Genomic DNA, 144,179 nt, shown 5'->3' on the forward strand with positions numbered 1-144,179 from the left:
CCCTAGCTGCTGGGACCCAGCTGTGCCTGCTCGGGAACAGTTTTGCCTGAGAGAACATCACAATCTGCAGCACAAATATCACCATTGTCCCGGTAAGAGGCAGAGTTGCTCCCTCACCCGATTTTCCCCCCAGACTGCAGATACGGAAATCAAGGCAAGGTGAAGATGTCTAGCTTGTTTCGTTATGTAGGGATGGCTACACTCTTCTGAGTGACACAGAAGACAGAGCAAACCTTTCAAAACGCAGAGCCTGGACCTAGAAGCATATTATGCCTGCACTTACACAAAATGTCTGGGATAAAGTTAGTGTCAGCAAAGACCTGGAAGGGTCTGAGGTTGAAAGTGGCAACTGCTACTCGGTACAGTGCTTTTGTGTGCGATGCTCATTCTCACCACACAGAACAGCACTGAGACAACACATGGTGGCAGCCGTGCAGCCCCATGCCACACTGACCAGCATGGAATTGCAGGAAACCGGCAAAGTTACAGCACGAGAATTCTATTTCAGAAGCTGTGACAGGTCAAAAAGGGGCAAACCAACCTGTTTACCAGACTGCCTGGCCCAGAGCACTAAGGTCCCTCACAACACATTTCACAAATGCTGCAATGTGTAGGCCACTGAACTGAAGTGCAATGCGTGCAAGAACTTACATGGGTTTGCTCGTGACCCACCCACAACTATGCCCTGTAGTCTAAAACACACTCAGTAGTAGGTGTTGGATACATAACTGCAGGACAGCAGGGGTGTCGTAAACACACACACACACACACACACACACACACACACACACACACACACACTCTGAAGGTCAGGATACACATGGCAGGTGCTCAACAGACATCTACTGACTTCAGGAATGAGCGTGTGGAGCTGAAATGACAGTCATGACTCAGAAGCACATCAAAGACAAAGAGCTGGGAATATACTGATTATAAACTTTTATTTAAAAAATAAAATTATAAACAAAATACAGAAAAATATTGACACCTGTGTAACAATAAGATGACTCTTCATCTTTAGAGTAATTTGCCGTTCTGAGAGAATAAAATCCTAAATTTTATAAGGACATTTTATTGGGCAAAGGAGGAATTTGATATTTCATTAGCAGTGGGTACTTGGCATAGGTAAGAATTAATACATACATTCAACACTTCACAGCATCTTCAAGTCTCATTTCCATGTACTATACCAAACAGTGTGCCTCATCAACCCCTAAGATTGCTAAGAGTGCGATATAATATTATTAGGAAATAATCCTGTTTTTCCAAGGCCAACTGTATTTTCACTACTTAGCTACAAATCTCACAGTGGTCTCTCCCCAGTTGAAGCCATGCCTCTTCTAGTCATTAAACAGGAAGCAACAGCCAGTCATGAGGTGGTCCCCTCCCTTCTTAGTGTGGACAGCCAGTCATGAGGAATCCCCTGCTCCTGGATGTAGACACTCCCCCGGAAGCTCCTTAAAGCAGCTGGGCAACTCTGCAGACACACACTGTGCATTCTTCCATTTAAAAGATGGCCTAAGCCCATTACCCACCCAGACAACAAATTCCTCATTTCAAGATAATCCACATAGTAATTTTCTGAAAATACACAGTAGTTTCCTCCATTTTCAAGTCAACTGTGGACTCATTAGCAATCTGGATTCCTGCTTAGTTTTCTGTTACAGAAGCTACCTATCCTAGTCTCTTGACAATTCTCTCATTTCATTTTTAATTATAATTTTATTAAAATCAACCTAAATTACAATGTCAAGATTAGAAATTCTCAAGCCTCCAAGATGTCCACATAAACCAAACTGCCTCCTGCCCCTCCTCATTTATCTGACCCACGCTGAGAGTTTTGGTCTGAGAGGATGATGACAAACAATAGAGACAGATGAATTCATTCAGCTGAGCGCCTGTCTTCAGGTTGTAACTTCTCCAGTACATGATGTCTGGCAGTTGGCAGCAGGCTGCTGAGTTGATACGACTTCCAAGTCAGATTCACGGACAAAAACCACCGCGTCGCCACTGACATTGATGAGACACTGCGCCTGTGAAAACAGCAGATGTTCAGATGTGTGCAGCCAAGGTGATCATGTGCCTGCCATGCACAGGTTCCAGGAGAAAACCAAATGCAGCACAGGCCAGTCAACCACCAGGATAAAAACGACCCAGAAGATGAGGAAAGAAATCCAGAGAGTCCGGGAATGCATGACAAACTATTCAAGCCTGCTATTAATAAGAGACTATGCGCTTACAAGAGCCCATGTCTCACACACTGGGGAAGATGGAGAGAGCTGGCCATTACTAGGGCAGCAAGACACAGAGTGGAGAAGAACGCCTGCCAGTCTCTCAAAGAGCAGAGGAGGCAGCACTCTGCAGGCGTTACTCTAATCTGTATTTTCCCTAGGAAAAACCTTGAAAATATTTGAAAAAGGAAAATACTAAAAATAATATAAATACGATCAAGAAGAAAGGGAAAATATAAAAGTTATTTCTGCCTGAAATACTAAACAGAAGTGAAAATTACACAAAATTCTATCAATTTGGCCAAGTGCCATAAATGTGATAAATTAATGAAAATAACCAGAATGTGCAAAATAGTCTCAATGGAGGCAAACTGTCACTGTACAAAAACTTCAAAAGTGAGGGGCCTCTCAATGGATATCCCAGTTGTGTTGGCCCCCTACGTCCAAGTTCTTACAGCACTGCACACATCTGAGAAGCAGTCAACAGCCTCCACCTCCTGCCATCAGCAGGGACCAGCTGAGGATTCTGAGTGAGCACCATGGAATGTTGAGTGGCTGAAGAACAATGAAGACCATCTTTTGGCCTTGAACTGAGACAGTCACCAAGAAAACTTAAGTGATAAAACAAGCTCCAGAATCCTGTGTGTGGCAGGCTGCCCAGTGCACAGTAGGGTGAAATGGGTACTTGCTCGTGTGCAGCTAAGATCCTCTCTTGTCCGGTGCATTCTCTAGAGCAGAACTGTCATTGAAAGACATAAGAAAAGAAAGGCACTAATGACTTGGGCTGTATGTAGTAAAGAAACAGACTGGCTGGAACACAGAACAAGGAGAAACTTTCCTATTTAATTTACTTGTTTAATTTTATTTTTGAGACAGGGTCTCCCCATGCGCCCCTGGATATCCTGAAACTACAGGTACCAGGCTGGCTGCCTGCTTCTTCTAATTCCTATATTTATTGTTTAATTTTTGAAGTTTGAGTCAGGTACAAGTCATTCAAAACATACTTTAAAACATCATTATGTAAAAAAAGACTCCATGTGTGGACATACACATTGTAAAAATATGAAAAACAACAAGGTCAGGATGGTTCCCTCAAAGGAAGAACACACAGGCCCACAAAGCAGGGCCTGCAGACACTCTGGCCTGCATGAGTGGAGACCAGGGATCAACAGTGGTGTCTGCCTCAACTGCCCAGCTGTCTATCAGGGCCCCTCAAGGTGCGTGACAAGATCTTCACTGTAACCTGCCTTCACCAAATGTACCAGAAAGCTGCCTTCTATTTTCAGAACATGAACTTTTTTTTTTTAACATCTATGAGTGTAGTAAAAGAAACTAACAAAAATGTATAAATAACAAGAACTGAAATGTTTACCTTTCTCAAGAAATTGATAAAACAATGGCTCTGAAATCAGGTTAAAGTTGTGTTTAAATTGACTCTCTTCTTACACTGCTCACACATTTATGACAGACTCTCACTGTGAAGTTAACTTTTTTGCAAAAAGACAGGAGTACTAAACACGCGAATGATCTGCCCTTACTTATAATTAGCAGAGTTTACAGCTGGCAGCGAAGTCCATCCCCACCTAGACACACATCTCCCTCTGTCGCTCCTGTGAAATCTGCATTACTGCTTTCTGCGTGCTGTGTCTGTTCTTAGAGTGCTTTCCTGGGCTAGAAACCTGCCACTAAATACTTGTATCCATTTATCAAGTGTGCCACACAAAAATATGATTTGTGATGTGTGTGTGCGTGCCAAGTCGGGCAGAGTGGGGCAGAGTGGGGCCTGCCGCCTTCAAGAAAACTTGTTTCTTTCCCAATTAGTTAACTTTAGAAGAAACCTTTAAATTGTTGAGCTATTAAGTTAAAATTAGTAAAAGAATGTTATTGTAAGGTTTAGTCTAATAAGACCTCTTCTATCCCCTATTTATAGAGTATTTTAGTAGAAATAAATAAGCAGTCTGTCCCCATTTAATGCTTTCCACTATTAGACAGGAAAAACTAGACATCCCAGGACAGGGTCTTTTCTGAGACTGACATTCAACCAAGGACCATGTATGGATATAACCTAGAACCTCTGCTCGGATGTAGCCCATGGTGGCTCAGTAACCGATTGGTTTCCCAAAGTGAGGGGAACAAGGGCTATTTCTAACAGGAACTCAATGACTGGCTCTTTGACCTCCCCACCCCCCAAGGGAGGAACAGTCCTGTTAGGCCACAGTGGAGGACTTTGCAGCCAGTCCTGAAGATACCTGATAAAACAGGGTGAGATGAATGGGGAGTAGGTCCTCCCGAATCAGTGGACTTGGAAAGGGGCAGGGTGGAGATGAGAGAGGGAGGGTGGGATTGGGAGGGAATGAGGGAGTGGGATACAGCTGGGATACAGAGTTAATAAAATGTAACTGATAAGAAAAAAATAAAATTAATAAAAAAAATAAGTTGTGCCTCTGCTGTCCTCAGAGAGAAAATAAAATAATAAAAAAGAAAGAGGCAGAACAGTCACTCAGGGCAGAGATTCCAGAAACGCTTAATTAAAGGTGGCAACCAGTTATATGAGACGTGTCACAGCACCTGAGTGACGAAGCCTGTGTGGTTCATAGAGTCATTCAACATGTTTTAAGACTCTAGAATCAGAGTTCTAAAAGGCAATTCTCCTGGGAGGGAATGGAGTGGACAGGCCAGGGGGGCCTTCTCAGACTTCCTCCCAGCTGGGACGTTCAGCCACCTCACCTGGTTCTTGCTCGGATTCTCCATGAAGACACACTGCTTCATAATGTAGGAAACGACAGCGTTGCCTCCCAGGGCGGCAACGTGCGCTCTTACCATGGCAAACACTTCAGCAATAAAAGCATGGAGAAAACCACTGACTCCTCCTTCCTGCAAATAATGTCCAAGGCCATTGCATCACATACAGGGTAAGAACACACACAAAATGTCAACAGTGCATGGTACATATGCTAAATTACCTCAATGTACAATACAATCATTTAAATTGTCCTCATAGTGAGAGGGTTTGTTTTGTTTGTTCTGTTTGTGCATTAAGAAGCACACATCTGAGTAAGGACTTTAAAGGGCTTTCATTAGAGCTCAGCTGTGATTTGCCTGTAGTTGACTAGCTGTTATCACATATTCTGTGCGTTTTATGAACATGTGGTGCTGGGAAACAATCCAGGGCCTTGTGCTGCCTGGAACACACTCCACTACGGATCCACACCACGGGCTGCTGCTGCTATCATCATCACCATCACCAACATTTTGCAGACAGGACTAGACTCATGAACTTCTGGCCTCAGCTAGCTGGGCCTACACAGGTGTACTACCACGCAGCTCACAGGTGGTACTCGCTGTACCTGTTTCTCACATTATATGCTAATCTAATTCAGCACTACACAAATAAGCTTCCACACACATTGCTATGAAACTGAAAGAGCAGTGTGGGGGAACTATCTCTATTCAAAACCAAACCAAACAGATTAAAAGCCAATGAATAGCTTAAATGCTTTTCAACTTAAGTTTCCTATCAACTCTACTGGAGGTTAAGGCTGCTCAAAAAGGAAATTTCTGAATTAAACTGGGGTTAAGGGAACCTGAAGTCTACTGTTGGAAGCTAACTTATTTTCGTAAGTACATCCTTCAGAAAAAGCTTATGTGCATGTGTTTTGCCTGAGCACCACATGTATGCCTGGTGCTCAAAGAGGACAGAAGAGGGCAGTGGTTCCTCTGGAGCTGCAGTTACAGATGATTGTGAGCCAACAGGGAGGTGCTGGAAATTAAGCCTGGGTCCTCTAGAGGAGCAGGAAGTTCTCTAACCACTAAGCAATCTCTCCAGCTCCACCACATCTCGAAAAAAATCTAGGAAGATCCCCCAGATAGTAACCTTGTGTCACTTTCTCTGTTGAAATTGTGCACCTAGATCGGCGGCCATTTCAGCCTCCACTGGAGACGTGCAGCTGTGAGCGCTCTCCAGTAGCCTTCTACTTAGGAGGCCAGGGGACTGGGGCAAAACATGTGCAGACAGTGGGTTCTAAGTAGCACAAGTGACTCTAAGAAGGATGTCACCAGGCAATGTCCACATGGGATGCTGCACCTTAAGCTAATAGTGCAGGTCTCTACTGCAGTGAGATCATCCAGGCAGCAACACTACAGCAGTGAAAGTTGCAACAGCAGCAAAGAGTAAGGAAATGAGAATGTGGACTCAAATGTGGCTTGTGCATGAACCCCACTATCCAGGAGGCTGAGAAAACAGGAACACATGTGCCTATGGTTCAAGACCAGCCTAGAAATCACAGTACCACCCATCTCACAACAAAATAAAACTTAAAGGTTCAAAACCATATAACCACACACTACTAGGAACAACTAAAAAAGAAAGCAACAGGAAAACCATGCCAGTTTTGAAACAAGCCTATTTTACCAAACTTAAGTGGACATTAACTCTCCATTAAGAGGTTGTGATACTACATGGTTTATTCTCCACATAAGTACAATTAAAATAGATCATCTCAAAAAGAAGTAGCCACCTAATTAACCTAATAATTAATTAATTATTCATTTGTTTACACAAAGACATACTATACTTTCTCTGTGCCAGGCAGGCACCGTGCTGAAGACAGAAGTGTGGCATGGAGACAGCTGTTCTCAGAGCACAAGGCCTGCCCGTGACACAAAGCAAAGCACAGCTGAGTCATCTTATGACACATGCACTGTCTACAACACAAACCACCATAACACCGAAACAGAGGACAGGGTCCCAAGTTTCCCTATGAATAAAAGTAATTTGTTCAGCAGCCCCAATTCATAACAGAAGATATAATATAATTTCCTTTTTCTTAGGTTAAATTCTTGTGTTACTAATGGCACGACAGAATGGCCCTGATTGTGAATTTAATCACAATCACATAAAAATTCAGGACCACTACGTAACAATTCCCCATGTGCAACAAAAACCTGGAGAAATAGGGGTCTTGTGAACTGTCAACAGGGGGAACAGGCAGCCTTGTTCTTTTTTCAAGAGGGAAAAAATGACAAAGCTAAAATAAAGTTTGTTTGTTTGTTTTTTTATTTTGCACCATACATCTACTATAAAAATCTAGGATTCTTACTTGTGGGTCCTTAAAAACTATTTAAATATATCTCAAAAAAATGCTACTTGGAAAACTGCACAAGCCCTGTCGGGGAATTTTAAATCTTGGATCAAATATAGGAGAAATTTTACAATAAGCATCTAGAACTTCTACAAGCAAATGGGCATAAATCAGAAGAAACTCTTGTAAAATGGGTTACTGTATAAAATGTGGTGAGTATAATACAAAAATCTACCCCGATAGGTCATTAATAGTTAAGTGAAATATAAGTGTCTGTGTTATTTAGAAGAAAACATAACTTAAAACTTGGTTTTTATTACTAATGCTTTCAAGAAAAAAAAGATGTCAGGAAGAGTTTTATAAAGTTACCTCACGGAGAGAAGTAGTTTCTCTAATAAAAAACATGTTAATGATGCCGAGATATTTAGTTATCTTTGCTCCAGGAATAAAAGAAAGAGGCGTCATCTTAACAACCCCAACTGTGGAACTTGCACAAGGTGGCACAGAGCGATTCCGGAAATTTCCATCACCCACGGGACTTGCTTTCTCAACTGTTACAGCTAAAATTGGAGAAAGATAAGGACACATTAAGAACAGACACTGGAAACTAGATAATCCCCTAAGGCTTCCAAACAAGTGGTGACAACATTCAGCTGTCTGTGAGACTAAGCCATGTCATGAAAGAAGAGAAATTATCATGCAGCACATGCAACTGAGAGAGAGAGAGACATGAGAAGATGCTGGAATGGAAGTCTTGGGAAGGAGATGGCATTCCTGCAAAGGAAAATGTTGATGCAGTGCAGCGGACACACAGTGACGGTTACACAGTGCAGAGAGGAAAGCGCCAGAGCAGTACAGTAGCTGCTGTAGGAACGAATTATCCGAGGACAGTGGGAAAGTTGTTATGTTCCCTGTACAGGTGCCACATTTCCAGACCGCTCCATCACTGTCCGCTTGTAGCAGCCTAGGCAACACTAGGTGCAATACATTCCTGTATTTCCTTCCCAAAATTTTTTGATTGAACATCCATGTAACTTAAGCCTTTAACACATAGTCCTGGCCCACAAAAGATGTTTTGGGAAGCAGCAGGTGAAACAGTCGCCACCGCTTAGGAAGTAACTGCAGTAAGCAGACCCACGAACTTGGTGCTTCTAACCTCGCTACAGCCACACGGTCACCATCACCCCTGGTTCCACAGGAGGAAACCCAGGCCACCCACTTACTAACTTAGCACCTCTTCGGATTGAAAACAGGATTCTGATAAATTCCCTGTATCCTTTCCTCTGTAATATAGTTCTTTTCCTTTTAATATAAACTCACTCAAATACTGTTTCCTCAAAATCTGCCAAAACACAGGCTATAAAAACATCTCCCACAAGTTTAGCAGGAAGAGAAGCTGTCTGCTTTCTCTGTAGACATGCTTGATTGCTGTCCTCAGACTTTGGAAGCTGACAGCCATGCAGCCAGCAGTTCCCTGGGTCTCGGAAGAGTGTCTCTTCAACAAGAAAGCTGGCCAAGTCCTCCTAGACAGAGGTGGGATATACATCCGTCTATGTTCACAAAAAGTAAGATTTAAAGACATTTCTACAGCTAAAAGTAACCACCAAAAGGCTCTGTAATGACTCTTCACGCATGACCGAGCACCTGAAGCTTCCACACTCAAACACATGGCTGACTGGCAATGTTGTTACTGGGCAGTGAGGTCTAGCTTTCGCCACTGGGAAATCAGGGATATGCTTCTCAGGTCATCAGAATGTGGTAGAAACGTCCGCCTACTTGTCTTAATTGATCCGCGCCTTATGGTCTGAGCTTTCAGTTTAATGAGCTCTATCCAGCTGCTGCATCTGTCTGCAAAGGAACTGTAATCAGCTGACGCTGCTGAAAACACAGACAGAAAACAAAAGAAAACACAAAGAAAAAATATGGATGACGTGTCTTACTCGCCATAATGCTCCTCTGATGACGTACGTAACTTAACTTCACTGTAGCTTAGAGACAGAGTGACCTTTTCAGATCAGACAGGAGAGGTGGTGGACAGTCCAGCTTTACACATCCAAGCATCCAAACCCAGTACCAGCTGGCGGAGCACTGGGTACATGACTGCATGGTCTCAAGGGCCATGTGCAGTCCAGCTGATGCGTGAGCAGGACTCAGTCTGCTTCCTTGCTCCCACTCTCCTCACGTAAGAGTTCAGTTGCTTCCATTTGATTTTAACTTATAATCCAATTTATAATCAACCCATCATGAGCAACCCTCTTCCCTACTTTTAGATGAAAATCAAAACTAAATGGTAAGTGTTGAAAAATGCTTAAAGGGGAAAAAAACAAAAAAACAACAACAAAAAAGAAAGAAAGAAAAAAACCCACCACCCCTCTAGCTGACCTATCTCTTACTAAAATGTCTTCTTTCCACCATCAGGAACCCAGCTCTGAAAACAGCAGGAAAACCAAAGGGTCACAGTCCTCTATGCTCTGGCTCCCTGTCTGATGTCTGGCAGCAAGGCCTCTGACAAGAAGGAGGGGGAGCAGCTAGCACCCCTTCTGCCTACAGTAACTTTTACATTGCTACTGTTTGTAGAGGTTAAAGAACTAAAACTTTACAAACTCAGAAAACTCTTAAGAACTTAAAAATAGTAATAACAAAGTAAATACTTTAAAACCTTAAACATCTAAATACAATAAAGCATATGTGAGGTCTCTTCCACTGTCAGTGTGTGCCTACGCCTGTAACTCTGTCTGCTGACAACCTCACACCTCAGTGACTGTGTGCTTAGGTAGGCAAACTCACCTCTCTGTGCAGCTGGTATACCTGAGTTAGAGCTCGCACTCTCCAGGTGTTCTAATAAGACAATACGGACAACATTAGCTCAGATGTGAGGACAAGCCAGCACCTCTTCTCTGCTGCTTGTTATTCTTCAGTAAGCCGGAAGAATAGACTAAGCAAACCTTTATGGCTTCATTATAAAAGCAAACCAAACACAAGTATTAGCATTCAAAATGCAGTTCCTTTATATTGAAAACTAGCCCCATTAATAAATACCATGCCAATGATTGCTTACTACAACACAAAGTGAGTTTCTGGAGAAATTACGAACAATAGCATGCTAGCAGAATGATGGCACAATATACGAAGCTGGACAGAAGAAAGCGCCAGTGTAAGGGGAAAATGGAAGGCAGTGTTTTAGGGGAGGGCTGGGAGCTGTACTGTGAAAAATCACCCACCAGGTGACACCCATGTTCCACACATCAGCACCACTTCCTATCCTTGGTCTTCCAAAGTCTCCATTTGACTTTGTCAACAACTCCCTCTGCTGGCAGTAGCAAGACTGTAAAACTAAAAGGAGAAGAATCTCCAGAAGGGCTAGGAACCCTGACCAGAATCGCACCCTTCCCAGGAGGCTTGAGAGACAGAGTCTCCTAGTGTCTTGTATTTGTTGTGCATGTGTAAGATGTTGTGGAAACGTGAAAGTACTATTAAAGGAAATCTATTTTTGCTGTCCATGCTCTCTCTGTGCAAGCACATTGGTATTTTTGTGTTGGAACTTTAAAACGGGGGAGGGGGTAGCTCACTAGAGAATTATTTGGGGCACCCAACTTTTTAAAAGTATCAACTAAGTGGATATATTTTCCACCCTAATGTATTGGTCTCTTGGTACTATTTCAAATTAATAAAATTTAACCACTCAAAATATGATTTGTACAGAACATTCTTCCAAATGGACTAGCCCTCGCATCTGGTAGCTAACACTGGAGAACACGCAGTAATTGGCAGTCCTCCGAATGTGGAGCCAATTAATAAATGGGCTAGGTGAAGGCCATATGATGACTGAGACAGTACTGTGATGCAGACATGTCCAAACACTGACCATTATGTCCACAGGCAACGTATCTAACTGGGTACAGTCATCCTGATTCAAGTCCAGATGGAGATAGGGAGACAAGAAGAAGCCAGAATGGCCCTCATGTTTATTAGGAAGCTCAACAGTCTCTAAAGACCACAGAGGACAAGAAAGGACTTGATGCATACACGAGGAACAACCAGTCTATTCCAGGCTCAGGCATTTCCAGGGTTCTCTGGGGTCACTGCTAATGAGGACAGACTCTGAGTATACATTACAGGAAGCATAGCTGGGCTGCATCATGACAAACACCTAGAGACTTGGCATGTAGAGACAGTTCAAAAGTTAGTGTACTGCAGCTTCATGGAGATGGCCTGCCAAGCATGCACAGGCTTTGGGATTTGATCTCTGCCAACCAAAAAAAAAAAAAAAAAAAAAAGAAAGAGAAAGAAAGAAAGAGAGAGAGAGAGAGAGAGAGAGAGAGAGAGAGAGAAAGCAAATATGTAATTCAGACTAGGAGTTCGATGAACTTACTTTTTTTTTTTTTCAGGATCAAAAAGGAACAACTAAAATAATTTTAGAAACCACTACAATGAAATTCTCTTCCATAACTCAGTATTGTTGTGTCTGATTTAGTGGCAACCCTAAACTGTGCTGAATAAAAAAAAACACATGGAATAAAACAATATGAAAAATGTCTGTGTTTGTAACAAACACAATGATAAGCCAAGCATTGAGGGACATACTTGTAGAATCAGCATTTGGAAGGAGGTGGGGGATCAGGAGTGTAAAGTCATCCTCACCTACATAGTAAGTATAGTCAGTCTGGGCTACATAACATCCTGTCTCAAAAAAAAAAAAAAAAAAAAAAAAACACAAAAAAGGAAACAGTATAACTTTTTTTCTACAGAGAATAAGCTAATAAGAGTGCATGCTCTTGAGAAGGAAAATGAAGGAAGGAAGCTTTATTTTAGACCACATGATTTTTATATTGTATTATTCATTTATTATTATTTTTCTCTGAATTACTACTCTCCCCCTAAGTATTTATAAAGGGGAAGGAAGTCTTTATTCCCTGACTTCAGTGGTTTTGACTTGTAGGTATTCTTCGGTGTTCAAGGAGCTTTTTTATTTATTTTTACTGCACTTGGAAGAGCACGCACACTTGGTCTGACCATAGCTCTTCTCTTACAGAAATGCTCAAGGTAGCCTGGAATGGTGACAAGTGAACTCTGCTGCTTCAGTACAATTTGCACACCTTAGACAAAAGTCCTCAGACTCTTGGCTCCTTCTCAGTATAGTCTGGCTTCCCAGGTAACAGACTCTCAAACAAGAAGGCACTATAACTGATGTAGTCTGGCTCACTGACATATTGGTAACTCTAATTAACAATAAAACAATAAGTAATCTCCAGGACAATACTAAACGAAAGACAACAGATTTTATTACTTCTTATTAAGCGTCATTCAAGGCCTGCTAGGAAACTAGCACTGAATTCTACGTGATTTGCACCTCTATATGGAAGAGTGAGAGAAACACATCTCATATGAGAGCCCTACTCCATTTGCAAAGATCTGTTATCAAGACATACAGCAGTCCACACTTTCACAGTTTTTGTGTGCATACATGTGTGTATGTATGTAAATGTGTGGGTACATGCACCCACATGAGCAGTTAAGGGACAACCTGCAGAGGGCAAGCTTCCTTCTTCTATCATACGAGACGGAGGACAGAACTCAGGTCATTGGGCCTTCCCCACTGAGCCATCATGCTGGCCCTGCCTCTGGTTCTTTAACACAGTCTCCCCCACTAGACATGCTTATGCACAGCTATTAGCCCAGGAGTCTGGGTCAGGAGGACTATTCAGAGCTTAAGCCCACACTGGGCTATACAGCAAGCACCAGATCAGCCTGGGCTACACTGCACAGCAAGACCATCTTAGCAACCTAAACCAAAACAAAAAGGTGTCATTCAGTGACAACTCTGTCACTCCCAAAGAAATAAATCTAACCAGGCAAAGCAAATAAGTTACAGATTATTGCTCTCTTAGCTTACTCTAGCAACACTTAGTCCCGTGTCCATAAGTATGGAAAATGGGCTGGCAGAAATTAGTGTATTAATGACCAAAACAGCAGCAGAAGTGTCAAGGTTTCTTCTTTCCTCCTTCCATATGCTTCTTTTCAGCAGTCTGTGACAGCCAATGGGAAAGCATCTGTCAACTGTAGCTGTGGCCTGCACACTTAGCTCCTCCAAGGCATGTGCTGGCATCCTATTGCCATGAGAACAGTATTCCAGCTGCTTAGGCCACAGGGCTCCACCCTCCAGAGAAATTAGTACCGCTGCAGAGGGTCAGTTTGGTCTTTCCTCCACACTGCAATACAGCAAGAAGGCCCTTCCAAGTGAACCTCAGTGTAGGCCTGCCTTCCCAGCCTCCAGAATACTAAGCGATGAGTTCCTAGTCTCTAAGTCACCCTGTTTTCTGGTGAGCATCACACAGTGGATAAAAGCTGCTGCACCAACTCCTGAGACTTTTCACTTCCTATCATTAGAATTTATCAGTCATCTTTGCTCTATTTTTTTTTTAATTACTGTCTTCCTGGTCTACAAAGAGAGTCCAGGGTAGCCAAGGCTACACAGAGAAACCCTGTGTCAAAAAACCAAAACAAACAAACATACAAATATTACTGTCTTAAAAATCCCTACAAATAATATTCTCTTGTAAAGTTAAAGGTATATAGCCTGGAGAGTCTTTAATTTTTATTATTCCCCATTTAAACATTCAAAGTTTTAGGTTACTATGATCACAACTGAGTTTTACATTCTTTCAAGCATTTTTATCAATATAATGAAGAACTGGATACACCTTATATCTATAAAAGGTGGCTTAATAACTAAGTTAATGATGAATCTAAAGATTGATATAAATCTACTTAGATGTGGATGAACTGATTAAAAGTTGCCGTATGAGTTGCAAATGATTAAGGTATAGATAAAAATAGCAGCGTCAACGTGAATAGTTTATAGTGGAAAATGAAAAGGCATCAGTAAGGTGTCCAGTTGATAGCATACACTGAACTTTCATGTAGATCATACACATCTGCAACCAAGATATACATCCTACTCTTTCTTCTTCTTTAATTTCCTGCACCCATTTGTAGGCATTGACTATTCTTCTTAAGACTATGCTTTATGGCTTCTCTTCTGAATGCTGTTACCTCTCTCCGTAACAGCCTAGGCCTTTTCCTTTACTTTGCTCTCCTCTGCCTCTTCTTCATCTCACTGACCTCAAGCTGCCCTGAAGACAGAGGGAATGCTCCCCTACCCCTGCTTCTCCACTGATTAAGTCGCTTCCATCCCTCCCATCTCTTAGATGGGGTATGGAAACTTGTACCTAGCTTTAGATTTCACTTCATTCATGCATGCATTTGTTTTTGAGAAAGGGTCTCATACTCAACATTTCTGGCTGGCCTGCCTCATTTTCCCAAGTTCTGGAGTTACACCAGGTTTGCCTCTCTCTGTCTCTTTAGTTTTCACTGTCCTCATTTTCTACCCCAATAGCATCTCTCACTTGCCACTGCTCTGGCCATCCAACTATATGAAGACTATTTATAAATTCTTTTTATTGCTGTCACCATTTTGATCATTCCATCAAAATGTAGGGTTTTTTTTTAAAGCAGATACAGGAGATATGTTAGAGACTATTACTATATAAAGGTATTTGTAGTAGTATAAAGAGCTACTATTTATAGTTAAGAATTCAGAAACATCTGTAGAAAAAGTAAGTGAATGTTTACAGATTTTCATGCTGGCTCCCGTAGTCAGTCAGTGGCCAATTAAATAAGAGTCCCCCTTGCTGGGCTACAGCACCTAGTCAACAGCAAGGAAGAACTGAGCAAACACAAAGCAGCATGAAGACAGGAACAGGAGCAAATGGAAAGGCCCTTGTCCATACTTTTAACCAATAAAAACTATGTTATCCTTTTAAAACTTTTTTATAGTATTAAGCTATCAATATCTAAATGAAACTATCACTATAATACATTAGATTTATAACATTTGAGATATCTTTAAAGTAGTATGTGGTTTACAGTCCGTCAGCTCACTGTAACTAATATCTCAAGATTTATGTCTTCAGATTTTAAAGTAGTGTTAATCATTTACAAACATTAAAGCACAAAATTATTGAATTCATCTGCATTCTATGAGAAAAATCTCATTTAAAAATTTTTACCCAGAATAACTTCATTTAGACTCTATATTTTTACTATATTTAATCTCTTTCTTTTTTCTATAGGAATCATTTTTAAAGTATATTAAAAAAAAACTGCAGAAAAAAACTGTAAGCATGGCTATTGGTGAGGCTAAACCGTTATGAAGCAGTGTAAAACTTGCACTACCGATCTTTCTTCCAGCACAGCCTTCTAAGAAACACTTCATGCTGGTGCCACGTATGTTTGTCCTAAGACTTGTCAGGAAATCCTAACACCTTTAAGAAATGACTGAGAGCCAGGTGGTGCTGGTGCATGCCTTTAATCCCAGCACTTGGGAGAAATATAATTTGAGGCCAGCATGGTCTACAGAGTGAGTTTGAGGACAGCCAAGCAGCCAAGACAAACCCTGTCTAGAAAAACAAAACAAAAAATTCAGCATCTTTTAATATTTCACCATCAAGGTGACACTGAGTCAACCAGAAATCTGAGACATACCAATAAACATTTGTTACTTTGAAAAACAAAACCAAACAATACATCATGAAAGGAAAAATGAAAATGGATGGACAACTCAGGTCTTGTTTACTCTACACAGTGAACTAGTACAGATGCATGTAACAAAAAACAAAAGCAGTACATCACATTTACCCTTGTTGATTACAAAAAAAAGAAAAAGTTACTAAAAGCAAAGTGCAATTATTAATAAACATACTATGCTTGACTGTTCAGACTATTCTCCCTATCAACATAAAAGGTAATAAACACATAACGAATCTTTTTTTTTTGAGAACATGAGTATTAAGTAGAAGACAACATTCATGGGCTTTTCTAAAAGAAATAATTCTGCCAGCTTAAGTAGGCAGCTCAGCAGAGCCACACACACACTCACTGAGCACCGTGAGCAGTTGCCCTAGACACCTTGGCAGGTGACTGGGGGAGCAGGCCAGGCCCTGCCCATTCCTCCAGAGCCTCCTGCCACCCTCTGGTGGCCCCTTCTATACTGCTAAACTGAGGTTCTCACACACTTTGTTTCTACTCAATACACTGCCCTGTTACAGCACATAAGGGCTCCATTTGTGTCACAAGACAATGGTCTAGTCTTCAGACCTTTTCACAGCCCACTTCACCCTCAAATCTTCCAAATTACTTTGAAATAAAGTTTAAAGATATATTCAGCCCATGTGCCCCTAAACAGAGGAAAGAAAGACAGCACACACACAACACAAACCAGAACTTAACACTATGTTTAACTATGTGTGAAAGGGACAGATACACTTATAAGTACTCACTGGTGGCTATCGTGTTCCAGAAAAGCACAGTTTCTACATGGAACACCAGTTGACACACGTTTTTCCATTTATTAGTAGACATGAAGGTTCTGATTTCAAGATGGTAGTGAAGGTGATATGGTATGACTCAATGTTTATCAAACACTGGACAGCTTTCTCAAGTAAGATATAGAGAGCCAACGCTATAACCTGTGGATCTGCAGATCTCACTCTCTACCCTCTTGTCACCTTCTCCTACCCTGAGGCTACTCTTAAGGACCCTAGAACTTAGAGAGGAATTTGACTTGCTGGTTTAACTGACTGGAGCTTCCTGGAAACAGCGGTAATGATGGAAGCTCTCTGAACCTGAGCATGAATTCAGCCTTTGATTTACTTTTTTAATAATACAAACATGTTAACAATCATGGAATTATTAAAACCCAAGGAATTTTTAAAATTTAATTTAAAGGCTAAAAGGTAGTGTAAACTGTTTCAGATTTTAGAGATGAGAAGCGAAGCTGACAGAGGTCTCAGGAGATCTGCATTCCTGTTTGGTAACAGTGCTGCCATCAGGCTTTTCCACCGCTTTTCCTCCATCTCAGGCCTGTCATGCTGCCTACAATGAGCAGTAAACACTTCAGGCAGCACACATATAAGACATTCTATCCAAATGTTTCTTCCCTTGTTCTTCAGCTCACAAAATACCATTTACTAATACTGACCACATCAGTACGGATAAGGCAAACTTACAAGCTTCATTCTAAGCCTCTACAGAATCCAGTCAGCAGTGACACCAAATTCACCTAGTATCACTCAACTCCAAACATATTTTTGTAAAGTGACAGATTAAGCCTTTACTGACACGGGGAATGGAGAGATGGCTCAGAGGTTAAGAGCACTGGCTGCTCTTCCAGAGGTCCTGAGTTCAAGTCCCAGCAACCACATGGTAGTTCACATCCATCAGTAATGGGATCTGGTGCCCTCTTTTAGCCTCCAGGCACACATGCAGACAAATCATTGCATACATAATAAATAAATAAGATAGACAAATAGAGAGATAGATATAGATAGATAGATAGATAGATAGATAGATAGATAGATAGATAGATCTTTTAAAAAAAAAAAGAAAAAGAAAAAGAAAGCAAGCCTTTACTGACTAGGTTGGATTTCTTCTTTATTATTCCAAGGAAGTTAAGGAACTCTAAGATTTTCTATATACGTTCTACAGAGGAATTCAGTTGGTGACACAAGAAAAATGACCAAGGTTACCAGGTCAGAATCTGAACATGACTTATCTCTTCAAGTCTACAGACTATGAGATAAACACATATCTCTACATGGACAGAAAGGACTTGCACACACACACACACACACACATGCACACGGGCGTACGTGCACACATGCAGTTATTCTGTTTTATACATAATTTCTTATCAAATAAAAGTATTCATAAGTTGAAACAATTTTAACTGTATAATGAAATATAAAGATTATAGTAACTAATTTGATGGTAAATAAAAATGAATCATTTCTCAATTAAAAACTTTATGAAAAATACAAATTACATTTTCGTTTATTTTATATATATTTCATATAATATTTCATATTAGATACAATAGTTTTGAGAAGTCAAAATGAAAATTATAATAAAACAAAAAGAGAAACAGAAAAGCAACCCTCCCATTCCTCTCTGCGTATTGTAGAACTTAAGAGTTTTCCCATTACAAACCATCAGTTTCTTATAAAAACAGTGTTCTCCAATTACAACTATTGTGTAAAAGATGGAAGCACTGGCTAATCTGAGCATCCCTCTGGAGATTCCATGGAAATCCAAAAATGTTTGAAAACCTCTACTAGAAGAAAACTTACAGATAAAATACCAAATATACTATATGTAGTATATACACTGGGAAATTAAAATCTTTAAAAGTAAAACTTTCGTAGAACTGAGACATAAGAATGGAACATAAGAGAAATGACCTTCACCATGTATAGAGAAACCTGTTTACTAAGTAAGAACAACACGCAATGGCGGAGTGAAGGACAGACCCCTCAGGCTGACTCTAGTGAGAGGGCAGAGAGAAGTAGCAGCATGCCTACTAGCTTCCCACGTGACCAACCTTTAGCTGCTGGGAAGGGATGAGAAGGCAGTGAGTCTGAGCAGAGCTCCAGCGGGAACTGCAGCAGGTCTTCATTATCTGTTGAGGCTGGAGGGGCAAACACACACCAGTTACTTAGCAGCTGTCTACTGCTCCAGTCTTAAGCTTAAGAACCTATCACAAAACTGTAACAGACAAAAGTGAACTTTACTTCCTAGACATCAAGTTTTACCTCTCTGTAGCGACTTTTCAACATGTGTTTTTGTGGTCTGTAAGGCCTGGTTTTTATCAAAAGTTATTGCAACTGCTGTGACTGTGACCTAGAATTATAGAAACAAGCACGATTAGTAAAATAATCACTGAAAGAATTTCTTACAATTTTCTTTCAGCAGGTTATCACGGGATGAGTAGTTTGCCCTGCTTGATTAAGACTCTCAACCAGAATTCTATGTAAACTCAGACATGCAACATGTTTATTAAACCCTGACTTTAATGAATGACCTGTCTCTAAAAGACCAGTTCTCAAAGAGGATTGGTGAAATCAGGAACGATGAGCCCCATTCTGTTTACTGTGTGCTCACTTGGCTTGCACCCGAGTCCCCTGCAGATAACCAGCAGTAAGAAATATGATATACACAGCCTGACGCATGCTAATACATACCTTCAGACAGTCTGGGTTAAAACATCTGTGAAGTTGCTGACTATTAAACTAAACGTCTGTGAAGTTGTAACATTAAACTAAAACAGATCACAAAGGACCAGAAGCCTCTTCTACAATCAATGGCACTACATTACCTGGATTAACTCATCTTCAGGCAGAGACACTGTAAAGTTCACATGACAGAGGCAGCAGGGGGTCATGGACCGGAGTTTGAAATACAAGCTCTGCATAAAAGAGAGGGATGGTGACGTCACTCTTCACTGCACGCTAATGAATCCATGTAGTTAGTTCTGTCCAGGGGCATTACATTATGAAAGGTGAGAACCAAGAAAGGACAGAAAACTGGCCTCTCCCTGAGAGTGCAGAGCAGTAACCAGCTGTCAGTAAGGCATAAGAGCTTGCAGAGTTCGGTCATGGAAACACAGGACAGGATGTAAGAGGCAGGGCTACCTTGGAAGGAAGGGGACCGACAGGAGCCCAGTCACAGCACACCTCTGCAATGAGCTAACACAATTTTATGAAACCCACCACTCCATACAAAGAACAAGCACCAATAAAGGTTTAAAGTCTGTCAACAACTCAGGCTCTTAAAAACATTCTACAGATGTACTAGATTTTTGTGAAAGTTAAGCTACTAAGTTAAACAGCTTCTTTCATAGTCTCTTAGGAGAGCAAGGACAAGCTAGTACCTCAGTGTGGCCCAGACTCACAGGCTCACAGAAACAGTGCACTCCAGCACCGTGAGATGCTATGGACAAAGGAGATTAGTCCAGTTAACCCAGGGTATGAGTGGCATGCTCCTACCTTGAGCAAGTTCTCACACAGACCGTTGAAGTTCTTATTCAGCGCTTGGTTCGTCAAGTTGAGGCTACTCAGCCTCACCACTCTCACTGATGTGAACATCTAGGTGTGCGAGAGAGAATAATGGGACGTCTGGTTAGTTTTTCCTAAAAGTCTAATTGAAGCGGAAGTTTCTAGTTTCTTTGAAGACTCAGTTGAGTCATGCATTGTTTTGCTAGAAGCTGGCTTGTGAGAGGGCACATGATATTTTGCTGTGAGCTGTCTCGTGTAAAGGAAGTGACTTTGGTCAGCTGAGAACATCCATGGTGGACTGAGGAGAGGACATATATAGAAGCCCGTGGACAGTGAGACATTGCTCTTTGGATCGACATCACTGCACTGATCTTAGCGCTCTGAGGTGAACTTCGTGGGGCAATCCACCCGAGTCTTGTGGCTTTTGTTGACTCGTCCAGATCTTCTGAAGTGTACCGATTTGTGTTGCTGCTTGGTGCTGGCATTTGGACTGCACTGCTGGTGTCCGGACAATGAAGAGTGGACTCACCCCCAAGGAACCACTTCTAAAACGGTCTACAACCCCCTTCACCTAATAACCTTTCTCCCTTACCTTTGGTCAGTGGGTGGAAGAGAGGTAGAAGCACTTAAGAACTCTAAATAACATAGGTTTGGTGAAAAATCCAAGCCTATATCTAATCATTGATAAAACTGGCAAATATGATTATCTAATAAAATCTAAAAGGATAGTGTTTGTAAGTGCTACTAGGGGGTCAAGGAGAACAGGTATTTAAGTGAAAATTATTCACAATATATTTGCTTCAATCTGATAAAAGGTTTACCTGTATTTCTGATGTCCAATTATTTATGCCAGGCATAATTTCTGTATTACAACTATAAAAACCTGCCAAAACAAATTATAATTAAAATGTGATATTTTACTGATTTTGCTCTTTAGAAATGCTGTTTCTCAACTACAGACTTATAAATGAAACTCTCATTACACCTGGCAGTGGTGGCACACATCTTTAATCCCAGCACTGGGGAGGCAGAGGCAGGTGAATCTCTGAGTATCAGGACAGCCAGGGGTAAACAGAGAAACCCTGTCTCAAACAAACAAAAAACAACTTTCATTACTTTTGTCTACATACTGCCTTCAATACCAGCCTGAATTACATGACATTCCATTTCAAAAAAACAATAAATGAATGAATAACTAAAAAAAGAAAGCTGGGCCTCCCACCGACGGTAGGGAGAACAGCGGCTCTATCTCATGGCTGGCTTGCTGCATACCTGAAGGAGGGGGAACATCAGTAAGGAGGGAATGCACATCTTCCATGGCATCAGTGTCGTCGATCTAGATACACAAAGATAAAACTACTATAGAACCACTAAACATGGAAGTTGTCCCGATTCCTTAAAAACTACAGAGCTACTTCTCCTGCTAATGCCTTTAACATGGGGCTGATGAGATGTCTCAGGGCTAAGAATGCTTGCTGCTCTCCTGACAACTGGAGTTTGACTCCCAGAACTCAATCACCAGCCTCAAAGTCCAGCCTCAGTGGACCCACTGCCCTCTGCAGTTGTTTGAATGAGAATGGCCCCATAGGCTCATGCACCTGAATAGGTGGCACTGTTTGGGAAGGATTAGGGAGTACAGCCTTGTTGGAGGAGGTGAGTCATGTAGGCTTTGAAGTTTCAAAAGCCCATGATATTTGCAGTTAGCTCCTTCTCTCTGTCTCCTACTTGCAAATGAGAATGTAGCTCTCAGCTACTGCTCACATCGACCTGCTGCAATGCTCCCTATCATGATGGTCATGGGCTCTTGCCTTCTGAATTTATAAGCCTCAGTAAACTCTTTTCTTCTACTAGTTGCCTTGGTCATGGTATTTCTTCACAGTTATAGAAAAGAAACTAAGACACCCCTTCTTGCCTCTGCAAACACCTGTACACATATGCTCATACACACAGAGACACATGCACATGACCAGTAAATAAAAATGTAACATAAGACAAAAATTCTAGCATCAGCAAATTTTCCCACAGTAATAACTTCAAATACTTCCAAGTGAAACCTTTTATACACTACAGTATACTGAGGTTATTTTTATGAAGAGTTTTCAAATGCTTATAAAAATACTTTCTACATAATATAAGCAAGCCTAAATAAAACCAGTGTTCCTACATCACAATACCCCACAGCCATGTTCACCTGCACTTCAGCTTGGCTGCCCAGTCACGGTCACACCTCACAGCACAATTCCCCAAACACCACACAAGCAGGGGGCAAGCGTTCCCTATCTCTGTCCCCTCTCTTACTGAATGCCACCTGCCCTCATGTTCTGCCCACACTTGGAAGCACCTTTTCTTGTGTGCCTCTGCCCAACCAGGATCCTAGCACCTGGAATATCAGGTATACTCTGGATCAGCATTCAGTGAGGCTGAGCCAGCTGGAGAGCCTGTTAAGGCACTTTTAGGGACCTACCTTGAAATTCTCTTTTCCTAGATCTCAAACAGAGTCCTAACAACCCCACTTCTTCAAGCTCCGGGAAGCACTGATGTTACCGCCGGCAGTGGTAACTTCACAGCCCAGAGCCAGTTATCTCCTTGAAGCACACTGCTTCTCCACCGCTCTCCCTTTCCCCATATCACACTGCAGAGCAGTGGAAAGCAAACTACAGTTTGGATTTCTGAAAATGAAAACTCATCTCAGGAGCAGATGGATGGCCCATCAGTCACGAGCACATACTGCTCTTGCAGAGAATCCAGCTTTGGTTCCCAGCACCCATGCTGTGTGGCTCACAACAAATGCCTGCAATTCCAGTACTGGACATCGGGATCTCTCTGTCCTCAGGGACAACCTGTATAAACTCATGAAGGTCCACACACATACAAACATGCATAAAAACAAACAAATAAATGTTAAAAGAAAAAAATGCCTCTGATTTCACTCAGTTACTTGTTTCTCATGGCTGGACCCCATGTTTCAGAGTCCTGTTTCAGACTCTCATCGCAACACAATTCTTCTACCAGCTGCCAGAGTCACTGAGTCAAAGCCCCAGATTCTGCCCAGCCATGTTTTCCTCATAACATGCATGTATCACTCGTTTCTTCTCAGTAGTAACAAGAGCTCTGTCTCTGCTGAGCTACTCTCAGGAAAGGGCTGAGAACAGTGAATTGCTGAGCACTGTGCCAGGGCCACTCTCCGGGAAAGGGGCGTAAGTGCTCGAGGCTGTCAACAGAGCCTCCTGCATGCAACAAGAACACACTGTACTCTGCACTGAGGGAGATCACTGCAAAGTGCACACAGCAATACTCAGCAAATACAATCATAAAGAGTAAGGATAACCACACTGTGTTAAAGCAATACATTTTCTGATTTAACTCACTCAAATTTATAAAAAATAACTCCAAATGTTTAACTATTCCATTCCTTTCCCCACAATGCTGGGGCTGCAACCTTCAGATTCCAGTGCTCCAAACTCTGCCGTCTACACAGGTGCCAGGAGCTGACCATGACTTCTTCTTAGCTCCAGAGACTAAAATGCTCCAAGATCCAGAACTTTTAAAGTGAGCTTTTTAATCTTTTTCTTTGGGGAGTCTCTTGTTCAAGCTGGTACTCACTATACAGTCAAAGAGTACTTCCTCTGGAGCGCCACGGTCATAGGGGTAAGCAACATGTCCAGTTTTCATGGTGCTGGGAATTGTATACAGGCTTCATGAATGTTAGGAAGCACTTTACCAAATGAGCTACAGCCCTAGCCTCAAGATTTGGACTCTCTGGGTAATTCAGATTTCAGGGTTCTGATGATGGTTGCTCAACTTGCATTTTACTATCATTTTAACCCTGGTGGCTTCAGAGCTATTTACATTCCTGTACCAGTTACCAAGTGCTGCTGTCTTCAAGTCTATGTGATTTCTACAATTCCCCTGAGACTTATAACCCAGTACAAGTTGTCACATCAGTTTAGAAACCAATTATCTTCTTGGCCTTTTAGGACATTATTACAATGCAATTTTACCTCTAAAACAAAAGCATCTTTTTTCCCGTGTGAAAGGTCTAACTCTGTAACTTCGTCAGAACTTTCTGATTGTGATCTTAAAAGTCTTGAGCGCTGTCTAGGCTCTGGAATGGGTGATCCTATCATCTCTTCAGATACCTCCTGAAAGAAACATAATTACGAAGACTGAATTCTTCAGTTTGCTTTTAAAGTTATACAATAATAGGCAGCTTCCTGGAAAGAAAAAAAAATCCACAAGATACATTCAATGAACTCTATATTTAAGTTTAACCTCTCAGGTAGTAGAAGACACAGATGTTTTCTCTTCAAAAGTGTTAGAGGCTGGTCTGGTGTACTGTGTACTCAGATGCTGATTTCTGTGCCCTGAAATCTGGTTGCAGTCAGAACGTGAACGCTGTCATCATCACTGATCAATGTGATGTAAAGCATGCTCCCCCAAATCTCTGATTTGTTAATAAAGAAGCTAGACCAGAGAAGACAGGGAGGAGGGACTTCTACTCCTAATCTTGGGGACTCAGGTGGGGATCACAAGAGAGAAGAGAAAAAGGAGAAGAGGTAGAGAAAGGACATGGCCATGAGGACTGACCCGATGAAGCAGAAGCAGCCCAGTTGGGACAGATTTGGCAAGTAATCCAGGCATGTAGCTGGGAAGTAGCCAGACTAGCATAAGGAATTAGAATAGATTATACTGGCCCAGCTCCAGTGCCTTAAAGCTGGTTGACTAAATCTGTATTTGTGGGCTAGAATGGGTGATTAGAAAAGCCCCTCCCCCAAATTATAACATAATTTTACAAATGGCACCCATCACAATAGGCACATAATCCAAACTTAGACAGAAATCCAAGCATAGGGCCTAAGAAAGCTCAGATAGCCCGGGCAGGGAGGGGAAGGGGGTTGAGGGGATAGGGGAGGAGGTGTTTCCTTAGCAACAACACACTGCTGAATGGCTTCAGACCCTGCTAGCAAAGGTTTTTTATTTTTTTTCCCCCAAGCCTTGCAGAATTCTGGAAAAGGTGGGAATGCATGCTAGGCTTGGCTATTTTTCAGATATTAATATAGAAACACCTCAGCTTTTCATTGCTTTTTAAAAAAAGGTTCAAGTTGTCTAACAGAAACACAAAGCTAGTGATACTTGATAATAACAGAATTTTAATAAAAATTTTACTTATCTCACGACATTCAAAAGATTACATTTTCAACTCATAAAACAAATAGTTTGGTTGTAACTACAGTATGTTTCTTTTAATTCAGACTATAGCTGAAGGTATCTGTAGTATAGAAGCAGTGTGTGCTACAGCGGCCAGCTTAGTAAGCTTGACTATGGCTAGTGAGCAGTGTGAAAGGAGCAATCAATGAAACATTCTCCACTACTGCACTTTCATCAAAAGTCATCTTTTTACTAAAGAGGATCTGTTTCCTTTCTTTCTCATGAAGGGTCTCACTCTGTAGCCTCAAGCACACAGCAATCGGTCTGCCTCAGCCACACAACTGCTGGGATTACAAATATAAGTCAATACTCCAGCTTAAAAAAAAAAGAGCATTTTAAACAACACATATCTGACAAGTTTGTGCTGAAAGGCTCTCGCTACAAAGAGACCTTTCTAGGACAAGATACAAGGCTATCATGGAGCATGTGCAAGAGAAAAACAAAGTTTAGAATCTATGGGTTTGTGAACATGCACACAATTGCACATACACAGTGACACATGTACATGCCTGTCTCAGGACACAAACAAGGAGGTGATAAGAAGTGATACCCAAAAGGAGAGCTGTTCCCTGTATACTGGATGGGAGAGGAGGCCTCATCCAAAAGAAGACAGTTAAGCAAAGGCAGTAGGGAGGTGAAAATAAGATACCCTGCAAATACACTCCACCTGACCAGTAGCTGGTGAATCCACTCTGTGGGCTTCACTCACCGGGGGGTTGATTTCATACAGCTCCTTGTTCTTGGCAATCGTGTCATTGATTTTCTTCTGCATGTGGGAGATGTGCTGCTCATAAGAGCCATCATTAGGGGTCTTCCCAGCAATCTGGATCCCACCAGGCGTTGGCAAGGCTGCTAAGTAGACCCCTGTGGCCGACTGTGAAAGTAACAGGAATATAATCAGAGTATCAAGCGATGATGGTGTAAGTTCCCTATCTAGGAATGTGCATTTCACTGTGGACAAAGGACCCATGGCCAGGCCAAGTCTACAAGCACATACAAAAACAATGCTAACAAGGTCAGCCTATTTTGGGGAGATCCCTAACTAAATGGGAGAGAGCTCTGAAAGGAGGTATCTAACTACATAACAACTTATCTTTCACACTTTACCTCATACTTATAAAAGGAAAAAAAAAAAAAAAAAAGGCAATTTGGGCAGGAAAATATGACAGCTGGGTAAGCCTGAACTTCACTGTGAGGTCCAGGACAGTCTGGGTTACACTATGAGACCACAGCTCAAAATCTAAAATAAATACATAAAAATTACCAGAAATCAAATTTACCTTAGCTAAAAGAAAAGTTACCAAAGCAGTTTTATTGCCCTTTAGTGCAGTCTGCCTGCAGAAAGCAACAACATAGAATGGCTGTGATCGAGGACAGACAGACACAGTAAGAACCATGAACCGTCTCATCTGTACGTCTCACTCCCCCACCTTATTCCAAAGCCACCAACAGAAACAATGTACTTGACACCAGTAAAACTTCCCATTCTACTGCAGTCCCTACATGTTAGCAGTATTGGGAAGTTATGGGAATGATAAAGCAAAATCAATCTGTGTGGAATGCATGTGTGTTTAAGCTACCGCGAGCAGAGCAAAATGTAAAGAAAGGAAAGCATAAAGGTGGGTGTGGCAGCACATGCCTGCAATCCCAGCTCTTAAAAGGTAGAGCCAAAAGGATCAGGAATTCAAGACCAGCCTCAATAACATAACAAGTTCAAGACCAGCCTGGGCTACATGAAACCCCATCTCAAAAAGAGCAAAAAGCAGGACTGACAAGATGTAAAGACAAGTAAAGACAACCTCTGCAAAGCTTGATGACCTGAGTTCCATCCATGTAATCCACATGGTGGAAGGAGAGAAGAGACTCCCACAGGTTGTCCATTGGTCCCAACATGGGCATCACAGTATATGTACCATGGTGCATGCACACCCACAAACAAATGTGAAACAATAACAAGAGAAAAAAAAAAAGCATTACAGTGTAAGTATGGGAAATAGTGAGAGGCAGTGTTTTCAAGTTTGGATGCTTGGATATTTGATGTGCAATCTGTCAACTGCCAACTTTTTGAAATTCTATAATGATGTCTGCACATCAGCTGAAACTAAACATTGGCAGCCCTTCCAGAACTTTACAAGCACAGCCATGACTTAGCTCCTCATGTCAACCTGCCAACATCAGCTCAACACTTTGCTACATTCACTGACTGATGACACACAACAGTCTTGAACTGCAGAAGCAGACAGGCCTGAGCCTGAAATCAGGAACAGCGCATAAGACCCCGTCACTTTGGGATGGTGGCCTTTGGCAGCACCGTCCTGTGTCCCTGAGTGCCACCTAGCAGGGACCCCTTGTCAGCTACTGCACAGACTAGCCTTCAGACCATGAGACTCCAGCGCACGCAGTGCTGTAGCAGACAATGGCAGGCAGCTGCAAGTGGCGTCACTAGAGAGCACGAAAGCATTACATGGTGCAGGCCGTAGGTTACAGCAATGCCATGGACTAACAGATTTACCACAATCATACAGTTATCGCCTACATACAGAAACCAAAGCTGGCCCCCTACAAAGATGTAGATGGGCATCTTAGGCTTCGTGTAGGTCCTCTAGTAAAAGTGGTGACTGCATCAGACATGGGCTCACTTGCTAGTTTTTAAATCATTTTCCCCTGGCAGGACTGCCTTGCCAGGCCACAGGGGAGGAGGACGTGCTCAGTTCTGATACGACTTGATGAGAGTTCCCCTTTTTGAGGAAAAGGGGGAGGGAAGAAGACAGAGTGGGACTAGTAGAAGGGGAGAGAAGGGGCTACAAGGATGTAAAGTGAATAAAGCAAACAAATGAGGGGAAAAATCAGCTGAGAATAGTGGTGTATACCTACAAATCCAGTACTCAGAAGGCTAAAGCAGAAAGATCATGACTTCTAGGCCAGCTTGTGTTTATTAGCAAGAACCCTGTCTCAAAATCTAAAAATAATAAATAAATGTACATACTTGGTCTAATAACAAACAAAATAAAACTGGAAATAATTTTGTATTTTAATTATAAATTTATATAAAAACTAAAACGTCCATAGATTTTATAAATTAAATACTTCTACATGTCATGAAAAGATTGACCAACAAAATACAATTTGAAAGCTGCCAACACAAAGATGAAAATCCTTTAACTGCCAACCACCCAATATATGAATAATAATAAGAGTTCAATTCAGTGGTTCCAACTGAGTAAACTAGGAATAATAACATTTAGACTAGTTCCTTAAAGCTCTGTAAAAGTTAATCACCAGACTTATATCCTAAAACATCTCCAACCATTAAAGGTTTGATGTCCATTTCTGTAGCTAAGTCTTCTACTTTTCTTATTCTTTTGAGACAGGGTCTTGCTGCATAACCCAGGCAGGCCTTGATCTCCTAAGTGCAGGATGATAAGGATGCACTATCACAGCTGGCTATGCCATCTCTTACATAACACTTTGAAGCCCACACAACAGACCCCAGCTACAAAGTTGACGAAAGACATGTAACGGCTTCTCAGCTCACCGCTAAGCCCATCAGCATGTTTTCGCCCACTGTAATCTGAATTCTTAGTCCAAACAAAGCGTTCATTCCTTTGAGTTTGAGCTTGTTCATCAGTTGAGTGTGTACTTCATACTCCATGAATGGCAGGAGATTACTGATAGCTGTGGCATTGGCTTCTGCCTGTGCCTTCTTTTTCAGGCGACATAACCTACAAAAAGAAAAATTCTGTCAGTACAGTGTTCTTGGTACCTTCCTAAGAAATGTCCAAGTTCAGTGGAATGACCTGGTTTAATGGAAAAGTTCTTTTTAGGATGCTTGAGGTCCTGGGTCTGAGCTCCAGAAAAGGCTCCTTACTTTTGGAAACACACTAGTCTCAAACAGATTTGTTACACTATAATTATTGCTTTGCCATTTCTGTTACAAGGTCTGTCTTTACTCCAAGTTGTAGCTCAGTTAAGCAGAAATTTAAAACCTCAGACTCTCTAGAAAAGAATTAATTGATCAGAATCACTACACAATTAAAAATCTTAGGTTCCAAGACTAGAGGTGGCTCAGTACTGACTGTTCTTCCAGAGAACCAGGGCTCAAGTCCAAGCACCCACATGGCAGCTCACAACCATCTCTATCTAACTCCAGTTCAGGGGTCTGACACCTTCTTCTGGCCTCTGCAGACACCAGGTATGCACATGGTGTGCACACTTACATACATGTAGGCAACACACACACACAAATTTTTTTAAATCTTGGGTTCTATAACTGCATGTGATACAGGATGAATGACTAGCAGACAGAAATGTTAGCTTAAGCACACAGGTTATTTGAGCACCTATTATGCAACAGAAAGCCCTCAAAGGGAGCACAGATAGCTCAACTCACCACCCGTAGAGCAGTAATGACAGCCAGGAGGCAGTGGTAAAGGCTGTCTTTACTGTGCTCACAAAAACACCTGCAGCTGTTTCCTACATAAATATAAATACATTTCCAGACCAATCAGTAAATATTCATCACCAACAGATCATCAAATAATACTACAGGATACAGTCTCTGAGGGAGGGGGAGTTAATCCCAAATGGAAGCAAAAGACAAAAGACACTAAATAGAATAGAGCTATTCTAGTTCAGAACAAAACTCAACATAACTGTGGAATTAATCTGATGTGTAAAAGAGGAAAATATCAACGATTCCCCGACTGGACATGAAGAGGAATGGGGCAATGTATGGTGTCTATGGCTCATCATATAAGAAGCAAAGAGGTGTACAGCTCTGAAGTTCAGAAGCATGTTTTACACTAGATTTATAAATACGGGACTCACAGGCAGAAGCACAGCACATACACCTATGAGTTGACAGAGGGTCCAAACCCATGGCTCCCATGAGGATTAGTCAACAGACTGAAGAGCATTTACTATGTTAATAAAGGCACGGGGTAGGGGGCTAAAGAGATGGCTCAGGGGTTAAGAAGTCTTCCAGAGGTCCTGAGTTCAATTCCCAGCAACCACATGGTGGCTCACAATCATCTATAATGTGATCTGATGCCCCCTTCTGGCTTGCAAGAACATACACACATATTACTCACTAGATAGATAGATAGATCTTTAAAGACTCAGGGGGCTGGAGAGATGGCTCAGTGGTTAAAAGCACTGGTTGCTCTTCCAGAGGACCTGGGTTCAATTCCTAGCACATGGCAGCCTGTAACTCCAGTTCCAGCAGATCTGACACTCTCATACAGACATACATGTACGCAAAACATCAATACATGCAAAATTAAAGTAAAAAATTAAAAAAAAAAACTCAGTATGACACTGAAATCAAAGTAATCTCAAGGAAAAAAGGACTGGGTGTGTGACTACTGCTCAAGTTTCGAGGTGAAGACAGAAACATCCAAGGGACAAGGAAACCTGGCAGGTGTTGGTGACCTAGACACTTAGGGCTGTCTGCTGCATGTGTCACACTCCAGGATGCCTGATTCCAATGATGAACAGCTGAGTTTTGTGCAAAATAAACATAAACATCATGGAACACTGTTCTTCAAAAGAAAACAAACAAACAAAACCGCTAAAAAGCATGCAGTTCCAGAATACATTAGAGGTCTCTAAAGCAGTTGATATTTAGCCATACTCCAAGCCAGTACACAAATTAACTGATACATATAATAAACATATGTACAACAGAACTGAAGTTCTTGAGTGTTATACACAGTGTTTTTTCTGCAGCTGTACAGGGGATAAATACAAGGTTCAAGTGGAGCTGCCCTGTTAGTTCAGGATAAAACATGTAAGAAAAAATAGAGAGGGGCTGAAGAGATGGTCAGAGGTTAAGAGCACTAGCTGCTCTTCCAGAAGTCCTGAGCTCAATGCACACACATGGTGGCTCACAACCATCTATAGTGAGATCTGGTGCCTTCTACTGGCCTACAGGCATCCATACAGGCAGAATACTGTATACATAATAAATAAATACATTTTTTTAAAGAAAAGAAACAATAGCTATTATCCAACAAATTTATGGCTTTGTACCTCATACAAACATACCTTGCCTGAATAAGACAACCTTTTCCAACAACCAGCGCGTCTGTGGGCAAGTCTATGGTTGTAAAGAGAGCGTCAGGCACTCTCTGTCTCCTGCAGTTGCAGCAGTGTGTGAGGTGAGCTGGGAAGGGCATGCTCAGCTCATCGTACGGTGTGTGGCAGAACCCGCAGCCGACAGGCAGATTTTCCTCCATCCTATAGAAAGATATTTTTAAAAGTAAGGTATTCTACTCAGGGTCCACTACCTAGTCACCCTCAAAAACAGAAAAATAGCAAACAGGAGTCATAGGACAACGGGAAAATTTTTATGGCACTTAAACAATATATATTCCATATAGAGTATCTGTGTGGAAGCTCCTCCAACCTACGCCAGAGCGCTAAGAATGCCTTCGTGAGTGATAAACCGCTAGCCACCATGAAATCGGACTATTGCCACTACTCTAAGGAAAAAAGGAGTCAAATTATACTAATTCTGTTCCCTCATTTGCCACAGCATGACAAAGAGGACTTCTGACACAAAAATTGGGGGCAAGGAGGATAATATAAAAAACAAATGGATAGACAGCAAAGATAACGTTTTCCTAATGGTTAGTAAATACAAACAGAAAAACTCAAACAAACAAATAAAACAAAATAGCTTTTGGTTACCTGTGAGAACTGAATGGTAAAGTAAGACACCAAATGTTTTGGTTGCAGGACGCAGATACCAAGCTCTGAATTAACCTTCCCTCCTGCAAACCAGCTTACACAGTGTTAAGTGACATGCAGCTTCTGGAGGAAAGTGGTACCCAGCAATAGACCCTGTGAGCTGCAGCAGCGAACTGTCAGCCAAGACGTGTCCACTGGTACGACGGGGTTACTACTGTACATAATCAACTGTTTTCAGGTTGGACTGAAGGCAGATTCCACAGGAAGAACTTAGACCTAGTACTGTAAAACCCAGGCAGGAGTTCCCGGCTAGGGAGGTCATTGGCCCTATTGAGGAAACTACTATTGTTTGCTAAACAGACATGGTGTCAAACTGCCTTCCACACACTGACACATATCCATAGACTAATGGTACTGTTAGCCCTGGTGAGAGAAGTTTCTACCTGCAGTGGGTGATGGTTAATGCAGAGACTCATGTGTGGTCAAAGTGCTGAGAGTAAGTGATTCAACAATGAGTGCTGAGCCCTAAAGTGAAACAACTGTATCACCCCCATTATGGTCAAGGAACATTGCAGAACAAGGGGTAGAAAGAATGTTAAGAACATAGGGGGATGGCAAGTGCTGTGAAACACTGTCTTCTGTAAATGACATGATCACACACCCATGAACATACAGCCGCTGTGGTTCCCAACACAAGATCTACAAGCTAAGGTCTACTGACATCCCCTGTGCCTGAGGGAGGAGCTCATGGAGCTCTACTCCTCCTCGGGAGGCTACTGCTACACTGAGAATTAATGGCTGCTGAGGGAGGGAGAATTAATTAGTTTCTGCAGTGGGGTGGCCATTGGTGTGTTGTCTGCACTTTAGTAAGCAACTTCTACCCCACGTTCACAGAAGCAACACTAATTAAATGCAGTGGGTCCCCAAAAGACACATGAAAGCAGAAGGGGGACCTGCTAGGGAGAAATGCTTCATTAAGAATAGGGTAAAGATAGATGGTAATAAAGGGCAAAAATGGCCAACATATACTAAATTAAATACATGTATGAAAGTGCCAAAACTAAGCAATTGGGGGAAATTTTTAACAAAAAAGTACTTTAAAAAAAAAAAGAAAGTCAGAAAAATGTATACACTAAGATTCCTTATTTCTAGCATCTTAACATTCCTGAGGCCAAAAGAACTGCTTCATCTGACATCCATATTACAAATAGGCCAAGAGTGAGCACCACAACTACCCGGTCACTGCAAGCTGTTAGTCAGCAGGGATGGTCAGCAGGGTGACTCCACAGCAGTTATTTAACCTGAGGCAGCCTAACCTACAAAACTGAAATGACTACTTAGAAATGTTTTCTAGGTTTTTGTTTTGTTTTGAAAGTTTAGAAAATTACAACTAAATCTACCCACCCTACAAATGTAATATCTTCCTGACAGGGGCAAATGCAAGTCTATTCAGCCTGAATCAGCCCGAGGTACAAGGCAGCCTGCTAAGCTGACCTGTGAGAGCTTCCCATTTATTTGAATTCAGGATAGAGACTAACTGGAGCCATCTTTAACTAAGCACTCTGCACAGATCTCGGTGTCTGCAAGCAACATTGTGAGGCAAAAAGATCAGAGCAGTACAAATCATAAGAAACACAAAAAGTATAGAAAGAACTTGCTCTGAATACTGAGACTAAGGGAATCATTTTTCTTTCTAATCTCCTATATTCTCAAAATTATTTTTAGTAAGCACCGACATTCCGTGGGGGGTGAGGAGGATCTGGCAAGAATAGTCAGTAGATAAAGCTGGTTGCCACCGAATCTCATCACCTGCATTTGATCCTGGAACCCAAATGGTAAAAGGAAAGCGATGACTCCCACAAGTTGTGCTGACTACCGCCCACACGCTCTGACCTATGTGTAACCACAACCCTCCTCCACATAACACTTACAATAATAGACGTTTTAAAGTGTTATACTGGAATTTACAAAAACAAATGCCCAGGCAGCTTTGGGGAAATTTTTTGAATTCAGTTTCTAAAATGTTAGGGATGTAGCTCCATGGCAAAGTACTTGCCTAACTTCAACAGATTCCTAAGTTCACCCACCAGTGCTCTTCTGCCTTACTCAAGAATGCAGTGCCCCTCAGGTGCAGCTGCCTGTAGCCTGCCCAGCAATGACAAGCTCTGGTCCACCCTCAGCCTAGGTACTACACTATGTACCAGGCAAGTCACTCAACAGTATAGTCCAATCCCTCAACCATACCCTGAATTTGAAGGCTCTAGAATAAGGAATGGCCAACATCCACTCGAATATTCTCAAAAGAATAAATTAACCAAGGTCCTCTTCACCAAAACTAGCAAATCATCCATCACATCTTCTTGCAAAGTTACACTTAATTGGAACACAGAAGACTTTTATCCTTTCTTCCTTAATTTATATAATTCAGCTGTTTTTATCACAGAAGATACTAATATTAAGCTAGTAGCTCTAATATATTTACATAAATTTATGTATACTTTGGACATCTTTATCTGTTTATAGAAAACATTTCTTACATTTAAAAAAGCTAACAGTTTAAAAGGTTAAAGAAATCAAGAATTAAGTAAAAAGTAAGCTGACTTTACCTTACACTCTCATTTTCCATTTCACGTGCATTAAAGTCATTTTTCATAAAGCTTTTAAACAGTTTACCACAATATAGTAAGTGCTTTGATTATTTTGTGAAAGGGGAATTTATGAGAATAAATTGTGTTGTTGGGATGAGTCAAAAAGAGGAAAAGTAAAAAAAAAATTAGGTCCATTTTATGAGAAAGCTAAAAAAAAAGGTATACTTGAAGTTCTTGTACTGTTAGTCATATATGGGACTTCGTGAGGACACAAAGGCAACAATGTCCATGATATAGAAGACAGAACCCCACACATCCATTAGCCCAGAGCAGCTGACAAGAATCAGCAAGTGGCTGGTACCAGCTGGATACTACCTCACTGTCAGCAAATTACACATGGAACTGCCCAAGCTCTGACATTGCAAAAAGTATCTCTCTTCTCTAGCTAGGAAAGCAAGCCATAACAACCTCTGTTCCAAACAGCCCTCCACGGTGCCTTCCTGCAGAAACCGAGGGTTCAGTACAGCCGCTGTGCCAGATGCTGATAAAATACAGACTTCTTCACTGGAAAAAGAGAAAACAAACACAAGTTAACATTCCCAACAATAAACCTTCAGAAAACAGTAAATATCAAGAGTGACAAAATGAGTCCATATCAGACTGTCCTAATGTGTTAAATAACCTAGAGCAGGAAACACAAGCAAAGTATGTATCAAATGATGAGGGCCAGAGCTGCTGCAAATTAAAAGCTGAAAAAGATAGATTAACAGTAATAGCTTTCTGAAATATTAAATATTTCAAATTGTAAAGCCAGTAATAAGCTACCCAACTATTACTATAGAGCTTTATTAAAACTGTTCTAAAAGTACAACTATGTAAGGAATCTATAGTGCTACAGATTAACCTGAATTATAATTTTAAAAGAATCTAAAACAGTACCCAAAATAGACTAAACAAAACTTAAAATGTTTCATTCATATATCTATATAAATGCACATATATATGAATCCAATTTTTAAAGGAGTTCTTTTTAAATTTTTTATTTCAAATTGTCTATCTTAAAAGCAAAACCAATTAGGCAATCGGTGTAACTGCTAAGCAGTATCACTTACAGCCAATGAGACAGGGAGCAGATCAGGAACAAGAAGAGAGAACAAAGGAGTAAGTGGACAGAAGCCTGAGAGCAAGACAAGGTCAGCCATGTGCTGTATGAGCACAGCGCGAGGCATCAAGGCAGATGGGCTGTGAGCACCTGAGCAACAATCAGAGTTCAGTGTAGCAGTGTGCTTCAAAGAATTCCACCAGTAACAGTAGGAAGGAGAGGTTGGAACAGGGAAAAAAAAAAATAGTGCAGGTGCGACTTAAATGCAAAGATATTTTGAGAGCAGTAGCTTCTGTACGTGATTCTAAACTGAAGTCAAGTCAGTAGACATGGAGGGAGGTCCTTGAGCCAGGGATACAGTTTTAAGTTCACCGTGAGCCTTCAGCCACACCTATCCCGTCCCTCCAGCTTCTGCCCGTGCCTCTTCTCGGCACCTGTGTCCATTCATGTCCATCCTCCATGACCTAGTTCAAGCATCAGGACATCACTAACACTTCTGAATGACAATCCGCTCATACTCCATTTCCACTAATATTCCCATCCTATCTCACACTTCTGGTCCCTGGGATCCTGAAGCATCTGGAATAGCTCAACAATAAAACTTAGCATACATGTCATAATTCCCTAAGAGAATGTAAATTTCATGGCAAGAACCATGTCTTAAACATCAAATCCTTCTGACATAAAAGCATATGGCACTAAACCCATTCACAAGGCAGGACTACCAATCAGGGAATGAGGCAGAGCAGTTATCACTAAGTTGGTAGATAACAAGGGAGGAAAAGTTAGTATGGGGGCTGGAGAGACGCTGCTCTTGAAGAGGACCCAGGCTTAATTCCCAGCACTCAAACAGTGGCTCACAACCACCCATAACCTCAGCTCCAGGACATCCAACAGGTACATTTGTGGCATGCATGCATGCAGGCAAAACATTCCTACACATAAAGTAGAAAAAGTAAATCTTTAAAAAGCAAAAGCATCTATTCTACTGATCTAGAATGGTTCAAAGGAATAGCACGTGGCCTGAACCAGCAAAGCTCAGGAATACTCATATTTATAGCATGATAACTTTTCTCTGACATTAATGAGCAGAAAATCTGGTAGTAAGAAAAATGTAATACAAAATGGAGAAGATAGCACAGAGTCAAACGGCTTCGAAATCATAGCAATTACCAGCTTTCAAGAAGTGCATGAAGATAGGATTCCAGGAAGATAAAATAAGTATATGTGCCTTAGATAATATGGTCAAAACTGGCATAAAGGAGCAAAGTGTATTGGTGGGAAAACACAGATTGTGATCTGAGAATAAAATTTCATAGTTTCAAATGTTTTAAATGGTTCAATGGATCAACAAGTCCAAAACACACTCCAAAGTCATGTGGCAATAGAGGGCTTAATAACAAGAAAGAATCAGCTCTGAAACTTGGCTGCTAGGACAGAGCACTCTGCTCTACTAGCTTCAGCACTCCGAGGGACACCTGCAGGGCCTATATGTTAGTGTAACAGCATATATTTTAGTAGCTACTGTCTAGGAGGGAGACAGCTGACAAGGGGCCAGGCCAGCAGGATGACTAGAGGTGGGACACCACCGGCAAAGAGCACAGTTCTGAACACACCGAACACACCGGAGACATGATTCAGATGAAAGGTAGGAGGAAAAGAACCAAAATAAGAAGCCTCTCCCGAAGTTAGCAGAGTTAGGTAGGAATATTTTGTGAGAAAAAGTTCCAACCCAACTTTTATTTCTTTCTTTTTATTTTCTTTTAAATACAGGGTCTATGTAGCTCTTGGCTGGCCTGGAATTCACTGTATTGACCATGATGGCCTTGAACTCAGAGAAACCTCTGCCTGCCAAGTGATGGGATTAAGGGTGGCTGAGTACAACTTTAGAGACACTGTACCATTCATTTACAAAACACCTAGAGCTCCCTCCAAATGTCCCACTGGAAGGAGTCCCCAAAGTCAGCAACTGACATGCAAGGACCACTAACTGGGTGTGCTAGTTATTATACACTCATATGACCCTCAAAGCCCATAACAGTTTGCACCATCACCATTTGAACAAAGAAACTGAGGCTCTCACATTTACAAAGATCAAATGGGAAGAAGGCATCTTGAACTTGATCTGAAACACTCAGGGCCCTGTCTTGGCTTCCCACTGTGCCTCTCTTCTTGGATTTGTATTGCATTTCTCCCAGCTCACACAACAAGCCAAACCACAATGTCAGGAAATTCAATTAGTCATTTACCAGATGCTGGTTGACTCGCTGTAGCCCACTACAGCATGGCAGCCTAAGGCTTTAGCATGTGACTTTATCTCTTGTCTGATTTCTGCCCACCATGCATCTCGAGTTTCTGGTTCATCTGAAAAATAAAGTTTAAGTCAATTGACTACTCAACAGCCCATTGCACATTAACAGGAAATGTCCGCAGTACGCCTGGCTCTGGAGATGAAGTGCTGCCCCACACTTTACACTTCCCATTCTTTTAAAGTGCTGATTTCATACAAGAATTGATTCAGCTCTGAAACTTGGTTGCTAGGACAGAGCACTCTGCTCTACTACCTTTAGCACTTTAGACACCTGCACGGCATGTATTTTAGTTCAACAGCAAATATTTTAGTAGCTATAACTTAAAAGGGAGACCTCAACTTTCAGATTCCAATTTTGTTTGTTTGACTGATTTGGAGGACAGGATCTCAGATAGCTCAGTCTGGACTCACCCATTATGTAGCTGAGGATGACACTGACCTGATCCTTCTGCCTCCAATTCTGAATGTGAGGGTCACAGGCATGTGTCCCCACATATTGCTCAGATTCTAAACTGAGAGGACATGCTGAGTCTCATCTCACTGAGCAAATACCTTATGTGTTTTGTCCATAAGTTTGATTTAAATTCTGATTTCGTACTCTGTCACCTATAATCCACTACATTCTAAGTTTTAAGTTCCCTCCAAGGTAAAGATTCATCAATATTTATAAGTGGTATCAAAAAACTTTTTTGCCATTCTTTTATAAAGATGTAAGTCCCAGGGCAGAGTAACAGGGTATAAAAGGACTAGCCAATCTAAAAAGGAAAAAAAGAAAAAATGGGAGGGACAGAAAAACAACAACAACAAAAAAATACATTTAAAGGATTAACACGAATAATTCAGCTAATATAGAAGGGCAAATTTCAAACATACAATTATAAATCCATACATGGCTTATAATTTCAAAAAGCAGCTTATGGGCATGGTAACCAATGCCTAAATTCTGGTTACTTGGAAAGCTTAGCCCAAGAGTATAACCTAGCCTGGTCAACAAACTGGTTTCTGTTTCAACCATAACAAAAACTGTTCGGGGATTAGATGAACTAACTGGTACAACAAGCACGTAGAGGCACTGGGCTCATCCCAGTGGGGAAAATAATAATGTTCAGAACTGTAGAACTATATCATGTCATGGAGAACTCTAACACCCATGTAATGGGCAATAGGAATGGCGTTGCCATACACTTTTTAATCAGCTGCACATTTAGCCAGTGAGCAACCACAAGCAAGACTAACATTTCATGAGCAAAGGTGTTAAAACCAAGATTGGTCTGTTTCTTGCTTCTTTTTGTGGTTCGAGAGGCCTCCGAAAGCTTCCTCTGGAGATGGTGCTAAGCACTTACTGTACATCTTCCGCACAAAAGGAGCCACTAGTACAGAACACCAAGCACATACCAATTTCTATTTTTACACAGCAGTTACATCAAATCCTCAGCACAGTTTTTCAAAATAAATGAAGTAGAGGTATACTCACTAGTAAAGCAGTGAAGAGAGAAAGGAAAGAAAGGTTAAGAAGCTTGCTAGAGCTCACATTCCTGTGGTGTCTCCTCTGCAAGGAGGAGATGGCAAGAGGAGAAATGAGGAGGTAAATGTCAGCCAGCTCTTGATTGAGTCTGGGGTTTGGGACAGAGCTACCCTAAAAAACTTTCCTTCAGAGGAAAAAGAGAGAAGCAGACTTGAGGAAACTGAGGAAAGATGAAAGTACAAGATAAAGTAAACAAAGAGAACGGAAAAAGCTCCATCCTATACTATTAACTAAGAACTACAGAAACATTCAAGTGGCTATTTGCCTCTCCAGCCAGTTCCAAACTTGTTCTCACATTCCTAGCTGAAATGTATACATTAAGAGCACATACACTTCAGAGCCCATATCACTTCTACTATAAGATACACATGCCATTTTCTTATGTTCTTTGTTTGAGATAGAATCCTGCCCTCCTGGGGTCAAACTGACTATGTAAATCTGGCTGCTGGAACTTACAACAATGCTCCTGCTTCAGCCTCCCCTTGCTAGGATTACAAGCGTGAGCCACCACACTGGCTAGACATGCGTGCCTGTATGCCAATTTAAACATCCACAAAGCCTCATCCTTTTCCAAAAGAAAACTATAGCAGAAAACAAACTATTTCCTATGTAGTATTCTCATCTATCAAATTATTTAAAGTCTAGGAAAATTAGTATCCCAACAGAAATAACTTTCAGTCTAGAAAATAATCATTTTCCTAGAACACTGCATCAAATAAGTCTAACTTTTCCAAACTCACTGATTGAATCACTCTGGAAGTTTAATATGTGTTCCAAGACAAGCATTATGATATGTCATGTTAAAACAGTTTTCTCATAGTAGACTCACCTTATTTGTACCACAATTAACATGTAGCAGATTCCCTGTTTTTAATAATGGGTTTTATAAGCAGCAATCCACAACATCATTTACAAAATAATGAAGAAATGGAGGGAGCTACTTATTGCAAGCTTGAAATGTACGTACTTAGAAATGCCCAGCATATTCAAATGGAGAAATGTTAATTCCCTTGAGGTATGTGTAACCACATAGAATACAGTTACCCACATCACACTTACCTTGGTATAACATAAAATAACAGAGAGTTAAAACAAGCCATGGAAGAATAAGTGGCTGATTAAACCTTAAAGAGAGCAAGGACGAGAGCGAGCGAGAGCTGACTGAGCGCAAGTGCAGCATTCATACCCTTCAGGCAAGCTCACAAGCAGCCTTCACTTTGACACAGCCACACGAGTGCATGAGATGCCAGTACTGTACTTAGCAAAGTGCTGACGAGTGTAAAAAGCTAGTTACATGACATGGGCACCAAGGAAGCAAATGGCATGTGTCCACACTCTGGAAAATGTTAAATTTGGTTCTGGCTAAAGCAAAAGCTAAGGAACAAAGGGTTTGCAAAGCAGATTTGGCAGACAGGAGCCAGGAAGTGATGTTTTGGCGCATGCTCGGGTCAAGTGACAGCACAGACTGAAAACTATGGCAGCTCACTGAAATGGTCACAGAAAGGAATGGCCCTAGACTCTAGGTGAGAGCAAGGCAAGCGTACAGGAGGAGCACTTCATCAGTAGTCACCCTGGCAACCATAGCCACTACACTGTAGGCAAGAGCAAGGGATGAAAGCTATTTAACTACAGAAAAATTCACACTAATCCATTTATTTAGGATTAAGAAAGCTTCTATTTATCTTCAATGCCTACACTACAATTGTGCCAAAGGTGAGCCAGACTCAGACAGCACTTGTAATTAGTATGATCTTATTATCAATAAAAAAAAAAATCAGCTTTTCCACATCAGTTAATCCCTATGACAGACTCTTTTAAGATTTAAAAACTGCTAATTAAATTTTAATAGGAAACACACTACTGAACCTATTTATTTTTTTTCACCATACCAAAGCACAAATTTGAAGTTCTATCATACTTTAATAAAAAGCAAAACAGGGTTTGGCTTTAAAATGTATGGCAATTACCCATGTAGTACATGGGTACTATTAGTCATTTTAGGAAAATACAGCTGAGATGTGAACTCATTTAACAAGCATTCCAAAGGTAGTAAAAAAAAAAAAAAAATGATTTCCATCTACAAAATTTATTCTAATTAAAAACATTTGGGGAAAAATTAAATCTTCATTATTATGCAAATTACATTTCATACTGTTTTAAAGCTTTTTTTTCTAGGGGGTCCAACTTTTTCTAGGTTCTACGAATCACAGAACCTCTCCTTTTAGCAGCTGACATGCACTGAGCTCTATACTCAGCACTGGTCCATAGGATGTTACCACTGTGGCTGGCAGTAGAATCCACTTTCTACTGGTGCTTTCCTAGAGCATGGTCACAGCTTGATATCTTGCCATCTTTTTGTTTCAGAAGTGTGGGTCAAACTACTAAAGATTTCTTAAAGGCTAATATGTATCCCAGGAGGTAAGACATGATCGACTCAACACAAATGCCTTTACTAAACTCAACTCCTTAGTGACTTCAGGCAATTACATGCTTGTAACTAAGACATACCTGCCTACCCAAAGTGTTGAAAATCTGTTCTGTTTGTAGGTACTCAACATAATTTTTTTGTTTTTTGCTGAAATGGAGTTCAACATGTAGCCCAAACTAGCCTCAGATTCACAATTCTCTTGATTCTGCTTCAAGGGTGCCATGATTACGAGTATGAGCCATCACATCCCGCTCAACCTAACTTAAAAATGAACAAGAGGAGATAAAGGCTGGATAAGAAATGGCTTTGAATATGATAATCTAGCTGCTGAGGGACACAGAAGGTTCATTTCCGAACACTGGAAAGTGACCTCCTCTGAAGTAAGGCAAGCTTTAATGGTTTGCCTTTCTCCATGAAAAATTGAAGATTTCAGGTTCAATAGAATACACAGTCTCAAACCGGGTGGGACTTAGAACCAGACTGAAAAAAAGATCCTCACTGTACTAGAATATGGAGGAACAGAGAGGACATTGAAAGCTAGATGTCACATGGCAGCTAGCTTATAAGTCATTGTGCATCTAACTGAATGCTGCTTTCTTTTTTTTCTGCTTTCAAGTTTTATTAAAGTACAAACCATAAATGCATAGTTTAATTTGTTTGTATATGTGTATTTAATTGTATAAACAGCAAAATGTATGAAAGCACACATTTTTATTATTTCCAGTGGTTTACAGCATTCATTCCAGATGAAGATTCTTTTATAAATTATATTGGAAGGTTCATAAAACTTCTTGAGAAATTAATAATTGCCATGGTAACGGAAGGAAATAATGCAGATGAAAGAGAACCTATACTAGCATTTTACGTTGTTTTAGTGTCTTTCTTGAGAGCTGTCTTTTTGGAGAAGCTGAAGGTGTTCAGTTATGTTTCTAAAGGCAGTTGGCATGACTCCATCTGCATATGTAAGCCAGGCTTTCTGTTGGTCTTTTTTTTTTTTTTTTTAATTACCTGTCTAGTGAATGAAATTCTTATACAAAGGTCTCTACCAATGAGCCTTGGGTATTTTTTCTTTTTTTTTTTTTAACTTTAATTTTCTTTTTAGTTACATTTTGTTAACTCTGTGTCCCAGCTGTATCCCGCTCCATCATTCCCTCCCCAACCCCACACTCCCTCCCTGGTCTCCTCCCTGCCCCTTTCCAAGTCCACTGATAGGGGAGGACCTCCTCCCCTTTCATTTGACCCTGTTTTATCAGGTATCTTCAGGGCTGGCTGCAAAGTCCTCCTCTGTGGCCTGCTCCTTCCATGGTGGGGTGGGGAGGTCAAAGAGCCTGCCCTTGACATCCTGTTAGAAATAGTCCTTGTTCCCCTTACTTTGCAAAACTACTTGGTTACTGAGCTACCAGAGGCCACATCCGAGCAGAAGTTCTAGGTTATATCCATAGGTGGTGCTTGGTTGAGTGTCAGTCTCATAAAAGACCCTGTGCCCGGATATATTTGGTCCTTGTAGAGCTCCTATCCTTTCCATATCATACTAACTCCCCTTCTTTCATATGATTCCCTGCACTCTGCTGAGGGTTTGGTTATGAGTCTTAGTGTCTGCTTTGAAACACTGCTAGGTAGAGTCTTTCTGATGCCTTTTGCGGTAGACTCCTGTCATACGTTCAATGCACATCCCATTTGTCTTTCTAAATGAGGATTGATCATCTTTGCCTCTGTCCACTTTCTTGATTATCTTCTTTAGGTGTGTAGATTTCATTATGTTTATCATATCTTGTAGGTCTATATAAGCGAGTATATACTGTGTTTGTCTTTCTCCTTCTGGGATACTTCACTCAGAATGATCTTTTCTAGATCCCACCATTTGCCTGCAAATTTCATGATTTCCTCCTTTTTGAATGCTGAGTAGTATTCCATTGTGTAAAAATACCACAATTTCTGTATCCATTCCTCTGTTGAGGGACATCTGGGTTGTTTCCAAGTTCTGGCTATTACAAATAAAGCTGCTACAAACATGGTTGAACAAATGTCCTTGTGTACTTGAGCAAACTTTGGGTATATACCTAGGAGTGGTATACCTGGATCTTGAGGAAGCACTATTCCTAATTGTCTGAGAAAGCGCCAGATTGACTTCCAAAGTGGTTGTACCAGTTTACATTCCCATCAGCAATGGAGGAGGGGTCCCCTTTCACCACAACCTCTCCAGCATGTGTTGTCACTTGAGTTTTTGATCTTGGCCACTCTGATGGACATAAGGTGAAATCTCAGGGTTGTTTTGATTTGCATTTCCCTAATGGCTAATGAGGTCGAGCATTTCTTTAAGTGTTTCTCTGCCATTCGATGTTCCTCTTTCGAGAATTCTCTGTTTAGCTCCATTCCCCACTTTTTAATTGGATTACTTGGTTTGTTGCTTTTCTGCTTCTTTAGTTCTTTATATATACTGGATATTAGCCCTCTGTCAGATAAAGGGTTGATGAAGATTCTTTCCCAATCTGTAGGCAGTCGTTTTGTTTTGATGACGGTGTCTTTTGCTTTATAGAAGCTTTTCAGTTTCATGAGGTCCCATTTATTGATTGTTGCTCTTAGAGCCTGTGCTGTTGGTGTTCTGTTCAGGAAGTTGTCTCCTGTGCCAATGAGTTCTAGGCTGTTCCCCACTTTTTTTTTTCCAACTGATTTAGAGTATCTGGTTTTATGTTGAGGTCCTTGATCCACTTTGACTTTAGTTTTGTGCAGGGTGATAAATATGGATCTATTTTCATTTTTCTGCATGTAGACATCCAGTTGGTGCAGCACCATTTATTGAAGATGCTGTCTTTTTTCCGTTGAATGGATTTGGCTTCTTGTCAAATACCGAGTATTCATAGGTGTGTAGGTTTATTTCTGGGTCTTCTATGCCAATACCATGCAGTTTTTATTACTGTTTCCCTGTAGTACAGCTTGAGATCGGGGATGGAGATACCTCCAGATGATCTGTTGTTGTACAGGATCGTTTTGGAGATTCTGGATTTTTTGTTTCTCCATATGAAGCTGAGAATCTTTTTTTCAAGGTCTGTAAAAAATTGAGTTAGTATTTTGATGGGAATTGCATTGAATCTGTAGATTGCTTTTGGCAGTATGGCCATTTTTACAATGTTAATCCTACCAATCCATGAGCACGGGAGATCTTTCCATCTTCTGATATCTTCTTCGATTTCTTTCTTCAGACACTTGAAGTTTTTTCAAACAGGTCTTTTACTTGCTTGGTTAGAGTCACACCAAGGTACTTTATGTTATTAGTGGCTATTGTGAAGGGTGTTGTTTCCCTAATTTCTTTTCTCAGCCTTTTTGTCTTTGGTATACAGGAGGGCTTCTGATTTTTTTGAGTTGATTTTGTATCCTGCCACTTTGCTGAAGGTGTTTATCAGCTGAAGGAGTTCTCTGGTTGAATTTTTGGGGTCGCTCATGTATACTAACATATCATCTGCAAATAGTGACACTTTGACCTCTTCCTTTCCAATTTGTATCCCCTTGATCTCCTTTAGTTGTCTTATTGCTCTGGCTAGGACTTCAAGTACTATGTAGAAGAAATATGGAGACAATGGGCAGCCTTGTCTTGTCCCTGATTTCAGTGGGATTGATTTAAGTTTCCATTGAGTTTGATGTTGGCTATAGGTTTGCTGTATATTGCCTTTACTATCTTTAGGTATGTGCCTTGTATCCCTGATCTCTCTAAGACTTTAAACATGAATGGGTGTTGGACTTTGTCAAATGCTTTTTCGGCATCTAAGGAGATGATCATGTGGTTTTTCTCCTTCAGTTTGTTTATGTTGTGGATTACATTGATGGATTTCCGTATGTTGAACCATCCTTGCATGCCTGGGATGAAGCCTGCTTGGTCATGGTGGATGATATCTTTGATGTGTTCTTGGATTCGGTTTGCAAGTATTTTATTGAGTATTTTTGCATCAATGTTCATAAGAGAGATAGGTCTGAAGTTCTCTTTTTTTGTTGGATCTTTGTGTGGTTTAGGTATCAAGGTGACTGTGGCTTCATAGAATGAGTCTGGAAGTGTTCCTTCTGTTTCTATTTTGTAGAATAGTTTGAGGAGAACTGGTGTTAGCACTTCTTTGAAGGTCTTGTAGAATTCTGTGCTGAAGCCATCTGGCCCAGGGCTTTTTTTTGGAGGGGAGACTGTTAATGACTGCTTCAATTTCCTTGGGAGGTAGAGGGCTATTCAGTCTTTCTACCTGATCTTGACTTAATTTTGGTAGATGGAATCTGTCAAGAAAATTATTCATTTCAAATTTTGTGGCATATAGGCTTTTGTAGTATGACCTAATAATTGTTTGGATTTCCTCAGTGTCTGTAGTTATGTCCCCATTTTCATTTCTGATTTTGCTGATTTGGATAGTTTCTCTCTGCTTTTTAGTTAGTTTGGCTAAGGGTTTGTCTATCTTGTTGATTTTTTCAAAGAACCAGCTTTTTGTTTCATTGATTCTTTGAATAGTTTTATTTGTTTCTAATTGATTGATTTCAGCCCTGAATTTGATTATTTCCAGCCGTCTGCTCCTCTTGGGTGTATCTGCTTCTTTTTTTTTCTAGGGTTTTCAGTTGGGCCATTAAGTTGTTTGTATGTGATGTTACGAATTTCCTCTTGCAGGCACTTAGTGCTATAAATTTTCCTCTGAGCACTGCTTTCAATGTGTCCCGTTTGGGTATGTTGTGCCTTCATTTTCATTGAATTCTAGGAAGTCTTTAATTTCTTTATTTCTTCCTTAACCCAGCTGTCACTGAGTAGTAAGTTGTTCAGTTTCCATGTGCGTGTCGGCTTTTTGTTGTTTCTGTTGTTGTTGATGTCCAGCTTTAGTCCATGGTGGTCAGATAGTATACAAGGGATTATTTCAATCCTTTTGTATCTGTTGAGGCTTGCTTTGTGACCCACTATATGGTCTATTTTGGAGAAGGTTCCATGCGATGCTGAAAAGAAGGTGTACTCTTTTGAGTTTGGGTGAAAATATCTGTAGACGTCTATTAGGTCCATTTGATTTAGGGATTCTGTGAGTGCTTTTATTTCCCTATTTGGTATCTGTCTAGTTGATCTGTCCCTTGATGAGAGAGGGGTGTGGAAGTCTCCCACTATTAAGGTATTAGGATCAATGTATGATTTAAGCTTTAATAATGTTTCCTTTACGAATGTAGGTGCTCTTGTATTTGGGGCATAGATATTCAAGATTGTGATGTCCTCTTGGTGCATTTTTCCTTTGATGAGAATATAGTGGCCCTCCTTATCTTTTTTATTAACTTTGGATGAAAGTCTATTTTATTAGATATTAGGATGGCTACTCCAGCTTGTTTTCTGGAACCATTTGCTTGAAAAACATTTTTCCAGCCCTTTACTCTGAGGTAGTGTTTATCTTTGTTGCATAGGTGTGTTTCCTGGATGCAACAGAATGTTGGATCCTGTTTCCGTAACCATTCTGTTAGCCTGTGTCTTTTTATTGGCAAGTTAAGTCCATTGATATTGATAGATAATAGTGACCAATGCATGTTAGTTCCTTTTGTAATGGAGTCGGTGATCTTACCCTCTTTCATTGCTTGATTTCTTTTCATTTTTGTTGGGATATTATCTGTATGCCCTGTTTGCTTGGGTGAAGTTGTTTTCGTTGGAGTTTTCCTTCTAGTATCTTCTGTAGGGTTGGTTTGCTGTGTACATATTGTGTAAATTTAGTTTTGTCATGGAATATTTTGTTTCCTCCATCTGTTGATTGAAAGCTTTGCAGGGTATAGTAGTCTGGGTTGACACTTGTGATCTCTTAGAGTCTCCATGATACTTGCCCAGGCCCTTCTGGCTTTCATAGTTTCTGATGAGAAGTCCGGTGTGATTCTGATAGGTCTACCTTCATATGTTACTTGGCCTTTTTCCCTTGCTGCTTTTAATATCTTTTCTTTGTTCTGTAGATTTAGTGTTTTGACTATGATGTGACATGATGTGTTTCTTTTCTGGTCTAGTCTATTTGGAGTTCTGTAGGCCTCTTGTATATTTATGGACATCTCTTTCTTTAAGTTGGGAAAACTTCTATGATTTTCTTGAAAATATTTTCTGGACCTTGGAGCCTGGAGTCTTCTTTTTCATCAATTCCTATTATTCTTAGATTTTGTCTTTTCATAGTGTCCTTGATTTCTTGGATATTTTGTGATTGGAACTTTTCTGATTTTATTTTTCTTTGAGAGAAGTATCCATTTCTGCAAGTGTGTCTTCAGCTCTAGAGATTCTCTCTTCCATCTCTTGTATTCTGTTGGTGATGCTTACTTTTGCTTCATGATCTTTTCTCCAAGTTCTCCAGCTCAAGGGTTTTCTCAGTTTGTGTTTTCTTTATTGATTCTAATTCTGTTTTCATGCCTTGCACCATTTCTTTCATCTGTTTGAATTTGGATTCCTGTCTCTCTACGATGGTCTCTATTTCTTTGTTCATTTCCTTTTTATATGCCACTAATTTTATCTCTACTTGTGCCTCTATTTGTTTGGCTATGTTTGCCTGTGTTTCTTTAAGGATTTTGTCTATTTCTTCTTTCTTTACCTCCAATTGACTGGCCAACTCTTTGAAAGATTTGTTCACTTCCCTCCTTATGAGCCTCAAATAATTGGGTAAGCATGGCTTTAAAGTCATTTTCCTGTGCCTCTGATGAATTGGAGTATCCATCAATTTTGGGGTTTGCTGGTGAAGTCATGATGTCCTGATTTATGTTGGAAGTGTTCTTTCGCCTACTCCTGGCCATTGGCTTATCTGAAACCTTCCCTGCGCGTGTGTGTGTATGTTTGTGTGTGTGTGTGTGTGTGTGGAAGTGTGCGTGGACGTGTGTCTCGAGGGACAGAGTGATGGATAATGTTGAACCCTTCAGTGTGTGGGAGGGGCTCTGCACTGTATATGTCGCAGGCACTAGTGATGATCCCAGTGCAATTTCTGGCATTAACTGCCTTAACTCCTCAATTAGACCCACAGAGCAGGAACTTCAATGTCCCAAGTGCCCCTCTGTTTCCCAAAGTGGGTATATGGGTGGGAGGGGGTTCGATGCCTGGCTTCTGTTTTAGAAGGACCCAGGATCTGGGGATCTGCAGATTCTCAAGGGTGCACTCACTTACAGGCAGGTCACTTGGCAGAGATTGGGGTATCTGGGCTTTCTGCTCTCTGGTTTGGCCCTGCTTCTTTGATGTGCTCCGCCAGCTCCGTGCTGCTGTCACTGCCAGGTTATGAAGTCCTGCTGCAGCTGGAGATTTCAAGGTGGTCACGTCAGTAGGGATCAGGGTAAGCAGGCTCTCTGTTCTCTGGTTTGGCCCTGGTTAGTCTTAAACTGGAGGGCTGATGTGCCCCGCCAGCTCAGTGCTGCTCTGCCGCCATGTCCCGCTGTAACTGGAGACTGGGTCGCTAGTCCCGATGCTTTCTGGGAAGTCCTGGGGTCTCTTCGCTGTGCTCTCCAAGCTTGGGAGGCCCAGCGCCTGGTGTGTCCAGGTTGTATGATGTTTCTGCCTGGTTTTGGTGAGTATATAGCATATTCTCTGTCACTGTGGGATTGGGCGGGCTGTACCGTCAGTGATGGCGATCCTGCGGGGCTAGTATGGCGTCTAGCAGACTCGGGCCCTGGGAGGATGGTGCAGCCGCCGCGCGAATCTGGGACCCCGAGACAGGTACTGCTGGCATTTGCCGCTAGAGGGCTTGGAGCTCCACCTCAGCGGCTGCAGACCCCAGGCAGTTAGGTCTGCGCTGAGAAAGATGAGTCCGCTGTGCCAACGAGGAGGGAGGTCTGGGGGAGGGGAGTGCCGGGAAATCAAAGGATCTTTTCTCACCTTCCCCAAACAAGTCCCCGGTGACCCAAGACCAAAGTTTTCACCTCCTGCGATGTTCCCTGTTGTTTAGAAAGCCTCACCGTTGTTTTCCTGGGTTAGAGGTCCTTCCACTCACCAACTCAGACGTTTAGCTCTTCCACAGCTCAGAAACTGTGTGCTAGCTGCCATCTTGGCTCCGCCCCCATGCTGCTACTTTCTAAAGCAGACATTTAATCCACTCTGCCTGAAATCTCATTGTGTATGCATCATGTAAGTAGACATTGCTTATCCACATCACTGGTGCATACAGCAAGTATACCACACATGCTACTGCTATGACTTATTGGCCGGCCTCATCACTTCCTGAAAACTGACTTCAGCTAAGAATCAAAAGCTGTCTCCATCTACCTTGATTCTCACCTGAGCAGCTACATCTCCCAGGAAAAAACAGCTGAGACCCTCAGCAGACTTCTCACTCCCAGGGAGCCTGCCTTCTATGACTAACAGGATGCCCACCTTGGCTTAATGGTGTCCCTGGTACCAGTACAGGGCTCAACTCATGTGAGCACGCCAAAAACATCCACTGAGCACTTAAGATTTGCTAAAACAAGACAAAACAAAAAAGAATGAATAATTCATACATTATTTCCTCACTGATCAGCTGAGTCACTTTTTTTTGGTTTTGTTTTGAGTAGGTCTCTGTACATAGCCCTGGCTGTCCTGGAACTCACTTTATAGGACAGGCTGGCCTCAAATTCAGAGATCGACCTGCCTCTGCCTCCCAAGTGCTGGGATTAAAAGTGTGTATGGCCACCACCCAACTATTCACATTTCCTTTTGTAAAGTAAGAAACTTATTTTTCAAGGTTTTGACTGAACTTTTGCTTCCAAAACGAGCTTTCTAAAAACCATAATTGTGATGAACAAAATGCAGCATTTTCCAATTTCAAATCATTAAAGCTTGCCTTAACATAAGTCTATTATGATTGAAGAAAAAAAAATGGGTTTATGTCCTAAAAGTCAAGATTCATCTAAAAATATTCTTAAAACTTCAAAAAAATTTCTCAAAACTAGCGACTTACTTTTAACTGATCTGTTTTTCCTAATTCTGGACATGACACCAAATAAAAAATCACCCCATCCACTTAGCTGAGAGCTGAAAGGCAGAAGACAGGCCTGCCATGTTCCCTAGCAAGCTCAAGTTCATCATCCACAGCTAATAGTGTAGGTCCCAGGGCCAGGGCACTTCTGCTCTGATTATGGCTCTGAAGCATTCTGTTGAGGCCTAAGGAAAGTAGTACTAGTTTCATTTTGCTCACCCACAGAATAGGAGTATTCTGCTATTGTAAGGCATTCAGGTGTGTTCTGGCATGGAGTAAATGCTCAAGCCTTTCTAGCCTGTCCTCAGGTCTGTGGAAAGGCAGTGTCTGCCAGGAAGACCCAAGGCATGTTGTCACTATCTCATTCCTGTGACCTTACTGCAGCCCTGGGTCACACGAAGGGCAGTAACATCTCAGCCTCCTTCCCAGCTGCTAGCATCACTTTTCTCAAATTCTGTCCGCAGAACAGAAAAACAAGGACTCCAAAGGTGACATCACAATTAATTCTCAGATTCATGAGAAGGGCTCACTTCTTTCTGTGGTTAGCATGGGCCAGATGGCTGAGACAAAAACAAAGGGCAAGAGGGCTAGGCCTCAGGACCTTTAGTAGTCTATGAAGTAACTATCGGACCATCAGAGGCACACTGGCTCAGACTGAGTATGCATTCATATGGGGTTACGTAGCTTACTGAAGGAACTAGGAACCTGCGGAAATCTAAGCTTAAATTAAGAATCAGCACAGCCCCCATGCCTGCTTCCACACCGTATGCCACACAGCACGGTAACACCACCCTTTTCTATCATCTAAGAACACAGGTTTCAAGAAAACAGGGTGATTGGCAATCTTTGTCCTCTAGCGCCTAGCAAACTGTAAAGCACAAAATAAATTCCAATTTAGTCATGTGTCACTCAGTGACAGCGACGTGTGTTCTGAGAAACGCCACATTAGCCAGTGTTCACCACTGTGAGACCATCATGGCATGCAATGACACACGTAAGGCAGCCAATCCCAAGGCAGTGTGTTCTGATGGAAAAACGACCAGAAAGTTGCGTATTATCCATTATGGCAGCACAAAACTGTAAACGCTGTGTGGCATATTTTCATTCAGTACTAGTTCTGAAATACCAAAATCTAGTAACTAACAAGTGATTCTCATTCAGAATTTTTCTTTCTTGCTCTTGGATGACAATTATCAAACTGACTGAGGCCTCACATTATTCACGGTTGTCAAATAACTCAAGAAATAAAGCATGAGCAATTTTAGAAAATAATATTATCAACAATTACTTTTTTAACTAATAAGAGTTAATTTTTGTTTTGATTTTTGTTTGTTTGTTTTTGTTTTTTACTTTTATGTATGAGTGTTTGCCGGTATTCATAGCTACACCATGTGCATGTGGTACCCTTGAAGGCCAGAAGAGGGCACTGGATCTTGGGAATCAGAGTTGAAGCCAGCTCGGAGCTGCCATGTGGGTGCTGTGGGAGAGGAGCCAGTGCTCCTCCTAACTACTAAGTCACCCCTTCAGCCCCAAGTGCAGTCAGTTTCTGACATTTTGGTATCATGGTACAACAGTGACAAAATACTTCCAAATACAGAGGATATATGAAAATTATTTGAATATATTTACTAAACATGCCATATTTTCTTCAGAATTATTGTTTTTCTTTCCCTAAACTAATATCAAGACCAGCCTTGTTTCAGTCACAGGATTTAAACTGAAAGTGTTTTTATACTCTTTATGTTAACTTCTTTGGTTCATTCTTCTGAAAACAGTCTCAATTCAGAGCTTAGCTTGACCCTGGAACCACTTACACAGCCCAGCTGCCATCAAATCTCACTCCTCCTCCCAGCCCTCCTGCATACAGCTCTGTATCTACTTCTCTTTTGTACACTTCCCATCTGACAATACTTTGAGTGATGGCAAGATATTCTGCTTCCTCAACCATGTCTGTCCTGGCCCAACTGCTGCTCTGCTTGCCTGGGACAGCACCCTTACGTCTGGGAGATTTACTTCCGCCCTTTCCTTTTATAAACCTTTTCTGCCATCTGGCCAGCAACTATAATACCCGAAAAGTACCTGACGTCCTTAAGTTGTTAGTGATCAATCATTTTTATGCACAACCTATTTTTCTAATTGCACCAAGCTAACTATGTACTGGAATATACTCTTACTTAAAAAATAAATCTAATAGGGTATATTTCATTTCTAACTAAAAAAAAAATAATAATAATCATTCTCATTTTGATGAATGTCAGCACAATAGTAAAAACCCTGTCTAGAAAAACAAGAGGCAACTTCCTTAACCAGCTGGGAAATAAGCTCACTCTACATTTGCACAAGCTGACAAAGCCAGATCATGAACATGACCAGCCTCACCATCGAACAGTCCCTGTATATCAGGACGTTTATCTTTGACTCCTGCATACAAAGAATACTGAAAAGAAGGCATTACCTAAACTGCTGAGCTCTTTGGTGCTTTTGCTTCGCTTTAAGATACACTGACACAAGGTATTGAAAAATCCTTAAATATCAGCTTTAGTGTTTAATTAAAACAGTTCCCAAAATTTAATTTCAAAAATAATTTTAGATATTTATATTAGTAAGAATATGCTTTTATCAAAAACTAATTGGCATTACTAAAACACATCATCAGCTGTAAAGTTTTCTTGGTTTGTTTCTTTTTAATGGCTACAGACTATCTTCAAATTACTTATATAGAAGAACTGGAATCTCATGTGGAAAGAGGAAAGCTTATACATACTGTTAACCTCTCTGAAGAGCTGCCTTGCTATAAAATTTTGAAACATTTCTAGCATTAGAATGCTAGGAGTCACATTTCCTAGTAATTTATAAAACAGTAGATATATTCTATTAAATCTGATCAAGCAGTTTAAACATGCTTTAAGGTTTGTCAGGCTGGTTGTTTAATGTAGTCAACAATGCTGCTTAATGATAAAGCTAATGCCTGTATCACTTACCAGATATGAAAACACTGGCCAAATGCATAAATAGAATTTAACTGTATTCTGAAAATTAGTCATATAAACAAAGTCATTCATAATTTATGGTATGGTTTTGATTCATTTTAGCTCATACATTTTTATACTTGCATTTCTATGCAAATTCCAAGTTGTGACATAACTATTACAGAATGCATCCATGTAACTGAATTGATCTATTTAATCTAGAATGTCTCTAAAACCTCACTGAGCTGCCATAATTTCTGTCAGGATATGTAATACTGAATGACCATTAAAATACCTGAATTGAAACTATTCCAGTCTAGCAGTTTGTAAGATCTTGTGTTACCCATAATTCCGACAAAGGCTGAGTTCAAAACAGCAAATTAGTTGATCAGTTTTAGGTGCAGAATAGTAGGAATAAAACAAACAAAAAAAAAACTACAAACAAGAACACAATTGACAACAGCATTTGACAGGAACTGGAAGACATAGATAGCAGAGTTAATAAGAAAGAGACAGAAAGGCAGGAGAAGCAAGCTACTGTGACCTAACATTAACTCCTCCAGTCATTTGAACACTTCTATGCTCGAAACCACTCCTGTCTTTTCCTGCTCGTGCTTTTATTTGTCTGGTATTTAACAAAGGAAGAAGTTCTAAGAACTCTGAAGTAATCACCAACAGTTAGAACTAGTGGCAATAGTTTTAAAATAAAATAAGAATGTCTCTAAAATTAAAATGTTTTGTATTCACTAGTCAAAAAAAAAAAATAGCTGCAAGGCAACACATTACACATGGATTTTGACCAATCCTGAAGCCTCTCAACACAGCAGCAGCGCTGAGTCCTTTGCTGATAGGACTAATCAAGGTTTTCACGTAGTGTCAACATCAGCTTTTCTCAACACACTTGGTAAGTATTTGACTGAAAACAAGGTAAACTAAAAATATAACTACACCATTTCAAAGTATTTACATATAGAAATATCACATGAACTTCTCAGAACCACTAAAAATAACTGAGGTTTCCTCTGTAGGACAGACGAGAAAACTGCTAAGCTGCTGGTCACAGCACACAATCTCATCCTATGAGGACAGCCTCTCTCCTGGGTTCTCGGCTTTCTTATATGGCTGGAATGAACTGGTGGGTATGATAAACTCTCAAAAAGGTTTTGTAAAACTAAGTAACATATATATATTTATAATCCATTCAAGGCTAATTTAAATTGCTTTTATTTGTTATCCCAGGCTCTAGAGTTTATAGAACTAATGGAAGGAACAAAATGAAAACAGACATCAATTAAATGCATTTCAAAACTATTTCTGACAGTATCATGTCAGTGCGTGCCATCAAAACATAAGTCACTCATCCATGGAAAGCATCAATCAGTCTTTCCTTAGACTTCTCATAAATGAATTTCCTACAGAAAGCTAGAATCTAGCAGGGTCTACATGACTTTAATGTGCTACATAAGCAGTCAGACTGTCCTGTAAGTGCCATGGAGTGTACAAATGTCATAAGGAAAGTAAGATCTTAAACTGACCATAAAAATAAGAAATGGGAAATAAACCAAATCAAAATAAAATACAGGCACCAAAATTATGTATTTGTTCATTTTAGAGCTACATAACATGAATAGTGCTGCCTTTCTGAAGTCTCATTTGCAATCAGAAGAATTCCGTTCTGATTCTCAGGTAAACTCAAATCAAATATAGCTGTAAAGAACAGTAATGCTCTGCTATACTCAAGAGCACTATCTGCAATGTTTCCACCCACTAATTTCAGAGCATTCTTTTCTTCTTTTCCTACATGACACAAAGTTGCAGGAAGTGATGCATTAAAGTCTTCCAAAATATACAACCATATAGATGCCAATATCTCTTCAGGTTTACTGTGCTTCTGCAAATGTCTGGGAACCTGGGACATGAGGGATGACTACAAAGGGAGCTACCATTACTGATCATGATGGCTGTAGAGTGAAAACACTCACCTACATATTTCTAATCCAGAGCCCTAAGTGCCAGGACTCAGCTGCCTGCCTTCTGCATTATTCCAGTGCTGTGCTTTAAAGACATGAGCTACTGTTCCTCCTTGTTCGTCCATATGAGCAAGTGAAAACCATTAACAACATAAGCTAATGCCATGAAGGCCAACAGTTAAAATCCCTTATCCCCCTAAACCAATATAACAGCTAATTCAAACATTAATTAATAATCCCCTCAAAATGATACCTCCGTCAAAAATAAATCAAAATGTGTTCATCTGTTGAACACTAAAAATAACTAAAGTTTACTTTAGTTTATCTTTAACTGTGATTACTGAAAACATTTCAAAGTAACTCATGCCCGGTTATAATCTCTTTCCATCTCTCCTTTCAGGTTAAATTTGCTTTCAATATTCACAACAATCAATCTTCACAACCACACCTTAAATAAAGGCAGTAATATCAAATGTTTTAGAAAACATACCAGGGTTGTGGATCCGATCTAAGAGCTTCACAGAGCGTGCACTGACAACACCACCCACATGCACAAGAAGTCCAGGAGGGAAGGCCGTCAAGGTGAGGAAGGGGAACTCCTGGTGAAGACAAGATACAGGACAAAGATGACCACATGCACAGTAAAAGACTCTGCTCGTGCAGATACTAGCACAGGAAATGCATGGCCTGAAATAAATACACTAGACCTGATTTTTCATTAAAATTTCCCAGACACTCACAGCTCCAACTCTATTTCCCTACATAAGCAGTGGCATTCAAAATGAAGCTGTCTTATCTTTTCTGAGTTCCCAGCTAAGATACTTAGGACTAAGATACTTCTCTCTTCTCAAAGACCATTTCCCTGCAAGGCATGGGAATGGACAACCTGGTGACCCACATTCATTTTTCTGTAGAGATGTCTCACACATACAAGTAATACAGGCTACTGGTAAATATTCCCCAGGCCTGCAAGCAACAAGAGACCTAGAGAAAGGGAGTATGGGACATGGAGTAAAAGGACAGGCAGTATGGGTAGAGGGAGAAAGAGAAAAGTAAACAGCTAGTTAAAGTGAGAGCCAATACTGTGTGGTCAGAAGCAAATGGAAGCACCTGGTATACCATAAGCAGAAGAAAAAAGTCCATGGTAAGAGTCCAAGAGCAACACAATCTTACAGGTTCTTCTCCTCTGTGGCTCCCCTCTGCCATAAGGATGACATGAAAAACTCAGAAGAAAAATAAAAAGATAGGGAACTCACGGAAAGAGCACCAGGAGGAGAGGGGAATGTCCATGGTTGCCCAAACACCGGCCTTTTGAAATGGACAGAGTGGATACAAAGAAAGGGTGTCTGCCAGCTGACCTGCCTGGCTGTGAGATAAAGGTAGCTCTCTTAACCACAAGCCACTTACCAGCAGTCCCAGCTCCTTCCAACAAGACTAGAGCTGGGAAATAGCCCAACAGAGCTCTCAAGAAACTGCCAGTACTAAACTCATGCACTGCACTCCCAAGGTATCTCCACAGGGGATGCTCATGCTGGTATAAAGTAGCCACAGATACTAAATACTTGTTATTCTAAAATTCCTCATTACCACATTTTCTAGGCCACAGCGATTAAATAAAACAAAAGAAAAGAGCTACTGCTAAAAGCAGGCACATATATAAGCAGCAAACAAGCAGCTGGCTGCTCAAAACATAGACTACAGGACTGCTGAAGCACAGTGCATAAGGTAGATCAACTTGGCAATCACCAGCAGAGGACCAGTCCTGCATCCTCAGAAAGCATAAACGTAAAAAGTATACATAATGTGTGAATATAAACACACATTCAAACCTGGCCAGAACTCTGAAGTAACCTTCACCTTAATAAGGGCAAGAGCTGATGAACTGTATAAGAAGAGTAAAAAGCCTATAAAATTGTTTATATTTGACCTAGACTGAAATATGGAAGGAAATAAGTGGCTAAAGGTATATAAGACATTTGTCAATATTTCCCTGAACTTTTTTATTTTAAATTAGACATGTATAGGTGACTAACGTATTAATATGTAGTAAGTTAGATCTATTAAATTTTCTAGGCTTTCCCCAAAATTTAGGAATATTACATTTTAAGTTCCTTAAAAATATCTAAGCTATATGATGGTCCCAAAGAACAAAATGTACTTCTTGTTTACACATCCATCCTTTAAATATTAAGACAAGAACCACTGTAAAAAAAAAAAAAAAAGTAAGCTAAATGGACAGCCCTAGGGACAGAAACTTAGTATGGAGTCTCCTTAGCTTTGTGCAAGACCCCAAATGTGATCATCTATAGATGAGATGGAGAGAGGAGAGGGGAAGGGAAATAACGGGAGAGGAGGGAGAAGAGCAGGAGACTTGATAAAGGAACTAGCAGGAAAGACTCAAATGAAAGCACTGCAGAGCAGGAAAACAAACAGCAATGGCTGCTGCAAGAGGTGAACGCCTGGTGTGGTGGTGAAACCTCTCTTTCGGGACCCCGGTTCACCTAGCTAGCATCAGTGGTATCTGGGCCAAACTCCATTGGCAAAGTGTTCTCCAACTGAAGAAGTCACTGCTGTTATTGACAGCGGGTAAAATGTGGCCATGTCTACATCATACTGATCCGTGACACAGCCTATGTTAAGTACTGAGAAGACACTTTCAAATCTGCCCTAACCACAAGACAGGTGCTTTTATAACTCCATGCTTCAGAAAGCTGAGGATGGCAGCGCCTTTTATTCCTACACTCCTGAGAAACAAAGCTTATCACTTATATTCGTTCTTATTCTTGTCAAATATAGTTCAGAAGCTATAAAGCTGATTTTATTTACAATTGTACATTACACCTGTTGAATTTACAGAGCTGAAAAGGACAGCTTCCCCAAGATCAGTCCGAGTATACCCTGATTTCAATGTGTGAATGTTAGCTTAAGATAATAAAAGTTAATTTCTCCAAAATATCCCTATGTTCACTAGGCTCTCTCCTTTACTTTTTGTCTCATTTCCTTCTTTTTCCTTTTCCCCATGTAGTCCAGGCTGATCTTAAACTTAAAGTCCACCAGCCTCAGCCTCCAGGCGCTGGTACTGCAGATATGTGCCTCAGCACTCAGCTCCAGCTTTCTTAACTAAGAAAACATACACAACTAAAAGCTGATGTGAATACTTTTTAAACCAAGTATTTTTTTATAAGTAGATCCTCGAACAGATGTGTTCATGCACACCTGCACAGAACTTACTGTCTTTTTTCCTAAACGAAGGTGCTATTAACAGCAGCCAGAGGTGACTGGAAAAGTAAAAGACACTGCTGTTTTGCTGCTTCTTCTGAGCACGGGGAGATTGGAGGGTCTACTACAGCATGAAGAGTTGTACAGATGCAAAACCATGACAGCTACACATTAGGTTTTACATAATTACACATGAAAGCTGTTTGCTTTTAATCTGATGAAGACCATCTAGTAAAATATATCCAATGTCCAAGATTTTTAAATGTTTAAAAGCACATAAGAGGCCAGCAAGAGGGCATAGCAGGTGTAGCGCATACTGTCCAGCCTGACACCCTGAGTCCAGCGGACCTGCACGGTACAAGGAGTAAAGTCACTTCTATGAGGTGTCCCCTGGCCTCCACACGTGCACCACAGAATTTAAGTGCCCACATGCTTGCCTTCCCACACAAAATAAATTTTAAAATGTAACAGAACACAGTTTCCAAAGTACAGAAGCCCAGTGCATTGGCGGATGCCTATATTCCCAGGAGTTGAGAGGTGACAGTCATTTTTAACTACATAGTACGTTTGAGGCCACCCTCTGCTACATGACATTGTATCTCAACAACAACAACAGAATCACATTCAGAAATGCAAATCTGGTCAAATGTTGTGGCACACGCCTATAACCCCAGCACTTAAGCGGTAGAGGCATGGGCCAGGTACGGTGGCACACACCTTTAATCCTAGCACTTGGAAGGCAGAGGCAGGCAGATCTCTGTGAGTTCAGGGTCAGCCTGGTCTACATAGTGAATCCCAGGACAGCCATGACTATGTAAAGAGACCCTGTATCAAAACATAAAATAAAAAAAACAAGCAAACAAAAAGGCAGAAGCAGGAGGATCAGGAGTTCACCTTCATTACACAATTAGTTCACAGGCTACATGAGATCCTGTCTTAAAAAAAAAAGCAAAAAGAAAAAGCCCTGTATGTTCTCACTCATCTGACATTCCTAGCCTTAAATCTTCAGATGCACTGATGTGAATATACAACATAGAGTAACCACAGAGACCAAGAAAGTATAAAGGGACCATGAGTGCAGGATGGTGGTGGCAGGGGAGGGTTGTTAAGAAATATGAAGTGAGAAACAGAAAACAGGAGCAGACTCCAACTCCAGAAGAACATGGATAAGCTCCAGAAGTCAAAATACATGGACAAGGAGAGGAAACACCAAGGCTACCATGAGTTGATAAACCTTCAAGAAATCGTTTTATATTTACTTAAAACTATAAGCAATGCATATAAGTGCATATATGTGTACACACACGCACACTCACAAACAGCTTAAAGGAAGATAAGACACTTGGACTAACAATGCCCCCTATAACGAGAAACTAACAAAAACCCCAGTACCAGACCTGAGAAACCTTTCAAACAGTTGGTCAGGCAGACTAAGTGACTCCTAAGGCAATATACGCTATCAGTATATGCCTTGGTTGTCTCTGGGAGGTCAAGGATGGCCCCTAGTACTAAAGACACCACACACTTAGAACACAAGACTCGGATGATTTGAGCTGCATCTGAAAGCACTTTTTCCCACGATCTAGCCTCCAATGTACCAGAAAATATAATGCAAGGTACCAAGAGAGGGATAAAATTAAATAGTCCTACCCAGCTGCAACACCTATGAACTGTAACAATGAACAGGGTGCAAGATATCCTAAAGGCCCTCCATGTGACACTCACATGGTTGTGGTAACCAACGGCTGTCTAAACGGACTTAAAGCCCACTTAAGAGGAGGGAAGTTATATTTAAATCAAAGCGTCCTAGCTAGTGAGGTCATGGATATTAGGAAAAAACCTACCGTGACTACATTATTAAACCAGCACAACCTAAAAACCATATCCTTATACACAGAAGTGCAGCTACCACTCCTCAGCAACGAAGCCTCCCCTTACATCAAACGGATACCATCACAGAAAACCACAACTGGACTCAACATAGGAATCAAGGATCATGGAGAGCCCGACCCCAAAAGAAACATCTACATCAGAGCCCCTGCACCTATAACTCAAGAGAATCTCTGCAGAAAGGGGACTGAATGACTGTAAAGGCCAGAATATCAAAAAGTCTGCTGTGAAACACTCTTAGAAATGGCTGCATAAGCAAGCCAGAACAATGGCAACATCAGTGAACATGCCAACACAGAAGGATAAAATTTCATGATGTCCTACCCTAAAACAAAGAACCACAAGCAACTAAAAAGAATTAGTTTCTCCCAGGGATGAGCCAACTTATTGGATGTCCAAGACAGAGTAGTCAACCCTGAAACCATATGTATACAAGCAACAAAAACAAACTCAGCAGGTTGTACTTACATATGTTTGCATTCATATACATATGTCTCTATATAATAATGATTTTTTAAAAGAGGCTATCAACTTGAGAGTGGGTGGACATGAGAAGAGCTGGGGGGAAGAAAAAGAAGGGTAGAAAATGATGAAGTTCTATTTCAATTTAAAGCATTACACACATACACACAACTTTTACCTGGGCATTGTAATTCCAGCATTGGCAAGGCTGAAGCAATATGATCATGATATTAGGGCTAGCCTGAACTACATAGTCATCCATGTTAGCCTGGGCTACAAATTAGATATCATCTCAAAAAAACAAAAACAAAACAAACCCCACAAATTTTATCTGAACCCACTCCAAAATGATTTTAGTATTTTCCCATGAAATGGCTGCAAAGGTCTGTTGCACACAGCAAAGCCACCAACACTTCACACCGCCTCATTTCCAGTGCACTCAGTTCATCAACCAATCAGATTAAAAATGGGAAAAGGCAAAGACAAAACTATTCTGGTCTAAAGCATGGTAAACAGATACCTCCACCTCCACTGTGACCCTCTTCTCTACAGTTCTAATCTAATCTTTGGCTGTGTTTGGTTTTAGTTCACTAAGTGACTGTTTAGGTGAGCCTTTGGTGGTAGCTGTTGAAAAGGTAAGAGTGGCTGAAAAGCAAATGCAGTTTAGTGGTGTATAAAACAAAGAACTGGGGGCTGGGCGCTGGGGACACAGCTCAGTAGGAAGGTACTTGTCTATATACAGGGTCCTGGGTTCAATCCCAAGTACTTCAACAGACCAAAGTAGAGCTCAACTTGTTACTATGCTTCAGCTCTGCTCTCTCTACCCTTGTCCAAAAGGTAAATGGTATGTATGTAATATGTGTGTGCATATATATATATATACACACACATATACATATATGTGCATATATATGAAGCATAAGGAAAAATAGCTTAAGGAATAAACTTAACTGTCTTCAGTCACAGAATCTGAAAAAAAAAACTATTCTCAGAAACAAACTGCAGATAGGAGGTATGGCTTTTATGGTGTTCACTATGTCTTACCTCTGTTCTCTCCCAAGTGCTGGTACAAAATGAACACAGAGAACCAAATTCCCTAAGTGCTTATAGCTTCCAAAGCAGACACAGAGAAAGCTGTGGAGCTCTGTGAAGCACAGGGCAGGACACATGGAGCCATGCACTACATTAGCAGAAAAGAGCATGAGCCTCACAGCACCAAGGTCAGAACAACGCCAGCAACATTTGTTAACAGCTTAAATAAAACTTAAATGGACAAGATCAAAAGTAGAGAAGCTTCTAACAGAGGAACAGGCTCTCACACAATCAGAAACATACCCGCCTTCTACAGAACCTATGAGGCGATCCTCCCTTAGCAATGACGTTTATAAAGAGAGAGAGAGAAAAATCATCCAAAAACTAGACTCAGTTTCCCACTCAACAAATTAACTAAGCATTATACATGATAATTAAAATAAGTATATTGTACTAGACAGTTACTCTATTAAATTTAATCTTCAGAGAGATAAACTATGTGTCTCTTATATCTAATAAACAAGCCAATGATAAAAATGTCAGCAGATAAATGTTAATATACTAAAGCACTATTTTAATGTAATGTTTGAAATGTTTTTCTGTAAAAATATTAACCATTTTCTTAAAAGTTAAGCATATAAACATATTAACCATACTATAACTTCAATGAAGAATAGAAATGACTTCAGCATTCAATGAGTATTTCCAAAAGAAATATTTTAAATTAAGGATTGGAACACAAAACAAAAAAACAAAAAAAAAAAAAAAAAAAACTTGAAGAATTTTTCCAAACTAAAAGTAAATATTGGTGAATAAATTACTTTGGTATCTTAAATATATTTGAACTTTAAAACTGCAACATTACAGATATGATGAAAAACACCCTTTGAGTTTTTAAGCACACGGGAGCACAGTAAGACAAGGCCAGTGACAGTGCAAGCATAGAAAAGTCGAATCTTACCCGCTGTTCCAACGCCGACTGAGTCTGTTGTCGTAAAAGAGCTTTAAAGGGCCCCCCTTCTTTTCCAGCACTACCACTGCCCATTCCTACAGGACATCACATGTAAGCAACAACCAACAACAACTATGAACAGCAAGCTCAACTGCGTTCATCTTCATAAATAGCATGACTCAAAATGATTTATACATTTAACATATTTTTAGATGGTACTTAACACATATATTTTATTCTACTATACTAAGACTTTCTTTAAAGCAAGACATCAAAGTTCTGGTCACAGCTAGTTTTAGAATCAATTTATTCTAATAAGAATATTTAAACAAGGTAACAAATCTTTGATAACATTCAATATTTAAAAGTTGAGACTTAATAAAAATAATCAAAAGAAAAAAGATTCCTATGCTAACAATTTATACACACCAACTATCTGGTGAAATACGGAGGAAAAGCACACAACTGTTCATGTAAAGTAATACCACAGGAGAGCTACAGAGCACGGAGTCAGCATTCAGAACGAAGTTTACTCTCTGCTGACGCCGACCTCTCAACCTGATGGCACACCACAATAGTGTGCTCAGTAGCAAAAATCAACACAGTTTCTGGGGGAAAAAACCTCACACATGTGAAAACACATCACAAATATACATAGTCATGGATGAAAGAATTCTATTTCCTCACTCTTAGATGTATTTTAAAGATAAATTTTACATTTCATTCCCTAGCATTTTGTTGTTGTTGTTTTGACAGCAGCACAAGAACAAATATGACCCAAGACTTGTATGGAGATGGGATGGCTGAAAAGCTAGTTCTGTGCACACGAGGGTGAACCCCGCCCTCTCCACACTAAAGATGCACACAGTCAAGTTCACTGCAGTGCCTCAGGAAGGAGCTACTTCACATTTACATTTTTAGCTGTTCTCGGATAAGGAAACAAGGGTTAGCATGTGTGTAGTCCCATTCCATTCTGTTTTTCTTATAGTAATCTTAACATTTTTAGAGACTATACAATGCTAACTGGAAATAAAACTAAGATCTTTATATGAAGCATATTAAAAGTCACAAAATAAAAGGTAAGTTTGCAGTGATAACTAAAAGTACCAGAAAACATGGCAGAATAACTTGATTAATGTAGTGGATAGAAAAAAATGTATAATAAAAGAACACCACCAAAATGAGACTTAAACTGGTTCAAACAGAATAATTTTCTCATGTAGCCTTATGGTTTAGCAACAGGATGGCATAGGTCTGATGTGGATGGAGCAGGTATGGAGAGAGGGGAGCAAAGCATCTACAGCAGACACTTGAATGAGAACCTAGGTACTGATAGAATAAACATCCACATCCTGAGACAAACATTTTTTTAAATATAAAGTTTAGTGAATACTAATAATTATCAATCAACTTCCAATGACATCCTTGTAATTCTGATTAACTCTGTCAATAAATCACTAATAGACATATAAAGCACACAATCATTTGCTATGGTATAAAATAATGTTTTCAAAGATGATTTAAAATAAAGGGATTAAAAAAGCTGACATAATGTGATCCTACCAGAAGCAGCCAGGAACAGCTCTTCACTGAAAGAAACACTTTTCCTCAGAACGGGGCTGACAAGGCTAGAGTGATGAGGGGTAAGGCTAGATTCCGAGAGGAGGCGGGACTTAAGGTGAAGGGAACCACAAGAGAGGGGAGTGGAGCTAGGACACAGGTACATCCCAGGCCCCTGTGGGTAAGGTGCTGTGGAGGAAAGTAGCAAAGATGCAGATTCAGAAGATGATCAGAAAATGCAGGAGAAGGAAAGCAATGACGAAGCAAAACATAACAGTCAAAATGGATTTCAAATGCACACAAATTAACACCAAGCGTAAGAACACCACCCATCCCAGAGCCCCTAGCCAATATAATTCAAACCAAAGATATCTTCTAAATTAACAAAGCCCTTTCAAATTCTACAGTCATTAAAAGAAAAAAAAAAAAAACAACTTTAGATAACTAGCAAGATATTTTTGCCATTTATATCACTTTTAACTGACTTCTTCAAATACTTAAATTGCCCACCAATTTTGGTTGGTTGGCTATATGTTTAAGAACTTGCATGGTTGAAAAACACCACTCCAGTGTTATGGCAAGAAAGTGGTTGCTTCAATCACACTTAAAGTACAAAAGTTTGATACCTTCAAATGTTACTAGCTAAAACACTGCGTATTTTTGTATTAATGGGATACTCATTAAAAACAAAGTTCTGAATTTTGAATTCAAAGTAGCCAATTTTTTTCTCACCAGTTTTAAGGTATACATTAATCCTTTTACTTTTTCTCTAAAATTTTTCATACTTTAATCTGATCATAGTACTATTTAGAGAGATTTGCATATAAATGTCAAATAACCTATGGATTTTAAGAAATATATACAGCCAGCCTGCCTACGAAAGTAAAATTAGCCTAAATCGAGTGTGTAAACCTGCCATACATCTACACCAGCATTCCAAAATTCCATTCCTATTGAGAACTTGAGAGAAATATTTTTTAAAGTCTCATTTTAAAAAATTAGAACCTAATAAAATTTTAAAAATTAAGAAAACTAACAAAAAAAGATTTTATTATAAACAGAAAAATAACTTTCTCAGGTCACTCTTTATTACCCCTGCTCGACTTCTGACTTCTCAGTTTATAAATAAGTTAATAATCATCAGCTTATTCCACTATTTCTCAGAAGATTGATGGAAGCAGAGAAAAGTATGCACTGGGTCTCAGCTTTAGAAGTTTTGGAACGTGATTCTGCCACTTCATAAATGAGAAGTCCTGTGCTACCAAGGCAGACAACAAAATGAAGCACTTGCAAGTAAATATGTCGGAATACCACACGGCTTGTAAGCAAGGTTTTAAGAACCAGTACTACAAGTCACTGCTAGCAGAGCTGGTGCCAGCCAGAAAGCTTGAGATCTGCTTCCGTCACTTAGGATTACAAAATCAGTAGGTCTGTCCTTCTGTGGGAATTAAGAAACAAAAAGGCCAAGAAAATACTTTCTACACTTTATCTGTGATATGATAAGAAATAACTTTTCAGTAAATGTACTGAAAAGTAGCCTAGAACAGTGAGCAGACCAATGCTCAAACTACTGTTAGATCTCACTGTTCATGAGGGCGCACACCTAAAGTCTCAGCGGCACTGAGCAGTTAATGTGACTGCTGCAGCTCACAAGGCAGAGAACAGCCTCAACAACTTAGCAAGATTTGGTCTCCAAAAGCATCCAAGAGCTGGGGATGAAGCTGAGACATAGAGTGTTTGCCCAGCATGCATGCATGCATGATGTACTGGGTATCATGTCCAGTGCCAATAAAAGGGGGAGCAGAGGAGACAAGACTATCCTAAGTCTATCTTGTTCTGACTGTTATGAACATTAAGGCCATGACTTTATTATTTATGTCAATGATAAAAACATTATTACTTTAAAAAATTTTATTACAAGTTTGAATGGTTCAATTTTTATGGCACAAACTGTTAAAATGCCACATTCAAAAGTGCCCATCGCTACAAAATACTATTTTTAACTGTTACTCCTAATTATATATAGTGGGCCTTCAGTACTGTAGAGGACTGTTACTGGGACCACTATCGCTACAAAATACTATTTTTAACTGTTACTCCTAATTATATATAGTGGGCCTTCAGTACTGTAGAGGACTGTTACTGGGACCACCATCGCTACAAAATACTATTTTTAACTGTTACTCCTAATTATATATAGTGGGCCTTCAGTACTGTAGAGGACTGCTACTGGGACCACCATCACTACTGTCCCAGGAATAAAAATCACAAACACTACAGTTCCTTATATAATAGGGGTATTATCTGCAAATAACCTGTGTATATCGTCCTGTCTATTTTAAATCATCCTTACATTACTTATAATACCTAATACAATGCACATGCTAAGCTAGAGAAGTTCTAACGCTGTAGCATGTAGGCAATAATAAAAAGAAATGTCTGCCTGCACTGGGGACAGGTGTAATCTTTTCTCGAGGATTTCTGACCTATACTTGGTTTAATATGTTAAGACTGAGCGTATACTTAACGTAAATAAAGTTATCAAAATTAATTGTTAGAGCAGCATGGCAGAGATGGTAATAAAAACAAATAGGTGTTTATAGTATTTATAGTCTGTGACCATACTTATAAGAAAAAAAAAAAGAAATTAAGTCTATAATGAATAACACTGCTTTATAGGTAAGATTGTTTTGATTGTTTTCACAAAATCTGAGGTTATTAAAAATGATGAATTCAAAATAATAGAAACAAAAACTGTTTTAATCAATCTGATAGAAAAACTGCTAAAAATAGTATTTAAGATATTAGAAATAGTAAATCTTTACATTTTCAATCTTTCCTTAAAAATTATTTAAATAATTTAATTTTCTCTTAGGAAGAAGCTAATTTAATCTTTTATCAATGTTTTATCAAAAACCATTAACAAAAACCAGAAATTATTCATAATACAAACAGGGGAGGGAAAATTATAAATTTAATAAATTGAAAACTATTCAAGGATTAGGAAATTTAAGCTGAAGTTTCAACCTGGAGAGCAAGACTAGCACAACTGAGCCTACAAACTCAGTATCAAGAATGACTAGCTAGTTAAAATGCCAATCTGCAAACAAATAATCCCTCTATAAAAATTAACTTTAATAACTGAAAAAAATCAGTATTTACATTATATTTTAAGTTAGCATGAAAACAAATTAACAAATAGATGTGACCAATGTCATTTTCTCTTTTTGGATTCGTTTTCTATTTTCCAGTTAAACAAAGGACACTACACTGAGCTAACCTTACGCCAAAAAGCAGATGAAAAGACCCCTGTAATGCTACACTACCATTCCAGTTCTGAACTATTTCCATAATAAAAGCACAGAACTAAGTTCTGAAATAAGAACAAGTAAGAAATAAATTAATCATATGCTCAAGACGAATTATGTTTCAAAACCGCAATTTGATTGCAAACCACTAACTAGGGTTACTATGCAAATGCTTTAAAATGGCATTCCTCCTGACCTGAACATGAAATGAAAAATGTCAACACCCAAAAATAAATTACGGACTTGATAGCAACAATAATTAAATTAATTAAAATGTCATTCTCCAAACAAAAGTGTCTCTTAAAAAAAAATAAGTTTAACAACTGAATTAATTAGCATTCACATTAACTTTTAACTTAAATGCAAAAACAGGAGGAAAGATTTGGATGGGAAGCTAACAAGAAACAGAAACAAGTTTTAAAAGGAAAAACAAAAGGTGGGTGGAAGCGCCTTACCCGTCTTGGGTGTCAAACTCAAATCTGTGTCAGAAGAAGAGGACTGTCGACTGTAGGACTTGGAAGGTGAAAAGGAATAGGTTTGGTTTTTCAGAGGGGTTGAGGGTCCTGATGAGTGAGTATTGGGATTGGGGTCCTCATTGAAGGGAGTCCTGCCAGAAGAAGGTGGAGACATATTAAGCAATCATGTGCCGAAGGGTGTGACAGTTGGCAGCATGATCCAAACATCAGGAAAGATCTGGGGCGGGGCCGGCAGTCACTTCTTAAGTGTGGAGCTGGGAATGCGGCCAAGAACAACACACTGCTGTGTACCCATTCATCATTCTCCAGATAAAGATTATCTGCACTGAAACAGTTAATAAGCCAAGTGGAAAAGCAAAGAAGCATGAAATGGTAGACTGATGGGGATTTTAAAAAATATATATTAAAAGGAGAAATAAAAAGAATAAACAAATGACAAAATATTTCAAATAAATGTTTTTTGTAAGTTACAAAAGAAAATGATGGCCACAAATGGTGTGTGGAAATATCCATAACTGTCTTCATATTTACACACACAAAAGTATCTCCGAAAGAAAAAACTGTTTCCTTATCCTATAGCAGCAGAGTGCCACAGCTAAAAACACAGCAAGAAGGACAGTAAGTAGATCTACACAGAAACACTGCGTAGAACGCGAACAGTTGCTTACCTGTTTCCCAATAGCTCTCTTCCACAGACTGAAACAGCCCCTATTGTTTCAAAACCCTAAAGATTTTGCACATAAATAAGCCAATCAAAGTGTTGGGTGTCTACTTCACTTAGAAGTGTATCAATTTCAATTCTAAAAAAATATAGAGATATTCACATAAATACAACTGGAGGGTTCTCAGAATGCAATAAGCAAAAATCATAGGGCTCTAAGAGGATCTGTGGAAGACACTTTGGAAGCTGGAAAAACACCTTCACTTCCATAGTCAGAGCCTTCATGTCAGCTAAACAGAAGTCCTTCACTGAAGCTGGATTTGAAGTAAGAAAGGGAAGAAGTAAAGACTGTGGTACCTGCCTACACTACCTGCCTGCCTGCCTCTGCAGCCACTCTGCCCGTGGCCTGCCTCTCCCCAGCTCTGGCGTCTGAGCAGTCTCGTACCAGTATAGATGAGAGTGGGAACAGACACAGAGAAGTTCTGAGTAAGTCGTGAGCCAGTAGCAGTGTGAATTGGGCTGTTGTGAGTCGAGCGGCATCCATGGCTTGGAGGATGAACCAGCGGAGACCTGAAGGAATTTGTGGTCAAAGTGGAAGAAAAGAAAACAATACACACAACAGATTGCAAAAATTATGTTAAAATTATTTCAAAGGAGCTTTTGTTAAGGGAAAACACTTATTTTTTTAATTCCTAGCATGCAAAAAGTAGAAATTAAAAAAAAAGAATAGCTAACAATTAATGTTAGGATATAAGTATAATTTTAAAGGATCAGATTAATATATCAAGAACTGTAAGAAAATAGAAAGCATAATTGTCATCAGAACTAAGAAAGACTACTAAGACTTGAATATTAAGATTTTCTTTTAACATACTTGCTTGCATTTTCACCAAAACAGGACTTGCTATTATATTTATGGGAGGAAACACCCATAAAAGTGAAAAGTCAGATATAGAGATGTCATGTTCTTTAAAACTAAGATATGAGTTGCTTATACAGTTACTTGTATCTTTCTATGAAGAACGTTTAGCAGTTATTTATGCTTCTATAACCATACTTTCATGGCTGAGGTACTTAAGAACATGAGAATGAGCAGCAGGAGCAGAAGAGCAGGAAGTGACTGGGCATGAACAGGTGCAGCTCAACCTACAACATACCACATGTTGCACATCCAGGCTAACCCAGCCCTAGACAGCAAGGGAACATGGCTGCAAAGTCACGCAGGACAGATGCTCTGCTGCTGTACGTAACAGAAATCTAAAATGTGCTTTGGAGGACTGACGCAGTAAGCCTCTTAGAGGTGCTCTGTTTTATACAGACAACGAAGTGAGTGGGGTCTTCTTCTTCTAAAGTGAGAAAGGGCCTTCAAATTCTTCAACTTAAAAGGTCTACAACGCAGTTCTGTGCACACAAGAGATCACACTTAAGGCCCTCACAAAGCATCTGTGTATAGAGCAGTGGAAAATCACCACGAGGAGAGAGCTCAGTGAGGAAAATCAAAGGGATCTGATTTTCATACAATAGCTAAGAGAGAGAAAGAGACTTACAGAGAGCTCACATGTCATTCATTAATGCAGGTAAAATATTATGAACACTGCAAAATTTCTAAGTGTGACATCAAATCCAAGTTCAAATATAATGGAGCACTACTGTGATGTATTCTGAGTTCCACCAGTCTCCTTGTATGAAAGTTTGCCTCAAAATAATGATTTCCAGTGTTAAATCCATCCTATCCATTCTAATCATTCATTCATTCATTCATTCATTCATTCAGGTAACCTATTAAATCCAGTATCCAAATTCTACAACCAGTAATGTTATGCAATAACCAAAGACTAGATTAGTGATAATAAGCTAAATCATAATGAATGTTAACACGTCACCCAAACTGATTCCTTATACCAAACAGAGTAGCCTACATCCTGAGGGGCTTTCTAAACACATCTACATTTTAAGATGCCTTCCAAATACCCTACCAATGCAGGGTAGAACAGTTCACAATACAGCTCACCAGTTAAAGTAAATGGCTGTGATGGAAAAGGAGGAATACAATACCACCAGGGTTTACTGAACGTCTCCTCACGAATGTACTTGAAACATAACCCTGTTGTCTCTCTCTAAGGTCCACCAAGTGAAACACTTTCTTTTCACTCAGAACCTCAGTGTACAGATTACTTGTACCTGCAGAAGCCTGGACTCTTGGGGTGTAAGTAAAACTAGATCATTGCACGTGACTGACTCATGTCTTGTATGTATGTATATATGTATATGTTTATTTACTTAGAGGCAGAATCTTATGAAGTATCCCAGGCTGGCCTCAACTTTGAGAGCCTCCTGCCTCTCAGCCCCTCAAATATTGAGACTACAAGCATGTACCATGGCAACTGGCTTCAAAAAACAAGACTTTAATTAAACTTACTATGGAAAGGGGGGCAGGGTCTGAATCTATGTGCAATCTAACTCTACTGTATCAGCTGAATGTTCATATTTTTGCAGTACACATTTTATTTATGCATTTTATTACAGAATCATGAACACATCCAGGGCCTCATTTATGTTAGACACATACTCTCCATACCACTGAGCAACATCCTCAGCCTTAGGACTAATTTTTAATGGAACATAAAGCAAACTGAGGGTACAACCTTTCAATTCATTTCATTTGTAAGTACCTTTCCAAATAAAACTTGCTACTACTGTACTAAATCTTGTGAGCTGAATTTAATCCAAATAACTAAAGACCAGCAAAAGAGGAAACTAAATAAGTCTATGCTCAAGATAAAGAAAATTTTGTTTTTAAAAAAGATCATGGGAAAACCCTTTTCTTGAGAATTAGGATCATTCCCACTTGCCTTCTGCTGACTACTCTGAACTAAGAAATGGATTAGATTCTTCATCTACAGAAATATGATGCTGATAATCTAAAGTAGAAAAAGCTAGCAGACGACATCCTGAGGCTGCATCTACCAGCCACCTGCTCTGTCAATGAAGCTGGAACACAAAAACACTCACGAGTTCATGCACTGCTACAATGGTGGACTTACAGAGAGGCACCATCAAATGTTAAATTAGCTACCTGTCCTACCAGGGCACACAATTTCCTCAGCCTGGAACTACCTCTAGATCACTGGTTCTTATGGGAGTACTGGTGGCATCTTGCCTGGAACAAATGTTACTCTACTTGCACAGAGTTGTTCCAGTTACACAGATTAGTCCGCATCTCTGCTCCCCAGCAAGACTTTCAACACAATTACAACAGAAAAAAAAAAAATCATTCAAATATTCTCCACTGACAGTTCAGAAGAGCACTTCTCTGAAATATTTGAAAATAAGAGTGTCAAGCTTCTCAAATTTCAGAATATTGAGGAGACTGCATCAGTTGAGCACTTAAAACCCAAGACCTAAATGCTCTAAAACCAAGGCTCTTGAGGACTGGTACTCAGTGTTTCCAATTTTAGAGTATTGCAGATTTCATATTTTCTGATCTGGGATGCCCAAGCTATCCTCCAAGAACCATGCCCAGAATCTACCCTTGATATAACTGAAAAAACACAGGTCAAGTAAATCACAGACGCAAGCCTTACTAGATATACTGGCTAGTTTTATGTCAACTTGACACAAACTACAGTCATCTGAGAAGAGGGAACCTCAGCTGAGAAAGATGCCTCCATAAAATCAGCCTGTAGGCAAGCCTGGAGAGCATTTTCTTAATTAGTGACAAATGGAAAAGTCCATTCTGGGTGATGCCACCCCAGGGCTGGTGGTCCTGGGTTCCATAAGAAAGCAGTCTGAGCAAGCCACGAGGAGCAAGCCAGTAAGTAGCATTCCTCTGCATCAGCTCCTGCCTCCAGGTTCCTGCCCTGTTTGAGTTCCTGTTCTAACTTCCTTCAATGATGAACAGTGCTGTGGAAATATAAACCAAACAACCCTTTCCTCTCACAGTTGCTTTGGTCATGGTGTTTCATTCCAGCCACAGTGACGTGTCTAGCTGCACTGAGCACACACTTTTCAAACAACCTGTAAGTCTAAATGCCCTGGGATCCGAACTAGGAACTCTTTTGCTGGGATTCCTTGTAGTTTTGGTTGTTGTTTTGTTTTTTTTCTCTCTGATACTGGATAGGAGGCCTCAATTTATCTCTCTCTCTCTCCCCTGTGTGTGTGTTTTATAAATATAGTCTAAACTGCCAGTGTCTGAAATATTTACTACCTGGCTTTACTTAAGCATGCACAATGCTGAGCAAAGCTAAAGATAGCTTGAACCCAAGAATTTTGGGTCAGCCTGGGCAACAAAGTGGGAACCAACCTCAAAAAAGAAAAGAGAAGAGAGAGAAAGGAAGGAAAGAAAAAAAGGGAGGAGAAGAGTGGGGAGAAGCTTTCCCACCTTGCCTTAGAAAGACCCCAGTATTACTATGTAATGAGACCCAATGTTTTATTTTCATGAACTGCCTGTACATGGTGGACACGGGAGGCTGAGATGCTATACAAGACAAGCTGCGGTCTTTACACCCTGCCAACAGGAAACATAGTTGGATATAAGCGTCTCCTAGAGAGGAAGGCAGAGTCCACACACGACATGAATATTCAGTCTGTGCTTTAGAGAGATGATGTCTAAGGATCTGAAACAGTTTAAGAATAATCACACAAGTAAAAACTATGTTGAATACTGCTACCAAAATGTGAGAACAAATGAAATTTGCAAGTAAAAGACAAAAACCTCCAGAGAACAGTTTCACAGATTCATACTTACTCCTTCATTTCTTTGGATGGGGAATTACATGCAGGAAGGAATGCTGCCGGGCTACTTAATTTATCCAGAGTACACGCAGTTCCTATGGCTCGAACCACTAACCCAGACTCGCCTTCCAGATCGAAACACTGCAAGTACCCAACAACTGCGTTTCCTCTCATCTCAAGTACTTTCAAGCCAATCTTCCTCTGTAATTCCCCTACAGAAAGAAAGAAACACATTTCTAACTTCATAGCTGCATGTTACATACTTTTAAAAAGGATATAGTGAACAAATTGTAATAAATAATAATAAAAAAAAGATATAATAGCAATACAAAAAAAAAGTTTAAAAATTACGGATTCTCAGAATGTGATGAGAACCTAAAGGGTTTTCTGGTCCAGGCTCTACTTTGCGAAGGTAAGATACTATTGGCCATAAGTCAAAGTATGGTAAATAAAGGCTCACTCATTCACTGATGTGCCTACTGAAACAAAAAAACAAAAAACAGTTTTGGATTCTGCACTGTATACCCGCATTATTCTCTTCCCCAAGGTGTTAGACACTTGGATGAGCAAGAAAGATATGCTCCAATCTAGGGACTAGAGAGAAAATTCAATGACTCAAGTATTTGCTGTGCAAGCATGAGGACCTGAGTTCAGACCTGCAGCTTATAAGGAGAGAAATGACTCCTGAGAGTTGTCTTCTGACAGTCAAACAATGGTACATGTACCCACACAAGTAGATATATATATATGTATGTGTGTGTGTATATATATATATATATATATATATGCAAAAAATCTCGACTCTGACAGCATGGCCCTGTAATTCCAGTAATGTGGAAGTACTGGTAGGAGAATTCCTGGGGCTTGCTGGCCAACCACTCTGGCCAATTAATGAGCTCCAGGTTCATTGAGAGACCCTGCCTCAAAAACAAGGTAGAGAGTGATCAAACAAACAAATAAACAAAAAACAGATGTTAACCTCTGGCCCCACACACACACATGCATACATATGCAGACATACATGCACATACACACTCACCCAAACACAGAAACAAGCTCCACATCTACTGCCATTTACACGCTGCTGGCCAGGCAAGAGCAGAGAAGGTCAGAAGGGCTATGTAGTCAGTTCTCACGAAAGCACTGTGCAGAGGTAATGGGTGAGCAGAGATGAGCAAAGATACATGTCTTGCCTACACTGTGACACCAAAGGATGCTAAGGGAGAAACTACGACTGTTCCCTGCTCAGAGCTCCTTCCAGAATCTACACACTTCATCCCTTTACATTATACCACTTTAACACATGGTCCTTTTGCTGCCTAGTTAATAAGAGAGATTTCAAAGTGCTGGGGGAGTAATTCAGTTGGCAAAGTGTTTGTACTGTAATTATAAAAGTTCAATTCCCAGAGCCCAAGTTAAAAAAAAAAAAAAAAAGTGGCTCACATTTGTAATCAAAACGCTTAGAAGGTAGATTCCTCGAGATCAACTAGCCAGCCAAACTACTAGCCTAGTGAGTTCCAGACCCTGTTTTAAACAGGGTCTCTCTGGGTGGCCTTGGCTATCCTGGACTCACTTTGTAGACCAGGCTGGCCTTGAACTCACAAAGATCCAGCTGTCTCTACCTCAAGAATATTTTTTTAAATAGACAGTGCTTGATATGATACCTGAGGTTTTTCTCTGTCCTCCACAACCATGCACATACCTGTGTTCACATGCACACACATATACTTGAGTGAATTCATACATTTTATTTAAACACACAGGCGTGAACTCATACAACTAATATCTCCACTTGTTAAAAGTGTTCAATTGTTTGATGGAATGCTCTAGGGTAAGGAATCAACATTTAAAATAACAGCCTTTGCTGCAAAATCTCATGTGCCATGTAAAAGAAAAATGAAAAATAAAAGTCAATCAACAATAGAATACCTGACATTAAAGAAATTAGTCTCTGTCTGGCTTCATTTGATGCCCTTGGTGTACGAATTCGATCAATCCATTGATATTCGGGATCTTCATTAACCACAAGTTCTTCTACAAATCCATGGATTACCACAGCTCTGTAGCACTTTGGAATAGATGTTGCTGTTAAAACAAATTACTTATTATCCTTTAATAATCACAGAGCCAAACTTCAATTTTTATAAAATATATATCTAAACAAAAAAAGAAAAAACCATCCATCCATCTAGTTTTTATACTTTAAATATATAATTCAAGAATATCTACTATACAACCTCAACGCAATTGTAACAGCTCTCTAAGAACCTTTTAGATGTTTTATCCTAAAAATAATTTCTTGTCATGCAGGCTCTCACTTTTCTCACATAAGAATAGCAAATATAAACTGTACTTTCATGATGCAGAAAATACCTCTAGGTATTAAACAGAAAATCAAAATATTACATAGTACCATATGAACCTGTACCAGTTAAAAACAAATTAAAGTTTATAAAAACACAATGAAAGTTTTCCGGCTGAACATCATTTTGTCTCACACTGCTGCCCCTTTCTGAACATGCTGAGGAGTCCCACAGCCCTGCAGCTCCTAAAAGCATCCACAGTACCGTAGTCACAGTGCTAGTATCCATTTGAGACTCACTGAAATAAATGCACCACTGGATTTAAGTAGGATCTAGTCAGACTCAAAAGAGGAGCAGCCACACAAGTCTCTCAAGAAATGTTTTCACGCTGCTGCTGATGACTACTTGGGGATGCTCCACCCTTGACAGGTGCGGAGCTGCCAGCGCAGACCCATGCACGTCACTGTCCTGGGGCCTCATGGGTACAGGTTGCAAACTGCGCCACAGTTCTGCTTCCCTCATTCAGCATTCAACACTACAGCAAAATGCCTCAGTATTTTTCTAACAAAAATTTCTAAAAACTTGTAAAACTTAAGATGCCATTTATTCTACAACAAAATAAACGGTCACAGAGCTGCAGTGACTTTATCTAGAGATTTAACATTTTTCTTTCTCAGATTAAAACTAACTCTAATACTTTTTCCATTAATCCTTCTAAGTATTAGTTTTCCATATTTAAAATTATTAAATTTTCTTGTTAAACAAGACAATGTGTTTACTTACTGCAAAAGAATTTAACACCGCATGATGACTGTCTAAATCTGTTTAAATCATTGAAAAGGTCTACTTTGACAACAACATTGATTTCTCCACGGATACCTAGAATTTAAAAAGAAAATCAAGTTTCTAAGTTGATGCAGACAGATGCACTTCCTGATCTTCAGGCTTGCTTCCTAGAAAGTCTCACTGTAGTAGGTCCCTTGGTCCACCAAAGGTGAGCCTGAGACAGCCTGAGAGCAGCACTGTGCCCACCCTTACCTGACGGCTTGTCCAGGTGAGCCAAGCCTGCCTCAAAGAAGGCCCACTCTAATGGATGAGCGCAGTGCCGGAAAGACTTGCTGAGCCCTAGGAGATGTCCCACTAAATGCTCACTGTGCTCACATCAACCCAGTAATGTAGTACCATCCTCATTTGAAAGTAGAAACTAGTATTTAATTAAAGTTAACTAATTTATAGTATAGGTAACTAAGTGAAAGGGCAAGAATCAAAAGCCAGTTCTCTATGACACCAAAAATATACTCCTAATCCACATAATATGAGAAAGCTTACCCAGGGGGCTTTCAGAACGTGCTGCAATAAAAAGGAATGGCCTCGCCCTTACTGTTAAACATCTACTGAACACCTCTGCTTTAGTGTCTTCATCTCTTACCAACTCACTGATGGAGGAAGGCCTTTTAAGAAAAGCCTTTGCTAGCCAGGTGTGGTGGCCCAATCCTTTAATCCCAGCACTCGGGGAGGAAGAGGCAGGCAGATCTCTGTGGGTTCAAAGCCAGCCTGGTCTACAAATCAAGTCCAGGACAGTCATGACTACACTCTGTCACAAACAAACAAACAAAATAAAGAAAAGCCTTTACTAATTTAATGAAACAAGAAGAGATATTTCGAACACAGCCCATATACAAACAAGCTTTAATGTTAAATGCTGGGAAACTAGCTGGGTGGTGGCACACTCGAGAGGAAGAGGCAGGCAAATCTCTGAGTTCAAAGTCAGCCTGTTTTACAGAGCGAGTTCCAGGATAACCAGGACTACACAGAGAAACTCTGTCTCAAAAAAAAAAAAAAGGTTGGCGGGGGAGGAATGTTGAAATTATTCCATGCACATAGCTATTTATTGCTTTTCATCCAGGCCCATACTTAGTTCTGTATCATCACTGACTGGTCAGTAAGCTCCAGGATTTACTGGGTCTGCCTCTCCAATTCTAGGATTGTAGACGCTGCCATGTTTTTCCACGGTGCCAGGGAATCAAACACATGCTCTTGCTCTTGTCCAGTAATGAGGACTGAGCCACCTCCCCACCCACTCCTCTCTTTGGAGACTCAGGATCTCACTTGAGCTCACTGATTTGGCTCGAATACCTGCGAGATCCAGGGTTCTCCTGTTTATCCCCTCAGTGCTTGTACACACTGCTTTGTGTAGTGTCTGAGGACCAAACTCAAGTCCTCATGCTTACACAGCAAGCACTTTGCCTACTAAGCCATCTCTTTACACTCTGCAGCACATTTTAACTTGCAACATAGCATTTGATTGTATTTACTTCCTGACTATAAAGGAAATATATAATACATACATTGCAGAAAACAGAGGGTGAGGGGAGGAGAGGGAATCAGTTATAATCCAGAAATGGAACTATGTAAACATAAGCATCTTATCATACCTACCAAATTTTCCAATGATATTACACATTAAAATTCCTTTATTTCAACAACTTTGAGATGAATGCAACTTATAGTATGTCACATTGGTCTACCTGTTTCACTATTTTCTGAAAACTTCATTTTCTTTTGACTATGAAAGAGAACCTATGATAGGATCTAATCTATTTTAAAACTCCATTTCTCAATGTGTTTTATCATTTTGAATGTTTGTAAGTAACAGGATATAGATAAAGTGACAAGGAATTTACCCACATCCCTTAGCAAGCGTCTTGCTTTATTACAAACATCTCACTTCTTTATTGCCATTAATCCATTAGTGGAACTGCCAGGTCAGAAAAACAACCAAGGAAAAAGAAAGGCTGGGAATGTATGTGTCAATCCTGAGCGGGACAAACCCTCAAAGGCAGCTCTACGGTTAGAATAGCAAGTCTCAGATTTTTTTGGTCACAGGACCCCTACAATCTAAAAATAATTGAGAACTTCAAGAAAATTTTATAAAGGTCATTATCTATCAATATGTACCATAATAATTAAGGTTGCCAATTTTTTAAAAATTCATTGTTTTATTTACTCGTAATAAGTAAACATGAACTTTTTAATAAAAAGTCATTTTCCAAAACAAAGGCCAACACTGTGACATTTCTGCCGATCTTTCCAATGTCCTATCAAGGAGTCTGACTTGTGCTCTACCACATGTAGACACTCCCCTAAAACATTGCGCACTGCGAGACCCTGAAGAAAAGCTGCAAACGGCATGAGCACTGTAGAGAAAACAGCTCTCAACTCACGAAACTCACAACAGCACTTCCACAAGCACTGGAACTAAAGGCATGAATAAGGCTAAGACTCGGCTTTAAAGTAAAAAGAGGCTTGAGGCACTTTTTAGAAAAGAAACACCAGTATTAATCAGTTAAAAAACATATTTTAAAAATATAAAATACCTACATGTTATTCTGTATTTTCCTTTTTTTTTTCTTTCTTTTGTAATAGAAAGAAACAATTTTTAGATTGTAGGGGTCCTGTGACCAAATAAACCTGAGACTTCCTATTCTATCTGTGACAGAAACCATCCCAGAGTATAAAGCTGGCTAGAAAATGCTTCACCAGAGCCAGAACCTACCCCCCAAGACAGCTTTTAAATAACACCTTTCCGTTGTCGCATGGAGTCAGCAGGCATTTCAACCATTCAGAAAGATGGTGATTCTTTCAGCAACACTTGGCTCCTTGTCTTATTTTTCAAGGTGTCTTTTAGAGCTATTATTTTAAATAGCACAGCATAATACAAACGTCCTTGAGATAAACAGAGAGGATCAAGGCTGCATTTCATTTTCTTCCACCGTGGCTCCTTACCATGTATGGTGTCATAAATTGGGAACCATCCTGAGATGACTGTGGCAGCTTCACTGTACAGTAAAGGGTCAATGTCAATGTACACCTTGCCAATAGCATCGTTTGCACTGTATGTATCGTGGTCAAGAACTGTGATCTGCAGTGGTTCATCTTGTAAATCTTCATCATCCACCTAAAAGCACACCCTGAAATTAAATCTTAAACCTTTGAAATCTTAAGCATCACAAAGCTATACATTCCCAAACCATAAGGGAATCCTAGGGTTATCTGTAAGGACAGAAGTAGAGAGATTAGCAAGTGTCCTAACTAGGGCCAACCACTAGAAATCAGCTTACCACAAAGCCTTGAAGGCAAATCCAGAACAGGAAAAGTATAAACTTTCTCAGAAATACATATGTGCATGAGTATGTGTATGTGTGAGGGTGTGTATGTTTGTGACTGTGTGTGAATGTATGAGTGTGTGTATGTGTCTGAATGTGTGAATGTATGCATTTGATTTTGAGTGTATGAGTGTGTGAATGGGTATGTATGTGTGTGTGTGTGTTTGAGTATGAGTGTCTGTGAGTACTGTATGTGTGTGTATGTGTGTGTGTGTGTAAAACATTTTTAAATAAAATCTTTTTTTGAAACCCTGACTGTCCTAGAACTCAATAGGTAGACAGACCAGGCTGACCTCTAATTCACAAAGATCTATCTGCCTCTGCTTCCCCAATGGTGGGATTAAAGACACATGCCAACAAGCCTGACTTCTCAGTAATACCTTAAATGTTTAGATGTTTCATCTGCATAGCAAATATGGCTCACTAAAACACTACATTTCTCCAGCCTGGTCTACAAAGTCAGTCTAGGTCAGCCAAGGCTACATAAAGAAAGCCTGTCTCGAAAAACGAAACAAAACAACAGACTACATTTCCCAGTAAATTATAAGCATAACTAGTACCTAGAGCTTGGTAAGATTAAAAACCTCCTAAAGCAATCCATTCCTTGGGAACCTTTGGAGAAAAGCTACTTCAAGGAAAAATAGTTTCAACAACTGTGTCCCTTGGGAGAAAGGTCAGATACAACCAAGCTACTCAGACGTGGTTTTTTTTTTTTTTGTTGTTGTTTTTTTCTTTTAGAAAACACAGGCACATCCCACATGGAGATGATCAATAATGGTAGCCACTGTCCACTATGTCTATGTCACAAGTGAATATTTTATTGGATATGAGCTGGAGCCCAAGCATAGCAGCAACTTTTTTTGTTTTGTTTATTGAGGCATGGTTTCTTTGTATAGCCCTGGCTATCCCAGAACTTGCTCTGTAGACCAGGGTGTCTTTGAACTCAGAGAGATCTACCTGCATCTGCCTCCCAAATGCTGGTATTAAAGCCATGCACAATCACTGCTGGGGTTAGCAGGAGCTTTCAGTTTGCAGTTTTGCTTCATTAGCATATATGGTGGTTTGAATAAAGATGGTCCCCATAGGTTCATATAGTTGAATGTTTATCTATCTGAAATGACTAAAAAGATCAGGAGGTATGACCATTATCTGATTATCTGATGTTATCTGAAAGAACTAAAAAGATTAGGAGGTATGACCATTTTGGAAGAAGAGTATCACTGGGAGTGGACTTTGAGGTTTCAAAAGCCCATGCCAGGCACAGTCTATGTCTCTGCCTGTCTCCATCCCACCTCCCTCTCTCTCCATGCCTGTGGATCCAAAAATAGCTCTCAGCTACTTTTCCAGAACTATGCCTGCTCCCACTATGATGATAATAGACTAAACCTCTGAAATTGTAAGCCAGCCCCAATTAAACGCTTTCTATTATAAGTGATGCCTTGGACATGGTATCTCTTCACAGCAACAGAACAATGACTAAGACAGAAGTTAGTACCAGGGAGAGGGGTATGACTCTGACAGGCCTGACCACGCTGCTTTGTTGGCAGAATGTGGACTTTGAGACTTTGGTTAGGAAAGGAGCTGAATACTTTAAGCAAGACTTATGTATGAGGATGGAAGACAGAGGTTCTGAAAGTAGATTATGATCACCTGACTCAAGAGGTTTCAGAGAAGAAGAATATTAGTAAGTAAGAATGGTCTAGAGACTATACTTGTGATATTTTAGCTAAGAATGACTGCTTTCTACCCTTCTCCAAATAAAGAAAAACCGGCCTGAGACAAAATTGAAGATTTGGGGATTAACAGCATTGGCAGAGATTTCAAGACAGCCCAGTATTGACTCTGTCCTGTGGTATTAGTGATTATTCTTATGCAGATGTATAATAAAAAGAAACAAGCTGAGCAAGGAAAAAAATACAAAAATGTATGGTTTGAGGAGAAAAGAAACACCAAGGAAGTGTAATGGAGCAAAGCCCAGTGTGCAAAGAGATAAAAAGTTTAAACAAAGCCAGGCAGTGGGGGTGCTCGCCTTTAATCCCAGTACCTGGGAAGAGGCAGACAGATCTCTGTGAGTTTGAAACCAGCCTGGTCTACAGCACAAGTTCCAGGACAGCCAGAAGTACATAGAGAAACCCTGTCTCAAAAACTTTAAATAAATAGAAGTTTAAACAAAAGCCTGATGTTAAATGGAATAAAGGGAGTGGTAACCTCAGGGCAAGACTCCCCTCAGCTCAACTTTCAAATTGTAAAACATAATTCAGGAAAGCATAAGCAGTGAAGGAATCCATCAAAAACAGAAAGCTGATGAAACTGTAACTGTTCAAGGGGGCCATGTTCCAGCCCCAGCAAGAACTTGGTAGCTTCAGCCACATGGTTCTGGCTTTAGAGTCAAAAATACATAAAAGGTTTGTGCATTCTCTCTCTGCAGACAAGGAAAGGTGAGTTTCAAGGATGTCCCTGCATGGAGGCCTAGAGAGGCCATAGCATGAAGCTGTGAAGGTGAACCCTGGATTGTGGAGAAGACCTTCAAGGGCTGGAGATGCCAGAGTTGTGGGAGACGAGGAGAGCTATAAACCAGGTGTGGGACCAGCCCAAGAGAGAGCAGTGTGCTGCAGTCAACAAAGCTGAAAGGAGTTGGAGATCTGAAGAGCACTTTGACATCAGACATGGAGATGCAGAGTCTGGAGCTTGCCCAGCTGGTTTTAGGTCATGCTTTGGTCCCATATTTCCTCACTCTCCTATCCACCCTTTTGGAAGAGAGATGTATATTCTGTGGCACTGTACGTATGTTCAAAGTATGTGATCTGCTTTTAGCCTTTTGATTTTACCAAGGAAAACAATTAATAGATTTCCATGAGTTTCCAAAGAAACTTGGAACTTTGCACTTTTAAACAGTGTTAAGACTATGCAGAATATGGGGAGATTTTTTTAGTTGGACTGACTGCATCTTTGCATATGATATGGCTACAAGCCTATGGTGGCCAGGGAGCAGAAAGTGTAATTTGAGTATTACCTGGTAATTTGAATATTACCAGGGAGTGGTACTATTTGGAAGAATTAAAAGATTTAGGATAATGTGGCCATGTTGAAGGAAGTATGTCATGGGGGGTGGGCTTTGAGGGTTCAAAAGCCCATGCCAGGTGCAATCTATCTCTCTCTGCTTGTGCATAAGGATGTAGCTCACAACTACTTCTCCAGTACAATATCTGCTCCCACCATGATGATAATGGACTAAACCTCTGAAACTGCAAGCTAGCCCCCAATTAAATGCTTTTTTTAAATAAGTGTTGCCTTGGTCATGGTATCTCTTCACAGCAATAGAACAGTGACTTAAGTATATCTGCACCACTCATGCCTCTATATTATCTGAAGGATGCAAGTGCCAACCTTATGCCTGATTTAAAACTATCACCCACTTTCACTGGTTCCAGCTCCTATTAACTTACACAGACTTCCCTGTGTGAAGACAGAATTATAACCACCCTGGTGTGCCTCTGAAAGGATATACACTGAGGAATATCAAAATGGACAGCATGAGTGCAGGCATGGGAAAATTATCAAGTATCAGAAATAGGACTTCCATTTTCTCTGATCAAACCTTGGCATCACAGCATCCTGACTCTTTCAGAATAAGTTTTCTGGCACTAAAGGAAAGATCACAATCCTGCTACTGACCACAAGCAAAGCAGTGTGATTTCCTTCCTCCTCTGGTAGCTTGGAAGGCTTGCAGAAAAACCACAGTATCCTTCAGATCAGCCAACAGTCCGCTGCACTTCATTCTCTTTCCTTACAGGACATGGGAGCTACCCTTTACCGAGGCTGCAAAATGACTGCCAAGCAAGGCTCGGAAAAGGAAGACAGAGGAATCATTCTCTGAGCTACATAAGGACCACGATACAACAGAAAGGGAAAGCCAATCAGTGTGTCTGCTTTCATCACCATGTCCCCAAAACTCACAACAGGGGAGTTAGACAGGTCAGTAACTGAGACATCCATTTAAAAATGAATAGCTGCACAAAGAAAAAAGGCAGACACTGCCAGGAGACAGCTATGCACAACACGAAAAGAAATCAATGCTTTTTACAGAGGGCACCCATAAAGACACTAGAAAGCCAGCAAAACAAACACATCATAGGTATAACAAGAAAGAACAGATTAGGATAGGGTGGAGAGTGCTCCAGACAGCCATCAGACACTTCATGATGTCTAGAAAGGATTACTACTGGACAGAAGACAAAGTGCAGATGGATACTGGAGAAGGCAGAAAACAGAGCTGGATGGGGAGATGAGCAGCACCCTCCCAGTCTGGGCAAAGAGCCAGGTCTTCTTGGACATGAGCACTCCCAACCAATGTCAGAGCCAGGCTCTTCTCTACCAAACCTCATACGCCAGTCTCAACTCCTGCCCCACCTTCATTCACCCTTCAACCTTTGTCAGCCAAACATCCCCACAGACTTCCATCCATGTCCAATAACCCACCACAGCCACAGCCAATGAGAATTAATCCCTAGTCCTGGTGTGTATCTCACATATAGCCTCATCTGTTGACGCTTTAAAAAGGTTTTGTGTGGGGCTGGAGAGATGGCTCAGAGGTTCTTCCAAGGGTCCTGAGTTCAATTCCCAACAACCACATGGTGGCACACAACCATCTATACTGTGATCTGGTACCCTCTGCTGGCCTGCAGGGACACATGCAGGCAGAATACTGCATAAATAAGTAGATAAATAAAGAAATAAATCTAAAAAAGATTTTGTACGTTAAGTGTGTGTGTGTCTGTGTGCTGTGTGTGTGTGTGTGTGTGTGTGTACACATGCATATATGACTACAAATGCCCATGGAGGCCAGAAAACAGCACTGGATCCTCAGGAGCTCTCTAAGCAGTTGTGAGCTGCCCAAATGAAAGCCAGGTACCCAATGGTCCTCTGGAAAAGAAGCCAATATGCTTACCTACTGAGCCATCCATCTCTCCAGCACATGGTTGACTTGTAAAGAGTACTAAGGCTCTTTAATGGAGAACTAAGGCTCTAAACAAATGGGAGTTAAACACCTGAATTTCTACACACACAAGAAAGACATTAGCTAGCCTCTTACCTCAACCCATTAGAGAAGATAATTCAAAACTAATTAATGACCCATAGATAAGAATTAAACCATGAAATTCTTAGAAGAAAACACAGGGAGTAAATTTGTGATACTAAAAGCGTAAACAGCAACATGAATCTATATGTACTGAACTTCATTTTTAAAAAAATCTGTACATCAATTAAAGTATCAAGAAACCAGGCAGTGATGATGCCATTAATCCCAGCACTCAGAAGGTAGAGGCAAGCAGATCTCCGAGTTTGAGGCCACCCTGGTCTACAGAGTGATTTCCAAGACAGACAGGACTATACAGAGAAACCCTATCTCCAAACAAACAAACAAACAAGCAAAGTTCAAGAAAGTAAAACCTATTGAATAGAAGATCTGCAAGTGGTATATGATAGGAATGAATATTAAAAATACATAAAATATAAAAAGCCCTAAGCTCAATCCCTAGCACAAATATACATATATACAAATATATATGTAAATATATATGTATACATAAAGAACTTCTATAATTCAACAATAATTATTTAATAAATAATTAAATTTAATTATTTATCTTTTTGTTGTTGAAGGCTCTCAGTTCAAGGCCAGCATGGATAATATTGCAAGACTTGGCCTCAAAATAAAAAACACAACAGCGGTTAAAACCAGGCATGTCAGAAGCCTATAATCCTAGCACGTGAGACGTAGAGACAGGAGGATGAACCTCAGCTACATACAGCTACAAGTAGTAGAAAGGGCAAGACTTTGGTTTCTAAGTCTGTGCATTGTTCTTCAGATCTGGTATATGCTAGAACCCAAAGAAACAAGAACATAATTAATGCCTATGGAGGACACCCATTTTTCATCTATATTAGCATATATTTTAACTGTGATGTAATGTTTCAAAAGCTCAATACTCCCAATAAACAGAAGAGGAAGACTTTCCAGGTATAAAAACTAACATGCTTAAAGGAGAAAGTGATCTTTATCATTCCCAGGAAAAGGAGTTAACATGCAAAGAACAAAGATAGTCAACAGCTTACCTCAAACTTAAACCACTCCGAGTTCCACTGAGGATTGAGTGACTTGAGATACACATCTGTCTTAAAGGTTGTATTACCAAATTTTACCTAAAAGAAGAAGAAACCATTCAAATATAAATATCAAAAATACGAATAAATGCTAGGCTGGGAGTGGTGGCACATGCCTATAATCCTAGCACTCAGAAGGAAGAGGATTTGGATCCTTAAATTCAATACCAGTCTGGTCTGCATAACAATAAGTTGTTTAAAAAGAAATGGGCGTGGGGGAGGCATTATAAAATGTTAGTGGCAGCTAAGAGAGGATTAACAAAATGAAGGGAAAACCCTAGAAAGTAAAAGGGTTGCTATCTGCCCAGGTAAAGTAGGATACAAGGCATAGGGATGACCTACTGGTCTACCTGAACAGCCCCATAGGGAACAGAAAACATGCATCATTATATGGGCACTGAGGAAGGAGTCTATTGTCTTCTTGAAGGAGAACAGCTACAACAAAATCAGAGGGTAAAGAAAACATTCTTTTATCATCTAAGAGAAGCCAGAAATATAAGGACGTAGTAGTGGTTCCTGTTTTCTAACTTCCTCATGCTTAGCTTTCAGATGCCTATCTGTGCAAAAATTGGTCAGTGATAAACTACTGTATTTTATCTTCCCATCCTCAAGGACAGTAAAAGAGCTAGATGCTGAGACTATCAAAGTTCAGTCAATCCTGGCATGCACGAAATCACAAAGGCCCAAAAATGAAGAGGCAGAGAACAAATTACACCCCTGGTATTTGCTTCCAAAAAAGAAAAAGTGGTCAAGAAGCCTGAGAGCAGCACCTGAAGCCGCTTCCTAACCTGCTTCTCCATTTCTAAATTCAATCTAGTTTTTTTTTAATGACCTTTTAATAAAAAAAATAAAATTTAAAAAATAACATTTCATTTATTTTGTGTGCTTGTGTCAAGGGGCACAGGAGAAGATCAGAAGACAATTTGAGAGAGTTTTTCTCCCTCCACTGTGTAGGTGGTCCTCAGGCTCGGCAGAGGCCACCTTTACCCAGCACCACCTTGCTGGCCCCTATCTGCCCTTTAAGGCCTTTCTCTCAACCCTCAGCTTTATCATCAAAGACTCTGACTGACCTTGAGAAAAATTACAGGCTATCATTCATCTCAATCCTTACTGAGCACAGTTATGTGTGTATAGCTACTTACAAATGCTGCCGCACCATGTAAGAATTACAATGCTGGATATAGTAGTCTGGGTTGGTATCTGTGATCTCTAAGCTTCTGCATGATATCCATCCAGACGCTTCGGGCTTTTATAGTCTCTGTTGAGAAGTCTGGTGTGATTCTAATAGGTTTGCCTTTATATGTTACTTGGCCTTTTTCCCTTGCCACTTTTAAAAGATGCCCCACCTTTCAATAAGGACATTTGCTCAACCAAGTTCATAGCAGCTTTATTTGTAGTAGCCAGAATCTGGAAACAACCTAGATGTCACTTGATGGAGGAATGGATACAGAAAGTGTGGTGCATTTACACAATGGAATATTACTCAGCTATTAAAAACAAGGAAATCTTAAAATTGCAGGCAAATGGTAGACACTAGAGAAGATCATCCTGAGTGAGGTAATAACCCAGAAGCAGAAAGACACACATGGTATATACTCACTTATAAGTGAATATTAGACATATAATATAGGATAAACATGCTAAAATTTATAGTCCTAAAGAAGCTAAACAACAAGGAAAACCCTAGGGAAGATGCTTAATCCTCATTCAGAAGGGTAAACAGGGAGAAGTCAAGGAAAAGGACAGGAGCCCTCTGAAAGACTCTACCCAGCAGGTTATCAAAGGAGATACAGAGACTCAAAGCCAAACTTTGGGCAGAGTGCAGGAATCCTTATGGAAGAAGAGGGAAATAGAAAGACCTGAAGGGGACAGGAACTCCACAAGGAGAACAACAGAGCCAAAAAACCTGGGCACAGGGGGCCATGCAGAGACCAACACTCCAACTAAGTAAGGACCATGCATGGAGAGGACCTAGACCCCCTGTTCAAAGGAAGCCCATTGGCTGCTCAGTTTCCAAGTGGGTTCCCTAGTAAGGGTTACAGGGGCTGTCTCTGACATGAACTTAGTGGATGGCTCTTTTATCACCTCCCCCTGGGAAGCCTTACCAAACCACTGAGGAAGACAATGCAGCCAACCTTGATGAGACCTGATAAGCTAGGGTCAGAGAGAAGGGGAGGAGGACCTCCCCTATCAGTGTACTACAGGAAGGGCATAGGAGGATAAGGGGGAGGGAGGGTGGGACTGGGAGGAAAAGAGGGAGAGGACTACAGTGGGGATACAAAGTAAATGAATTGTAACAAATAAATACATAAATAAAATTAAATTAAAACAGAATTACAATGCTTGATCTTACTGCTTAGTCTAAGAAACTTAAAGTAATATATACAAAACTGTAATTTTTCTTCTGTATATTTTTCTAGTTAGTTTTACAGTTTGAAATACTTGATACTTAAGCAGTTTGATTAAAGTGTAAAAACTATTTTTAAAATAAATGTATAAGCACATAAAAACAGCAATCTTTCACAGGTTATTATTATATAATCAAGATAAGTAAGAAAGGCATTGGCCAAATAAAGAAGTTCCCCAATTTGTCACAATTAGCTAGGAAAGATAGCACATGCCTATAATCCCAGTACTTAGAAGGGCCAGGCAGGAGGGCTGCCAAGAGTTTGAGGCCAGCTTGCCCCACACAATAAGTTCCAGGTCCAAAAAGAAAAAAAAAAAAAAAAAAAAGACAAAGACAAAACTAAAATAAAATATCACAAAGAACCAAGTGCCTCAATTTCCTTTTTAAAAAGTATTTTCTTTTACATATAAAAAGGACAACCCAGTATATGATTTGGTATATATTGAGGTAACTATCAGCAGAGTATTAATGATTTTCACCTCTAGGAAAACAGTCTATTTCCTGTGGACCAACAGCAGAACACAACGGCAAGGCTACTTTACACAATGACAAAGCTACTTTGCACAATGACAAGGCTACTTTGAGTAAAGAATCAGCAACTTTCAAGAATAGAAATTCTAAACAATCAAACATTAATAATAAACTTCTTTCAAAGGGAGCATCTTCAACCTACAATCTTACAACACACTTTCTTCCACAAAGGTGGTTACAAGTGTTGCGCAACAAGCTATCAAAGGAAATTAACATATTTCAAATATAAAAAGCCTAGCAAACAACTTCTAAAAGTTGGCATTTTATATAACCATTAGTATCCTAAAATAATTGGCTAATACTACCTTAAACAGCACAAGTTCAACACATCCCTAAGGAAATGCTTAAAAGAGCATTAACACAGTCAAGCTGAAAGACTTTTTAATACTTGTTAGTATTTAGGCACCTGCTTCTGGGTTGCCTAGCAACCTATGATGTCATCATGTGTCCCTGGCCAGGTGGCCACACCTGGCAGGCATGCTTACCTTGCTCCTTAAAGGGACCAACCCGCCATGCTGTCCCTCTCTTGGCCTCTCTTGCCCTCTCCCCTCTCTCTGTCGTGGTGCCTCCTCTTTTTCCCCCCCATCATGTTCCCTCTCTCCTTCTTTCTCTCTCTCTCTCTCATCTCCATCTAATAAACCTCTTTCATATAAGATCTGTTGTGCACCTCATCATTCATTAATTGGTCCTAACAATACTGATTTACAGCTATGAAAAGGCAAATTCTATTTAGCTGTAAGTAAAAGCATAAATAGTTCATCTGACAGTCTCTAATACTGGTTAAAAACCTTCAAGTGGGTTTTTTGTTTTGGTTTGTTTGTTTACTAATGAAAGGCATTTAAAAACAGTGCATAAAGCTAGATGTGGTGTCAAATGCCTATAATCCCAGCAGTGGGGAGGCAGAGGCGTGATGGGGAGGAAGAAGCAGGCAGTTCGCTGTGAGTTCCAGGCCTGGACAGCCAAGGGTACACAGAGAAACCCTGTGTCAGAAAAACAAAAACAAACACAGCCCACAGCTTCCACTTGTGGCTAGGACTATAGGTGGCAGCTGACAGTCCTTCATTCAGCTTTTGTTTTCTGCTCACCAGAATACATGGAGGCCTTATCCAATCACGACAGCATGGCAATCAAGGAATAGCTGTAAGTATTTTAGATACATTGCTGTTTAATTTACCTAAAACTGCTATATTTAAAGTAAAACGTTTGTTAGAATTATAAAACCACTCAAATGCCAAATCTATTTAAGGTTTCTGACTCGTGGCAAAGAAAGCACACAATGTTTTAAGTTCCAAGTTCACAGCCTTCTCTTTCCACAACAGTAGTGAATAAAATGGGAGCAGTAAAGAAACCAAAATAGCTACTCCATGGCTAAAAGGGAAAGGTTTATTCCAAACCGCCAAGGTTTTCTGTCTCTCAGGGAAGCAGAGAGAAGCAATGATGGAGGGGTGGATTTCCAGAACTTTAAGGGGAACAGGTACATGAGAGGAAAGGAATCTATAAACTGGGTTGAAGTGCTTTGAAGTGTACAGGACAAGCACTTGCTGAGTAGAGACTGAAAGAGTCTAGAAGCTAGCAAATACCTTGATATGCTCATAAACACCACAGGCATATGTTAATGGAAGGGCCAGAGGTCCTTTTTGCCAGAGATAAGAATGCTTCCTTATAGCAGGTAGAAGCTTTTCCCCAAGTCGCTGAGCAGGTGCTAGCTTTTGTCTAAATGCCAGAATTTGGAAAAAGGGATTTCTTGGGACCAGACAAGTAGCTGTGCTGATATCTTATCTTTTCCTTTTGTCAACTGTCAACTCAAATACCTTATCGATCTACAATCCCCAAACAAAAAAAAAAAAAAAAAAAAAGGAGGGGGGCGTTTAGACCACACAAGACCACTGTGTGATCCCCCTTCTAATGAAAACCACAGTTCCTTCAGTCTTGTTTACTTTGGAGAAGATTTTACCACTCACCAATAAATGAACATCCTAACAACTTCCTTTAGCACAGCAGGGATTGTAACTGATAGTCACACAGTGCAGTAGAGCATTTTCTACTTAAGTTATTTAACCTGTTGTTCAATTCTGCTTTTTTTCTTTAAAAGGCGAGTTGCAGGGACATTTAATAATCAGTCATTACCCATGAAAACACATGGTATGATGGAAAACACTGATTAAATATTTATTTATTTTCCTCTCCTTGCTCCCTCTGACTCTTGAATAAATGCAAAGTGACAGCACAGTTTAGTCAACTGTATCATGAAATTTTCATGGAGATCTATTTATTAAAACTTCTTGTCTTATTCATCCTAGAGATTCCTGCAAACACAACTTTTGGTTTTTGTCCATATTGGCACTTAATCTGAGGGTCTTGAACATTTCACCACTGAGCAACATGCCCTGCTCAAGAATAAACCATCTTTATTACTTAGTCTTCACATCACAGAGGAGAAATTCCCTTAACCAACATAACTTGAACCAATGCCTGACCTTGCTATTCAAGCAACTTTGGTTAGATCTCAGAATCACTGAAAACTTCAGTTCAGCAGGAAAATGAATTGCAAGCCTGATTATCTACGCTTCATCCTCAGAACCCTCAGGAAAAGAAGAAGGCCTGGTCTCCACATGTACACATAGCACATGTACAACTGCACATGCATGTGCACGGGCACACACACACTCAAACAAATGTTGGGGGTTGGGCTGATACTATGTATTCTTATGCTAATTACTGGCCCCCAATTTCTGGTTGGTGCCCCAGGAGTACATATACATGGGTCTTTGTTGTGTAAACCTTTTTCTACCTAATTTAAAGTTGACTGGTTAATAAAGTTGCTGAAGCTTGTAACTGGGCAGAAGAGAAGTAGGCACAGCTTAGGTTCTCAAGTTTAGGGTCTTAGAGGGACCACGAGGCTGGGAAGAGAGAGAGAGAGAGAAGCCGGACAGAAGGAGTTGCCATGGGGCAGTATGGACCATAAGCATGTGGCCATGAGGCCTAGAACAGAAACAGACCAGACAGATATGATTAAGGCAAGTAACATGGGGTGTGTAGCTGAGAAATAGCAAAATATCTTAAAGGGTTGATAACTGCCCAGTTACTGTGCTTTAAAGCTTTTATAAACCCAAGAGGTCTTGATCTTGATTATTTGGGAACTACCTGGGGTAGAGAATCCCTCTAGAGCCTAATATAACCATCCACAACACAAAATATCTTTTTAATTACAAATTGCATGCATTTTACAATGAAATATAAAAACATGCATTTGTCTTTAAAGATAAGGCCTCTTAAGTTCAGGCTACTATTTACAGTTTAACATCAATTTCTGCACAAACTACACTGACAGGATCTATGATCTGATTTATATTTATGTGGTAGCACAATTCAAAGCCAGTTGTAAATCTTAAATTTTTAATTTACATTTTAATGTAAAAAAATTCTATTTTTAAATCAAAATGACCCTGAAATTTCACCTCACATCCATCAGAATGGCTAAGATCAAAAACTCAAGTGACAACACATGCTGGAGAAGATGTGGAGAAAGAGGAGCCTTCCACCACTGTTGGTGGGAATGTAAACCTGTACAACCACTTTGGAAATCAATCAGGCACTTTCTCCAACAATTAGAAATAGTGCTTCCTCAAGATCCAGCTATACCACTCCTAGGCATATATACAAAAGATGCTCAAGTATACAACAAGGACATTTGCTCAACCATGTTTGTAGCAACTTTATTTGTAGTAGCCAGAAGCTGGAAACAACCCCGATGCCCCTCAGTTGAAGAATGGATACAGAAATTCTACACAATGGAATATTACTCAGCAATTAAAAACAAGGAAATCATGCAATTTGCAGGCAAATGGTGGGAACTAGAAAAGATAATCCTGAGTGAGGTATCCCAGAAACAGAAAGACACAAAGAGTATATACTCACTCATAAGTGGATATTAGATATATAATATAGGATAAACATACTAAAATCTGTACATCTAAAGAAACTAATCAAGGAGGAGGACTCTGGCTAAGATGCTCAATCCCTATTTAGAAAGGCAAAGAGGATGGACATCAGAAGAGGGAGAAAACAGGGAACAGGACAGGAGCCTACCACAGAGGGCTTCTGAAAGGCTCTGCCCTGCAGGGTCTCAGAGCAGATGCTGAGACTTATAGCCAAACTTTGGGGGAAGTGTGGGGTATCTTATGAAAGAAGGAGGAGATAGTAAGACCTGGAGAGCACAGGAGCTCCACAAGGAGAGCAATAGAACCAAAAAATCTGGGCACAGGGGTCTTTTCTGAGACTGATACTCCAACCAAGGACCATTCATGGAGATAACCTAGAACCCCTGCACAGATGTAGCCCATGGCAGCTCAGTGCCCAAGTGGGTTCCATAGTAATGGGAACAGGCACTGTCTCTGACATGAACTGATTGGCCTGCTCTTTGACCACCTCCGCCTCAGGGGGATGCAACCTTACCAGGCTACAGAGGAAGACAATTGCAGCCACTCCTGATGAGACCTGATAGACTAGGATCAAAAGGAAGGAGAGGAGGACCTCCCCTATCAGTGGACTTGGGGAGAGACACTGGTGGAGAAGTGGGAAAGAGGGTGGGATTGGGAGGGAAGGAGGAGGGAGTTACAGGGGGGATACAAAGTGAATAAAGTATAATTAATAAAAATAAAAAAGAATTGAAAAAATTCTATTTTTAATCTTTGCTTCTAATTCATAAGCAACTATCAGTGACTATTTCTATAAATCTTTTGTAGCATTAACTTTAAAAACTCATTTTCTCAATTTACATAAGTGTTGTAGATACAAACATGCTTTTGTTTTAATCCCAGGTGTGGGATGTGGAACTGATACAGATTATCCACAGAAGCAAACTATTTGCCTCGAGTGGGTTCTGAGAGCTCTCTGCCAGCTGCAGATAGTTTAAATCTTAAGGTTTGGGAGAGAAAATAAATGCCAAATCGCAGAGAGTGTTGAAGAGCTCCAAGAAAGAACAAGGCTGTTGCTGCTCCCCCAACCCCACCCCACCCCCAATCCTGTGGCTCCTCGTTGCTGTTGATACAATGAAACAAGTTAGAGATCTCACAAAATGAGGATTAGACTGGCTCCAAGGAACCCAAAGACCCTACCCAGCAGGAAGCAGCTAAGAGAACAGCGCCCCTCTCCCACTGACCCTTTCTGTCTCCTACCTTGTGTTGGGGTGTTGGAAGGGATTGGGGTGAAGTAAGGAGAAAGACATAACAAATGTAAATAAAGTTTTTTAAAAGTACACCAACACATAAGATTTAAATAAATTACAATAATAAATACAGTTGACAAAAATATATCTGGGAATAAATGTAAGTGCCTCCTAGTGAATATATTAAAGTGGTGGGACACTCCAGGCAATCTACTACTGAATGGGGTCAGTGTGAATTAGTTGAGAGGGCTGCTAAACAGACTCTTGCCCTTACTTCAAGACTGCTCAGCAATCTGAGCGGCCTTTACCAAGCAGGATTTACTTCCCAATCTATTCAACACCAACTCTCCTTCCAATGACACATGTTCTATCCCTGGCTTTGCCTTCACCAAGTTTGTCCTATCCACCTGAAAAACCATTTTCTGTTTTACCTGTGGACATTTAACTATCCTCCAGACTCGCATCAAAAGTTCTGGTAGCCCGCCAGGTGTGGCAGTACACACCTATATAGCCTGTCATTGGCAAGACTAGAGGGAATGAAGGAGGTGGGTTTCTCATTAGGAACTAGAGGCTTAGGCTTCCTTATGTCCCTCTCCTGAGAGCTTCTATTACTTAGTCTACATCACATAACTTATCCCTTCAACTGTAATCCTTCATTATCCTCCTTTTCCTGCTCTGATTTTTTCCTTCCTGCTGGATTATTCCTATTAGACAATTATGTACTAGAATCTTATTTCCTTAATTGCCAAAAGCTATGTACATCTCAGGGGCCAGATTTTTCTCCTCTCTTCAAAGCCATTTCTTGCAACAGTTGCCTGTTGATGCTACTTTCTCACTCAGGAAGTCCTGAGAGTCTGAGCTTCAGCTCCACAAGCGAGATCAGTAACACTGTCCACATTCATCCATCTAGTCATTTCCATGTCTTCTCAATTGCTTCTTGGTATTACCCAACCCTTGAGGGCTGGGGCTGGAGAGATGGTGCAGTGGTTAAGGGCACCAGCTGCTCCTGCTTAGGACTTGGGTTTGCTATCCAGCATCTACGTGGCAGTTTACAACTGTCTTAACTGCAGTTCCAGAGCATTCGATGCTCTCTCTGGCCTCCAGTAAAGCAGATATATATGGTGCACATATATACATACAGGCAAAACATTGTACACATCAGATAAATTATTTTTTTAAATGGAGGGGTTCCTTTTCCTAGAAATTTCCTCTCCAACCTACTAAGACATTCATTATTTTCCTTACCTTTCACATACCCATTACATTTTCTTCCCCTTATCCTTCTACTCAAATGACTTTCTTTGGTTTTGTGAGACAGAGTCTCACTATGTAATCCTGGCTGCCATAGAACTCCCTATGTAGACCAGGATAGCCTCAACTCAAAGATCCACCTGACTCTGCTTCTGGGGACTAAAGACATGCACTACCACACACTTCTTTGAACGCCCTCTCAATGTCAAGTTTTTTCAAGAATATATCCCACTTCTCTAACAATTTAGAGGACAGGGCCAGTCCCTGAATGTTATAAATTTCTATTTTTACAATAACTGACTGGCTCATTTCTTCATGTGTATATATAAGTTTGTGTGTGCACAGGCACCTATGAAAGTCAGAGCATACTTTTGGAAGTCAATTCTCTCCTTCTATCATACAGGTTTGGCAACCAAACTTGGGTTGCCAGGCTTGGCAACAAGCACCAATGCCTGCTGAACCATCTCACCAGCCTCAAGTTCGAAAAATTTGAAGAATATCCAGAAACACTAGGTGTCCTGCAATGTGAGAATCCCAACAGTGATTTCCCCCTTGTCATGGCTTTTGAATAGCCCAATAGACAGGAACATGACTAAGAAATCTAAAGCCAGGCAAGAAAGCATAAGCCTGTCATCCCGTCACTTGGAGATCAAGCAAGTTCAAAGCCATCCTGGGCTACATCGCAAGACTTTATCTCAAAGGGAATATATCTAGACTCCTAAATCAGCTTTACAGATAAGATCAAAGTTTTGTGATATTTTTAATATCTATATGGGTGTTTTGACTGCATGAATATGCATATACCATGTGCACATCTGGTATCTGTGGAGTCCCCAGACCTGGAATAACCAACCATGGTGAATGACCACATCAGTGCTAGGGACCTCTGGAAGGGACCTCTGGAAGGTCATTCAGTGCACTTAACCACTGAGACAATTCTCTAGCCCCTTGTGATGGTTTTAATATCCTTATAACCTCACAGTCCACAGCTACTGCCTGGCATGACTGGGTGGTTTGAAAAAGAATGGTCATAACAGACTTGTATTTGTAAATGCTTAGTCCCCAGTTGTTGGAGCCATGTGGGAAGGGTTAGGGTTAGGGCCTTGCTGGACACTAGGTGTGTGACCACTGCCCGTTAGTCTCTCTCTGCCTCACGTTTGTAGGTCACTTGTAAGCTTTCAGCTACTTCTCCAGCACCATGCCCTCCTGCCTGCTGCCATGCTCCCCACGATGACCATGGACTCACCCTCCAAAACCATAAGCCACAATAACTTTCTTCTAGACATTGCTTTGGTCATGGCATATCCTCAGAGCAATGGAAGAGTAACTAAAACACATAGGCACACATCTGTAGCCCTTCAGAGGCAGCGACAGACAGCCTCAAGTTTAAGGCAACACAGGACTGCATAAAAATTACCTCCTCCTGCCTAAAATTCTTGCTGCTTTTAACATATATCCTTGGCATCCACTACAGTGAGCTCAATAACTAGCCAATGACTCAACCTAATTAGTTCCCTTTTTCTACTACACTTATGAGCAAGTACTTCAATATTGAAATCAGCACACACAAAAACTGTAGTGCTATTTCAGCTCTGTGCTCATTTCATCATAAATATTGATAAATTATATTTCCTATGAGTATATCTCAAAATACACTTCAACATATGTGATATAGGATCAGCTAGATAGCTCAGCAGGTAAAGACCTTGCCACATGACCTTACAACCTAAATTTGAACCCTGAAAACTCCAAGAGAAAACTGACTCCCAAAAATTATCCTCTGGCCTCTATACACATGCTATGGCATACACACAGCAAGACACTTCCCCCACACATACACACATACACACAAAGAATACTTTTAAAAAGCAAAAGTATGTAACCAAGTACGGTGGCACACACCTCTACTCCTAGCACTTGAGAGGCAGAGGTGGGGAATCACAGGAGCCCAGGCCAGTAGTCTACAGACAGAGCTCCAGAACAGTCAAGCTATACCGAACCATACCCACACCCACACACACACACCCACACACACACACACACAAAAAAAAAAAAAAAAACCTGTCTCAAAACAAAACATGAATTGAAGCACTTTTAATCCACAGCTCAACCAAGAAAATAATAAAAGAGTGCTTGATCTCCCAGGTCTGAGCAAGCTGGCCTCACTTTTAACTCAAACTGCTCTTTTGGACACGGTAGCCATAAATCAACTGGCTCTTTGACAAATGTTCTTAAAAAACATCTCAAGTCATGTTAACAAGCCAAGGTGGAAACTGAGTCTCCTCAGTATGGCCCTGTCCTGCAGAGTTCCAGATAATGATCTGCCTGCTCCAGAAAGCTAGGAATTGCCTTTTAGTTCTCCTTTGCCAGGTCCCTGGCTCCAATCTACCAACAAATGTTCTAATCTACTTTCAAAATAGATCTGGAATTCATCCACTTCTCTCCATTACTAAATCCACCATGTGGGCCTGTTACTTGAACTACACAGACTCGCCACTGGATTCAACACGTTGTAATTACAGTCTCCTTCAATGAGAGTTAGCCACTGACCCTGTAAAGGTCGAGTCTTAACCAAGGCCTCTCAGGCCTCGCTCCATCAGTCACTTCACATTTCCCCAAACATGGCTCACACTACTCTCCCTTCCCTTCAGTAAATCCACCTACACCCTCCTTCATTCCTATAACACACCATTCTCCTCCAGCTTAATTTCTGCCTCATCCTTTCACACAAACACAAACTATAGTCTCTCAGTAGCTGATGCTTCTCATCCAATAGGAGTTTGCTTGGTTAACAACCTAAAATCGATGATCCTTATCATTCTTTATTGTATTCTCTGTGGCACTCAAAAAAATTGTTTTCCTTATTTATATTATATGCTTAGTAAGTTCTAACTTACTAAGTCTTACTTTAAATGTCTATATTGGTCACCAAAATAAAAGTTCCTTAAAATGAGAAGCCAAATTAATCTTTTTCATCATACATACATACATCAGCTAGACCCAGAATAGCACAGGGCCTAGAAAACATCCATCAGTACCTATTTGGGCTATTTGATGACATATGTCTGTAATCCCAGCTATTCAGAACACTGGCACAGAAAGATTTTATTTATGGTTATTTTACTTACTTATTTTTGAGATAGAGTCTATGTATCCCTAGCTAGCCTTGGAACTATGTGAACCACACTGACCTCAAACTCAGAGATCCACCTACCTCTGCCGCCTAAGCACTAGGATTAAGAGCACTTAGGCAATACCACGCCTGCCTTAAGACAGGGTTTCAATGTCAAGATAAGCCTGGGCAATTTAGTGAATCTCTACCTTCTGAATGAAATAAATATCATACCCACTCAGACCTTCCTATGGACAACCTAATTTTTTAAAAAAATCTCATTTCTGCTGCAAACCCACTCCTGTCTGCAAAGGGAATATATAGTTAAAAATGAGGCTTGACTCCAATCTCCACAAACTCCAATACCCACATTTTACTCCAGATATACCTTATACTAAAATGGTTTCCTGAACATTCCATGAACCACATTCTGTGCCTTTGCCGTTCCATTTGTCTGAAAAAAAAATTCGGTTGTTCCTCAAGGCTCAGCTCAACTGTTACTTCCTTAAAAAGTTTTCTTAAAGAGAGGACCCTGACTAAAATGCTCAATCCCCATCCCGAAAGGCAACGAGGAAGGACATCAGAAGAAGAAAAAACCAGGAAACAAGCTAGGAACCTGCCACAGAGGGCCTCTGAAAGGCTCTGCCCTGCAGACTATCAAAGCAGATGCTGAGCCTGATGGGCAACTGTTGGGCAGAGTGCATGGAATCTTATGTAAGAAGTGGGAAATAGTAAGATCTGGAGAGGACAGGAACTCCACAAGGAGAGCAACAGAACCAGAAAATTTGAACATAGGGGGTTTCCCAGAGACTCATGCTCCAACCAAGTACCATGCAAGGAGATAACCTAGACCCCCTGCACAGATGTAGCCCATGGCAGTTTAGTGTCCAAGTGGGTTCCATAGTAATGGGAAGAAGGACTGCCTCTGACACAATCTGATTGGCCTGCTCTTTGATCCCCCTCCCCTGAGGGGGGGAGCAGCCTTACCAGGCCAGCCATAGAAGAGGACAATGCAGCCACTCCTGATGAGATCTGATAGGCTAAGATCAGAAGGAAAAGGAGGAGGACCTCCCCTATCAGTGGATTTGGGAAGGGGCTTGTGTGAAGAAGGGGGAGGAAGGGTGAAATCGGGAGGGGAGAAGGGAGGGGCTTATGGGGGGAATACGAAGTGAATAAAGTGTAATTAATATGAAAAATAAAAATAAATTAAAAAAGGTTGTCTTAAACTCTGAAAACTAGGTACCCTCCTTTTTCTATGAAATCCATCACCCTGTCTGGAGAGGGCTAGGCGGTGGAGACTTACAAAGAAGGTAATCTTGGGCACATTATTTCCACCCCTAGGACTCTGCTGCCCAACCCTGTAATGTTGAGTGACACTCTACCAGCTCTGTGGCAAGGGCTTAGAATTTAACAGCACATAGCACAGATGCGGCAATAATGAAGCTCAGTCCATCTTAGCTATTAGTTATTACTATCAGCTGTGTGGATCATTCCGCGGCTGCCTCAGAGGCAACACAAACTTCAGTCATGTGCTGAGCTGTTAACATCTGGCCCAAGAGGAAACAGACTTTTTTCAACGAAAACAAAATTGAACCTAACTATTCCCAATAAAAACAGAATGAACTGCAGTTTAATTAGGTTCTAGAACCCTTAAAAACATAGAGAAGTATACTGTCACAAATCTTTAACCCTAAGCATTAATAGGCCAAACGATTATTGCTCTAATGGTCTGCCTCATTATGTCAACTTTTATTACAATGTTTCCTTGGCTTCTTTCAGGTCCTGAGTTATTAATTTCCGGCCCGTAGGCCTGGGCTAATTTGCATGTCTTTTAAACTACTCATTAGACCTAAAAAGCAATTTTGCAATTGAAAGCCATGGCACTTAACCGACTTCCCACCTCAAGGCAATGAATTACCCTGAGACAGCTCGTCTCTCCTACAGTCCACACGGGAGCAGCCGGAGGGCCGCTGTCGTGTGTGACTCGCGGGGATGACTGAGGCGGCGTCGCCCCGCGGCTCTGCCCGTGCCCCGGAGGACGGCTTCGCGGACCTGCTGCAGCCAGGGCTCTCAACCTCCTAACCACTAACGAGGTCGTGCGAGCGTCTCCGCGGCCCCGCCTCGGACGGGCAGACCCCGGCGACCCCGCGAGCCTGCGGCGACGGGACGCGTCCCGGGCGGACGGCCGCAGCCCACGGGCTGCGTGCGGGCATCCCTCCACGGCGCCCCGGGTCCGAGGGGCGCGGCCAGGAACCAACCTCCACGAAGGCATCCGTCAGGTCGCTGGCCCGGTCCATCACCGGCAAATGGCGACCGGCCACGATTTTCACCTTCAGCTTCCCCGGCATCGCGGCGGCTTCGGCCTCTCCTAGGATCCCTGCAGAAACAAACAAGCGAGTCTGCGCCTAGCGAGCGCCGGGGAGGGGGCGGGGGCGGGGAGGAGCGGCGGGAGCGCGCGGAGGGGCGGCGGGAGCGCGCGCCAACTGACGGCGGAGGGCGCGCGCGCCGCACTCACGCTCGGGGGAGCAGCCGCGTCGTCCCGCGCGGGCGCCGCGGCCTCATTCCGGAGCAGCGGCCGGACGAAGGGCGCCGGCCCAGCGTGCTGCCCCAGCCCCGGCGTGCAGCGGAGGGCCGCCGGGTCCAGTCAGCATCCCGCGGAGCGGCCGCCGCGCCTCCACGCCTTTCTCCTCCCACCTTCCAAAAATGGCGGCCCGCGGGGCGGGAGCGATCGATCGCTCGGTGCTCTGCCCTTCCGCGGGGCCGATTTGAATTCGCCGGGGCTGGAGGGGAGGGGCGGGGCTCGCTGGAAGACAGGGAAGCCGGGCGAGCCCTGCATCATCGACCCGCCTCCCTTCGGCTCGGCGCGACCCTTGCTCGAGGACGCGCTCCGGCGCTCCCGGGACCCGGCGCAGCTGACGGACTGCTGCCGCCCAGCCTGCTGGAGGAGCCCGCCGTCAGCGTCTGCTAGGACCGCCGCCAGGAAGGGCTGCGAGGAACGCCCTAGAAAACGCGTCAGGTTAGAGCCCGCTGTTGGGGCGCTGTCAGCCCACAGCTTGGAAGGCGGAGACAGGAGGATTGCCTGGAGTTCTTAGCCAGCCTGGGCGACAGACCAAAACCCCGGCTAGAAAGAAAAACTACACGGGCACGCGCGCTCCTCAGATAGTGAAAATGAGTATCATTTCCTGAAAGACTTGTTTCAGTCATAGGCACTGGTTCTGTGTCCTGGGTCACAGATGACACTTCACACTCCAGAGAGCCTTCCCACGCGCTTCACAGTGACCCCCGACACACACACACACACACACACACACACACCGCGGCATACAATCCTGGCTGGCCTCTCCTTGGGGTGCAGCACGGCTGGCTATGAATGTGGCACCCTCCCTGCGCCTTGTCCCAGGTGCTGGGTTTGCCTTGGCACACCCGGCTCTCTATTAAACATTCACAGCCTACGGGGCTGGCTAAAAGTCTGCAAGTCAAAAACCTGCGGCAGTAAACGCAGTCAGCGTGAGAAATGACTTATTTGTGAATTGACCCCACTCTACAGGAGCCTGTCAAAGTGGGGTATTATACACAGCTTCAGACTATCAGAAAAGAGACTAGGGTCGACGCACACTCACAGGATATGACAAGATCACTCCATACTGTATGGCAAACCCAGCGTTACGAATGTACTCCATAGCAAATACCAAAATCAACATTTAAAATGCCACTGGAAAAACTATAGCACTGAATTTAGCAGGGATGGAAAATTCCTAAATGAAGATATCAGCATGGTCTTTTTAACTTCAAAAATACTAAAACAAGATTTTTAAAAAAAATTACCTCAAGCAATAATGAACCAGAAATGGCTTTTTAAAGAAAAGTCCTCCTGGAAAAGGAATTTTGCCCATGTGAGAAGCTGAATTCTTCCAAACACGAAAATGGCCTGCTCAAAAGATAAATTGTTGCAGACTTTTTGGACTAGAGAAACTCCTATCCATTTCTATAACAAAAAAACACAATCACATAATTTCCTTGGATCCACCCAAGCACTGATGTTCCTTGAAACGTCCTTGCTGAATTCAGAGATCCACTAAAATGCAATCAATGTTCTTCATGTTTTTTTTGTTTCCTTCATTGTAACCAGTTTTTAGTGAAATCTATATGCAAGATTACTCTTACTGCATCTTTTCAATCGTTTCCTTCCTCCTGTTTGCCCTTTGCCCTTCCTGCTTGGTGAGATTTGGCTTTCTGCTCCAGAGCTTTTGGGTAGCCTGTCCAGTTTTTAGTGTGATAATAAACCCTTTAATGGGGTAAATGCCCACATGGACATTTGAGCCACTTGCATTTTCTGCTGTCCCTGTTCATTGTGGATGACATTTCCTGTAAAGCTGGACTCTTTTGCCAATTAGCTGACCTTTCAGGTGTCCTCACACAACCTGAACTTCATCCTCTTGGATACACAAAGATAAAAACCTCTGTCTCAGATCTTTGGAAAAAAGGGGTCACATTGAAATCCCTTTTACTACCCTTCCAACCTTGCTCCAGGTAGAATGAGCTGAAAATGGTGGCACCTGTCTTTAATCCCAGCACCAGAGAAGCAGAGAAAGGCAAATCTCTGTGAGTTCAGAGCCAGTCTGGTCTACATTGTGAGTTCCAGGCTAATCAGAGCTATTCAGTGACTGTCTGTCTGCCTCCAGCTCCCTCCCCGCAAGAAAAAAATTTACAAGTCCTTTAGCTTGAGAGTTGCCAGACAGCAATTGTAGCCTTTTTTTATTATTTGGATGGCATGATTGAAATGGCTTTTCTAATTAAAATGTATTTCCTTGTTGCCAGTTTCTTTTTTAAAATTCAAAAGCAAAGGCAGGAAGATTGCTGAGACTTCAGGGCCAGCCTGGGCTACCAAATGAGATTCTGTCTCAGAAAAGTTAAAAAAAAAAAAAAATCACTGGGAATATAGCTCAATAGCCAAGCACTTGCTTAGTCACAGAGGCTTTGGGTTCAATCTGTAGAACCACAAACAACAACAAACCAAAAACAATATGCAGGAAAATACAAGAAAACTGAAGTTTAGTAATAATTTTTAATGGGACATAATTCACAGAATTACAAGATGTTGTGATGTAGAAAATATTTGCAAATTGCACAATTAGAGGTTAGCAGACTCGGCCTCCTAATTAGTGGACCTCCTAATAAAGTACTTGTGCTTACCTGCTGCCCGAGGCGTCGTCAACAGGAGATTATAATTAAGATGCTTCCTGAAGGCTCTTAGTGGAATTAAGCCTGGCTTCAACGGAACCGGTTCTTAGTAATTGTCCTCGTTTGTTTTAATTAATGCTGGGAACAGCGCTTACTTTCCTGACAAATAAATCATGAGATGACCTCTGATTAGCATCTTCAGCTTCACAGGCTGCCCTCCTTCTTGCAGATTAGATTTTAAATAAGAGCTAGTGTTTATTGGGTATTTCCCACATACTAGACACCAAGTTCATTTCAACTGAAATGCTATTGCTTTTCAGTTTCACCAAAATCTTGTAAGATTTGTCAAGCTTTTCTGGTTTTAGTTGTTATTTTTTGTTTTGTTTTGTTTTTGTTTTTGTAGTGTTGGAAAAGCATTTTTGCTTTTAAAAATTATTACACTTCTGTTCATTTATTGTGTGTATATATAGGTAAATATGCACCTGCCAGAGCCCACATGTGGATATCAGAGAACACAGTTCTCTTCTTGTGGCATAGGCATCCCAGGGACAGAATTCTAGCCATCAAGCTGGGCAGCAAGCACTTTCACCAGCTGGACCGTCTTGCCAACCAGAGCCTGCATTTTGTAGATAAATAAATTGTTTCCTTTGTTTGTTTGAGAGACTCTCACACTGGTTCAAGCAGGCCTAAAATTTACTATTTAGCGCAGGCTAACTTATGACACACAGCAGTCAAGGCTTCTTCAGCCTCGAAGGCTGAGGTAACAGGTGCATACCACAGTGCCTGGCTAGTGCTAGTTCTGCAAAGCTACAATGATTGTCCAGGGTCTCAGAGAGCTGATGAAGACTGAAGCTGTCTTGTTATGATCCCTAAAAATCTCTCGCATATGTCTTCCATCATTAACTGTCCACCTCCACCACTACTCTGCTCTGTCTTCTAACCCATTAACGGCAAAACAGCCCCAGTAATTTATTTGTTGAGATAAAGTTTCATTGCATAGCTCAGGCTGTCCTCAAACTCAAAGCGTCTGCCTCCAGAGTACTGGGATAATAGGCGTGCCCTTCAACACCCAGCTTAGAGATGTGTTTTCCAGTCAGATCTCGTTTATCCCAGAATGGTCTTGAACTGTCTACATAGCCAAGGATAATGTCAAACTTCTGCTTTTGCTGCCTTTATCTCAAGTATTGGAATTGCAGGGGTGAGCCACCATGTTCTCCAGCTTATGCATGCTAAGGCAGGCACGCTACCGGATGATCTTTTCCAAAAAAAAACCAGAGTGATACAAACTTGCTGTTCTAAAACATACTTTTTTTTTTTTTTTTTTTTTGAGACAAAGCCATGCTTAATAACACTAGCTGACCCGGAGCTCCCTAGAATAACCTAAGCTGGCCTCAGTTTACTTTTTAGCCCACTATCTGCTAAGATTATAAGTATGCACCAATACACCAAGAGCACACTGCTAATTTTTGATAATTATACAAAAGCAATTCAGAGTTTTGTTAGTACCTGGTACAAATGGCAAGCCACGGTAAGGAAATAAATCATTCCATAGAAAAATGGCTTTCAACTTTCCTGCTGCTACAACCGTTTAATACCATTCTTCAGGTTGTGGTGACCCAAACCATAAAAATATTTTTCTTGTTACTTCATAACTGTAATTTTGCTATTGTTATGAATTGTGATGTGAATATCGGTGTTTTCTGATAGTCTTAGGTGACCCCTGTGAGGAGGTCACTCAACCCCCATCCCCCCAAAAAGGTGTAAGAACCCACAAGTTGAGAACCACTGCCATAGGAGATGTAGCTCAGTTGGTAGAATGCTTGCCTAGCATTCATGAAGCCCTGGGTTCCGTTTCCCAGAACCTCATAAAACAGGTGCACTGTCACATACATACCCACGATCCCATATCCTTGAAGTAGAAAAATGAGGATCAAAAGTTCAATATCTTCTACACAAGAAATTGGAAAACCAGCCTGGGATTTATGAGATAGTTTTCTCAAAAAAAGAGGAAGGAAGGAAGGAAGGAAGGAAGGAAGGAAGGAAGGAAGGAAGGAAGGAAGGAAGGAAGGAAGAAAGGAAGGAAAGAAGAGACTAAAAAGTAGTATTCAATGCCCTCCCCCTTAAAAAGTCAGAAAATATTCTCCTTTTTTGAGAGCATTTTCTAATAAAAGGACAAATATCAGTCAGAAGTGAATTCTTTTCAGTGTTTGGATTTGTCTGAAGTCAAGCTCTTTGCCTTCTCAAGAAGCCACTGTTTTGTCACCCTCTGCTAAATAGTTTGATTTCATATTGACATTCTTCAGAAACTGACCTGGGCCCACGTCACCAAGTTACCTCAGTTCATCAAACCCAACTTAGAGTTGCTCTTACATCTTGAGATTTTAGCTCACACTGTATCTTCTCTTGTGCTCATCTTTTTTACCTTTGCCAATCAACTGTCACTACCAATTACAGTTATTATAGTATCTTTGGCCATTATCTTTCCAGAGGCACTGCCATTAATTAGATTAATTAAACTGACACATCATTTCCCTGCTCACTTGTTAACTTCCTGAGGGACACTCTAATCATGTATCAAATGTACCTTGGAAAGAAAAGCTATGGATACATAGCTATATCTGGTAATGGGCACAGCACCCACGCAGAGGGCACTGTGGACTCTCATTAGTTAACAGAGGAGCAAACCAAGTGCAAATTACTGCAGTTAATAGGAAGAATAAAAGTGAGCTGATTCCATATTTTTTTTTATTCCTATGCAGCACACAAGACAAGGGACCTAGTCAGTGGCCCTAGACAGCTGCATGTGGGTTTTCTAAACTCCCTGGAGGATGTGCAGGCTCCCAGAGAAGCGAGGAGCTTCACATGGCAGCATAGAAAGCAACACTCACTTTTCCGTTTTGAACCATCTCTCCAGCTCCCACATAACCTTTCCTAAGACGTGAAAGCAACATGTTTTAAAAGTATACATACCTACATTATTTTTAACTGGGGGCTATAAAAACATTAGAGAAATAAAGGGGACAGAGTAGTTAAGTTAGGAGTGGAAGAAAACAATTTCTGAATAATTTTTTTTCTTAAAATTTATTTTTTTTTATGGGAAGCTGGGGAGATGGCTCAGCAGTTAAGGACACGTGCTGCTCTTTCAAAGAAACAGGGTTCAATTCCCAGCACCCACATGGCAGCTCACAACTATCTCTAACTCTAATTTCAGGGGATCCAATACTCTCACACAGACATACATGTGGGAAAAACACCAATGCACATAAAATAAAGATTTTTTAAAAGATTTTTTTTTTAATTTTGTACGAGTTCAGGTCAGGAGACATGCACATGAGTGCAGGTGTGTGTGTGTGTGTGTGTGTGTGTGTGTGCGTGTGTGTAACAAATGAGATGTCAGATCCCTGGAGCTGTCAGTTGTGTGTTGCCAGACATGGGTGCTGGGACCCAAACCCAGGTCCTCTGCAAAAAAAAAAAAAAAAAAAAAAAAGTGCTCTTAATTGCTAAGCCATCCGTCCGGCCCCATCTGAATATATGTTGCAGCATCAACTTTGAAACCATGTAAGTGACTTGGATAAGTATAAAGTTACATAAAAATATCACTTGAAAACAAAGTGAAATAAATAAACCTAATTTGTAAAAAGACAGAAAAGCAATCACAGAAAATAATTAAGTTCCTCAAAAGCATGAGAATTTGTTTCTAACTGAAAGTATCCTAAGAACAAAAGCAACTACCAAGAAACCTTAAACTATAACAAAATGGCTAATATTAATTTTATATATGATTATATATAAATAAATACATATGATCTGGAATTATATGCTTATAGATGCATATATATGGATATATTTAGAGAGGCTACGGTGGAGTTTTTTGTTGCTATTTTATTTTTGGGTTTTTGACACAAGGTTTCTCTATGCAGCCCTAGCTGTCCAGGAACCCACTCTGAGATCTGCCTGCCTCCACCTCTCCAGTGCTAGGATTAAAGACATGCTCCATCACTGCCCTGTTGCCTGTGGTGGTTTGAATGAGAATGTGTCCTGCAGGCTCATATACTTGAACACTTGGTCCTCACTATTTGGGAAGGATTAGGAGATGTGGCTTTGTTGGAAGAAGTGTGTCACTGAGGGTTGGCTTTGAAGCTTCAAAAGGTCAGGCCATTCTCAGCTTTCTCTCCTCTCTCTCTCTCTCTCTTTGCCTCCTGTCTATGGATTAAGATGGGAGTGAGCTCTCTAGCTCAACTTTAATCTCACACAACTTTAATCTCAGCACTCAGGAGACAGAAGGTGACAGATCTCTGTGAGTGCTAGGCCAACCTGTTCTACAGAGTAAGTTCCAGGGCAGCCTGGGCTACATAGAGAAACCTAGTCTCAAAAAAAAAAAAAAAAAAAGATGCTTTGGTCATGGTGTCTCTTCACAGCAATAGAAAAGTAACTAAGAAGGACACCATTACCACCTCTCATTCAATTTCATCAAGAAGCAAGATTTTTCAGAGTTAAAAAAATAAGATGTTAGGGAAATACAATACAGTAAGAATTTTAACTTATAATATAAGCCACCAGGGCTGGAGAGATGGCTCAGAGCTTAACCTCTGCACAGCTCTTACTGCTCTTCCAGAGGACTCAAGTTTGGTTCTTGGAACCCATGCTTGTCAGCTTGTATAACTGCCTAGAGCTTCAGCTTTTGTGGTCTAACACCTTTTGACCTCCACAAGCACTGCACATGTGTTGGTAAGTTACACAGCCTGCACACTTATACACATAATTAAGCAGAAAAATAAAAGCTTTAAAATAGAAACATGAATAGCATGTCTATAATTATGTTTAAGATTTTTGATGTTTTGATATAGGCCTTATATAGCCCAGGTTGGTCTGGACTTACTATGTAGCCTGAGATGATTTTGAAGTCCTAGGCCTCCAGGTTCCTCAGCCCGGCTTGTTGCCAGTTAGTTAGTTAGTTAGTTAGTTAGTTAGTTAGTTAGTTTAGTTTGAGAGAGGACCTCCCTGGATGTCCTGGACTCATTTTGTAAGTCAGACTGACCTTGACTTCACAGAGAGCCTTCTGCTTCTGCCTTCTGAGTATGGAGATTAAAGGCATGTACCACCACAGCCAACTACATTTCTGCTACTGGGGGTGGTGATGTTTTGTGCCAGATCCTACTAGTGGGGAGGCTGAGGCCAGTGGATAACTTGAGCTTGAACATTCAAGGCCAGTCCAGCTAGCATGTGGGAAGGGGAGGAGGGTTCTAACTATACTTGTAGAATTATCATAAAAATACTTAATAAACATTGACAAAATAGGGCTGACAAATTCTTCTAATACCAAAACTGTTCTCTATGACAGCCAACGACCAAGACATCCTTAGGGAAGGGGCTCGTCATAGAAGGGGAACAAAGGACTTGGGAGTCCAGGTTCCTTTTATCCAAAAGTGGAGCAATCAGAAAATCAGGAAGATCAATGACCAATTCAATGTAGGGGAACATGCCTATAATCTCTGAGTCAGGAGGATCATGAGTTTCAGGACACCTTGGGGTACATAGTGAAAATTTATTTCAAAAAACATACATACATTGTGTGTATGTGTACAAAGAAATAAAAACAAAGCTAATGACTGCAAGGAATTGAAACACATAAATTTTGTAAAAATCCAGGGTCCATAATAATATTAAAGCAATGGCGGGAAAACCAAGAACTTTAAGACAATACTAGATAACCCATACGTAAGACTTCAGTTTTGCATGGTGGGAAAGCCATATACAGTGAGTGGGTGCCACAATTCAGAGTATCAATTTTGCTCTTTTCCAGGGTAAGATGTTCTTGTAGTCAGGAACTGTGGCATGAGTCTGTAATCCCAGCACTTGAAAGTGGAGGCTGGAAGATACAGAGTTGAAGTCATCCTCGGCTACATAAGGAATTGGAAGCCAGCCTGGGCTACATGAGACCCTGCCTCAAAAACACAACGAACTGTTTCTTCTTTTCTCACCCTGTGTCTGGAATGCTCATCACCCCTCCCTTCTCTTTCCTCCTTTCTTCAGTTAAGTGATTCCTATGCACGGCTCAGATTTCAACTAAGACACCCATTTCCAAAGTCTATGAACCCCCAAAGTAGATCCACTTTCCGTGTTATATAGTGCACTAACTAGCTAAAGTTATCCCTTCTGATGCTATGAGCTTCATGACTAATACAGTTAGCTAATGGTTCTTCTCCACTGTTAATAACAGAAGCACCATGACGTCAGCATTGTCTCTTCCACTATTGCACGCCTGGCTCATGAGACACAGCAGGTATTTTATCACACTTTGTTGCTGCTGTTATTGTTTTGTTTTTTGTTTGTTTGTTTGTTTGTTTTTTGGTATTTTGAGAGTTTCTCTCTGTAGCCTTGACTGTCCTGGACTTGCTTTGTAGACCAGGCTGCTTTCAAAATCAGAGAGATCCTCCTGCATCTATGTCTGCCTCTGCCCCTGCCTCCCTGAGTGCTGGGATTACAGGTGTGCGCCTCTGTTAGAGTACTTTTTAAATTATTTTATTTATACTTCTTATACCTCTTCCAACACCCCAACACTAGGTACAAGAGAAAGAACCTTAGTGGGGAGAAGGGGTGGAGTTCTCTTTAGCTACTTCCTGCTGGTTAGGGTTGACGGGTTCCTCTGGGCAAGTGCAATCTTAGTTTCAGATATTTCCATCTTCTTCTCATCACTGGTTGCAATAGTAACCAGGAGCACCAGCAACTTTCTTCTTTCTGGGAGCTTGCAGTCTCTATCTGGGCTCTGGCATTTATTCTCTCTCCAGAGTCCTCAGATTTAAACTATCTGCAGCTGGCAAAGGGCCCCTCTCAGAGCCTGAATGAGCCAAATACTTTGCTCCTGTGGACAATCTGACTCAGTCCCATAACCCACACCTGGAATTAAAACAAAAACATGTTTACATATCATAAACCAAAATGTTACAACACGCCAGTGCATGCACTGCACATGGTCTTGTGATGGACCTAGGCATAGTGACACATTCCTGGAATCTTAGTGCTCAGAACAAGTAGGCAGGAAGATTGTAGCAGGAAGTTTGAGGACAGCTTGGGCAACACAGTGAACACCAAGGCAGCCAGGCCTACATAGTGAACACCCAGTCTTAAAAAGAAAACGCATGGGGGCAGGATGTGTGTGAATCTAATAATGCCAGGGATTAGCAAATAGACCATAGCCCCAGATTAAAATCTTGACATTGTTATTTACTGAACATGAAACTGAGTAAGTTACTTACCCCTTCCCGTAAATTAAAGGATGTCTGGGAAATGTGCATTTATAGCACCTGGGAGTTAAAAAAAAAAAAAAAAAAGCTTAGCCATTGATTATTAATTCATTTTACTCATCAAACACTTGAGTATTGCAAAAACTCCTGAGGGACTCAGAGACTGATTGGGTGGTGGACAATTTAAATGATATCCCTGGCCTCGTGGGATGCAGGGAAGTTTCACCAGCAATGCATGTCCTATGAAGAACAATGGAGAAACACTCTTTTAAAATAGACTGGGACTGGGGATGGCTGGGGGTTAAGGGCACATACTGTTTTTAAGAGGACCTGGGTAGGGTTCCCAGCACCCATATTACGCCTTGCAACCATCTATGACTCTAGTTCCTGGTGCTCTGCTGCCCTCTTTTGGCGTCTGCAGACACTTCATTACATGTGGTGTACAAACATACTCGGAGGCAAAATACTCAAACACACAAAATAAAATACATCTAAACAACTATTTTTCAACTTAAAATCAACCCCCAAGAGTTAGGGCAAAAGGGGCCAATGCAAAATACAGGCAGAAGAGGTGCAAGAAATTAGCTTCCAGTTATGGTTTGAATAGGAATGCCCCCAACAGGCTTAGGTATAAATAGCAAACTCAGGTGTGAAATGTTTCATGCTCAGATGGCAATATTTTGTCAGGTAGTAACAGATTTATAGTTGGCGGGGGGTGGGGGGAAGGGATAGGAAACATGCCTTTAAAGAACATGTGTGGTCCCCATCCTTCCTCCCAGCCCTGCCTGCCTCCGTCTACCATGAGGTAATGGGCCTTCGCTATCACATGGTCCCCCAGGCAGGGTGTTCAACCCACCAAGGATGGGGACCAGAGACCCTGCATTGACAGCATGAACCAAAACAAAGTTTGTCCCTGTAGTAAGTTGTTTGTGTGAAATGTTTTATCACAGTGACATAAAAATCTAACATGGGGCTGGAGAGAAGGCTCAGAGATTAAGAGCACTGGCTGCTCTTCCAGAGGTCCTGAGTTCAATTCCAAGCAACCTCATGGTGCCTCACCATCTATGATGATATCTGGCGCCCTCTTCTGGTTTGCAGGAACACATGTAGACAGAACATTGTATACATAATAAATACATTTTTAAAAAATCCAACATGATAACCTATCACAATTGTGGATTTACTTATTCACTATTATAAGTTTGTTATCATTTATTTGTTTGTATTAGGCTGTTACTGAGAGCCCACCTAAACAACAGTCGTACCTTCCCCAAACTGAGCTTTGTATTATTATAAAGTAAACTGATAGACTTTTAAACAAGTCCTTAAGTGAATTTCTCTTTTTTCCAGGTTTGATTTTTTTTATTTTTGTTTATTTTATTTTATTTATTTGTTTGTTTATTATGAGAGAAGGTCTCTCTTTGTAGCCCTGGTTGTCCTGGAACTCACTATGTAGAACACACTCACGCTGACCCTGCAGAGATCCACCTGCCTCTGGCTCCAGATTGCTGAGCTCAAAGGCCTGCACCACCATGCCCGGCCCTTATTTTTCATTTTTAATTATGTATATGTGTGTATGTCTGTGTGGGAATGTGTGCACATGAGTGCTGACAGAGGCAAGCAGACAGTTTTGGATGTCCTGGCGCTGGAGTTTCATGTGCTTCTGAGCCAGCATATGGGCGCTAGGAAGTGAACTCCAGGCAGAAGCAGAAAGTGCTCTTAACCACTGAGCCATTTCTCCAGCCTCTGAAGCCTAGTTCATCTGTAGTAAGAAAGCTAGCCAACTTCTATTTTCTAGTGGCATGTTTCTTCTAGTAAACCCTGATGTTTATAAATCTTGTCTATTATAAGCAGTGTCATTGAATGAATGAATCTGAAAATGAAAGAGAAAATAAAGGCTCCAATTCAAATGGTTACTTCTCAATGTGTGACCCTTTCAAATATATTCACCTTGTCTTGTTTTTTATTTTTTTATTTTTTCAAGACAGGATCTCAATGTGAGGCTCACGATGACATTCATGATGTGACCCAAACTAGACTAAGCTCAAAATGTTCCTGCCTCAGCCTCCCAAGAGCAAAGAGGTTCCTCATCCCTTTTCAAGACCTTTTGGGACTTGCTGGTGTTAGGGCTCCGCCCTCCTGTCACACCCCAGGGCGCTCTGTGACTTTTCCTCCCTCCTAACCACAGGCAGTTCTAGCAGAAGAGTAGTGAGTGTAAAAATAGGCCCCTCGGCTATAGATTTTAAGAAACTAGGTTAACGTGGAAAATTTGTCTATGTTTTCTAAGCACTCCCCCTCTTTCCTTCCTGTGATATATAAACAATGTCTAATTTTAACATTCCATTTCAGTGATCATATTTTCTCCAAGTACAAAAATCTGGAGGCAAAAAACTAAGTGTGATTGTATCTTGAAGGAAAACGTGCAAGAGAAAAACTGGCGGTCAATATTGCTACTGTTTTTATTTGTGTGTTTGTTTGTTGTTGGGTTTTTGGTTTTTTTGTTGTTTTGGCTGTCCTGAAACTAACTCTGTAGGCCAGGCTGGCCTCAAACTCAGAAACCTGCCTGCCTCTGCCTCCCGAGCACTGGGACTAAAGGTATGCACACCACCGCCCAGGGATGCTGATTTTATGTTGTCTTTATACAGAAAACAACAAAACATGTTTTTCTCATTGTTGATCTTATTTCTCCTACCTTAGAGTGACTCTATTCAACTTTGACCCAAATTTTACTGCCCCCCCTCACATCAGTATTTAATGATAACACACTGTACAAGACAGATCTGCCACTTAGACCCTAGAAGGATGCCAAAGTTTCTGTGTCAGCTAGACTGGCCTGGAAATCATGTTCTAGCCTAGTCCCAAACTCATGGCAATCTTCCTGCCTCAGCTTCCCTAGTGCTTGGATTAGAGATATGAGCCCACATTCCCTGATTTTTTTTTTCTTTTGAGATAAGGGCTCATGTATCCCAGCTGACCACAGACTCACTAACTAGCCAGGGCTGGCCTTAAGTTTCCTCCTGCCTCAGTTTCCCAAGTACTAAGAGTATAACCGTGCATCACCACAGCTATCAGAAAGTCACAGAACGTAGGTAAAATATCTATGAATGAAAAGCATAACTATAATAAATGACAGTAAGGAAAGTGTCAACTGAATGGTGTAAAATAAATACAAAATGGGCCAAAGAATAACAATCTAAGAATAACTGTGGCAGAACCCTCATGTCAAAGGTTTCTGAAGGATAGAAAGCCAGGGATGTAGGTGTGCAGCCGTAACCCAGCACACAGAAGGCTGAGGCAGGGGCATGTTGATGACCAGCATCTTGAAAAAGGGACAGAATTTGAGTTAGACACTGAAAAATATTTTTTATTTACGTGTATATATGTGTGCCTGTGTGGGTGTGTGTGTACCTGTGCCCACAGGGGCCAAAGGGTTCTGGATCACTTGTAACTGGAGTTATAGGCACCCGAGCCACCCATTGTTCTGCTGGGAACTGAACCTGGCTCCCCTGCAAGAGCATTAAATGCTCTTAACCACCGAATTCCCCCTCCAGCCTCTGAGTTGGACAATTTTCATCTAATCAAAATCCGAACAAAGGAAATTCAGCTTAAAATAATCAAGAGTAAAATGGCCCAGACTAGAAACAATGCCAAAGTTAGTTTGGCCATCATTGGAGTTTGGGCAGAAAAGTGGGAATTTGGAAGTTAAAAAAAAAAAAGGTGTCTGGAAAAATAACATGACAGGCAGAACTGGGAAGGAGGTGATTCAAGAGAGAAATGTTACCGTATAGTCAAAGTAGGCTGTGGGAAAAACCCACAGTAAAGTTACTGTATTTCGCAGCGACTGTCATGAGATTTCAGGATAAGCTGGAAACTGAAAACAAATGCAAAGATGTGTTCCTCGTTAACACAAACGCAGTGGCAGCACTTGTGGATGGGACCGCTGAGAGGGAAGTCTTTGAACTGTCTTGTCCTGGGTGAAAATCAAGTGGCGAGCTGGGTACCACATACAGGGGAAAGAGAGTGCAGAGATGAGGAAGAGCTTGTGGCTCTGTTTCAGATGGAGTAAATACGCTGCAGCGAAGTGATGAGAAGGAGTCAGAAAGTCAGGATGAGGAGCCCAGAGCTGGCAGTGTGGCCCGATGGGCAGAGCGGTTGCCTAGCACATGAAAGTCTGGGATTGGTCCCCAGACCAATCCCATGAACTGGGCCTGGTGGTTCACACTGATCATTACGGCACTCGGGAGGTGCAGGTAATCCTGGACTACATGGATGTCCAGGCCAACCTGAGCTACGTGAGATCCTGGCACCCCTCAAAATTACAACATAAAAGAACAAGGCGCTTTGAACGTATTGGGTTCCAGTTCTTCTGACTTGTTCTGACCCCGTGAACACGTAGATGCTTAACAGCTTGCCCGATGCTTCTGCGGGTTGGTTTGGCGGTTGCTCGGCCTCCTGCCCCTTTGCGTTGCTGTCCCATGCTGTGTCAGGCAAAAGCTGTCCTTCAGAAGGACTTGCTTTCATTGTGGGTCCAGAATCTGGACCAAGTCACTTCTTGCAAAGTTATTTCCCGACTGTGGGTCCTAAAGGGATAGCCAATAATGTTTTTCTTTTGCAAGTTCTTTAGGGTATACACTAAAACAAAATGACAAAATCACTTCATTCCCCCCACCCCTGCTTGGTTCTTGTTATAGTTTTTTAAGATTTTTAAAACTTTTATGCAGTCTGATGTTTGGGCTACATGTATGTATGTTTGTACATCCTGTGTGTGCAGGTGTCCACATAGCCCAAAGGAGGGCATTGGATACCCTGGAACTGTACTATAGGTGCTTGTGAGCTACCATGTGGGTATTGGGGACCAAAGCAAGACTTCTGCAAGAGTACTATGCACTCTTGCTTTGATATCTGAAACAGGGTTTTGTGGCTTGGGATGGCCTTGAACTCATAAACTTGAGTCCCTGATTCCCCTGTTTCTTCTTTCCAAGACCTAGGACTACAAATGTATACTGTGGCAATTGTGTTTAGAGATTTGGTTGTTTTGTTTGCAGTGATAGGGATTGAACCCAAGCCCTGAACATGCTGGTAGGAACTCTCTCTCCCCCACACCCAGCCTGCTTGAATTCTCTCTTACTCTTTCTTTCTCTCTCTCTCTCTCTCTTTCATTTTTGATTAGCATGCAAAGAAATGGGTTTTACTGTGATATTTTCATGCATATACACATACATGCAGACTACATAAATACATACATGCATATTACATGCATACTGATCATTACACTTTGTTCTTGTTTGCCCTCTGCACTGCCTTCATCCATATCCCACTCCCCCTCTTTTCTGATGCCCTTGCTTCTCCTAAAGGGACTCCCATTCTGTTCCTCGTCACATACATTCTGCTAGCCTGCCTTATTCTCCCCTACTTCACCCTTGTGGAATATAAATGTGCAACATCTGTCTGTGTTTGGCTTTTGTTCTTTCTTTGGCAGCTCTCCGGATGGAGCCCAGGTCTTTGCAGTTGCTGGGCAGGCACTCTGCCACTGTCCTGAATGCTTCTCATAGCAGAAATATAACTGAACCAATGACTTACACAGCCCTCTTGTCACCTGCCCAGAGTCTAGTCAGTCCAAGAGAGGAAGAAAGCCATGATGGCTTTCACAGTCACATGGTGGTGGCAGGGATCACAGAAACCACGTCTAGAGGAAATAAGCGTCTTGCTCCTCGAGGCTATTTTTGTAATCTGTTCTTTTTAGTGGTTACAAAAGTCACAGTGTTGATGCTTAAAATATTTACTCTCTGCCTAATCTGATGGAAACTTTGAAGAAGAAAAAAAAAGCTTAGCATTTCTATTCTGAACACTGCACAAATTCCAAAATAGGAATAGCCACGTTAACTGATAGGTAAAATTGCAGCACTGTCACATTTACTGAGGGGAAGGTATCTTGAGTTTCCTCAGCTTCCATTGCAGTATTGCTCCTCAACTTCAATTTTTCTCCTGTCTAACATTTGTCCATTTTAAAAGGAAATATGTGTGTGTGTGTGTGTTGCCACAGTCAAGACTCAGACTTGAGACCTTATTCTAAGCAAGGGATCTACTGCTAAAGTACAACTTTGGCCCCACATTATTTCCTTAAGACAACACCACTGGCAAGATTCCAGCTATCTGACATGTAACATCAATATATAATGTGCCACCAGCATTTCGGTATTTTCATATTTATTTGTTTGCTTCTTTGTTTGTTTTTCTGTGTTTGGAGTTCTGCACAGATGTGTCTGTACACCATGTACAAGCAGTGCCCATTAAGACCAGAAGAGGGCACCAGATTCCCTGGAACTGGAACGACAGATGCCTGTGAGCCACCATGGTGGTGCTGGGAATCGAACCTAAGTCCTCTGGAAGAACAGCCATTACTCTTTGCTTCTGAGTCATCTGCCCAGACTTCCTCATTTAGTTTTGAGACAAGTTCTCTCACTGAAGCTCATCTACTTGGCTAGACCACCTGGCCAATGAGCTTCAAGCATGTGTCTGCACAAACACATACTGGGGGGGGGGCAGGAGAAGAAGAAGGTAAGAGAGAGAAAACGCATATTTTACAGACACAAGCCTCTAGGAGTGGCTTTGGGGGGCTTATTTTTGTTTGTCTGTTTGGTCAGTTGGTTGTTTTTTGTTTTTTTGTTGTTGTTGTTGTTTTGAGACAGGGTATTTCTGTGTAGTCTTGGCTGTCCTAGACTGGCTTTGACTCACAGAGATCCTAGGCCTTTTTAATGGGATCTCAGGTCCTTACGCATGTGAAGCACATGCTTTACCAACTGAGCCATTTCCTCGTCCCCACAGCTGTAATACTTTTGCCAGCCGCACCAGCCTTGTCTTAGTATGAACTGACTCTGTAAGTTCTTCATTATGTGTGTTGGACATTCAGTTCCCAACTCACTGCGTTAGGAGCTTCTATGAACTTTAAAAGTGGGGGTCCATCTGGAAGAAACAGGTCTCTTAGGAGCAGGTATTTGGGAGCCCTTTTGACATTCTGCTTCCCACGTGCCAGGAAGTGAACATGGTCATCCACAGGCTCCTCCACTTCAGCCCCGGAGTCAGTGGAGCCAAGGACAATGGAGCCAAACCAGGAATCTGGACCTCGTGATGTAAAAGTCATCAGCACTGAGAAATGCCGAGGCCAAACCTGAACGCGTGTTTTTGAGGCTCTTAGAACCGGTTTGTGAGGAGTATTTGAAGAAGTTTGGAGCTGAAAACTAGTGACACCTTTATAATGTTGTAAATTCAGCTTAAGGGGTGATTCTGGTGGGAACACAGAAAGCCAGAATGACAATGGGAGTGTGGACAATGAAAGCCAGGCACACAAACTCTCAGATGGGCACAGGGACTCCGTCAGGAATTGGACCAGAGTTATGAAGTAGCAATGAAATAATTTTATGGTTGGGGGTCTCCACAACATGAGGAGCTGCCTGATGCTGCTGCCTGTAATCCCAGCACTCGGGAGGCAGAGGCAGGTGGATCACTATGAGTTTGAGGCCAGCCTGGTCTACAGAGCGATTTCCAGGACAGCCAGGGTTGAAGAAAACAAATAAGTGGTGGGGAATGCCGCAGCCCTGGAAAGGTTGGGAACTGCTGGGCTGAAGGCGTACGCCATCGCCACCTGGCTCCAACAAGCTACTGTAAACCTGCCCAGCCTTTAGGACGACCTTTTAGTTTGCTTACTCAACGGCCAGGAGATCAATTATGGGCATTGAACGACAATCTCAAAGGAGTCAGTGAGAAAACTGCAGTGGCATCTTGGTAACCAGCTGCTAATGTTAAAAGCACCCCTTTCTAGGCAAATGTGCTGGAGGTTGTTCCTGGTAGAGCAAAGGCTAAAAGAACAGAGAGTTCCCCCACACGCTTGCCCTAACAAAGGACCTGTACTGTCCAGAGGACCCAGCTTCTCTGGAATAAGATGAGCTGATCAACATGCTGGCTTTGATTTCTGTGTGGAGAGGACATACTGCTCCCGCAGAGGACTGAGCTGGATTCCCAGCATCCACTCCTGCTGTCTCGTAACAGCCCATAACTCCAGCTCCAGTTCCCCGAGGGCATTGCATTCACATGCTCATCCCAACACAAAGACGATGTAATTAAAAAATAAAAATGACTCTTTTAAAAATGTATACATACAACACAGAACCCACGGTGCTGCTACACGCTGTCTTTTTGGAGACGGTCCACTCTAATCTGATGTTGGGGTGCTTTGCTTTCTTTTGAACAAGCTTCTGCTTACTGTCTGTACCTCTCCTCTGAATTCTTTCCTTTGAGAAGACAAAAACAAAGTAGCCACTGCATCAGAAGCTTAAGGCAGGAGCTCAGTGACCTCCCGATGTGCTCCTTGAGCCTCAGGCACAGGGTAACTTTGTCTTCCCAGATGCCGTCACTAAAGGCATAGAGGTGTCCATAGTTCACATTCCGTCCACACAGCACCCGAATAGACAGACATCCTTTTCCCCATTTGCCTTTCAACTACACTTTGAAGAGCTTTTCAACATTGCTGTCACCATGATTTTCCTATTATCTTCAAATCCCTAATAGGAGCATTTTGCAAAATGATAGTAGAAGCATATAACTTTACTTCATAGTTTTAGGTTAAAAAAACCAAACTTTTGCTATTATGCACCTGCTAATTAGTTAACTATGTATTTTCATCAGCCAGTAGGGTGATCTGCTCAGAATAATTGCCATCCTGCATAGCATGGATTCCTCATTTTAATCACATGCAAAACATCAGAGTTATAGCCGGGCGTGGTGGTGCACACCTGTAATCCCACAGAGGCAGGTGGATCAGTGAGCCTGGTCTACCAAATTAGTCCAGGACAGCCAAGGCTGCACAGAGAAACCCCTGTCTCAAAAATAAAACCTAAAACAAACAAGCAAACGAAATATCAGAGTTATGAGTTTGTAGAGACTTGTGCCAGGGTTTGGAGAAAAGCCACTGATCCCAGGCAGTGCGTATCAAGGAAGGGAGACACCCACCCACCCTGCAGGTGGGAATTATGAACTGACACATGAGCTGCCAGGCAAAGCTAAGCTGTAATGCAGACTCCAAAATGCTAGGGATGGCAGGAACATGGGATATCTGCTGGGTAAAGCTGCAAATACAAACTGCATCCAGCCCAGGAGGGGCCACTGTTGACTGTCAAGCATGAGAAGTGTGTAGGCTGCCTTCTACTTTAAGGAAAAGTCAGCAAAGAGCTTGCCTTGATTCCCAGAAGATACTTTTGACTTTGAACAGTCTTGAGCCTAAGACTGTGGGGGAGACTTCCAAAGTTGAACTATTGGTGTTGTTGTTTTGTTTTGTTTTCTGAACTGTTAATGTTTAAATGTGAAATGTTCTCCACAGACTCATCTATGTGAATACTTGGTCCCCAGCTGGGAGTGCCACTCACTGCCATGTCTGTTCTCCTGCTGTGGACTGCCTTTTCTGAATTGTGAGACAAAAGCCTTCCTTCCTTCCCTCCTTCCTCTCTCCCTCGCTCCCTCCCTTCCTCCCTCCCTTCCTTCCTTCCTTCCTTCTTTCCTTCCTTCCTTCCTTCCTTCCTTATTTCCCTCCTTCCTTCCTTATTTCCCTCCTTCCGGCCTTTTCTTATTTGGTCAAAACAATGTAATCAGTTCAGACAAAATGAACAAGATCAAAGGCATATATAGAGTAAAGATGTGTCCTGGGAACAAGACAGAGAACAAAGTAAAGTAAGAAAGGCTTTGAAGACAACAGCCTCTGAGGCTAATAGATTAAGTTAGCCATGGTGATGAATATCAGAGGAAGAATAATAAGCCTAAGAAACAGTCTAGCGTAGGAACCAGAAAATGGTTGGTCTTAGGGCTGGAGAGATGATTCATTGGTAAAGAGTTTTCCTGCTTGTCTTAGTCATTGTTCTACTACTTCTGTGAAGAGATGCTATGACCACGGCAACTCATATATATATATATATATATATATATATATATATATATATATATATATGTGAATACACACACAAAACTGTTCACTACAGTATATTTTTTTAAATAATAAATATCCAATAATGAATGGGTATTATTTAATTGGATTATACTCTATCTATATAATAAGATGTTATGAAACTCTGAACAAGTAAAAAGTATAGATAAATGAACAAATACATATAATACATATAAATGGATGAATATATATTTATACATATGAAATTGATGAAAGAAAACACTGAATAAAAATGAATGTAAGAAAACAATGTGTTACAAATGACTATATAGTTGGATATTTTGGTGGTTCAAATGTGAATGGCCCTCATAGGTTCATGTATTTAAAAGCAGCTCCCAAGTTGGCAAAACTGTTTGGGAAAGGTTAGAAGGTACAGCCTTGTTGGAGGAAGCTTGTCACTTCGAGATTTTCAAAAAGCTCATGCCATTACCAGAATATTCTCCTCCTCCCTCTCTCTGCCTCATGGCTATGGACCAAGATATGAGCTCTCATATTCCTTTGCTCCACCATCATGGACTCTAACCCTCTAAAATATTAAACCAAACTAAATACTTTCCTTTGTAAGTTGCCTTGGTTATAATATTCTATCACAGTAATAAAAAACTGAGACACTTCGTATAAAAAAGAACACATGGGCTTGCAAGATAGCTTAGTGATATGTACATATACATGTATGTATGTATGTATGTATGTATGTATAGATACACATTTAACTGAGGCCTTGCTTAAAGTTTCAGAAGTTTAGTCCTTTATCATCATAGTGGGAACATGGTGGCACTCATGGTGCTAGAATAGGAGTTGAGAGCTGCATCCTGATCCAACAGGCCAAGAAAGAAAGCTGGGCCTGGCATGGGCTTCTGAAACCTCATAGCCTACCCCCGCCCCCAGTGACACCCTTCTTCCAACAAGGCCACTTCTAACCCTTCTCAAACAGTGCCACTCCCTGATGACTAAGCATTCAAACATATGAACCTATGTGGGCCATTCTTATTAAAACTGCCACACTGTTCTTCCAGAGAACCCTGATTCAGTTCCTAGCACCCCATCAGGCCACTCACAACTCTCTGTAACTTCAGCCTCAAGAGATATGACAATATCTTCTGGACTCCAAGGGCAAATGCACTCACACATTCATTACATACACACAAACACAGAAAGAAAGAAAGAAAGAAAGAAAGAAAGAAAGAAAGAAAGAAAGAAAGAGAGAGAGAGAGAGAAAAAAAAGGCTGCATGGTGGTGTATGCCTTTAATCCCAGCACTCAGGAGGCAGAGGCAGGCAGACCTCTCTGAGTTCGAGGTCAGCCTGGTCTACAAAGCCAGTCCAGGACAGCCAAGGCTGCACAGAGAAACCCTGTCTCTAAATAAATAAATAAATATTGCTGAACTCCATAGAGCATGTAGTGATTAATTGTACTTTGTTGTTTTGTTTTCATTTTGAGGTAGAATGGTCTTGCTATATTACCCCAATGTCCATCAGGTTTATTACTCAATATGAAGCCCAGTTGGGCTTCAAACTGCCTCAGCCTCCCAAATCCTTGGGTGTTAACTGTGCACCATCGTGCCCTCATTGTATTGAGGAATGTTGAGCATCACCACAACAGTCACAGATGTTTCAGTTGACCGTCTCTTACAGGAAACAGATGAGGCGGACAAGATTGGAAGTAGGGCTCAGAAAGACAAAGCAAAATGAATGTTATTGTGTTACATGTTTTAGAAAAATCAAGATAAGACCAAGGAAATATATAATGAAGGACATGAAGACTTGGAAAGAAGATAGGGCTACTAGGGAGTTCTTTGAGAGGATGATACTGCAAACATACAACAGGCGACACAGGCCCAAAGCAGAGGAGCAGCAGTGGATTTGCAACTGAGGAAAATTACAACCAAAGTCATTTGCATGCTCGGGGCAGAGAGGAGGGGCTTTGTGATATTTTTTTCCAAAGCAGATAGAAATTAATAGAAGGAACTAAAATCAAGTTCTGTTTTGAGAATACATCACCTAGAAGCCTCTAAACCATTTCCCTGGAGAGTGTGTGAGGTGGCTGAATAAGAAGAAGGAACTGCAGAGATGGCTCAGTAGATTAAAAAAAAAATGCACTTGCTGTGTGGGGCAGCTCACAAAAGCCTATAACTTCAGGGATTCAACACTTGAAGGCACACACATATGTCACACACAAAAAGTCTTTTCTCTTTTTTTTAAGAACCAGTAAGAATAGAGCAAAGGGAAATGTATTCCCCCATGCACAACCTCAGCCTGTGAGTTCCTTACCTTTTAGTCTTTAGTTTCCTATTGTTTTTTGTTTTTTTTTTTTTCCCTTGCCAGAAGGAAAGGGACCTGAAAGGGTATAGGAGCAGAAGCTGGGAGTTGAACACTTTATCTTTACCTTGTGGCACTGCCTTAAAAGACTGTGGTGTCTTTGGAGGAAGTGATTCTGTGGAGGCAGGCCTTGAGAGGTCAAGCCTGACCCCACTTCCTCCCGACCCTCTGCTTGCAGAGTGCAGATGCAGCCTGAGCAGCCAGCCTTGCCTTCCTGCTGCAGTGTCTTCCTCAGCGTGACGGACTATACAGGAAATAAGTCCTTCCTCCCTTAAGTGCTCTCTCCTCAGATGTTTGGACACAGGAAGGAGAAAAGTAAAGCGGGAGGCAACGAAAGCTACCAAATGCCACCCTTCTGTGTGCGGCACGGCCACATCTTTTCCATGTCCTGGGCCTTTCACGGAGCACCACACTTCCATCTCATTGTTCTGTTCTAGATCACTTATCAAACTCTAATCTCATCTCTTTATTGCTGACAGTTTGGTCATTACTTCCTCCTTGGCAAAGACTTTGACCTGCACATAAACCAGACACTGCATCTCCTCATACTGAGAACTGTTTGCTGATGCCTGAAGTTCACACCAAGCCAGGGCTTTCATCTTCCAGGCCTCCTGAAGTCATTCCTGCAGTTCTCTGAACTCAGTAGGGCTCTGTGGCCCTTGATCTCCCTTCAGGAAGTTTATCAGTCATTCCTGCATTCATCCTGCCTGCATTACATCACAAAGACACACCACTCCTGCCCCAGCTCTCCCTGTTCGTCCCCTGGTATCACCTTATTTGTGTGTGCATGCTTGTGTGTGTGTGCCTGTGCTTCTGTGTATGTGTGTGAGCCTGGGCCTATGTGTGTGTGTGCAGAGGTCAGAGGGTTCCAGGGATAGAACTCAGCTCCTCGGGACTGACAGCAAGCCTTTGCTCTCTGAACCATTTCACTGGCTCTTCTGTTGTCACAGGCTGGCAGATCCCTAGCTCTATGCTGACCACCACAAGCACAAGGGCTTTGCCATCAAGAGCACCTGCAATAGAAACCCAAGTTTTGCTTAAAGATCCAGGCACCTTTTTTTCCTAATCTACCACATAACCCAGGTTAGAGGTTCCCAAACTGTAAGCCACAGTAGCCAAATGTACCCTCTACCTGTTTTTGTATGATCTACAAGAACTGTTTTTGTATTTTTGTTGTTGTTTGTTTGTTTGAGACAGGGTTTCTTTGTGTAGCCCTGGCTGTCCTGATGTCCTGGACTCATTCTGTAGACCAGGATGGCCTCAAACTCATAGCGATCCCCCTGCCTCTGCCTCTTGAGTGCTAGGATTAAAGTTGTACACCGGCATGCCTGGCAGTTTTGATATAAAAACAACAACAACAACAACAAAAAAAAACCAAGGGAAAAATATGTTGAGAAAAATGAAAATCACATTGAATTTAGATTTCTATATCTGTAAGTAAAGACTGACAAACTGTAGAAACCCTCATTGGTGTAGTCTCACACCAGAAAAACTCCTGCAGCACAGCTGTGGCCATGACCGTGCAGGTGCATCCAGCTACACCCTGCCCGCCACCCGCAGCTGAGGAGTGTGAACACAGTCCTGCAGGAACTCCTAGCTGGCTTACAACACTGAGGTTTTTGCGTGTTTTCCTTCCAGCTCAACTGAGTGGTTCTGGAACATGAATTATGTGGAGGATATTATGTTCCCATGGCAAAAAGCTGAATCGGCTGCAAATCTTGCTGGGAGCAGTAAAGGAAGCAAGCACTCCGAACCCACGAGAGGCCAGGGATGGAGGATCATGGTGAGTCTGAGGTGAGCCTGGCCTCCTCTCCCACTCTGGTAAGGGTCTTTGTCATTACTTTGGGCCTGACCAGATAATTCAAAAGAATCTCACCCTTCCCTCGTTCCTAACCTGTCTGGCAAGGGACTAACACCTCTCATCCCAGCACTGGGGAGACTGAGGCAGGAGGATTATCATGGCTTCAGTGCCAGCCTGGACTATATTGTACATTACAGGTCACTATAAAAATTTATCAAATGACAAAACAGTCTCTAACCCAGTCCCTGAGGATTGCTGTTTCCTACGTAAGGCACTGGGAACAGAAATTGAGACAGTGATCTCCAGGGTGGGGGACCACTTAGCCTCACACAGGCGGCAGCCAAAGGAGGAAATTGGAGTCTTCTCAGCAGAAGAAAACGAACGAGATGCTACAAGATACCTGGGAATTGTGGAACATTTTCACTTGGCATTTTGGCTGTGGAATGATACAGGATGGATATTGGGGGCTGGAAATACGATTCAGAGGGAAAACATTTGCCTAGCATCATACTGAAGCCCTGGGTTCTGTCTCCAGCCATCCTTTTTCCTGATGGTCCAGTGGTTAAGATTCAGTGCTCTCAATCCCAGCAACACAGACACGCACACAGACACACATGCATATGCACGCACACATGCACTCTTGCTTAAGCACATACATATGCACATAAACACACACACACACACACACACATACCAGGAGCAAAAGGGAGGAAATCATGGTGTTTGTATAACTCGTCACATAAGATGAAATAATATATTCAAAGGTCTAAGGCTTATTCTTTAATAGTGCTATTAACATCGGGTCATAGAAAAACCAACGACCAAGACATGAGTGATGGAAAAAGACAGTCGGCAGAAACCTGGGAAGGAAACCACTGTCTTTGGGAATGCAGACTGTTTATAAGGACAACACTGAGTGCTACAGGTAGGTCAGAGTTTTCCAGAGGTTTGCGTGAGGCTGTCTGACCTTTCCATATGGCCCAGAGGTAGCACACTCCTCATGATGATGTTCTCCTGTCTTCCGGGAGGCATATTTGAAGTAATTTTTATGACCAGTAGTGTGTTTCTGGAACCATCTCAGAAAAACAAGACCGTAGAAATGTGGGCTGAAGACCGTGCCCTCTCTGGGGCTGTTGTTTGGGAGTGTGGCGGTCCCTTACAGGCTTTGCTGTCTGAACTTCAGGTGTCCAGCTGGTGGCACTGTGCTGGGAAATTGTGCAGATGGAGATGGAGTCAACTGGAGGAAAAGTGTGGTGGGAGGGCAAGCTTTTGGGGTTTCCGGGTTTCGTCCTGCCTCTGCCTTCAGCCGGAACCTCCTGTGCTCCCTGGTCATCACACAGTAAGAAGATGCTCTAGCCAGGAGATGGTGGCGCACACCTTTAATCCCAGCACCCAGAAGGCAGAGGCAGGCGGATTTTGGTGATTCCAAGGCCAGCCTGGTCTACAGAGTTCCAGGTCAGCCGGAGCTACACAGAGAAACCCTGTCTCAAAACAAAAACAAAACAAAACAAAAAAGTTGCTGCATGCTCCCATGGCCATGTACCAAGCCCTCTGTCATACCTTCCCAACAGAATGCACTGTTCCCTGTCAAATATAAGCAGCAGAAAAAGAAAAAGAAAGGTGAGAGGGAAGGGAGGAAAGGAGGAAGGAAGAAAGAAGGAAGCAAGGAAGGAAAGAAGAAAGAAAGAAGGAAGAAAGGAGGGAAGGAAGAGAAACCCTCCATCTCTGAACTTGGTTCTGTCAGGTGTTTATTTTGTCACAGTAATGTGGTCATGATTGCACAAGTGCGTTCAACTACACCCTGCCTGCCACAGTCCCAACTTACTCACTTAGAACCCTGGCTTTCCTCCTCCTCCTCCTCCTCCTCCTCCTCCTCCTCCTCCTCCTCCTCCTCCTCCTCCCTCCTCCTCCTCCTCCTCCTCCTCCTCCTCCCTCCTCCCTCCTCCTCCTCCTCCTCCTCTTCCTCCTCCTCCTCCTCCTCCTTCTCCTCCAATGTTTTCCTCAAAGCTCCAGATCGTCACCTAGGGACTATCTAGCAGCTGGGAGTGATAGCACAGGAGAGTACTGCCAGCTCTTATGAGGCCAGAGTCAGAGGATCCCAGTGCAAAGAGGACTGCCTGAGCGACACAGGGTTCCAGGCCAGCCTGTGCTATACAGTGAGGATGTCTTCCAGGATGTTTTTTAAGGCACAATGTGAACGATCTGGCTCATTACAGAAAATGCCTGCCTAGTCTCTGCCTTCTGGGCCCTTCAATGTTTGCTGAAGAAAAAGCCATCAGTTATGTAAATTGCTGTTAGTTTGTGATTCTCACCACCTGGAAAGTCAACATGACCTGGAAACCTCTAATTTCCTTAGTCTCTCTCTCTCTCTCCCTCTCTCTGAGCCTCTACACACTTCACCTCTTCCCCCCTCCCCACATGCATCCCTCCTACTTCAAAGTGAAAATAGAAGCCATCAGATTGGCACGCCCTCAGTTTCCCTCAGTTTCTGGCTGCTGTGGCCACCTACACATTTGCCTACAGTTGCCTCCTTCCTTTGTTTACTACCCGTGGCATCAAAGCTGGAGATTCTCACTCCTATAAAGCCAGATCTTTGGCCACTGCTGTGATGGTATTTTATGTACCGATTTGTCTGGGTTAAGGGAAACCCAAATAGCAAATACGGTATGACTTGGGGGTGTTTTTGAGAAAGTGCTTCTGGGAGAGATTAGCAAGAGAATCAGTAGACTGGGCAAAGAAGATCCACCCTCACCCATGTAGGCTGGTGCCAGACAATTCTTTGAGGGCGAGGGAGGAAAAAGCAGAGGAAAGTGAGTTAGCTGCCTCTTCTGAAATGGGACATTCCCTTCTGCCTGGGCCTGCCACCAATCCAGTTTATTGATTGGTGATATATGAATGAGAGTCTTGAGTTAGGCAAGATTCAGAGGGGCTGAGAGAGCACGCAGCAGGCACCAGCGCTTGCTGTAACGAGCCTGAGGACCTGAGTGTGATCCAGCAGACCCCAAATAAAGGTGGAAAGGAAGAGAACTGACTCCACAGAGCTGCCCTTTGACCTCCATGTGTGCACCGAGGCATAACATGCTCCTTTTCCCCCAACGATAGGAGTGGGCTTCTACTCTAAGCCAAATGGAAAGATGAGGCGTATGTGCGTATTCAAAATTAACACTCCCAGCAGAGTGTTGGTGTTAGCCTTGTCCCTCGACTGGCCATCTCTGCGTTAGCTGTTATCTCATTTAATGATGTCATCATCGGTGTACTTCAGAAAGAAACAAAACAAAAACCTTCAAAGGCATTCTCTTATTTCCTAAAAAAAAAAAAAGTATCCTGTATGTGTGTCCTTCTAGTGTCTTTCCATCATTTCACAGGACCTCTGTACTGTGACTCTCTTTCAGTCATGTCACGGTGTTTGTTGACTTCCTGTGGCTGTGACAAATATCTGAGGAGAGAACTTAGAATGTGTTTGTAACGAGAGAACATCCACATTCTAGAGCCGGGTGCTCCTAAGCTGGACTTCAGCAACTCAGCGCTAGCAGCCACATCATCACCAGCCGTCAAAGCGACATGTTTCTGCTGTCGCCATGACTTGCATACCCTTTATAAAGGCCACACTGTAGGCTTTGATTTTTTTCAAGGTTTTTTTTTTTTAATGATTTCTTTTTATTTTATGTGCATTGGTGTTTTGCCTGCATGTATGTCAGTGTGAGGATTACAGATCTTTGGAACTGGAGTTACAGATGGTTGTGAGTGGCCGTGTGGGTCCTGGGAATTGAACTCAGGTCCTCTGGAAGAGCAGCCGTTGCTCTTACCCGCTGAGCTCTCCAGCCATGGCTTGGGGCTTTTTTACTTAATTTATTATGTGCATTGGTGTGAGTGTGTCAGACACTTGGAACTGGAGTTACAGACAGTTGTGAGCTGCCATGTGGGTGCTGGGTATTGAATCTGGGTCCTTTGGAAGATCAGACAGCACTCTTAACCACTGAACCATCTTTCCAGCCATGGCTTTTGTTTTTTTAAACTTACTTTATTTGGGGTTCCTTGGGCTCTACCTCTCTTCCAAGTCCCCAACCCTAGATAGGAGAGAAAAAAGGTTAGCAGGGATTGGGGATGTAGACCTCTTTAGAATAGCTCCTTGAGCTGATTCCACTCTTTGTCGTCAGGATATCCAGTAGTCCACCAGTCCAGCAAACCAGCAGCAGCAGCAAACACAGGGGCAGAATGAATCAGCAAGCCAACAATCCAGAAACATCAAAAGCAGCAACAAGGACCGTCATCAACAGCGGCACAGCAACCTCCCTGAAGTGTTCTCTTCAGCGTTTCTCTCTAGGAGCATGTCTCTCATGCTTGCTTTGGGCTCCTATTTATACCTTCTCAGAATCTGTGCCAGGATGTCTTTTGAGCTGAGAAAAACCACAACCCCAGCACGAGGCAGTTTCCAGTTGGTGAGGGTCTCAAGCCCTCTCACAAGGCTGTTATCAGCTGTGGATTCCTGGATGCCACGCTTGGAATTACAACAAAAAACATATTTACATGACAAAACCCAAAACTTCCACTAGCCCACACCTTCACGAGCCCCTCTTTTCCACCCTCACTCAGAGGCACCCCCCCACACACACAAATAACTCTTGTGTGAGGTCTGTTGGGCGGTATGATCTTTGTGTCATTGCTTGGCCCTCAGATCACCACAAAGAAAGAAAAAAGACAAAACAAACAAAACAAAAAACAAAAAACAAAAAACCCCAACTAACATTGGTGGGACTTGGTAGTATATCTCTGTGCCTTTGCTCCTCTGTGAAGATCTGAGCTGCTCAGAGACTCTATCCTTTATCTCCAATTTACCCAAAATAGACTTGGGATTCACCCATCACTGGCAATTGGCACGTAATCCCTCTTGGTCAACATAAATGCTTCCCTGGGTCTCTGGTATACTTAGAGTCCAAGGTGCCCACCCCACTCCAGACCCTTTCCTTTGGGCTAGGCTTCGTTTTTTGAGCTTGGGTTTCCACTTGGGTTTTTACTCAAAAGCCCTGGTAGGAGGCACTGAGCCTCCTCAGGCTGTTAGCTCATGACCCCCATGTAGGACCCTGACACCCCACTGAATGGCTTATGTCTTCCTTGTTTAGTCCTCCCTGAGTCCTGGGGACACTGTGAGCTACAGGCCTAGGACCTTCCTCTCCTCCTTGTCCATAGGAACAGTGTCACCCATAGCTTCCGGCTCCGCCCTGCCCCATGCCTCTTAGAAAACCTCCAGCCTCTCCACCTGGCACTTCACCTGAAGGGCCCCAAATTTATTCTATTTTGCAATAAAATCTGGCCTCAATATCCCTTAGATAATCAAGCCAATGTGGCTGACCAGTGGCATCCTAGATCCCAATAATTTTTAGAGCCTTTGCGCATATTGTATGCCATCGAGGGGAAAAGAAAGAGATTCCTCTATCCTATTCTCTTTTCTCTGCTCCAAGCCCTTTTTGTTTCTGTCTGGTCTCCCCTACACACTGTAAAATCCTGTATTTAAACTACAGGTGATGGGCCTGTAAGTGTGTTAGAAAGTGGGAGCCAGGAGCTTGACCTAGCAGGAGATGGAGAAAACACAGGAGCAGGCCAGCTTCAGGGTGCCCTCGGGCACACCCCTGGCTGGCTGGCACTCCTCTCTTCCTCCCCGCAGCTTCCCCTCTAACCACACTGCTGATCTGACCCTCCTCAAGTGTGTAAGGATCCTTTGTTTCTGCTAGCTTCTGCCAACCACAAAATTTGATTCCAGTGTTAGAGTCTGCTCCCTCGGCTGCAGCTTCCTCTGCCTGCTTTCTAATCCTTTGTTTCTTGTCTCTACCAGCTCTGTCCTACTGCCCTCGATGTGGGTACCTGCGCGTCTCTCTGGCTCCTGAACCTGGCTACACCCACATGGAGATCTCCCTTTTCTCCTGCTATCTGCTCTCTCTCTCTTTGTGCCTTCCTGGGCCAGTTTCCTCGCCTCTCCCAGGAGCTTCCTGTTAAGCTCCGGCTCACTCAGCTTCCCTCTTCCCCCACAGATTGAAATTTTATTACAACAGCTTGGTCTCAATACAAAAAAAAAAAAAAACAAACAAAAAAAAACGAGGCACTTGACTTCCATATTCTCTCAAATCATAACAATTACTGTTTTACAAATGAACTCCAAATTTCTTATATCTAAACTTGCTCCTCACTATACTCTCTCTACCTTCCAAGTGCTGAGATTAAAGGCAGGCTCTACTTTTAAAAATCTTCTATCTCTATTATTTCTCTGCACTCTGCTCTTAAAAAGAAAAAGAAATTTCTTAAGATTATGCTGTAAAATCTGTCTCAAGATTTGTAAGTCCATGGGGTATGGTTTAAAATCTATAGAATCTGTGGCAAAATTGGCTTTAAACTTATAACTAAAGGCTTATAATTAAAAATCTATACATGGGTAATTTTAATTTGCTGTAGCATATTATAAATGATTCAACCTTGTTTAGGATATACATGTGTGTGTATGTAACTTGGATTCAACACTCTATGTCTGTGTATGTAACTTGAGTTCAACTCCATGTATAGAACTTGAATTCAACTCTGTATGTGTGTGTATAACTTGGATTCAGCTCTCATTTTAAAAAAACAACAACTAGATCTACTAGGAAAACAGATGTTTTTGAATAGCAACCATGTGGTTCTCCTCCATCTTGACTAATGACTTATCAATATGTAAGCAGCCATATGGCTGGCAGCCATCTTTACTAAGGTTAAAGGGAATATGCCACGTGACTTAACTACCATCTTCAGATAACCACATGGCATAAAACAACAACTGTAAAACTTCTTAGTCCTAATGAGCTCTGTTTATCACTGTATCTCTTTTTAAGGTTATAAAGGTCTACTGAGATTTACTAAAGCTGGTTTAAGAAGGATGTCTAACTACTTATGTTTTTGCTCTTAGAAAATTTAGGTTTGTTAAATAAAATATATTTGATAAATAAGATTTTTAAGTGGTTTTCTTTTTGTTTTTGTTTTGGATTTGGTTTTAGTTTTGGTTTTTGGAGACAGACTTTCTCTGTATAGCCTTGCCTGTCCTGGGCTCACTTTGTAGACCAAGCTGACCTCAAACTCACAGCAATCCTCCTGCCTCTGTCCCCTGAGTCCTGGGATTAAAGGCATGCTCCACTATGCCGGGCTGATTTATAAGGTTTTAAGGTCTACTCAGGTTCATGGTAATATCTGTCTAGCTTCTTTATTTCTGCTCACTTTGGTAAATTTTAGCAATTTGGATAAACTAAGTCATACAAGAAACTAATATTCTATAAAGGTGTGCTATAAAAGGAAAGTTTACTGTATTTATGGTTTATTTTGATGCCAAAGGATCTTCAATTAAATTTTTAACTGAAATTCTAAAGTTCAAACAACAGGGATAAAGCTATAAAAATTGTAATTTTATAAAAGCTACTAACTTACTGTAAAATGTTAAAAAATTAAGACATACAAATTAATGTCAATCACCTTATCAGTTATCAAATTCTTTAATGTGTTCAGATGTAGTCATGCTAAGTACTAACATACTTAATTACAGAAATAAGATTTTCTGTATATGTTTTCAAAGTTAAGCCTAAAACAAGTAACTAGAAACAAGCAAAGTTTGTTTACTTTAGATGTAGTTAATAGAAAATGGTCCTCAAAACTTTTCAGAGATCTGCTGGATATGGCATTTAAAACGTTTAATGGAAAAAGCTTACTATGACAGAGACTCCCAGCTCCTAGCGGTGACCCCACCGTCTCCAAAGAAGACAATGGGTCACAGAAAGAGCTTGCTTTAAAGGTGGCAAAGCCAGCCACTGGGTAAAAAACTGCTCTTCACCTTGCCTGCTGCCAGGACCCCGGCCAAACTGTGAACAAGGAGGACACTGGGGAGTAGATTGCCCTGTTTTGCCTGGACAAGGTATGCCAGTCCCCAAGTTCCTACTCCACGGGAAGGTCTGTTGGATCTTCTGGTGGCCTAAGGCTGATGCCGCCATGGGACCGCAGTGAAACCAAAATTATCCCGGAGGAAGCAAGAGTGACAGTCCAGGTAGCCAGTAAATCTTTATCCTTTTAAGTAGATTCCGGGCCTTCTTGGTCTGCACTTCCTAGTTACTCTGGTGAAACTACCAGATCTCAGATCTCTGATGGGGTTGAGGACTAACTAGCGAGTTTAACAGGAGAAACCCGCTGCCTGCTGAGTTCTTTTCATATGTAAAAATCAGGCTTGGGGCCTCACTTTCCTAGAGCTACTAGGTCTAGAAACAGTTTTACCTTGCAACCAGATGCTGAAAAGAGATAAACCCACAAAACATTTCAATCTAACATTTCTATTCCTTCATTTAAAGGAACTCACTTTACAATGACTGTTCTCAGTAACCAACCACTTGTGTCTCATGGTAAATAACCATAGAAAAAACTGTAAAGTTTATGTAAGATAGGAGACATGAAAGCTTAAGTGAGCCATAAGGCTCTAAAATGTGTTTAAAATATGCAAATGCAAATTATAAAGGTCTAGGAAAGTGTTTTAAGGTGTATACACGCATTTGGAAAAGGCGTAAGGGCGTGGTTTAAAGTATCTGTAAAAATGAAAAGAGGTTTAGATTTCTTTCCCTTTCTATGCTATTGTTATATGAAGACTTCAAAAGCTCAGAATTTTAACATTAGCAATGGACTTCTGATAAGCTGTTAATCAGGCTCCACTAAGCTCTGACTACTATTATCATAGTCACCAGCTCAAGAGTTTACATTTGTTTTGGTTGTTTAGTATAGACTCAGAAGTGCCTCCCACTGTGCTGTCCAATCTGCATATCCAGCCCTTTGGAAAAAGAGTTAATACTTTTAACCCAGAATCAGTTCTGGGTCCCCGGCTTCTACAGTGACTCAAAGGCAAGAGTCTATTGCCTTTTCCACAATGTGGACTTTAGTACAGATTACAGTAGTAATGCTAACATACCTAAAACTTACATTTTTATAAACTTAAAAATTCTTGTAAGCTTCAGGGAATCAACTTGGATCCATCTCTCCCAGGTCAAATGGATGCCAGATAAGTACTTCTGTCAGTCAACAGCCAAAGTTTCCTGCCTCCTGACTAGTCCTGGGTGTTGGATCTCTCCCTCTCCCCTCATCTGAGGACTCCCCCACACCCCAACTGCCAGGACTTTATTGTGTAAAGTTTCAAATGTACACCTAGGATAAAACTTTTCCCTTAAACTCCTTAAATTTACCTTCTTCCCCTAAAACACATATGTTCATATGTATATATTATATACATACACATGTACACACACACACATATACAGTTTGCATTCAGAACAGCTCCAAAGCCGTGAGCCTCAGGTGATCCAGCCTCACAGCCGTTGCTTGCGCTTCCCTAACCTCAGGTGGTCCTGAGAGCCTGGACTGTGAGTGAAACAGCCTGCTCTTGCCAGACTTGGCTAGCATCTCAGCTTTCTTGGGTCCCCAAAATGTTGACTCCCCAAGGCAGCAGGAAACAGTCTAAAGAGCATGGAGAGGCAGCAGTCACCCCATCTCTTTCCTCACCTTTTGTAGACAATAAGAGGGGAAAATGTTGGTAAACCAAGAGCTGCCCACATTCCAGAACCCGGTGCAACCCAGCTGGACTCAAGTGACTCAGCATCCCTGGCCACTGTTACATTTCAAACCAGACAGGTGGCTGAGATGCCTATTTAACATACCACGCCCGCACCTGGGCTCCAGATTTCCAGCATCTTCCAGTCCCTGCCTGTTATGAGTTTGGCTGGTGTACCCTGCCCCCTAAACCTAAACTTTCCAGCCCAGGGGTTGGGCTGCCCTTCCTTCAGAGGCTCTTCCCTATATAATCCAGGGATTTTAGTTACCTATTCTCTCTCTGTATCTCTGTCTCTCTCTCTCTGTCCCTGCTCCTTCATCTGCCTGTCTGCAGGTGACTTCTCTGTTCCCAAATAAACCTGCTTTTATACTCTTAATTCAGCTTGAATTAGCTCACTGCCTTGGCAGAGAGACCCAGTAGCTCTGCTGTCACGAACTGCCGAATGTGATACATTTCCACTCTTGCCAGGAGTCACATACCCATCATAAAGCTCATGCCTTCGCGGCCTGTCTCCTTCTTTTCCATCCTTGCTCAGAGGCAGCCTTTTGTATGCAGCCCCCCTCCCCCACCTGTGAGGTCTGTGTGTGGTGTGATCTTTGCAGCATTCCTTGGCCCTCAATTGCAGTGTAAAACTCTGACAGAGAGAGAAACTGTACATCTCAGGCCGTGGTTTCAGAGGTTTTTCCAATCATCTCCGGATGTGTGTGACAGTTCACATCACCCAGCCAGGGGGACACAGGCAGAGAGGAAGCTGGAAGAGTTGGCTTCCTCTTTTCCCCTTTTATTCCATCCAGGTCCCTCGCCTAGCAGATGGTGCCACCACATTCCAGAGGAGGCTTCATCCCTTAGTCAACCTTCTCCAGATATGTGCTTACCAACCTCGTAGGCACAACTCCAGTCGCCAGCCAACATTAGCCATCACAGTACTTTACTTTACATTCAGAACCCGGACTGGGACCACTTCTTATTACCTGCCTTTGAAGTGGTCTGAGCACCAGTGTGAATTCTCTAGCTTCTGCAGCATCTTCCTAATGGATCGTCTGATAGTCCCTCGGCTCTTGGTTCTTATTTTTCAGTGCAGCAATCAAAGCAATGGTTTGGAAAGGTCAGATCATGTCACTTCTTGGCATACGACTTTCTTTTTTGCTTCCTGTTTTCTTTCAAAACCTTTCCATCTCACTTAGGATAAAAGCCAAAATTCATATCATGGCATGTTAATTATATATTGCTGTAGGAAAATGGAACTTCACAGAACATTGCTTTCAGACAGCAATGTTGGTGGTTGCTCATGATTCCATGGATCAGGGAATCGGGGTTGGGCTCCATTTTGAGATCTACGCGCTTTTCTTGCCTGGAGCCACACAAGTGCCTGAGGTCCTGGCGGCTTCGCTGGGCCTCCGCGGTCTCACAGCTCACTTGGTTGGTGGGTAGGTCTGGAGCTGGCCGGGCCACGGGGCTGCAGCATATATCCAGACTAGCTTGGGTTCCCAGGTCCATCTCAAAAGCAAGAACAGCGAAGTGGGCTAGGAGGTGGCTCAGCAGTGAGGACAGTGCAAGGGACAGTTCCCAGAGCCTGGTATGTGCACACACATACATACACACACACACACAAATAAAAAAAATTGTAAATGTCAAAGCAAACCACAGGGCCAAGCCAAGAGTCAGTCTGGGGGAATACCCCACACGCGTGCACCAACAGCAAGTGCTCTGTCCTGGCAGCCTGTGCTTAGGTAATAGACCATGTACTGAGAATTTGGAGACAATACAAACACCCTTCAGAGACTTCTCATCAGCACTGTGGTGGCAAATTCTGAACACGTCTGATGATGACCCCGGCAACCCGCTGCCTCCCAAACATTTCCTTTGTTAGCGCAAGTCCTAGCAGTCGTTATAGGTGCAGCTACATTTTAACAGTATCACATCTTAAAAAATGGTGTGTGTGCACCCGTGCGCACCCTGGAGGGTCAGAAGAAGCAGATTCTTTGCAGCTAGAATTACAGGGGTTTGTTTGCCCCTAATATGTGTATTAGGCCATGAGTTCAATTCCTGGTTCAAAAGAAAAGGGGGAGGGGAGAAGGCTTGTTTATTGCTTAATGTTTAAGAACATATTAAGAAAATTAAACATTACATGCATTAAAGTATTCTTTAGTGGTTGTCTAAATTACTCTCATTGCAAACACGTTTAGCAATATTCAGTTATTGCACAATTAGCTACAGCACGCCACACAGAAGATCAAAGTTCAAACTGTTGTGCAGCTATTACAGTCATTGAGTAAAGAACCATGCTCCATGCCTTTTCTCTGGGGAAATATTTACCTTCGATTTTCTTTTATATCCTGCTAGCACAATTGTATAGAGATTCAATAATAGACCATTTTCCACGGTGTTTTTTCCTGGCCATTACAGTGACTCATTTTTCCTCGTGGTTACTACTGAAAATCGTTTGTGTCCTGAGACAGATAGGTGCAGAACAAGGACTGGACTTGCCTCTGGGTGAGACCGGCCGTGCCTGCCAGCTGAGAGCCACTGCCTGAGCCCAGGAGTTCAAAACCAACCTGATGAGAGAGACAGTCCGGTCACAAAAGCGACTCTGTAATTATCTAAGCCTGCATGGGAGACTTAAAACAAGGTCTGGGGGCCGACATCTGCGATGTCTTACAAAGGAGATGTCAAAGGTCAAAGGAGAGAAATGGTTATAAAGTGATCCTCTAACCTCTTCACGAGGGTCCGCATGTGCGCACCAGCTACACACACAACGACAACAATAGAATTTGAAAAGGGGGGTTGAAATCAAAATGGTGAATTTTACATCAAATCTATTTTACCCCAATTTATTTATTTTTTTTTAAATCTGTGTTTCGAGAGAAGGCTCAGCACTTAACACTGGCAGCCCTTCAAAAGGACCTGGGATCAATTTCCAGGACCACGCAGAGGCTCACAACCATCAGGAACTCCAAGTCCAGGGAATCAGGTGCCCTCTTCTAGCTCTTGTGGGCATCAGACACACAAGTGGTGCACAGACATACATACAGGCAAAGCACCCATACACACTAAAAACAACAACAAACAACAAAACAAAATCTTTTGGGCTACTGTATCTTTTCTACTTGTTCTCGAGATTTTTGTTCGCTGGTTTGTTTGTGGAGATGTTGGGAACAAGCCAAGAGTTTTCCATTTGCTATGCAAGCAATGTTATTGAGTTACACTCCTAACCCCTACTCTCTGTGTTTGCTTAAAATTATAAGGTGGCAGCCACTACAGTTTGTGCCTCTAACCCCAGCACCCAGCTGTCTATGCAGGAGGACACTCCTGAATTGAAGCTAGCCTGATCTACATGGCGAGATTTGTCTTAAAAAAAAAACCACTCATTCAAATTATTTTAACCAGGAAGAAGCATGATATTCATGAAACCAGAATGACAAGGCACATGAAGAAAGACAAATTTGACATCAAGATTCAAGTCTATATCAAAACCAGTGAAGAACAAGGTTGGTACTGGGGAAAATGTTATTGGTGGTAGAAAGGGCAGATTTGGGGCAATGTCTGAGGAAGAAAAAAAAATTAAATAAGGAGAGAGAAGAGCACAAAGATTCAGACAATGAAGAAGGCCCCAATATAAAGCTTGTGGATCTCTGGAGGAGCGAATGAGAGCAACGGGTAGAAAAACAGGCACAGAGCCTCTGCCCCAGACCCTGAACCAACAATATGGATGACCAAGGGAAAGAGAGTGGCCATCTACAAACTTCTTTTTACAGAGGGAATGACGACAGCCAAGAAGGGGGCCCACATGCCCAAACACCGAAGCTGGCAGGCAGTGTGCTCAACCTTCATGTTGAGGAGGCCCCACAGGCTTTCCGTCTCCTGCCTATGTGAAGGGAGCTTGTGTGGAGAGAGTTTTAGCTTATCAGTGGGGGTAGCCATTGGCTCCAGGGTTACTTCCTGCTCCTGACAGCTTGTTGTGTCATCCATTTGTGTTGACCTGTGCCTGGCCCATTTGCAAGATGCAAATATTGACCAGACTTCTAGTCCCTGCAGGGACTAGAGAAAGAGGTGCGGGTCACATTGACTTGCTGCATCATGTGTTCGGAAGTCTTTGGCCCTCTGCTGCAGTCATTGTGCAGTGAATAACTCAAGTGTGCTCTCTTTGGTGATGAATTTCTATTTCATAATACACTGAAAAACAGAAATGCCCTCAGTAACAAAGTGGCACGTTAAACAGCAGGTCCATCACCCCTCAGCTCTAGAGGCTAGATGCTCAAAGCGTTGCTGGGCTTGATTTCTTCTGAAGTGTCGTCCATCCCTCTCCTCCCGCTTGGGGCATGGCTGGCAGTGGGCGGCGTTGTGTAGCTTACAGAAGTGCTGCCTCAACCTCTGCCTTCCTCTTCACAGGACATTTTCTTCACTTGGATATCTGTGTCCAGATGTCTCCCCTCTTTATGAGGACTCCAGACAAAGTGGAGGAGGCATGACCCTTCCTGCAGTAACACTTCATCTTAGCCAGCAAAACCTGCAAAAACCCTATTCCCAAATCAGGCCGGTTTCTGGGGTCCTGGAAGGTAAGACTTCAACATTTGTGAATTTGCGATGGGAAGATTGACTCCAATTTGTGAATTTGGAGAAGGCCTTCTCTTCATAAACCTTCAACGCAGGTCAACCCAGAGCATGGATAAGAAAACTTAGGTATCAGTCAGGGGTTTTAGAGGAAACAAAACAAAACAAAACACACATGTGCACATACGTGTGCACTCCACACAGAGTGTGTGTGTATGTGGGTGTATGCTCACCGTGGCTTATTGGAAGATGGACAGTCCCATAATGGTGGTCTGTAGGCTGGACCGCCAGACAATCTGCTAGTGCCTCAACACGCAAAGCTGAAAGCCTCAGAACAAAGGTTCTAATGCTGCAGCCTTGCTCGGAGGCTGACTGCCTGGGAGCTCCCTGAAGGGCCCTGAGTGAGTCCACTGGAAAGGCTGGGGTGCTGGAGTGTGGGGGCCGTGGCTGAAGGCAGCATCTGTGATGTCGTTGCTTGCAGTGCAGCTTGAACTCTGTTTCTTCTTAACCTGCTGTTCTGCTGGCACCTCTGCCTGCCGGCCAGGGTGAGCCTTTCCCCCTCTGTCTCCCAGGCCAACAGCCATGGACGTGTCACCATGGACATACCCAGAAGTGCGCTCTTATCTTTCAATTTATCAAACTGAGAATTGCTTTTGTTGTTGTGGTGGTTGTGTTTTTTTATTTTATTTTTTTTAATTTTGAGACGAGATGTCACTCTGTAGCCCCGGTGACTGAAAAGAGTCACAGTGTGCCAGAGGTATGGAGGTCCTTGTGCTCACAGATGAGTAGCAGAATCTGGAATGTTAAGCACACAAGGCTATTTCTTCAAAAAGGCAGAGGTGCTATCCACCCAGAAGGCTGGAGGCTGACATGGTCAGTGGCCTAGTGACCTTGGCTCTATCTATATGGCCAGAGACCACATCAGATCCTCCCCAGACCCTTATTGTAAGCTTGTTTCTCTCAGTCAATCTAGAGATCCAGTCTTTATGGGGTGTCACATGTGGTCAGCCTATAGAACCCATCTTTATGGAAGGTGTCACGTGTACTTTCCAGAGTCTTGATACAGTCATGACTGATCTTTATCTTACTTAATGCTTTTTTATTGTGCACACGGGATTGGGTCACTTATCACCAGGAAATTCTTCTCCCAGTTGTGCTTTGCTTAAATAGGCCTAAAATTAACTACTTGGTGCCAAACTCCCAGAGTTTGAACTGATCCACCTTTTTGCCTCAGGCAGACAGTTACCACACCCACACACATGCAACAGCAGTGTAGCTTGGGCTGACCTTGAACGTATGGGAATCCCCCTGGCTCAGCCTCTGAAGAGCAGCAGTTCCAGCTGTGCCACTATGCCCAGCTGCTAAGCTGAGCCAGTGAACTCTGAGCTTCCTGAAGAGCATTGCTCGCAGAAGTGTGTTCACGTGTTTGCCACTGTCTACATCAACTGTGGGAATTATAGTGTCAGTGTTGGCTCCTGAGGACCTGCAGGACAGCAGTCAGTCAAGTGTGACTACTTTCATGGTTGCTATTTGCTAGAGTGGGTGCTGTAGACACAACCCAGGGACTCACTCACACTCCGTATACACTACACAACCGAGCTACACCCATGCCCCATGGTAATTTTTTTATGTATTGGTTGGTTGGTTGGTTGTTTTTTTGAGACAGGGTTCCTCTGCGTAATAGCTCTGGCTGTCCTGGACTCACTTTGTCGACCAGGCTGGCCTTGAATCGCAGAAATTCGCCTGCCTCTGCCTCTGAAGCACTGGGAGCAAAGGAGTGCGGCACCACCTCCAGCCTTCCCAGGGTGACTGTTTATATTTACTTTGATTGGTGTTCTTGCGCTTTGTTTGCTTGTTAAGAAGAGCCCTGCCTGCTGTGTCCCCTGGCTAGTCTGGTAACAGCAGGGTAGCCCAGAATAGCAGTGAACTTGTGCCAATCCTGAGGTTAGAGGTGGGAATCCCAACACCTAGCTAAAGAATTATGTTTGAAAGACTATTCCCAAAGACAACAAACAAACCAAAAAAACAAAACAAAACAAAAAATCCCCCAAAAACCCAAAACAAAACAACAAAACCGAGTGTAGATTCACTGGTCCCTTTTGTGTTACTTTATGAAATAGAACTGGCAGTTAGACTCAAAGACTGCATCAATTAAACTCATTCTGTTTTCTTGAAATGCTCACATTCTCATGAAAAGGGAAGCCATGGCTGTTAATGTTGGCTCTATTGCACAGGAAGCAGCTTCACAGTTAGTAGCGGTTTTTTTTTTTTTTTTTTTTTTTTTTTACCCTTGATCTCAGCCAAAACGATGGGTGTGGTGCTCCCTGCCCCCAAGCCCCTGGGCTTCCATCAGAAAATTAGCCACATTTGCCAGCAGTGTTCTTTGTTGGTTTTGGTTTTGCTACAGGCACCTCAAGGGCATAGTGCTTGTCTAGAGGGTGTGATGCTCAGAACTTGATTCTTAGCACTGAATAAATAGAAATGAAAACTGGGCTGGGAGTACTGGGGCATGCAGGCAAGTGGGTCTCTGTGAGTTCGAGGCCAGCCTGGTCTACCTGAGAGTTTCAGGACAGCTAGAGCTACTCCACACAGTGAGACCCATGGCAGATGATCCAAGAGGTGGAGATGGCTGTGGTAGTTTAGGCTGTGGAGATGGCTGTGGTAGTTTAGGCTGTGGAGATGGCTGTGGTAGTTTAGGCTGTGGAGATGGCTGTGGTAGTTTAGGCTGTGGAGATGGCTGTGGTAGTTTAGACTGCGTAGCTTCTTGCCTATATTATCCACACTGCTTGCAGCCACGGAGCCATCAGGATGCAGGGTCTGCTTGATCATATCCCTTGTCTCCCTGCCGTCTTCTAGTGAGATCCTGTCCAGGGTGCATTTCTCCTGCTCCTCTTCTAGGCTGGCAATGTCCAGGACCTTGCCCTGGGCCACACCTCCTGTTCTCCTAGCAACTTGACCAGGAGAGCTAGCTTGCTGGTAGACAGGCCTGCAGCGACCGGTGGACCCCTTGAGGATGTGGTCCTGTGGGCTGCCCCCTCCATGGGAAGGCTTCGCATCTTGAATCACGATGGGCACTTTGGGAGATTTGCATTCCATGCCACTAGCTCCACCGCCACTGTCTCCAGCCCCCTCCCAGCTCTTAGCAACCTCCTCATCTTCTCTAGACCACTTTCCTTCCTCCCCCGGTTCAATGAGATGTTCAGATTGGATTATGAGGACAATCTGTAACATACTTTGGTCAAATACCTTAGGCATTAAAAAGAACAACAAACATTAGTCAGGCAGTGGTGGCACACAATTTTAATCTTAGCACTGGGGAGAAAGAGGCAGGTGGATCTCTTTCAGTTCAAGGCAAGTCTGATCTATAGAGTGAGTTCCAAGACAGCCTACACAGAGAAACCCTGTCTTAAAAAATTTTAAAAAATAAGTAAGTAAAGCAAAACAAAAAAAACAACAATGAGAAAGTAGTAAAGACCAAAACAAATTTTACTTAAGCCATGTCTATCTAAGCTTGGCACTCCAGAGGTATAGGCAGGTGGACCCCAGCCTAGTCTATGTAGTCTACATAGTGAGCTCAGACCAGGCTACACAATGAGACCTTGTCTCAAAAAAAAAAAAATCAAAAGATTTCTTGAGGGTCTGGAGAGATGGCTCAGCAGTTAAGAGCACTGTCTGTTCTTCCAGAGGTCCTGAGTTCAATTTTCAGCAACCATGTGGTGGTTCACAACCGTCTATAGTGAGGTCTGGTGCGCTCTTCTGGCCTGCAGGTGTACATGCAGGTAGAATGCTGTATACATAATAAATAATAATTAAAAAAAAAATTCTCGAGCTGAAACAAAAAAACTTTCTTTAGATGTGATTCCATACCGAGCCGAAGTGTAGCGTTGTTACTGCTCTAGTTGGTGGTGTGAGCCTGGGGGAGGGGGGTAGAGTCTAAAGGTGAGGCAAAGTCTCATGTATTAGCCAGCTTTATTCAACGCGTCAGAAAATTTATATTCTGAGGGTGTTCTGAAGGTTAGACAAACTCATGTGAGCGAACTTCAGTCACAGGGGCAAGGTCACGCCAGTTTAGGCTGTCTACAGTCACCAGGACAACCAGCCTGCGGAAACGCCATTCTGAACGACAATGGGTTAGATTATGGACAGCCTGAAGTGAACCCCGCTCCTACTTTACACCTGGGAGGGAGTGCGAGCACATTCCCCGTACAAATCT

At 41.7% G+C, this 144,179-nt stretch overlaps 1 protein-coding gene across 27 annotated transcripts; it reads right to left on the reverse strand.

Moving 5' to 3' along the window:
* Window positions 1-924: 924 nt before the first annotated feature.
* On the reverse strand, window positions 925-101,983 carry C2cd5 (C2 calcium dependent domain containing 5). 27 transcript variants are annotated; one of them, XM_060384434.1, is made up of 30 exons: window positions 101,802-101,983; window positions 101,545-101,663; window positions 86,771-86,857; window positions 80,274-80,445; window positions 77,271-77,366; window positions 76,114-76,269; window positions 74,198-74,396; window positions 68,769-68,920; window positions 65,009-65,194; window positions 63,455-63,540; window positions 62,797-62,829; window positions 56,381-56,489; window positions 54,216-54,281; window positions 38,040-38,154; window positions 35,157-35,252; window positions 31,456-31,647; window positions 28,946-29,132; window positions 26,120-26,284; window positions 24,204-24,344; window positions 21,475-21,538; window positions 21,024-21,085; window positions 20,194-20,292; window positions 19,524-19,613; window positions 18,961-19,048; window positions 18,750-18,836; window positions 10,100-10,150; window positions 9,089-9,160; window positions 7,682-7,872; window positions 4,959-5,105; window positions 925-2,033 (listed from the first exon to the last, which is right to left on the reverse strand). In XM_060384434.1, the coding sequence occupies exons 2-30, from the start codon at window positions 101,632-101,634 to the stop codon at window positions 1,905-1,907; spliced, it is 3,408 nt and encodes a 1,135-aa protein (XP_060240417.1). In that variant the 5' UTR covers window positions 101,635-101,663; window positions 101,802-101,983; the 3' UTR covers window positions 925-1,904. The 27 variants fall into 27 exon arrangements, with proteins under 27 accessions (XP_060240417.1, XP_060240416.1, XP_060240415.1 ...); XM_060384433.1 differs by having other exon boundaries at window positions 9,089-9,187; XM_060384432.1 differs by having other exon boundaries at window positions 9,089-9,190.
* Between the last annotated feature and the right edge of the window lie 42,196 nt (window positions 101,984-144,179).

Source organism: Meriones unguiculatus, chromosome 5 (assembly GCF_030254825.1).
Source record: "Meriones unguiculatus strain TT.TT164.6M chromosome 5, Bangor_MerUng_6.1, whole genome shotgun sequence".
Taxonomy (NCBI): Eukaryota; Metazoa; Chordata; class Mammalia; order Rodentia; family Muridae; genus Meriones; species Meriones unguiculatus.

What these genes read in the sequence shown, in the direction of transcription:
- C2cd5 (XM_060384432.1), bottom strand. Translation starts at nt 101,634, where the DNA reads ATGCCGGGGAAGCTGAAGGTGAAAATCGTGGCCGGTCGCCATTTGCCG. An exon ending in TGAAAAGTCGCTACAGAGAG is followed by an intron (nt 18,837 to 18,960) that starts GTAAAACTTGAT and finishes TTGCCCCTCCAG; the next exon opens with CCTCAACAGATAATGAAGAC. An exon ending in AAACTACTTCTCTCCGTGAG is followed by an intron (nt 5,106 to 7,681) that starts GTAACTTTATAA and finishes CATTATTTGCAG; the next exon opens with GAAGGAGGAGTCAGTGGTTT.